The sequence below is a fragment of the Dasypus novemcinctus genome, chromosome 11 (genome assembly GCF_030445035.2).
Source record: "Dasypus novemcinctus isolate mDasNov1 chromosome 11, mDasNov1.1.hap2, whole genome shotgun sequence".
Taxonomy (NCBI): domain Eukaryota; kingdom Metazoa; phylum Chordata; class Mammalia; order Cingulata; family Dasypodidae; genus Dasypus; species Dasypus novemcinctus.
This window is the reverse complement of record NC_080683.1, coordinates 16,592,024-16,736,202: the sequence shown is the minus strand read 5'-3', so window position 1 is coordinate 16,736,202 and position 144,179 is coordinate 16,592,024. Positions and strand designations below refer to the sequence as shown.

Genomic DNA, 144,179 nt, shown 5'->3' with positions numbered 1-144,179 from the left:
CAGGGGGGTCATAAAGGCAGGGCTCGCTGGCCGCTCTGCAGAGATGAGAAACCAGAGCCCAGGGAGGGCGCGACTTGCCCGAGGTCTCCCAGCCGCTCCGGCCTGACCCCCGTGCCCCCCTCCCCACCGCTACCCTCACCTGTGCCACTGGAGCTCCGCAGTCCTCAGGGGAGGCACTAGCCCTCCCTGGGGAGGGGGCTTTGGTACCCCGAGGGGAGGCATTCCTGTAGGGGGAACCACCGGTGTAGGAGCCAGCCAAAGGGCTGCTGGTGCAAAGTACCAGGAAGCTGCTGGCTTTTACCAAGGGCATTCGTTTGGGGTCGAAGCTCACAGCCACCAGGCCCTAGAGTCAGCAGCCACGCGTGGAAGCAAGCTGGCCCAGTCGCTGAGGGCCCCGCCTGCCCTGGGCTGCCTCTTCCTCTCAGGCTCCGTGGCTCGCCCTCCTCCCGAATCCGGCTGCAGGTGGGCCTAGGGCCTCCACGTGGCTCACCCGCCTCGGCCTCCCGCTGTTTCAGCCTTCTTTCGGTCACACGCAGGGTCCTTCCCGTGTGTGTTTGTCCGCATGAGTGCCCGTTTATATCAGACCCAGCAAGGGGGCAGAGAGGACCCGAGCCCCACCCACGGGCAGGGTCAAACCCAAAGCCCGTTCTGAGCAGGTAATCTAACCAGAGACCCCTCAGCTGAGTTTAATGCAGCCAGCGGGCACCACACCCAGAGGAACAGACTAGTTTACACACATAATCTTTCTTTTTGAGATTCGCAATCTCAAATTGCCGCATACTGGCGTTTGCTTTCGTGGGTGGGGACCCGGGCCACAAAACATCCTACCAGGAGAGGAACAGCCCTGATCAACAAAAACCTGTCCTGTATCCAAGACGCTGAAAATCAGTGTAGGGGAAGAAATGTTGTAATCAAATGCGCCTCGGATCTAGCTCTGAGATGCACACGTACAGGTGTCTTCCGTCTTTCCCACGTAGGCGAGAAACCTGGATGTCCTCCACGATGCCCCGCTCCTAAGGTTCCACAGTGGTCGGTCGTCTCTGCCTCGCGCCACTCACGCCCGCGAGCCTCTCCTGCTGCCACCCCACTGCAGATCTCAGCCATCTCCCCGCTCACCCCTGACCCGGCCCCCAGCAGTCCTCTGACTCTTGCCAACTGTCCCATACCCCTCTGCCGGAAACTCTCCTTGCCCTCTAAGTAAACCTGTTTTTCTTGCAGTCTTTGATCTTGGCATTAGCTGGAATCCTTTGGTTCCAAGTCACAGAAACCAGGCCCTGCTAGTGACGTGCAGGGAGTCTCCAGGAACCAAGGCAGGTTTGCAGCCAGTTTTTAAGATCGTGGATGCAGATCTGAAGCCCCCGGGATTTTCTCCAGATCTCGTCTCTGTCCCTCTCTTGGGAGAGCTTTCTTGGTCCTTCCATCCACATGATGAAACTTGGCAACTCTTCAGCTCCTGGGTTTACACACACATGCAGCTATTGGGAGAGGTTCAACTCTTTGTTCCAATTCTAGATTCCCGGTAGCGAGGGTTTTATTTACCCAGAAGTTTATCAAATCAACTTTAATACAAGAAGACAGGAGGCCTGCTATCCACTTCTCCCAATATATAGGAATTCCCTTGACTTCAACCACTTCCTGCACGTCCCTCCCCACGCCCCCTCGTGGACCCACTGCTGGGTCAGTATTAATAGTTGCAAGCTGCAGAAACCAACTCTGGCTCATTTAAGAAGCAGGGACGATTATAGCTCATGCTACCTCAGGGAGGGCCAGGGAACCAGCCCATTGTCTACACCGCCTGGAATAACATCTAAACCTCACGCTGCCGCCCAGCTTCTATCAAGAACAACATCGGTGTTTTCATCTCTTTCTTCTAGTTTCGCAGTCTCTCTCTCCGCCTTAATTCAGCCTTAGGGTGGGGAGGGAAAGAGTGTCATTTGCCCTCTCAAACCACCATATCCGTAAAGTGGAGAAGGTAGAGCGCCTACCCCTCCGTTCCTGGTTAAATTAGCCCAAGCACAGAGGGGCTTGGCATCATTCCTAAAGAGTCACAAAAGTGAATTACTGGGATTACAGGTATTTGTTCTGTGAGTACAGATCAACCTCTCACACCGACGTCCCTCTTGACTTCCAGACTCATTGTCTTATGCCAGCGTGACGTTCTCTCCACAAGCAAACACTTCATCTTCGTCTCCTCTCCAAATCGGTCCCCCTTCCCATCTTCCATCAGCAGTCTCATCACTGTCCCTGTCAGAGACAACGTACCCAGAGCCATTTTTTCACCTCAATACCCAGGTCCCGACACTTTTCCAACGTGCCGTCAGGAGTCCTCTCACGCCCTCGCCCCTTTGGTCTCCACGGCCCCCACTCGCAGCGCCCTGGGCTCCTGCAGTAGCTTCCCACCAGTCTTCCTGCTTCCTCTCTCCTCTCCAACCCATTACAGGCACCGCCTCCGGCCAGGCTTCTCGAAGCACCACTGGGGATAGTCAAACAATGTGCTCAGGAGCAGATGTGGCTCAAGTGGTTGAGCGCCTGCTTCCCACCTCCAAAAAACAAACGAAACAACCAACTTGGGGGAGCTGCTGTAGCTCAGTGGGTTGAGTGCCGGCTTCCCACATACAAGGTCCCGGGTTCAATCCCTGGCCCTGGTACCTCAAAAAAAAAAAATTGTGGGGGGAGCAGATGTGGCTCCAGCAGTTAAGCGCCCACCTCCCACATGGGAGGTCCCAGGTTTGGTTCCCAGTGCCTCCTAAATAAGACTAACAATGAGCAGATAACAAGCAAAGCAACAACAAGCAAAAACAACAAGCAGATTATGAGCAAAAATAAAAAATGAGCAGGGAGTAATAATGACTCAAGCAGTTGAGTGCCCACCTCCCACATGGGAGGTTCCTGGTTCAGCTACCAGTGCCTCCTAAAGAAAAACAAAAACAGACAATGAGTAGAAACAATGAGCAGACAAAAAACAAACAGATGAGGGAGCCAACTCAAGGGAGCCAATGTGGCTCAGTTGTTGAGCGCCAGCCTCCCTCACACGAGGTCCCAGGTTAAATCCCCGGTCTCAGTACCCAAAAAAAAAACAAACTGTGCTCTGAGGGAATCACAAAAAGCAGTCTCAAGCAGGGAAGAGGGTGTACATGAAGTCACAGTGGTTTCCAGAAAGACAGACGGGCTTTCAACAACAGGAAGGAAGTTATTCCAGGGAGGGGGACGAGCCCAGCGTACTGCCTGGAGTCGATGGAGACAGGGGGAAGCTCAGTATTGCTAGGCAGTCTCAGCAGTGGCAGCGTTACTGCAGGGAGCGCTTGGCTTCCTAGGACACTACTCGGGAAAGGGCCCCACACCTGAGCCCCGTGCTTGTGAGATTTCTCCATATTGCATTACCACGCCTCAGAGCTGCATCACAGCCACCGCGCGCAAGAGACAAAGCCTTTCGCCGCCTTGTCGTGTGCACCACGGGGCCCCCGCTAGGGCTGGAGGCTGAGGCTTTCGCAGCACATAAGGCAAGCCCCACCCTGCGCGAACCCAGCCAGCCTCAGGTCGGGATGAATCGCCATCTGCCAGAGAGCCCTGGTTTTGTTTCCTTTTCTCCCGCTGTATACTTGCTGTAGTTTTGCCAGCAAGCAAAATCATTGCCTTTGTTTCTTCATTATCTGCTTGGGGTTTTAGGATAAAATGTAAGTTTGGAATTCATCTAGTTCAAAATAAAGATTTCAAGAAAAGAAATTGCTTGAAAATAGTGATGGTCCTTGAGCATGGACATGCTCTACTTCTCAGATCTGAAGGTCGGACCATCTCAACTCAGTTGGTGGCCCCCGGCTGTAGGCACTTTCTCGGCTTGACCACTAGGTGGCACTCGGAACACGGTGCGCGGGCCAGCTGGCGGGAGAGAAGGATCACACCCCTGCGTCTAGAGATTGATGGAAGGTGGAGGCGGGGCACCCCACTTCCTTGGCCGACCATGTTACCGTTGTGTCGTTTCAAAACTGAGACTTATTAAAGCAAGAACAAAATAATTGACAAACAAAACCAAACAGGTGACTTAGAACATAATCCCCACCACCTGTAGCGCGCATGGAGGTCTATATGTCGTCATTCTCCCTAGTCCCACCCCCTAGCTTTCTCCAGAAAACGTCAGCTGCTGCGTCACAGACTGCCAAGCAATCCCTCAGCGTGCCTGCTCCCCCCCTGCTGGCTCTCACTGCTAAGTCCCGCCTTCCCTCCAAGCTGTTCATTCCAGTGGGCTCTTCCTAACTCATCAAGCAGAGAAGGCTCTCCGGTTTCTGGCCCACTAAACACCCAAGAAAAGCATGGCTGCCTTCCGCCTTCCTCGCCTTCCACCGGATTTTCTGGACCAATTAAGAGAACTTTGGGGGCAGACACTGAACTCTTCTTTGGATATTATAAACTTTTAGTCTAGATTTCTCAAAGGAGCAAATCCTAAATCTGGTCAGGTTTTCTTGATCTCTCCTTCCTCAGGTAAAGAGTTTTAATCACAAAACTACAGTTGCGGCAGCGGACTTGGCCCAGTGGTTAGGGCGTCCGTCTACCACATGGGAGGTCCGCGGTTCAAACCCCGGGCCTCCTTGATCCATGTGCAGCTGGCCCATGTGCAGTGCTGATGTGCGCAAGGAGTGCCCTGCCACGCAGAGGTGTCCCCGCGTAGGGGAGCCCCACGCGCAAGGAGTACGCCCCGTAAGGAGAGCCACCCAGCGGGAAAGAAAGTGCAGAGTGCCTAAGAATGGCACCGCCCACACAGAGAGCTGACACAAGATGACGCAACAAAAAGAAACACAGATTCCCCTGCTGCTGACAACAACAGAAGCAGATAAAGAGCACACAGCAAATAGACACAGAGAACAGACAACCGGGGTGGGGGTGTAAGGGGAGAGAAATAAATAAATAAATGAATCTTTAAAAAAAAAAACTATAGTTGGCAGATCTGACTTCTTCTCAGTAGGAAGTAGGCTGTTTTCTGTCGAGTGGTAAAACCAAATAACCGTCATCCACATATTCTGAGCAGTTGTACTTTCAATCAGATATCCAGTTTCCCTACGAAGGCTCTTCAGAGAGCAGAGAGTAAATTATATGTTTAATCTTTCAATTAAATCCATGATAAAGCTCCTAGAGGCAGCCATGTGCCTCAATTTTAGAATCTGGTATAGCTTCATTTTTCAGCCATTTCATTACACAACAGCAATCTTCAGATAGAGTCAAAATGTTCTCTCGGGGTGGGGGGAAGGGATATGTATCAAGTGATATTCGAGGGGAAAGGAGGACAGTTGCTCTTCCATGAATTCAGTTTCAAAGTTATGAGTGCAAAATATACCCTCCAAAACAGAGACAGATCCTCCCATAACTATTCCTGAATTGAAAAGGTGGATTCCTTTAAACCTTCAGTTTATGCCAGTTTTCAGGGTAATGAATCCCTTGGATTTATCTACTAGCCACAGTATATAAAGTGTTGTTTTATTTAAAAACCAAAAGGTGTTCTGGGTTTGATCTGGTTTGGGATTTCAGATACTGCAGCAACCAGATATAGTGAAGAAACTTGCCCTGGGCTCTGTCTCAAACTGGACACCAGTGTTATCTGGGCAACTCCCTTTCCCACATGAGATTTCAGTCACGTCATCTGCAAGTGAGATCTCGTTGCCTAACTGCTTTGGGTTTCTCATGATTTTGCACACCTCTTGAGGATGAGGAAAGAAGAAGATACAGGACAATATAACCACACAACAAAACCTAACTAGAAGGAAGTGGCTGTGTCTCAAGCAGTTGGGTGCCCACCTACCACATGGGAATTAACCAGGTTCAGTTTCCAGTGCCTTCTAAAGACAAGCAAGACAGTGAGCTGATGTGATGAACTGACATGGTGAGCTGATGCAACAAGATGACACAAAGAGGAAACACAATGAGAGACACAGTGGGGAGTGGAGGTCGCTAGCCATTGGGCACCTCCTTCCCATATGGGAGGTCCCAGGTTTGGTGTCCAGCATCCCCTAAAAAGAAGACCAGCACAGAACAAATGGACAGAGAGCAGACAGCGAGTGTAAACAACGGAGGGTGGCGGCGGGGGAAGGGAGGAGAGAAATAAATAAAATGATTTTTTTTTAAGTGTTTGGAATTGGAAGAACCAGCAAGATGGCGGTGGAGTAAGATGTTCCTAGAGCCAGTTCCTGCTACAGAGCAGTTAGTAAACACCCAGAGCTCTCTGGAGCTAGCTGAAGCACCTGTTTAGGGGCTCCAGGAGGCAGAAGAGCATCCTGCCACATCCTTGAAGGAACGGAAGGAGGAGACTGCCCTTCTGCAGAAAAGATGCATAAGTAGAGCACTCCACACCCCAGAGGCCGGTGCCCATCCTCCACTGGAGGCACAAGCCCCCTCAGGAGCTGTTCCGTGGCTGGAATTAGAAGCTCCACTTCCCAAAAACAGGGGAGGAAGAGAAGGTTGGGCATCAATTTCACCTACTGTAAACTCAGCGGGCTAAAGAATAATCCTAAGAACAGCTAAAATTTGAACCTGTCCAAGTCAGAAAGACACTAGGAGCCTGGCATGAGGGAAGTGGGGTGGATTGAAAACCACAGTGCTGGTGGGGACCAGCTTCTTTCCATCCAGATCAGAGTGCAGCTCTAGCCTAGGCCCCAGCCCCACCTCTGGCAGGGAAGAAGCTGGGGGGATCTATGCCAGCCTCTCCAGGAAAATGCCACCCAAGTCATGGAGACCAGTGATTGTCCTACTCTGGCGATGCAAACTGCCCCAGGAACTATTCTGTGGCTGGAATTGGAAGCTCCATTTCCCAGAAACAGGGGAGGAGGAGATGGTTGGCCACCAATTTTGGCTACTGATTAGTAGACTCAGCTGGCTAAGGTATAACCCTAGGAACAGCTGGGGCGTGTATCTGTCCAAGTTGGAAAGAGGCTGGTGGCTGCCATTTTGCCTCCACCCCCAGCCTAAGGGGAAGCCAGATCACAGTGATGGTAGAGACCAGTTTCTTTCACCCAGATTGGCCTGCAACCCTAGACTAGGCTTCAGTATGCCTCTGGCCCGGAGGAGTCTTGCAGCCCTGCACCAGCCTATCCAGGTAACTGCAGATACCTTTGGCTGTCACAGATTGAATAATCAGAAGTCTACCAGGGCAACTGTGGTCATCTTGGACCTGCACTGCATAGATTGCTGCCCACACCTGCAGCTCTATCCTCACCCCAGGCAGGGGAGAAAGGGGTGTGAGGTTTCATCAGTCTTTCTGGGCAACTGCAGTCTAAGTCCCCATGACTTGGATTATTCCACACAGCTGTGACTCTGTCCCTACTTCTGGCAAAGGAGAAAGTTGGGAGAAGCTTCATCAATCCCTGGTGCGATGGGTAGCTTGAGGCTCCACAGCCTATAGCACCAACTACATCCTTGACTCCTACTGCACAACCAGCAAGGGAGAAAGAGCAGAAAGCTCTAAATTGAAGAGAAAAACTGCACCCTGAATAAATACTCTAATAAGCCAGATGCCAAGACACCAACAAAAAATTACAATCCACACTAAGGAAAATATGGCCCAGCCAAAGGAACAAGATAAGCCTCCAGATGACATAAAGGAGTTGAGACATCTAGACACTAATCATAGATGTTCAAAAAATCTCCTTAGTAAATTCAATGAGATGGCTAAAGAGATTAAGGATATTAGGAAGACACTGGATGAGCACAAAGAAGAATTTGAAAGCATACATAGAAAAATAGCAGATATTATGGGAATGAAATATGTAATAAATGAAATTTTAAAAACATTGGATAAAAACAGCAGATTTGAGGAGGCAGAAGAAAGGATTGGTGAGCTTGAAGAAATTAACTCTGAAAATGAACATACAAAAGAAGAGATGAAGAAAAGAATGGAAAAAATTGAACAAGATCTGAGGGAACTAAGTGACAGCAAAAGATGTACAAACATACATGTCATGGGTGTCCCAGAAGGAGAAGAGAAGGGAAAAGGGGCAGAGGGAATGTTTGAAGAAATAATGGTAGAAAATTTCCCAACCCTTTGAAGGACATAGATATCTATGTCCAAGAAGCACAATGGCCTTCCATCCGAAAAAATCTGAATAGACCAACTCGGAGACACATACTCATCAGAATGTCAAATGCCAAAGACAAAGAAAGAATTCTGAGAACAGCAAGAGAAAAGCAATGCATAACATATAAGGGATACCCAATAAGATTAAGTGCTGATTTCTCACCAGAAACCATGGAGGCAAGAAGACAGTGGTATGATATATTTAAGATACTACAAGAGAAAAACTTCCAGCCAAGAATCTTATATCCAGCAAGACTGTCTTTCAAAAATAATGGCGAGGGAAGCAAACTTGGTCCAATGGATAGGGGGTCCACCTACCACATGGGAGGTCTGCAGTTCAAACCCCACGCCTCCTTGACCTGTGGGAGCTGGCCTATGTGCAGTGCTGATGGGCGCAAGGAGTGCTGTGCCATGCAGGGGTGTCCCCCGTGTAGGGGAGCCCCACATGCAAGGAGTGAGCCCCATAAGGAGAGCCGCCCAGTGCAAAAGAAAGTGCAGCCTGCCCAAGAATGGTGCCACACACACAGAGGGCTGACACAACAAGATGATGAAACAAAAAGAAACACACATTCCCGGTGCTGCTGATAAGGATAGAAGCAGTCACAGAAGAACACATAGTGAATGGACACAGAGAGCAGACAACTGTGGGGGAGGGAATAAATTTAAAAATAAATATTTAAAAAAAATGATGGCAAGATTAGAATAATCACAGATAAACAGAAACTGAGAGAATTTCTAACCAAAGGACTGGATTTTCAGAAAATACTAAAGGGTGTGCTAGAGCCTGAAAAGAAAACATAGGAGAGAGAGACCTGGAAGAGAGTCTAGAAATGAAGACTACATTGATAAAAGTAACTAAAAGTGGCAAAAGAGTGGTGAAAAGAAAAATGACAGATAAAACTCAAATAGTCAGGAATAAACTTAAACAACAATGTAAGGCACTTATATTGAGAAAACTGCAACTCAGTGTTAAAGGAAATCAAAAAAGGCCTAAATAACTGGAAGAACATTCCACGCTCATGAATTAGAAGACTAAATATCATTATGATGTCAATTCTACTCAAACTGATATACAGATTCAATGCAATCCTGATAAAAAAAGTTCCACCAGCTTTTTAAAAAAAATTGAAAACACTATTATCAAATTTATTTGCAAGGGTAAGTGGTCCTGAATAGCCAGAAACATCATAAAAGGAAAAGTGAACTCTCATCTCCAGACTTTAAATCATATTACCTAACTACAGTGGTAAAAACAGCATGGTACTGGCATAAAGACCAATGGAACCAAACTGATGGTTCAGAAACAGACCCTCACATGTATGGTTAAGTGATTTTTGTCAAATTCCCCCAGCTCAGCCAGAACAGTCCATTCAGAAAACGGTGCTGAAAGAACTGGATATCCATAGCCAAAAGAAGGAAAGAGGACCCCTATCTCACACCTTATCCAAATATTAACTCGCTATGGATCAAAACCTAAAAATATAAGCAAGTACCATAAAGCTTCTCTAAGAAATTGTAGGAAAATATCTTCAAGATCTGGTGGTAGGTGGTGGATTCTTAAGAGGAAGACTGAGATGGACTACTGATGTTTAATGTATGTAGAAGTTTTAATTAGCTTTACTATAAAAGTGTGGAAATGTATATAGAGTGGATGGGAACACATAGTGAGTAACAGCTATTTTATAAATGGGCATGTGACTGAAAATGGTAGTCTAGGTATGTAAATCCCAGTTGACGAATGCTAGAGAATAATCTAGGAACTGAATAGCACAGTAAACTAAGAGGTGGATGAGAACTGTGGTTGATGATATAGATGCAAGAGTGTCCTTTGTGAGCTAGAGCAAATGTACATCTCTACTGCAGAGTGATAGGAATGTGGAGAACCATGGGAAAAATACAGCTGGAGTGACCTATGGACTGTGGTTAGCAGTAATAATATTCTTGCATCTATGCAAAAGATGTACTGTGTTGATAATGAGGCAGTATGGAAAATGTGAGCTAAATGTATGCTTGGACATGTTAACAATCAGATGATATTATCTGTAACAAATGTTCCACCACAGTGTGGTCTGCTGATGGAGGGGTGTTGTTTGGGAATTCTGCACATGTGCATAATTGTTTTATAAGTTTACAACTTCTGTCATAAAAAATAGATCTAAAAAATAATAATAGGGTGGGGGTTAGGGAAAAAACACACCAAATGTAAGATAAGGACTATGATTAGTAGTAAGATTTTGACAATATTCTTTCATAATTTGTAACAAACATCTCACAACAATGCAAGGTGTTGGCAGAGGGTTGATGTATGGGACTCCTGTATGATGTTAGGCATGTTTGCTTGTAAGTTCACAACTTTTACCATACACTTATTGTTTATGTATGTTCATGTATAAATGATATAAAGATAATAATAATAATAGAGTGGGTTGGGGGAAAATCCTTTGGTTAGTAGTAATATTTTTACAATGCTCTTTAATCATTAGTTAAAAGTGTTTAATAACAATGCAAGCTATTGGTGGTAGGGTGAGTTATGAGTCTTGTATGATGTTACATGTTTGTTTTGTAAGTTCACAACTATTACTATATATTTATTGTTTATGTATGAATGGTATACTTCAATACATTTTTTTTAAGTGGTAGGATATCATAGCGCCCTGCCTGGCTCCTCTCCCACCCCTTTTTAAAAATTGTATTTAAAAAAATCTAACTGCTCACTTCTGCCACTTACTTGAGTTGAAAACCTTAGAATAAGAGAACAGGAGAGTAAGGATAGCAGCTGCATGCCACCGCCCCCCCAGCACCGCCACTTCCCTGGCACAGTGGTAGAGCTGAAGGGGCCAGGAGAGCAAGGCGCACCATAGCACTTTCCTGACAGGACAACACACACTGCCGATTTTCTGGGCAGAAGGTGTTATTTTCATCCAGTAAGTTTAATCTAAATCAGTAGCTGTCGAGCATTTTGGGCTCTGGATCCCTTTACACTTTTAAAAATTGAAAATCCCAACAAAAGTTTTGTTTATATGGGTGACATTGATTGATATTTACTGTATTAGAAAATAAAACTGAGAAAGTTTAAAAATACTTATCTACTAATTCATTTAAAAACAGCAATAATAAAAACTTTACATGTTAACATACTTTTTTTTTTTTTGGCAGTACCGGGGATTGAACCAAGGACCTCGTACGTGTGAAGCAGGTGTCCAACCACTGACACTCGCACCACAGCATAGTTTTTTTTTTTTTTAAGATTTATTTATTTCTCTCCACTCCACTTGTTGTCTGTTCTCTGTGTCCATTCGCTGCATGTTGTTCTGTGTCTGCTTGTCTTCTTTAGGCGGCCCTGGGAACCAATCCTGGGACCTTCCGGAGTGAGACAGTTACTCAATCTCTTGCAGTCACCTCAGCTCCCTGGTCTGCTGTGTATCTTATTGTCTCTCCTCTGTGTCTCATCTTGCTGTACCACTTCTCTGCTCAGGTCAGCTCTCTGCTCGGGCCAGCACTCCTGCAGGGACCAGCACTAAGCTCGGGCCAGCTCGCTGTGCAGGCCAGTTTGCCTTCACCAAGAGGCCCCAGGAACTGAACACTGGACCCCCCCATATGGTAGATGGGAGCCCAGTCGCTTGAGCCACATCTGCTTTCCCACAACATAGATTTTTAATGGAAAATAACTACAGTGCTCCAAAAAAACATTTAGTGAGGAGAGTGGCAATGTTTTGCATTTATCTCTGGCTTAACAGGAGAGAACTGTGCTCTCCTTCCAGCTATTGCATTCAGCCAATTACGATATCACACATTGTGTTAGTTATCTTTTGCTGTGTGACTTAGTGGCTTAAAACAATATACATTTTTTGCCTCACAGTTTTTGGGTCAGGAGTCTGGGCACAGTTTTCCTGGATCACCTGCTTCAGGGTCTCACAAGGTTGTAAACAGGATGCTGGCTGGGTTCTCACTACATGCTCGATTCAGGAAGGATCTGCTTCTACACTCGCGTGGTTGTTGGCAGGACTCAGTCCCTTGCAAGCTGCTGGACTGAAGGCCTCAGCGCCTCCTGAGGTCACCCTCAGCTCCTTGCCCCAGGAGCCTCTCCAGCATGGCTCCTTGCTTCAACAAAGGGTGCAAGCCAAGAAGGCAACAGAGTCTGCAAGACAGAGCTCAGTCTTGTACAACCTAATGCTGCAGGTGACAGTCCATCGTTTTTTCCATATTCTCTTGGTCAGAAGAAAGCCACTCCTGGGGAGGAGATTGCACAAGGGCATGAATACCAGGTGGAGGGATCACTGGGGGTCATCTTAAAAGCTGCCTACCATACTCACCATGTAGCCTCTGGAAAACACTGGCTACTCCGAGCAAAGGACAGCAAAAGCAAGAGTCTCAGGACTCACACTTTAAGAACTACTGCTGTAAAGGAAGGCTTACTGGGTGTAGCAGTTTGATATTGTTTATGAATTCCAAAAATTGATATTGAACTATGTTTGTGAACTGGTCTGTTCCTTTGGGCATATTAGATTGGACTGGATTCAGAGGTTTCACTTTTGCTTGATTAAATAATGACTAAGGCTTTGATTGGGCCACATCAATAGGACATTGAGTCCCCAACCCCTTGGTGGGCGAGGACTCACAGAGAGAACGACATGACAAAGGAGACAGTTGGGGTTTTGAGCTGGAATCCCAGGTTAAACACACAGGAGAAGAACACAGAGGAAGAGAGACTGCTCCATAGACATGCAAGGCCCAGGAAGAGAGAGAGCCTGGTAGTCTCCAGCTGACCCTGTGGGAGAACAGATCACCTGAGCCCAGAGAGGAACGAGCCCCAGGAGAGAGACGAGACCTATCCCAGCCTACAGCTGATATTGGAAGAAGCTGGAACCATGGAGCTTTAAGAAGAAAAGGGAGGCTGAACCCTTGCAGACCCTTGCAGAGCTAACACATTAAATCCAGAGTCTCCCTTATTGATGAATTCAACCCAATCCAGTATTATATTCCAGCGCCCTTGGTCTAACATCCTTAGACTTCCACACAGAATCGATATGCTGCTGTTACATATTAGCTTGTATGTAATTCTTTTGGTGTATAAGTCGTTTCCTTTTGAGACCCTGGAGCATGGTGAAATGTAACCCTAGTTATGGGTCTAGTAGCAACAGGGAATAGTTACGGTGGGCTTTAGAGAGGAGAATGAGCACCCCCTTGCAAAGCACTTGCTCCTAAACAGGTTATCACAGGGTTTTTAAGCAGAGGGAAGAGTGTTTCCTTGAACTCAGGAGATAAGGTACTTCCACTCTCAAGGGAAACAGTGAAGTGGTTTGAGATTGTCAGTTCCATTTGAGTCCGGCAAGATGCCCCATTCCATTCTTTCCCAATCAATGCCCTAACTTACACATAATGAACACAGCAAGGCAGTGACCCCAACTGATAGAATCCAGCAACCCATCCAATTACATTTTGTTCAATTTTCAGAAACAACCCTGTGGCTATTAGAGGTAATTATCTTGTCTCTGGTAACCAATTTGTGATCTGGTATGTCAGGATGTTCCGGATTTATCTTGTACATTTCCTGCCCCAGACCTGGACTCAACCATTTCTCCAAGAAGCCCTTATTTCAAAAGCACAGTCTGAATCCTGGGGAAGCCCCTTGCTACTGAGCTGGTCATTGTTTCCAGGCATTTTCAGGGGATACAACGGTGTGCGTGTACATGCGCACACTTGCAGGTGCACATGTGGACCTTTAAATATACATTATAAGATAAAGCACCTCATACATTCGTATTGATATTTCCTGTTGTGATTTAGAAGATTACAGGATTTTTGTTTAGCCTCTTCTATATTACGTCTGTTTCACATTTCATCCACACTGGGCATCCGGTTCTTAAGAGGCAAGGGGAAAACAGCATCACCATGGCCTTACTCATTTGCTTTATCCAGCTTCACACAATCAAGATTCTCAGAATATCCATACTAATACTACCACCACTAATAATGACTAGTAACAACAAAAAAAGGTGAAGTAACGTTTTCACATATGCTATTCCCATTTCCCCATTTTTTATAATTTGTACTATATATTGTCATGTCATATAGCCATGACTCTATCATCACTCCCTTTTAGACTTCATTTGCTCTTATATAAGACTATCAGTAAGGTAAAATAAAAATATATGTGACTGTATATGTAATGCTTACCATCAGTCAATTGTCTTTCTAGTCATTTTGTCTGAAGTTCATTCTCCAGGACAGGGGTCTGCAAACTATAGCCCATGCCTGGTTTTTTGTTTTGGTTTATTTTTTGTATGTTTGTTTGGCTGGGTTGGGTTGGGTTGGAGGTACTGGGGGCCAGGGACTGAACCCAGAACCTCATATGTGGGAAGCTAACACTCAACACTGAACCACATTGGCTCCCTTGAGTTGGTTTTTTCATTTGTTTTGCTTGTTTTTGTCTTTTTAGGAGGCACCAGAACTGAACCCAGGACCTCCCACGTGGGAAGCAGGCACTCAACCACTTGAGTCACATCTGCTCCCTCATGCATTTTTGTGACACAAAAGCACAGCCTTGCTCACCTGTCATGTAAGATCTAAGGGTGCTTTCACATTTCAACACCAGAATTGAGCAGCTGCAACAGAGACCGTAAGGCCTGCAAAGCCTACCTGATTTAAGAGTCGATCCTTTATGGAAAAACTGCCTACCCTGCCCTAGTGGATTCCTCAGGAAGGCTCATGGGAACAATATTCCCCAAGTTCTTATATATTTATTTATAAGTTTGTCTGTGCCCTTTACACTTGGAAGTCAATTATGCCAGATATAAAATGCTTGGTTCACATTTTCTTTCCTTGAGTATCTGAAATACATGACTCCACTTTCTTCTGAAATAAAGCAGTTAAAGTCTGATGATAATCCAATTTTCTTTCCTTTATAAGCACATGCTTTTTGCCTAAGTAAGAAATAAATGTTTCTTCTTTAGATTTTAGTAATTTTACTAGACTGCATCTTGGTCATTCTGGGTACAGAGTGAACTCAATATAGTTACTTTTTAAAATTTTGGGAAGCGTTTTTAGCTCAACTGATAGAGCATCTGCCTACCACATGGGAGGTCCAGGGTTCAAACCCCAGGCCTCCTGACCTGTGTGGTGAGCTGGGCCACGCGCAGTGCTGAAATGCGCAAGGAGTGCTGTGCCATGCAGGGGTGTCCCCGCTTAGGGGAGCCCCACGCACAAGAAGTACACCCCCTAAAAAGAGCTGCTCCATGTGAAAAAAGCACAGCCTGCCCAGGAGTGGCACTGCACACACGGAGAGCTGACAGAGCAAGATGATAAAAGACACAGATTCCCAGTGCTGCTGCTAAGAATGCAAGCAGAAACAGAAGAACACACAGCAAATGGACACAGAACAGACAATGGGGGGGGGAGGGGGGGGAGGAAGGGGGAAGGGGAGAGAAATAAACAAAAAATAAAACTTTAAAAAATAAATAAATAAAATGTATTGCTTATAGTAGACACAAATAATAATAAAATAAAATTTCAGCAAAGTTTTTGAAATATAGTTTCTAGTATTTGTTCTATTTCCTTGCTTTGATTTTCTTCTTCAGGGAACACTATTATATGTACGCTGGATCCTCTTTATCTATTTTATTATTTTTATTTCTGTCAAAATTTAAAACTTTTCCTCCAACTCCTGTTTTGGGCCATGACTGATTAATTGGTATCAGTTTAAGCCTCCCACTGAAAATAAGGCAAATGAATAAGTACAAAACAACTGTTTATAAACATTGGGCAATAGTCAGCACAGGATCATGATCTCAGAGAAGGGAAACAAATGAAGTGAGCCCTGCAATCATCCTGGCTTTCTGCCTAAAGGAATTTTTCCAGCCCACAGCCTGGGAAGGGATAACCTAAGCAAAGCATGGCAGTCTTGCTGGGCTCTGAAGACAGAGAATAGCATTCTGAAATTCATAGAGCAGAGTACTGGAAAGGAAGGAGCTATGCAGAGAAACAGCTCCAGAAATCTACATGGGGTTGAACTGTGTCCCCTAAAAAAGATGTCGAAGCCTTCTCCTCGGCACCTGTGAATATGACCTTATTTGGAAATAGGGTCTTTGCAGATGTAATTAAGTTAAGATGAAGTCGTCCTGGATTAGAGTGGACCCTAAATCCAACCAGTTACAGAAATAGAGATGCACAGAGAGAATGCCATGGGATGACAGAGACAGAGACTGGAGTGATATCTCTACAAGCCAAGAGACACCAAGGATTGCCAGCAACCACCCCAAACTAGAAGAAGCAAGGGAGAATTTTTCCCTAGAGCCTTTGGAAGGAGCATGTCCCAGCCAACACCTTGATTTCAGGTTCCAGCATTATGAGAAAATTAATTTCTGTTGTATTAAGCCACCCAGTTTGTGGTAATGTCACAGCAACGCTAGGAAACTAATACATTGAACCTTTGTGTCTTTGGCTGAATAGCACACATGCCACAGGAAGAGAAGCCATGAAGCTGGGTTCAACACAACTACCAGGACAAAAATTCCTGGGGAACAATAAACTAAACAAATATTGGAGCTTGTATAGGGCTGAAAGGCCGAGTTCTAATTAGCCAAAACAGAAAAACCGCATTGAATACCTGGGGCACTTAGTAGGGACCCCAGAAAGACTATACCTTAGGAGTAGAATTTAACTCTATAGAAGAGGTTACTCTAGACCACCATGACAGAATTTAAAAATAAGCCTCAAAATGATCAAGCTACTCTGCAAATAAATTACTTACCTGCTAGAACAAGGTCCAATACAATTTAAAAAAAGAAAACAAAATCCAGCAGTGTAACTTTCACAATGCATACCATCCTTCACAGGTTCTAGACCTGCAAAGAACTGGAAAATGACTAATAATCAGGAGAAAAATCAGTCAACAGAAACCCAGAAATGACAGATAATGAAAATAAAACAGCTATTATAAATATGTTCCATATGCTTAAGGATATAAAGGAAAATATGAATATGAGAGAAATTCTATTTAAAAAAGAACCAATGGAATTTGCTAAAGATGAAAAAGACGATATCTGAAATTGGGACACATTTGACAACATGGATGAACTTTGAGAAGATTATGCTGAGTGAAATAAGCCAGATACAAAAGGACAAATATCATATGGTCTCACTAATATGAACTATAATAAATATGAAGAATAAAATCTTCTGTTAACTAGAACAAATGTGCATGACTATTACAAGGTGGTAAGAATATGGAGATGCATGGTAAAAATATAATTAAGGTAACTTAGGAACTATAGTTAACAGCAATATTGTAATATTCTTGCATCAATGTCAAGGAAGTTACTGTATCAATGCTAAGGGTCTATAATAGGGCAGTATGGGGTTTTTTCTTTTGGACTAAAGAAAATGTTCAAAAATTTACTGAGGCAATGACTACACAACTCTGTGATGAAAGCCAAAGCCAATGAAGTGTATACTTTAGATGGACTGTACAAGGGACTATTTAACACAGTGAACCATGTGGTAGATGATGGACTGTGATTCCCAGTACAAATATGAAAGCATTCTCTCATGAGCTATAACAAATGTACACATCTAATACATGGTGTTAATAATAATAGGGGGTATATGAAAAAATATACCAAAAGTAAGCTATGGACATAGTTAGTAGTAATATTTTGATGATGTTCTTCCATAATCTGTAACAAATGCTCCACAACAAGGCAAGTTGTTGGTGGAAGGGTGATGTATGGGAATTCTGTACATTATGCATGATTGTTTTGTAAGCTCACGACTTCTCCACTAAAAAACACAAGGGATGCAGATGTAGCTCAGTGGTTGAGGGCCGCTTCCCATGTAGTAGTCCCAGGTTCTATCCCTGGTACCTCCTAAAAAAAAAAACCTGAAATGAAATCTTCAATAAAAAGGATTGACAATAAATTAGACACTCCAGGGAGGGGAAAAATCAGTGAACATAAAAACCTGCAACAGAATTCATACAAAAGTGAAGAATAATGGAGAAGAAGAGTAAGAAGAAATAAGAGCAGAGCCCCAGAGACTTGTGGGATAATACCCACAAGAGGTCTAAGATACATACCTACCACAACCCAAGTACATGATATGTATAAAAATCCACTTTAAAAATACAGATACAGAGCTAAAAGTAAAAGGACAGGAAAAGACATAGCAGGTAAGCATTAATTATGAGCTACTGGGAAACGGACTTGGCCCAGTGGTTAGGGCATCCGTCTACCACATGGGAGGTCCGCGGTTCAAACTCCGGGCCTCCTTGACCCTTGTGGAGCTGGCCATGCGCAGTGCTGATGCACGCAAGGAGTGCCCTGCCACGCAGGGGTGTCCCCCGCGTAGGGGAGCCCCACGCACAAGCAGTGCGCCCGTAAGGAGAGCCACCCAGCATGAAAGAAAGTGCAGCCTGCCCAGGAATGGCGCCGCCCACACTTCCCGTGCCGCTGACGACAACAGAAGCAGACAAAGCAACAAGGTGCAGCAAATAGACACAGAGAACAGACAACCGGGGAAGGTGGGGGGAAATTATGAGCTACTGGAGTAGCGTTTATATCATATGAAGGCTTTAGGACAAAGAATGTTGCCAGGCATAAAGAAGGACATTTCATAACAATAGGGGCAATTCATGCTAAATGTGTAAGACAATAGCAAAACTTCTACCTAGATGGAATAAAAACTGACAGAACTGGAAGGAGGCATATGCAAATCCATGTTATAGTTGGTAACTTCAACATACTACTCTAAGCAAATGGAGAAAAAGCAATAAGTATACAGAAGACTTGCTCTCTATCAGTCAATTTGACCTGATATTTATAGAACAAAACAGATGAAAAAAATTGGATCCAAACCGAAAGATCTGCCACCAGGGACAACAATCAAATGAACCACATAAACAATTTTGAAAACAAATCTTGGGAATTGGACTTGGCCCAGGGGATAGGGCGTCCATCTACCACATGGGAGGTCCGCGGTTCAAACCCCGGGCCTCCTTGACCAGTGTGGAGCTGGCCCACGTGCAGTGCTGATGCGCGCAAGGAGTGCCCTGCCACGCAGGGGTGTCCCCCGTGTAGGGGAGCCCCATGCGCAAGAAGTGCGCCCCGTAAAAAGAGTCACCCAGCGTGAAAGAAAGTGCAGCCTGCCCAAGAATGGCACCACACACACGGAAAGCTGACACAACAAGATGACGCAGCAAAAAGAAACAGATTCCCGTGCCGCTGACAACAACAGAAGTGGACAAAAAGAAGAACACGCAGCAAAATGGACACAGAGAACAAACAACTGGGGTGGGGTGGGGGAGAAGGGGAGAGAAATAAATAAAATAAATCTTTAAAAAAAAATCTGACCATGGTTTAAAGAAGCTGTTAAGGGAATCAAAACTGGTTCAGTTTTGATTAATACTTTATTATTTAAATAATAAATACTTTATTATTTTATTATTTACTACTTTATTCTTTCCTCAGATGCTCAGAAAACTACAGGCTTGAGGTTGATTTTTTTTTTTTTTTTTAACAATTTTTAATTGAAGTTTATCATTCATACATGAACATGCATAAACAATAAGTCTATAGTAAAGATTGTGAACTTACAAAATAAACATACATAAAATCACACAGGGGTCTTATACATCACCCCTCCACCAACTCTTTGCAATGTTGTGAAACATTTTTTACAAACTAAGCAAGAGCATCATCAAAGTATTACTACCAACTATACTTCTTATCTTACATTTGGTATATTTTTCCCCAATCCATACTATTTTTTAAAATATGTTTTTTTGTTACAGATATTGTGAAATTGCAAAACAATCATACAGATGTGTAGATTTCCCATACAAATCCACACACTGGTAGAACATTTGTTACAGATTATGAGACAATATAATCAGACTATTACCACCAATCATGGTCCATAGCATACATTTGGCACACTTTCTCCATACATCTCCATTATCAACACAGTACAGCTTTGGCATTGATGCAAGAATATTATAGTATTGCTGTTAACCACAGTCTATAGGTCAATTGCAGTTTTCCCGTCTATCTCCATATTTCTATCACCCTAGAATAGCGATGTACATCTGCTCTAGCTCACAGAAGGACTCTTTGAACCCTTTTTTTTTTTTTTTTTAATTTTTTTTTTTTTATTGACTTTGTAATAATATTACATTAAAAATATATATGTGAGGTCCCATTCAACCCCACCCCCCCACCCCCCCTCTCCCCCCCCCCCCCCAACAACACTCGTTCCCATCATCATGACACATCCATTGGATTTGGTAAGTACATCTTTGGGCACCTCTGCACCTCATATACATTGGTTCACATCATGGCCCATACTCTCCTCTATTCCATCATGTAGGCCCTGTGAGGATTTACAATGTCCGGTGATTACCTCTGAAGCACCATCCAGGGCAGCTCCATGTCCCGAAGACGCCTCCACCTCTCATCTCTTCCTGCCTTTCCCCATACCCTTTGTCCATTATGTCCACTTTTCCCAATCCAATGCCACCTCTTCTATGTGGACACTGGATTGGTTGTGTCCATTGCACCTTTATGTCAAGAGGAGGCTCAGATTCCACCTGGATGCTGGATGCAATCCTCCCATTTTCAGTTGTAATCACTCTAGGCTCCATGGTGTGGTGGTTGTCCTTCTTCATTGAGGTTGATTTTGAAATACAGTTGTTATTGCACCGGTTTCAAATCCACACTTTTACCCTGCTTTGTGATACTGGATTTATATATACGCATTTCTCCTTTGCCAGGGTCACAATATTAAACATTGTTAGTAGAAGTCACTGGAGGGACACAGAGTGGATTTCACTTCTAGCACAGGTGCTTTTCCTTCCAGCTCCTACTATGTCACTGTCAGCATGTGGTTTCCTTGCCCGTGGAGTCTCCTCTGTCAGCCATGTATGGGAGATCCAATGGCACACACTCTCCAAAGTTTTGCTGGCAGCCCAGTAGGCAGCTTTCCTCCAAGTTTCAAAGGAACCGTAGCAAATGACTTCCTAGCTGGTTTCGTTGGCCGCCCTGCCCACTCCAGACTGTGATGCCTCAGCAAACTTCTCCTTCTAATGGACCACCCCACACCCTCTTCAATGAATCTGAATGGGGACAAGGTGTCTTCCAAGTTCCTTCCTTCCTTGGGGACTCTTCCTCAGACACAGAGGTAGTGACTGCTCCCCACAGCAGCTACTCCTGCATTCTTTAGAGATCTCGTGGTCCTGCTTAGGGATAGTTAATCCCGTTACTAGTTAATATCATCACATTTTTCTGTTTCAAATTACTGGTGCGGGTTCTTTCTTCTGACTGGACCCTGAACTCTAAAAGATATCATAATCATTTGTAAAATTTAAAATAAGATGTGATTTTCTATATCAATATGAAAATTAAATCACAGTTCACTAAGAAAAGGATAAGAGACTTCCAGGAAGATGGCAAATTAGAGAGACATTGGGACTCTTTTCTCTTCAAGAAAAATATCTAGAAGACAGGCAGAAATGGACAGGGAAAAAAAATGTTCTAGGCTTTAGGACACCAGGGGAAGGCTGGACACCACCCAGAAGAAAGAGGGTAACAGGAAAAAAAATCTTGATGGAAAGACAGTAAGTAGAAGCTGTAACTGCAGCCGTTGGGACCCTTCCCCTACCCTATGAGCAGACAATTTTGCATTCTACAGCCTGGGGCCAGAGACTACAGACAGAGGAGACTGCAGTGATCCACCTCCCCAAAACAGGAGAGGGATGAAGCCCAAGTCTGATTCAGCTTTTGGCCAAAAACTATGGTCTGCTGTGTCCCATGAGCCCTTCCAGGCCAGGAGAGGTCATGCTACTGTTTGCCCTGGGAGCCCACACAGGACTAAAGAGATCCAGCCCTCTCAATCACCCTCCCTACTGACAGGGGCTAGTTACTGAGGATGCAGAGGGGAGTCTTAATTATTTCCTACCCAGGAAAATGGAGGGGACTGCAAAGGTTGGAGAACAGCCTCTGAGAAAGTTGGGATTGCCAGACTTGAATAGCCTCCAGGCAGGATCCTCTGTCAGTGTTGAGGTCCATGTTGAAGTGAACACACTCCAACAAGGCTTTGAACTCAGAGGGCTGGAAGAGCACCAACCTACTGGCAAACCAAGTTAGTGCATGTGAGGAAATTACAAGTAAGAAAGAAGGGCTTTTCCAGCCTTCACCGCCTCCCTCCCCCAGTGCCCTTGGAAGTGAGTCTCCAACCTATTACCAGGTCCATGGCCCAGATTTGAGCAACTATCAGGGACAATCCTAAAGACCTAGAACAGGTTGAACCAAAAATCAAGGAACAGGGAAGCTCATTTGACTCAACTGATAGAGTGTCCGTCTACCACATAGGAGCTCCAGGGTTCAAATCCAGGGCCTCCTGACCCATGTGGTGAGCTGGCCCATGCACAGTGCTGATTCATGCAAGGCATGCAGTGCCATGCAGGGTGTCCCCTGCGTAGGGGAGCCCCATGTGCAAGGAGTGCACACCTCAAGGGGAGCCGCCCCACACAAAAAAAGCACAGCCTGCCCAGGAGTGGTGCCGCACACACGGAGAGCTGGTGCAGCAAGATGATGCAACAAAAAGAGGCACAGATTCCTGGTGCCATTGACAAAAGAATGCAAGCGAACAAAGAAGAACACACAGCAAACGGACACAGAGAGCAGACAACAGGGAGGGGGGGGAGAAGGGGAGAGAAATAAATTTAAAATATTAAAAATATATATCAAGGAACAGCAGGAACACATGGCCTCCCACCATTAAATCCCTATGAAAGAGAGAAATTAAGCATCAGAGTAAACTCACCATCATAATCAGATGCCTAGATATCTGCAAAAAATTACAAGCCATACTAAGAAAATTGAAGAAACGGCCCAAGCAAAACAAAACCCAGTGAGACAAAGAATTTAAGAGATCAACAAGATTCATATAAATTTCCAAAATCAAATTGATGAGTTGAAAGACAATATGGCTAAAGAGAAAAAAGACATCAAGGCACTGAGCAAACACAATGAAGAATTTAAAAATCTGAATAGAAAAATAACAGTTTATGGGAATGAAAGACAAGAAGGTGAGATCAAAAACACATTAGAGCAGGGAGTGAATGTACTTCAGTGGCTGAGCACCTGCTTTGCATGTATGAGGTCCTGGGTTCAATCCCCAGTACCTCCTGTGGGGGGAAAAAAAAAGAAGCATACAATAGCAGACTTGAAATGATAGAAGAAAGAATAAATGATACAGGAGACAGAACAGCTGAAACTGAAGAGTAAGAACAGAGAGAAAAGAATGGAAAAAAATGAGCAGGAGCTCAGAGACTTGAATGATAACACAAAGTGCAACAACATATATGCCATGGGAATTTCAGAAGAAGAGATGGGAAAAGGGGTAGAAAGAGTATCTGAAGAAATAATGGCTAAAAATGTCCCAATGCTCATGAAGAAAATGAATTCACATGTCCAAGAAGCACAGCAGGCCTATTGGAGTAAATCTGAATAGACAAGAAACATATTACTCAGAATGTCAAACATTAAAGAAAGAAAATTCAGCAAGGGAGAAGCAACCCATCACATACAAGGGACACTCAGTAAGACTTATCAAAAACCATGGAGGTGAGAAGACAGTGGTATGATACAATTAGGATATTGAAAGAGAAAAATTGTCAGCTGAGAATTCTTTATCCAGCAAAACTGTCCTTCAAATATGAAGGTGAGAGTAAAATATTCATAAATAAATGGAAACTAAGAGAGTTTGTAGAAAAAAAATAGAAACCACCTTTGCAGGAAGTATTAAAGGGAGACCTACAGCCTGAAAGAAAAAGACAGGGGAGAGAGGCCTGGAAGAGGATGCAGAAGGCAAGAATAGCAGAAAGGATAACCAAAAGAGTAAAAAGACAGATGAAAGTAAGGTATGACATACGAAAATCAAAGAATAAAGTGGTAGAAGTAAATAATGTATTTAGAATAATATCACTGAATGTGAATGGATTAAATTCCCCAATCAAAATATATTGGCTGATAGAATGGATACAAAAACATGAGCCATCCATATGCTGCCTACAAGAGACTTACTTTAGACCCAGGGATACAAAAAGGCAAAAAATGAAAGGCTGGAAAAAGATACTCCATGCAAACAATAACCAAAAAAGGGCAGGGGTAGCTATACTAATATAGGACAAAACAGATTTTAAATGCAAAAATGTTATAAGAGATACAGAAGGCCATTATATATTAATAAAAGGGACAATTCACCAGGAAACAGTCATACATACCTACACACTTAACCAGTGTGCCCCAAAATACATGAGACAAACTCTGGCAAAACAGAAGGGAGAAATAGACATCACTACAGTAATCGCTGGAGATTTCAATGCACCACTCACATCATTAGACAGAACATCTAGACAGAAGATCAACAAGGAAATGGAGAAACTGAACAATATGATAAATAAGCTAGATCTAACATATACAGAATGTTGCATCCCAAATCAGCAGGTTATACATTCTTCTAAAGTGCTCATGAATCTTTTTCCAGAATAGACTACATGTTAGATGACAATGCAGGTCTCAATAAATATAAAAAGGTTGAAATTATACAAAGCACCCTCTCATATCATAACAGAATGAAACTGGAAATCAATAATAGACAGGAAAGGAGAAAATTCACAAATGGGTGGAGGCTAAAAAACACACTCATAAACAATCAGTGAGTCAAAGAAGAAATTGTAAGAGAAATTAGTAAATATATTGAGAATGAAAACAAGTTGTGTTTGGATAACACAACTTATCCAAACACAACTTGGAAAACACAACTTATCCAAACTTATGGGATACAGCAAAGGGACTGCGGAGAGGGAAATTTATAGCCCTAAATGCCTGCATTTAAAAAGAGCTAAAATCCTTTAAGAATGCACTATAAACACATGTGATAACATGGATGAATCTTGAGAACCTTATGTTGAGTGAAGCAACCCAGGCATTGAAGGACAAATACTACATGACCTCAATGATATAAGTAAACCAAGCTGCCTCAGAGAGCTAGAGACTGGATGATAGGCTTAAAGGAAATTGGGGGGTAGAGGAAGGATGTAAGCTGACACCTACATGGGTGAAATCTATAAGCTGGAGGTAAGTATTTGTACAGGGAAGGGATAAAATGGGGGCATAGGGATACCTTTGGGTGGGGCCTTGCAGGCTTGAGGGGGGCTAGGGATTGGAGGATGGGTAATATTGCCCAAGAAATTGGGGGGAGGTGGGGGAACATATGAACATAGGAGATTGTCAGATATTTGGTTGAGAGTATAATGCTGAGAAAACTTTTTCAAAAATATAATAAGGAAGGCTACCTATTTAAGATGCTTAAAGGGGATAATCTGATGCAGGACAGGCTTCTAGGGAGTGTGTGAGTGCTCATTTTGTCATAGTGGTTTATATCACTGGATAGAGACCCATATAATGAGAGTGAAGGTATACCCATATCCTGGGGAGGACTGAAGTTCTCAAATAGAGGGAATTGTATCTCTCAAGAGAAATGGTGGCTCCCAATGCGTTACAGCAGTTGAGCATGTCAAGCCCTCGACATTGTTGCAAGTATCTCTGAACATGGCCCTTCAAGCAATGAAGATTGACTGTCACTGTGGGCCCTGAGGGGAGGGGGAAAGAGGTATTGAATAGATGGAATCAATGTCACTGTGTGGACAGTAGAAGTGTTCCACAAGATTATGTAAGGATGGATATAAGACATGTTAAATTACACCAAAAATGTATAGGGGCCAATAGGCTAAAGTGTAAATCATAATGTAAAACATAAGATAACTAAAAATTTAGAAAATTGTATAGTCTAAAATATAAACCACAATGTAAACCCAAATGTTACCTTGCTTGAAAGCTATTGTCTCAATATCTGTACATCCGTTTCAGTAAATATAGTATGAATATGTAAAAAGATTATTGCTGTGGAAGGGAAAAGTGTTTGATGTTGGATATGTGGGATATTGTATTTATGAATTACTGTGATCTAAAACTTTTGTGAAGACAAGCTTAATAATTAGGAAAAAGAAAAAGAAAGGACGTAGATGTTGAGGAAAAGATGGAAGAAGTTGCCTTGCCAACTTATATACAGGGCAACACTTAATGCAGTGATGGAAGGCAAAACATCAAAAAGCTTTTGCATCTTTTAATTATTTGATACCCCAATTTATTTTTATCTTAATTTTTCTAAATTAATATATATTCTATATCTAACATTTAACTCATCGCTATATTCCATTTTACTATTAATGGAAACTGGCAATATATTGGGCTTCATTTTTGAAGATGTTTTGGATCACCAAGAGGTTCAACAATGGCAGGGGAGGAATACTGGTGTGGGATGTTATTGACAGGGGACACATGGTTGGTAGGGAGTTCTCCAGGGCATATATCCAGGGTACATAAAAATGTTTGGATATTTTCATAGTGGTTACAATTAAAAACAACAACTGAGGGAGTGCTGAATTCCTAGACAGGGGAGCTCTATCACATTCCCTAAAGGAGCAGCAAAAATCCCCCAAGTGCAACAGCAAAGACCAAAAAAGAAGGAAGGTCCAACAATGAGCCCTTGATACTAATGACTATGCTTGTGAGCCTGTGCACCTGAAATAAGAACAAGGCCTAGAGCTGCAGTGTGCCTAGAGTTACCTCCTGAGAGCCTGTGTTGCTCAAATGTGGCCAGTCTCAAAGCCAAATTTAGCATGTAAATGCATTGCCTTCCCCCCAGTGTGGGACATGACTCCCGGGAATGAGCCTCCCTGGCACCAAGGGATTACTACCAAGTACCAGCTGATGATGTAACTAGAAAATGACCTTGAATAAAAGGGTCACCTTGGACCAGCAGAATATCTCAGTCTACACATAATACCAGGAGTTAAAAATGCTTTTTGACCTGAATAAAAGGGGGAAATGGAAAGGACAAATGAGTTTATATGGCTATGAGTCTCCAAAAAGAGCCGGGAGGTTATCAGAGGGGACACCCTTATGCACACCTCAGCAGAGTCCTAGAGACAGATAAAGTAGATACAACCTCAGGTATTGGTTCTTCTGAGGGCTACAGAGACCCACAGGTTCTATGGTCATGGCAGGTGGAGTTCAGTGCCATGTCAGTTGGCCCTACTTTGGAGTTCGTGTTTCTGTGTGATGGAGCTGGACTCAGATGTGATCTTTGTTCACAAGCCTCTCCTGTTACTTTTACCAGATCTGTAGTTGGCATTGGGGTTTAGGGTATACCCAGGGGACCTGAATCTCTGGTCTGACCATGTGATAGCCAGGCCCCAAACCTCAACAGACGTGCAACTCCTACACTCTGGTTTATTGGACTTACCCCACTCAGCTAACATGGAGGTGAAGGTCAACCACCGCACCAAGGAGCCAAGAGTGTCTACAACTGAAAGCAGGAGAATTGCATCCAGCATCCATGTGGAATCTAAGCCCCCTCTTGATATAGATGTGGAGTGAACACAACCATTCCAGAGTCCAAAGGATGGAAGAATAGAGTATGGATTAGAGTGAACTTACTGATATTCTATTCATGAAATATTGTGATTAGTAATCGAAGAAAATGTGGCACTGGTCTGGAGAAAGTGGCCATGGTGGCTGCTGGGAGTAGGGAGTGGAAGAGATGTGATGTGGGGGTGTTTTTGGGACTTGGAGTTGTCCTGGGTGGTGCTGTGGGGACAGTTACCAGACATTGTATGTCCTCCCATGGCCCACTGGACCATTGACCATGAGGTTCAGCAGTGCTCAGAGATGTATTCACCAAGTGCAATGAATGTCTCATGACGATGGAGAAGGTTGTTGTTATGGGGGGAGGAGTGGGGAGAGGGGGGTGGGGAGTATATGGGGACCTCATATTTTTTTAATGTAACATTAAAAAAATAAAGACAAAAAAAAGAGCTAAAATCAAAGATCTAAGTGAACTGGAGAAACTAGAAAAAGAAGAGCAAACCATTCCCAAAGCAAGCAGAAGAATAAAGATTTAAGCAGTACTAAATGAAATTAATGAGAACAACAACAACAAAATAGAGAAAATTAACAAAACCGAAAGCTGGTTCTTTGAGATCAATAAAATTGACAAACTCTTGGCTAGGCTAACAAAGAAAGAGAGAGAGAGAAGATGTAAATAAATAAAATCAGAAATGAAAGGGGGGAAGTTACAACTGACCCCACAGAAATAAAAAGGATCATAAGGGATTATTTTGAGAAACGGTATGCCAACAAACTAGAAAAACTAGATGAAATGGACAAATTCCTAGAAATGCACAAACAACCTACATCGACTCTACAAGAAACACAAGAACTTAACAAACCAATCACATTTAAAGAGATTGAATCAGTCATCAAAAATCTCCCAACATTTTGGGCTGGTAGCAGGGCGCAGGCCCGGGTGTTGGTGAGCAAGCAGCTAAGGCCGTGGGAGGCCAAGTGCACCTCTCTCCCATCTGACCACTCCACCAGCCACTGGTAAACTGCAGAGTGCCCAGCCAATGGTGGGTCTGTGCACAACAGAACAGTGGAAGTTCACCAAGAGCCAGTCACATTGTTGATGGGGCTGGACATGGGCTCGCAGAACTGCTGTTAGGTTGGTCCAAAGGAATTGTGGTTTCAGACCATGAATTTTAAATCATTATAACTAGGCTCAAACACATCTTTATTAATCAAAATAAGAAGCATTACAATCAACACATTTTTGCCACTGAGAAATAAGTTTGTTTATTCCTATAGTGTTAAAATCCATGCTTCAGGATTCGACAACTCTTGGAAACCATTTTCTGCATCCTGCTGGTTGTGGAAGTGTTTTCCCTGCAAAAAGTTGTCGAGATGCTTGAAGAGGTAGTAATCAGTTGGCAAGAGGTCAGGTGAATATGGCAAATGAGGCAAAACTTCGTAGCCCAATTTGTTCAACTTTTGAAGCATTGGTTGTGCAACGTGTGATCATGGAGAAGAAATTGGGCCCTTTCTGTTGGCCAATGTTGGCTGCAGGCGTTGGAATTTTTGGTGCATCTCAGATTTGCTGAGCATACTTCTCAGATGTAAAGGTTTTGCCAGGATTTAGAAAGCTGAAGTGGATCACACCAGCAGAAGACCATCAAACAGTGACCATGACCTTTTTTTGGTTCAAGTTGGCATTGGGAAGTGCTTTGGAGCTTCTTCTCAGTCCAGCCACTGAGCTGGTCGTCACCAGTTGTCATATAAAATCCACTTTTCGTCACACATCACAACCTGATTGAGAAATGGTTCATTGTTGTTGCGTACAATAAGAGAAGATGACACTTCAAAATGATTATTTTTTTTATTTTTGGTCAGCTCATGAGACACCCACTTATCGAGCTTTTTCACCTATCCAATTTGCTTCAAATGCCAGACTGTAGAATGGTCGACGTTGAGATCTTCGGCAATTTCTCATGTAGTTGTAAGAGGATCAGCTTTGATGATTGCTCTCAGTTGGTCATTGTCAACTTCTGATGGCTGGCCACTACATTCCTCATCTTCAAGGCTCTCATCTCCATTGCAAAGCTTCTTGAACCACCACTGCACTGTATGTTCATTAGGAGTTCCTGGCCAAATAGGTTGTTGATGTTGCAAGTTATCTTCACAGCTTTATGACCCGTTTTGAACTCAAATAAGAAAACAACTTGAATTTGCTTTTTGTCTAATATCATTTCCATAATCTAAAATAAACAGCAATAAATATCATTAGCAAAAAAAACTTAAAGGAAGAAATGCACATTAAAATGATGTATATCAGGGAAGCGGACTTGGCCCAATGGATAGGGTGTCTGCCTACCACATGGGAGGTCCACGGCTCAAACCCCGGGCCTCCTTGACCCGTGAGGAGCTGGCCCATGCGCAGTGCTGATGCGCACAAGGAGTGCCCTGCCACACAGGGGTGTCCCCCGCATAGGGGAGCCCCACGCGCAAGGAGCACGCCCCATAAGGAGAGCCGCCCAGCGCAAAAGAAAGTGCAGCCTGCCCAAGAATGGCACCACACATGGAGAGCTGACACAACAAGATGACGCAACAACCAACAAAAAACACAGATTCCCAGTGCCACTGATAAGGATAGAAGCAGTCACAGAAAAACACAGTGAATGGACACGGAGAGCAGACAGCTGGGGCGGGGGAGAAATAAATCTTTTTAAAAAATGTATAACATAACCATATTTATTTAAGAATGTATTTCAATATCAAATAGAAAATTTCAACAATGCCAAAACCACAATTAATTTTGAACCAAACTAATACATCGCAGTTACCGGGGCCAGGGACAGAGACCATCACCAAGGAGTTCAGCAACCCACACACCCTATCAGTCATATATTTTGGATCACAAAACAGAACAATTGGAATTGCTGCTAGAACTCAGCAAATCACTCATGCAAACAAGTGTCCAATTTTAAGAGAGTTCATGGCTGAGCAATTGATGACACCTTCATTCAAAAGAAGGAAAACTTGAGTTTTAATTCAGTTCCAATGAAAACATGGTGGAGGTGGAATAAAGGGAGCGTACATGGATGTAGAGCATGTTTGGTGTAGAACAGATAACAGCCATGTTGTTAAGTTAAAGGAAACTGCTGAAAGCAACCTCAAGAAACCAGTAACAGATTTCAGTGCCCTCCTTCACAGATACGGAGAGGCAATCTGTGTTAGATGCTGCACAGATTGCTGGCCTTAACTGCTTGAGACTTATGAATGACATGACTGCTGTTGCTTTGAATTACAGAATTTTTAAGCTGGATGCCCCAGGCCTGGATGAGAAACCTCAGATAGTGGTTTTTGTTGATGTGGGACACACAGCTTTTCAAGTATCTCCATGTGCCTTTAACAACGGAAAATTGAAGATACTAGGAACAGTTTTTGAACCTTTCTTGGAAGGAAAAAACTTTTTTTTTTAAGATTTACTTTTATTTCTCCCCCCACCCCACCCCATTCCCCCATTGTTTGCACTCTGTCCATTCACTGTGTGTTCTTCTGTGTCTGCTTGTATTCTCATTAGGCAGCTCCAGGAACAACCCTGGGAACTTCCAGAGTGGGAGAGAGGCGATTACTCTCCTGCACCACCTCCTCTCCCTGTTCTGCTACATCTCCTTATTTTCTCTCTTCTGTGTCTCTTGTCGCGTCTTCTTGCTTCACCAGCTCTCGGTGTTGGCCAGCACTCCTGCAAGGGGCGGCTTTCCCCCATGGGGCGGCATTCCCACATGGACCAGCACTCCATGTGCACCAGCTTTCCCTAACCAGGAGGCCCGGCCATTGAACCCTGGACCTCCTATATGGTAGACAGGAGCCCAATTGGTTGAGCCACACCCCCATTTCCCGGGAGGAAAAAACTTTGACAAAAAGTTAGTGGAACATTTTTGTACAGAATTTAAGACCAAGTACAAGTTGGATGCAAAATCCAAAATTCAAGCACTCCGTCTGTATCAGGAGTGTGAAAAACTGAAAAAACTATTGAGCTTGATCAGCACAGACCTGCCACTGAATACCGAGTACTTTATGAAAGACAAAGATTATTTTGGGAAAGATGAAAGGTCACAGTTTGAAGAACTTTGCTTAACTTCTGCAAAAGGAAGATGTACCACTTTATTCATTGATGGAACAAACTTGCCTAAAAGTAGATGTGAAAGCTGTTGAGATCACTGGAGGAACTACACGAATTGAAAATTCACTGAAAGAAAAAATTGCCAACTTCTTCAAAAAAGACATCAGCACAACCCTTAGCACAAACAAAGCAATACCCGAAGGACGCACTCTGCAGTGTGCATGTGTCTTCCCGGTATTTAAAGTTAGAGAGTCTTCCATCACAGATGCAATTCCTGTTATCTGGAATCACAATTGAGAAGATACTGAAGGTGTTCACAAAGTGTCCAGCCGCAACCATGTTGTACCTTTCTCCAAAGTTCTCACCTTCTCAGAAGGGGACCTTTTGAGCTAGCAGCTTTCTGTTCTGACCCTCCATGAGTGCCATATCCAGAAGCAAAAATAGGCCACTTTATCATTCAGAATGTTTCTGTCCAGGAAATGGAGAAAATCTAAGGTGAAACTGGAAGTTTGGGTCAATACCCATGGCATTTTCACCATCTCTATAGCATCTACAGTGGAGAAAGTCCCAAATGAGGAAAACAAAAGTATCACCTGCTGAAGCAGACATGGAATGTCCAAATCATAGACCACCAGAAAATCCGGACATTGTTTAAAAACATCCAGCAAGACAACAGTGAAGCTGGAACACAGCCCCAGGTACAAGCTGATGGTAAACAAACCTCAGTCTCCCCTTCACCTAAACTTACCTCAGAAGAAAACAAAATCCCAGATGCTGATAAAGTAAATGAAAAGGTTGACCAGTCTCCAGAAGCTAAAAAACCCAAAATAAAGGTGATTAATGCTGAACTACTTATTGAAGCCAACGTGGTCCAGCAGTTAGGGAAAGATCTTCTTAACATGCACATTGAGACAGAGGGTAAGATGATAATGCAAGCTAAATAGGAAAAGGAAAAAAACCATGTTAAAAATGCCATGGAAGAATGAGTTCAGGGACAAGCATTTTGGCTCATAGAAGAAATCTACATGTGAACAGGATCATCATGGTTTTCTGAGGCTCCTCAGACTCTGAGGAAGGAAAGGACCAAGCTAAACAACCGTATACTGACAAGTTGGAAGAATTAATGAAAATAGGCACTCCAGTTAAAGTCCAGTTTCAAGAAGTGTCAAGGAATGCCCCCAAATGCCTGAAGAACTAGGGCGGAGGCTTCAGCATTATTCCAAGATAGCCACTGACATTAGAGAAAAGGATGAAATATTGAGGAGTCTGAAATGAAGAAGGTTGAGAAGTCTGTCAATGAAATGATGGTGTGGATGAATAATGTCATGAACACTCGGGCTAAAGAGTTCAAATCAGGATCCAGTTGTCTGAGCTCAGGAAATTAAAGCAAAAATAAAGGAACTGAACAATATTTGTGGACCCACTGCAACACAATCCAAACCAAAATCAAATCACCCAAACTGCAGTGAACTCTAAATGGCCCAAATGTTGGATTTTTTTTTAAAGGCAAAAATAATTTCAGTGCTGAGCCTCCACATTAGAATGACAACTGCTAGCCTAATGACAAGAAGAGTTCCACAATACGGACTTGGGCTAGAGGACAGTGAAATATTTTTGTCTAGAATGTGATTCTACATTAACATCCTGAGACTTTTATTTTCTTTTTTAAGGATGTTCAGAAATTTTGTGTATTATATAGAAAAAGAAAAAGCTTAAATCTGTAGTCTTTGTGATCCTAAAAGGGAAAATTGCCTTGGTAACATTCGGATTCCTATGGAACTGTGAACTTCATACTAAGCTTCTGTGCAGTATTACCATTTGCATCACTGAGGATGAAACTGACTTTTATCTTTTGGAGAGAAAAAAAAACTTTACTGTATGTACAAGAGAGCTGTGATTAAAATCTTTAAGCATCTGTTCCTGCCAAGGTAATTTCCTTGCATTTTGCTCTCTATTGCAGCACGTGTGTGGGTGTGAATGTCAATAAACAAGATTGTCTGATTTCATAAGGGCTTTCTAAAATTAATCCTAATATGACTCTTTGCTTTGGTATTAAAAATTCAATAAGTCAAAGCTAGTGAAATGTGTCAGCAGCATGCAGAACAACTTTTAAAATATATCTCTTGCCATACAGTCCATTGTCAAAGTGTGAAAATGGAAGAAATGTTGATCCTAATGTAACTGATATTGTGAAGCCTTTTATGAGCTTTATAATAAAGTTCATCTTATGTAACATTAAAAAAACAAAATCTCCCAACAAAAGCCCAGGACCAGTCAGCTACACAGTTGAATTCTACGAAGCATTTTGAGAAGAATTAACACTAATCTTGTTTAACCTCTTCAAAAAAATTGAAAAGGAAAATTACCCAACACATTTTATGAAGCCAACATCACCCTATACCAAAGCCAGATAAAGGTTGGTGCAACAGGAATTGCGATTTCAGGCCATGAATTTTAAATCATTATAACTAGGCTCAATCACATCTTTAACAATCAAAATAGGAACCATTATAATCAATATATTTTTGCCAAAGTGAAACATCTGTTTATTCCTGTAGCATAAAAATCCGTGCTTCAGGATTCAATGAACTCTTGGAAAGCCTTTTCTGCATCCTGCTGGTTGTGGAAGCTTCCCTGCAAAAAGCTGTCAAAATGCCTTGCAGTGGTAGTCAGTTGGCGAGAAGTCAAGTGAATACGGCAGATAAGGCAAAACTTTGTATTCCAATTAATTCAACTTTTGAAGTGTTGGTTGTGAGACATGTGGTCAAGCGCTGTCGTGGAGAAAACTGGGCCCTTTCTTTGACCAATGCCTGGTGCAGTTTTCAGTGCATCTCATTGATTTGCTGAGCATACTTTTCAGATGTAAAGGTTTCGCCAGGATTCAGAAGGCTGTAGTGGATCAAACCAGCAGAAGACCACCTAACAGTGACCATGACCTTTTTTTGGTTTAAGTTGGCTTTGGAAAATGCTTTGGAGCTTCTTCTCGGTCCAGCCACTGAGCTGGTTGTTGCCGGTTGCCATATAAAATCCACTTTTTGTCGCACATCACAATCCAGTTGAGAAATGGTTCATTGTTGTGTACAATGAGAAGATGACACTTCAAAAAGACGATTTTTTAAATTTTCAGTCAGCTCCTGAGACACCCACTTAAAAGTTTTTTCACCTTTCCAATTTGCTTCAAATGCCCGACTGTAGAACAGTTGGTATTGAGTTCTTTGGCAACTTCTCGTGTAGTTTAAGATCAACTTCAATGATTGCTCTCAACCAGTCATTGTCAATTTCCAATAGCTGACCACTACATTCATCGTCTCCTTTGCAAAATTTTTTTTTTCAGATTTATTTTTTATTTATTTCTCTCCCCTTCCCCCGCCCCCCCCCCCCAGTTGCCTGTTCTCTTTGTCCATTCGCTGTGTGTTCTTCTGTGACGGCTTCTATCCTTATCAGTGGCACCAGGAATCTGTTTCTTTTTGTTGCGTCATCTTGTGCCAAGTCCGCTTCCCCTTTGCAAAACTTCTTGAATCACCACTGCACTGTACATTCATAAGCAGTACCTGGGCCAAATACATTGTTGATGTTGCAAGATGTCTCCACTGCTTTACAACCTATTTTGAACTCAACTAAGAAAATCGCTCAAATTTGCTTTTTGTCTAACATCATTTTCATAGTCTAAAATAAATACAAAAGAAACACCAAATGTCATTAGCAAAAAAAACAATGCAAGAAAAGCACATGAAAATGATGTATAACATAATCACATTTATTTAAGTATGTATTTCAATATCAAATGGCAAATTTCAACAATGCAAATCCGCAATTACTTTTGCACCAACCTAATACAATAAGAAATGAAAATTGAGTCAGCCAGTTTCTAGCCATTCCAGAAATGGCACTCTGCTCAAAGGCATGTTCTCTGGGCAGCCACCAGGGCCCTCAGGGTCTCTACTGGGATTCCCGGGCCAGGCTTCACTTGGTCAGGTTGTGCCAGGAGTGCCAAGAATCGACAACAGTACTTTGGTGGATGAACTGGGGTTAGCTTTTGAGGCTTGCTTTGCTTCTCTTGTGAGTCAAGACTATGTCAATGGCACCAACCAGGAGGAAATTCAAACTAACGTTGATCAGTGTATCCAAAAATTTCTGGATATTGCAAGACAGATATTGTTTCTTTCCTACAAAAAGAAGTTGCAGTTACCTGCCCAGAAACCGAGCAAGTTATCAAAGAGAATGTTTCAGAATAAGGAATGAAATATTGCACAAAGATGTCCTGGTCCAGAAACTTTTGACAAAACTGAGGCAGGTGCTGGATGATATCGACGCACAGCACAAAAAGCCTGCTGAAATCCCCCAAGTGTGCTTGGCCTACCTAGAGCTCGTATCTGATAATATCCCTGTACCTATGAAAAAAACAAAGTGGATCAGCCTGAAAATTCTCACATTTGATTCAACCTAAAAAGTTTTGTGAAGAATGAGTTTTTGTGGATATGGCATCTTGAAAGAACTCTTTGACAGGGCATGAGATGACTTTAGTTTTACGCTTCTACCTAAAATACTCTATTTTTACATGCTGTTAATTCTATAGGACTTCCTAAAATGCATATAGCTTTTGTAAACCATTAAATTTCTTTTGCCTTTAGCTAAGTTTAGACTGTGTGATACTGCTTAGACTTTTTTCCTGGTTTTTGTGTGACTTTTCATCTTTGTGTGTATTCTTCATTTTTAGACTTGTATGACCTGAGGGCGAAAATTAAAACTAGCTGGGAATCAGATAACAAGGATTTTGGTTCTAGACTTTTTAAGATAATTATTCCTCAGTGGTAGTATAGAAAAATACATAAATTTGCTATGTTTTGGAGCTTTGAACTACCTCAAGAGGAATTTAAGTGTTTGTAATATTTCTGGAGCTCCTATAATGAAGCTATTTTGGTAATAGGTGGAAGGAGTATTATAATATCCCAGGTTAATGTAGTGGATTAACAGTAGGATCCACAAGTTGACCATTTTATTTGGACTGAGTTTGTTCTGTGTGGTTTTTAATTTAAAGTGTAATGGGAGAGAAGTGAAAGAAGTGACATGCTAAATTTTGTTATGCTAAATTAATCAATTTCACTTATGTGGTGGACCTGTTCTTAATTGCGGCACAGGTGAATATGAAGGATTAAAGTTGTCATGCTACAGGTTATTAAAAAAAAAGAAAAGAAAATTACAGACCAATGTCTCTAATGATGCAAGAATTCTCAACAAAATACTTACTAATAGAATCCAACAGCATATCGAAAGAATTATATACCATGACCAAGTGGGATTTAGTCTTGGTATGCAAGGGTGATTCAACATAAGAAAATAAATTAACATAACACAATAACAAATTAAAGGGAAAACAAACATGATCATCTTGATCAATGCAGAAAAGGGATTCAAGAAAATCCAGCATCCTTTCTTGACCAAAACACTTCGAAAGACAGGAATAGAAGGAAAATTCCCCAACTTGATAAAGGACATATATGAAAAACCCAAAGCCAATATCGTACTCAGGCGAGAAATGTTGAAAGCTTTCCCTCTAAGATTGGGAACAAGACAAGAATGCCCACTGTCACCACTGTTATTCAATACTGTGCCAGAAGTTCTAGCTAGAGCAATTTGATAAGAAAAATAAAAGGCATCTAAAAAGGAAAAGAGGAAGTAAAATTCTATTTACAAATGACATGACCTAATTAAGAAAATTCTGAAATGTCAATAACAAAACTACTTAAGCTAATAAAGGAGTTCAGCAAAGTGGCAGGATACAAGGTCAAACACAAAAATCAGTAATGTTTCTGTACACTAGCAGTGAACAATTTGAGGAAGAAATCAGGAAAAAAATTCCATTTAAAATAGCAACAAAATGACTCAAATACCTACAAATCAATTTAACCAAAAAAGTACAGGACCTATATTCAGAAAACTACAAAACAATGCTACAAGAAATCAAAGAAGACTTAAAGAAATGGAAAGACATTCCGTGATCATGGACTGGAAGACTAAATATGAAGATGGCAATCTTACCCAAACTGATTTATAGATTTAAGACAATACCAGTCAAAATGTTAACAGCCTACTTTACAGAAATAGAAAAGACAATTACCAAATTTATTTGGAAGGGAAAGTGCACACATACAGACAAAAGTACTCTAAACAAGAAGAGCAATGTGGGAGGACTTTCACTGCCTGACCTTGGAGCATACTACAAAGCTACAGTGGTCAAAACAGCATGGTATAGGCATAAAGACAGACAAATTGATCAGTGAAATAGAACTGGGAGTGCAGAAATAAACCCTCAACTCTACAACCAACTGGTTTTTGACAAACCTACCAAGTCCATGTTACTGGGACAAAACCAAATAGTCTCTTCAACAAATTGTGCTGGGAAAACTGGATATCCATAACCAGAAGAATGAAAGAGGACCCCTATCTCACTCCCTATACAAACATCAACTCAAAATGAATCAAAGACCTAAATGTAAAAGCCAGGCCCATAAAACCATTAGAAAAAAACGTAGGGAAACATCTTCAAGATCTTGTGGTAGGTGGTGGTTTCTTGAATCTTACACCCAAAGCACGAGCAACAAAAGAAAAAAAAAGATAAATGGGACCTCCTCAAAATTAAACACTTGTACCTCAAAGGACTTTGTCAAAAGAGTGAAAAAGCAGCCAACTCACATCTCCATTGGAAATCACATCTCCAGCAAGGGTTTAATATCCATGATACATAAAGAGGTGCTACAACTCAACAATAAAAAGACAAACAACCTGATTAAGAAATGGGCAAAAAGATTTGAATAATTTGTCCAAAGAAATAACAAATGGCAAAAAAGCACATGAAAAAATGTTCAACATCACTGAAGATTAGGGAACTGGAAATCAAAGTTAGAATAAGATATCATTTCACACTTTAAAAAAGAAAAACTACATGTGTTGGAGAGGATGTAGAGAGATAGGAACATTTATTCACTGTTGGTGGGAATGCAGAATGGTACAGCCACTACAGAGGACTGTTTGGCAGTTCCTAAGGAAGTTGAATATAGAATTGCCATAGGAACCTGCAACACCACTACTAGGTACTACTCAAAGAAACCAGAACACAAAGTACTACATATTGTATGGTTCTATTTATATAAAATGTAAATATAAATCAATTTATAAAGATGGAATTAGATTGGTGGTTATGTAGGGCTGGGGAAAGATAGAGGGTTTGAGAGATGACTGCTAAGGGGTGTGCAGTTTTTCTTTTTGGAGTTCTAACATTTTCTGTGGTGATGAATGCACAATACTGTGATTATACTAAAAGCCACTGACTGTACACTTTGGATAGATTGTATGGTATGTGACTATATCTCAAAAAAACTACTTTTTAAAAAATGATAGGAATCATCGAGAAAGCCTAAAACATGATGAAAGAAAACCAAAATCAGTAATTAGCAAAAAATCAAATATATTTACTCTATTAAAATGCAAAGACTCTCTATAGATATGGTATTTATGAGACATAATTAAAAGTTACATATAAAAGGTAGAAGGATAGACAATTTATCAAGCAAACATAAACTAAACTAAGATGAGAAATTCTATTATCAAAGGAAGTAAAATTCAAGGCAAAAACATAAACAGGACAAAAAGAATAATTTTAGACTAGTAGTCTCCCTTAGGGATTTTACCTAATAGACACAAGAATTTGCATACTAAATAACAATATCAAAAATATGCAAAACAGAAACTCTAGACTAACAAGATGAAATTTAACAGGAGACTTTAAGACAACACTATTCGTCTATGGTAGTATATAACCAAAAACAAGAAATTGTAATTTGAATAATGTAACTGACTGAAAAGAAACACATTCCACTCTCTTCCATACAAACTGAATAATCCTACTTTTCAAATATCCATAGAACACTCAAATGGTTAGATGTCAGGCCCTAAAACAATAAATTCTCAAAAGTATTAACTTAAAACATAAGCCACATTTTCTTTTCGACAAGATAAAAATCCTAAAAATAGCACATTTTTTTAAAAAGCCGACCATACAGAAATTTTTAAGTATTCTAAATTATTAAAACAAAAGAAAATTAAAATATAAACTACTTAGAAAACAATACTGCTACACATCAAAATGGCTGGGCTGTGAATATATTTATACACAGAGAGAACTCAGAAGCCTTTAATGTATTCATCTGTATAAAACAAAAACAAAGTAAAAAGCATCAGACTCAAGTTAGAAAAACTCTAGATGACAAAGGAAATAAACATGAAAGGAGAAATTAATACATTACAAAACAGAAAATCTGAATTGATAAACAAATCAAACACTAGTTTTTTGAAGATAAAAAATATATATATCCTCAAGCAAGCCAAATCAAGGAAAAAATTTAAAATGGTAGAATTAAATAAAGGAACTTTCTTAGAACTAAGAAATGGCAAATTCAATAGAAAAGATATTTTTAAATCTATTTATATTCTAATTCTCTGCCAATAAATACTTAAATTGCAATGAAGTTTTCTAGAAAAGTATAATTTCCTTAAATTTAGTAAATAATAAACATGAAAGGAGAAATTTATTTTAAAACAGAAAATTTTCAAACTTCTATTAAAAACAAATATAAAAATAGATAAAAGTCACAGAAAAACCTGACAGTTATCCAGAAATTATTTCTAAAAAGGGCTTGGGACTCAAAACTTTTATAAGCACATTCCTACAAACTTTCATGGAACAAGTCACTACCGTGATGTAATATAAATGTTTAGTGCAAAGAAAATACTGTTCCTATTCATTTTGTAGAACAAGCAAAATGCCAATGTTAAATAAAACTTGAGTGACCATAGCCCAAAGGAACTATCTTAAGTAAAAATGCAAAATTGCTAAACAAGAAATTAGCAAATCAAATTTTAAAGTACCAAAAGGACAGTCACTTTAGAAGTAATGTATTCCTGAGGATATCACACATTCCAAAACTAATTCTCTCAGGAAAAAAAAATAAGTAAAAATAGGGAGGATGCATCATTGGGCAGTATAGGTCTATAATCAGTGCAGTGTATTTTTTCCTTGATATTGTTTTACATTATCTCTAATATTTCAAAAAGGGTCCTTTGCTCATGGTGGTACCTTCTTATGGCTCTTATATTTATTTATTTCCCAAAGTTAATGAGACTTGAACATGCTTCTCAACACTAGCTTTAACACTAACATTTAATGAATGTCTATGAGAGAAAATATGATGTGAATGTTAAAATAGTCACCCTGAGTAAACATCACTGCACTTAACACAATACTAACAAAACGTGTTAGGCATGTATGTTTACAAATTAAAGTATCACAGCTATGTGTAAAAAGCATAAACAGCTGACAATGCATTGAGAACATGCCAGTTTTGAAATTATGCAATTCGTAGTGATTTATAGGCTAGAAGTGTTACTTCAAATCTTCAGTAACAAGTGAGTTTTTATTATCAACCATTATAAACATGTACAATTTAAGTCTAAATAAAATGCAAGTCAATTATAAATCTTTTCCCAAAAAAATTAATCTACCTGATTCCAGGAGTGTAAAGATAGTTTAATGTTGGAAAACCTAGTAATAATCACTAACAAATTAAATGAGAAAACTATATGATTACCTTATTAGAGGTCAAAAAAGTATATTTGTCAAAATTCCAAAGCCATACCTAACTCAAACTCTTTAAAACCTAGAAATAGAGGTACATATCCTTTCTGGATAAAGAATACACAGCCAACTTAAACATAAAACACCACTATGAACATTCCCATTAAAATAAGAAACAGTTATTTAACATTGTTCTAAACAGTTCAGTCACTAAAATATAGAATAAAAATGAAATAAAACTGTAAGAGGAAGCAACTATTCACAGATGATACCAAAGCATTTTCTAGAACACCCATGAGAAATCACTGGGAAAAAAAGTATTGAGTAGATAGCAGGAAAATATAAAATTATGGCTTGTTGAGAGAACAGAATTTTTTTACCTCTCAAATCTTTTTACTCATTGTAATCACCACTGCCTATAACCTAGTGTTTGCCTGGATTACTGCATCAGGCTCCTAACTAACTGGATTCCCTGTCTCCGGCCTGGTGAGTTGTGACAAGATATAGCCACAGATAAGTTTTTTGTTTGTTTGTTTTAAGGAGGATTTAACCAAGGACCTCATACACTGGAAGCAGGTGTTCAACCACTGAGCTACATCCATTTCTCAATGACAGCTGGTTTCTTCATTTGTTTGTAGGAGGTAAAAGGGTTTGAACCCAGGACCTCATACATTGGAAGTAGGCACTCAACCACTTGAGCTACATTTGCTCCCCCGGATATGATGTTAAAACCATATCTAATGTCATTCTCTTGCTTTGAATTTGCCAATAGCTTCCCATCATATTTAGAATAAGATTCAAATTCCTTACCCAAGGCCTCAATGCAAATGTCATTCTTGACACTCTAGCCACACTGTTGTTCTTTCTGTGATTCAAATATATCCCTTTCTGGGATGTTCTTCCCTTGAACCTCACAAAGATGGCTTTTTCTAAGGTACCAATCACATCTTATATGTTACCACTTCAGAGAGACTTCTTTAATCACCCAATCTAAAGTAAAAACCCAGTCGCTATCTCATAACACCTTATTTTAATTACCTCCACTGAATCTAAACCTCATGGTCTGATACTTTTCCCCTTTATGTATAGTAGCTCCTCCACTAAGGCCACCTTTCTGAATGCAAGAATTTTGTCTGTCTTAATAACTGTTCAACACCTAAATAAGTACTTTGCCCATAAGAGACACTCAAACATTTGAATTTTAATTGTCTATCATTCCCAACAGACTGTAAGCTCTAACCCCCAACAGAAACCAGTCCTATTTTATTCATTTTTCTATCTCTAGAACTCTGACAGAGCATATATTCAGTAAGCATCCAATCAATGAATGAATTCCTCTTCCTTTGAGCTCCTAGTAATCTAAAATTAGACAAACTTTTTTATTGAGCCCAACATATTGTTGGCCTATATTCAACTTGTAACCAACTAATATTCTCCTAAAGCATTTCAAATGAATAACAATAAAGTCAGATCTCCCCACTTCTGTTCATTCCCCAAATCCTACCCTTATGTGACTGACTTGTTAAACTAAATGCGCAACTTCTGATAAAGTCTGATGTCCTTGTTGAAATTAACATTTAAAATGACTTTGCTAAAAAAATATTTACAAGAAAATAGCAGGCCAAGGAAGTTAAATCTCTTTGAGTCCTAACCTATAAACTGTGTAAATTGGCTGGGCAGAGTAGAGATCTTCCTTAGTTAAACTGAAGAAAAAAAATTTTGAGGTATAAAAAATTAATCTATGTTGTCACAGGATAGAGAAATGACCATTCTATGCAGTGTGCCAAAACTAATAAAGCCACAAAAGGATTGCCTCTCAAGCATTTAAAAGTTAAGATATTGGATCACCATTTTGATTTCCAAAGAGTGACTCATGAAATATGACACAGAAAACATATTTGCTGGTTTGTGGGTATTGTTAGTATCTAATTACCTCAAACAAAAGGCTACATTCTCAATTTTTAATGTCTTGTTTTTATTCAAGAGTTTACTCACAGGCAGCACTTTAAAATCGGGCTTTTTAAAATTAAAGGCCAAAACTAAAAAATTTTGCAAACATGACTGCTAAAAGAATGATCGTCTTAATAATTTAAACCCTAAAATGTCCTGTGAAGTTAAAGTCTTTATACACAGAATTTGTAAGATGGATATCATTTAAAATAAACAACCAAAAAACCACAGATCATGGGGAAATTTGTTGATGACGAAAAACATCAGTCTTAGCCTTCCAGAGTATGAAAACCAGCAATTAATTAATCCTGTGACAGAATATAAATTGTTTCAGTATTTTGACTTTAAAGTCTCTTTCTCCAAAAGTAAATCAGCATATCTATGCTGAAGTTCCTTTTCTCTCTCCTGTTGCCGTTGAACATCTTCTTTCAGACACTTGAAGAGAAAAAAAAATCAAATAATTATTTCGCATGTAAATATACTGAAAGCTTGAAAATACCTCATGGTACTTAAGCATCTTGCAAGCAGCTGATTTTACTCAAGACTCTTACTAGGTAAGGTATTACCCAAAGAGACACATATATAGCAAATACTTTTGCTATAAAACTAGTATTGCAGCTCTTCTTTGATGGTCTTAAGACTACCACCTTGTAAAATCTCTTCTGCTACCTCAAATAAGTCTTACTGTGCTAGCCATACCAACACATGCTCTTAAATAATGCTCTAACTACTCTTTTTCTGGGCAGAGGGAGATAAACCTAACCACATTTCTAACAAAACTGGCCAAAAGAATTTGATGCTTTGTAACGACTAGCTATGTTCCCAGCATCCTAAATTATGACACAAAAAGACACTAGTTTAATTTACCTCAGAAAGCTTTATGAATGGGTTGCAATTAAGTTTCAGGGGAACAAATTCCAGGGTTACTTACTCTATTTCACAGTATATCTATCTACAAAACAAAAAATGAGTAAAGGAAAAAACTGAGCCGCCATTTGCTTGGTCTGTCCATCTACACAAAGGCAATTCTTGACTGAAAAGTCAAAAACATTAGGCTTTCACTGAAAAAAGTCAGGCAGTATAAACTTCAGGAAGAAAAACAGAAAAGAAAAGCCCTGGTAACTTTCTGCAGCTCTCTTTCCAAGCAATGCTGCAAGGCAATATATATTACCTCTAGCCTCCGGGGAATAGCAGAATCTTCATGTTTCTTGAGTTCCTCAAAAGTACGTAACTCCAAGTAAGCCTGCTCGATTTGGTCCCATAAGTCATTCAACTGTTTCATGAGCCCCATAGCACGAGACTGGTAACCCCCAAGCAAAATTTTCATCTTCTTTTCCATCTTTGCAGCTCTCTTGGCTTCTGTTGTCATGTGACCCCTATTTATCTAGGGGGCAGAAGGTGATCATATTAACACATGAGAAAAGCAGGCTAAACAACAAGGCTAAAAGGCACCTATTGGTTTATCTATGTGTCTCAAGGCAAAAGTACACCAGAACTCCTTATAATTCAAGTAGTGTAACACAAAATTTGGCTTACAAAGGCTTTGTCATGCACCTAAAGTATTTTATAGATTAGCCTGACATAATCTATTTTTATTTGTTTGTTTAGGAAGTACCAGGGATTGAACCTAGGACATCGTACATGGGAAGCAGGAGCTCAACCACTGGGCTGAATCTGCTCCCCAATGAGAGTTGGCTTTTTCATTTGTTTGTTTTTAGGAGGTACAGGGGATCAAACCCAGGACCTCATACATGGGAAGCAGGTGTTCAACCACTGAGTTACATCTGTCCCCCCACACACACAATCTTTACAATAATGTCATCTATGATTCAAACCCAAAGTAGGCGTGAATTTTAGGGTATGGGAAAAACTCTTCTCTGCTTTCTAAAAATGATTTGATACCATTCATTTGCAGTAGATTTGGGACTGGCAGCAGCAACCCATCATCATCTAAATCTCAAAAATGCACTTTTGTATTATACATCTACTACATCTAATAACTGAGTAATATTCCATTCAATTAGTGTACCACTGTTGTGATCAAAACATAACTCTCTCAAAGTATAAAAGTACTAGATTATTTTTATAATCTTATCATTCTAATTTTGACAACAAAAAAACCCATAAAGGAAAAAGAATGTCACATTTGGCAACAATTTTTTTTTTAATTTCTGAGGAATGATAAGACACCATAAAGTTAGAAGAAATGACAGTTTTCCTATTAAATACATGTACTGAGCACAGACAGGCTACACCTCTCAGATTACTCTAAAATTATAGAAAAAGAATTAAAAAGATATAACCTCACATACGAACACCTAACAGAGAGACTTCAACAAAATTCTTCAGGCATGGTAACTAACAGCGCAGAGAAAGCCCTGGCTTAAAGGGCTGGAGAAGGAGAGGTGAATGAGGAGGAAGGAGGTATGTACAGCAGAATCCCATTCTTCTAACATCTTCTCTAGGGTATATTCTTCACTCCCACAACGTAATCACTTTATATTTTAAAGTGATGTGCGAATGCTGATTTCCAACTTACAACACTTAAAATTGTGAAGTCAAACCCTTACGAATAATTAATAGACCTGTGTATGTTCTTTGTGTCTATCTGTCTCTCAAACAGATTATAAGAAGTGACTTCTAAAAGTAACCAAAACCGAGGTAGTTTCAGGATAATGTATATCCAAATGATACTCTGTAATTTTAAATAATGTAACTGAGAGTACCCATAACAAGGAATACAGTGTGATAATATAAATACTTTCTTTTGTAAGATATTAAGTGTAGGTATGGGGATAAATAAGCAAAAATGGTACCATGGGAAAAATACTGTCAAATGGAAAACACTGACTATGAAAACCGTACCTAGGATGTTTTAAAAATGTTTTGAATTATAACCACCAAAACAAATATAACTTTTCATAACAACTTTACTTCAAATTATTTCCCATCTCCAGCTTAGTTTTATTAGAAGTCAAAGTCAAATAAGTTTAAAGTAGGGTGGGAAGGTATATACATGAGCTTTAAGAGGCAGAAATGGATTCAGAATTCACTTAAAGTTTATTTAAAACCATTTGTATCTTCAGCATTTTATAAAAGTTAATAAGCTTTTATTCCTCTGCAATTTACTTTAAGAATAAATCCATGTAAATGGTTACTGTCCTTTAAAAAGGAATCATTTTCCTCTGATAGATAAATTAAGCTCCACAGCAACGACATCTTCTAAGAGTCAGGAAATACGGACTGAAAGCAGGCAGCACAGTCTAGTAGCTAACAGGCATTCTTATCTACCCAGCACTGCCACTCGGGAGCTGTTCTGAGCTGGTACAAACTACTTAACTTCTGTGTTTCCATCAGTAAAATGGCAATCACTGCTAAAAGTTTTGAGGTTTAAATAAGATAAAATACATAAAAAGGCTTAAATAAGATAATATACGTAAAAAGCCCTTAGCCATTCCATGGCTGGTATAGAGTAGGCAGTCAATAAATGTTAGCTCTGATTACAGTTATTTTATAGGTACTAAAAGCTAAACCATTTTTCTCCCCTCTAATGTCTAAGGATGATGCTTTAAAATTCCAACCTTAATAAAAGATCATATGGACCTACCTATTTTTGGAAATAAAGAAAAAATAGGCAGGCTTCCTTCTCAGAGAGCAGTTTGCCCCTCTGAGGATTACCAAACCAAGTAACATGTGCTGAACCTCTTCATGCAATGCAATTAAGACATGGTCTTGTGGTGCTTCCCAACATTATGGGAAGACTTTCTAAGCCCGAATTTCAAATTTGGGCTTCAATGAGTTGAAGAAAGCATGCAAGTACATTTGACCAGCAATTCTGCTTCTAGGTATACACTCAAGAGAAATGAAACATGTATCTATGCAAAAACTTATACACAAATGTTCATAGCAACATTATTCATAATAGCCAAAAGATGATAACAACATCCATCAACTAATGAGAGTGGATAAATAGAATGTAGTCTATTCATACAATGGGATATTATTACACTATAAAAGAATGTAGTGCTGATACATATGCTACATTATGGATGAACTGTGAAAACACTATGCTAAGTGAAAGGAGAGAGTCAAAAGACAACATATGATATGATTCCTCTTATCTGAAATGTCCAGAATAGGTAAATCTATAGAGACCTAAAGGAGAGTAGTGGTTTTCTTGGGCTGGGCAGGTTGAGGGAGAATGGGGTATGACTGCTAATGGGTACAGGGTTTCTTTTTTGGGATGAGAAAAATGTTCTAAAATTGACTGTGGTGATGGTTGTACAATTCTGTTAATGTATTAAACCCAATGATCTGTACACATTAAAGGGTGAGTTGTATGGTTTGTGAATTATCTCAACAAAGCTGTTATTAAAATAATAAATTCTTTTAAAAAGGTAGTAGAAATATTACCTTCAAGAAAAGAAAATCTTAATCATTAATACTGTGGGACATAAAATCCAAGAAAATATATTCCCCATGAAGAGGGATGGAATAATATTTTAAAAAGGAAAAAAAATTAAGAAAAAACTCCCACTGTCATACCTTTTACAACACAATCAAAGAAAAGACAGCAATTTGCTCTCACTCTCTCCCAAGTTAAATATTCTGAGCATGTCTTTTTTTAAGCCAATGGTTTTCAGCCCAGCTAAACATGAAAATTACCTGTGGAGCTTTAAACATCTACCTGTGCCCATGTCCTAACCCTAGAGATTGTGATTTAAAGTATCTCAGGCTTTTATTTTAAGCCCCTAGATAATTCTAAGAGACAACAGGGATGGTGAACCCGTTTTAGCCGTAGTCATTACATAACTACACCAACCAAAAAATTCTCATTCCTAATAAGTGAAAGACTAAATCCATGAGCTCCATCAGTTCCTTACATTCTAAGAGTTACCAAATTAGATCCTCACAATCACACATATATTCAAATACACATTCCAAAAACCTTAACAGCACATAATTTAAAATTAATACACAGTGCTTTTTCAAATCATAAAAATTATCGTTTGTATTGGTTAAAGTAACTCAATTAAGCTATACATTGATGGTGCTCCATGAATTTTCAATTTCCAATTGATACAACAGCATAATACCTATGCTCAGAAAGTGTTTAATTTGTAATCAAGGTACATTAGTATTATTGCTATTCTACATCTGAGAATTACCTTACACAGTTGAGTCATGTATTATTCCCAAAGTACCAGAGACTTTAAACTGCAAAGTTGCTAGCTTCCATTTAATGCCAACAATTTTACTTAATTTAGCTCAAGCTGTATATAAGTCTCCTAGCTCAAATATTGTGCTAAGATTACAAGCAAATATGAAATGAATTATATTAAAAAAATTTAAGTACAGGACAAATTAAAATATAAAGTTAGTCATGAGAAATATAAAGAAGAAATGGAATACAGCCTTTAATATTCAATTTTAGCTTCTTGGTTATCTTATATCTGCCATGTGATCTATTAAAATGTGAAAAAGGATATGTGCATGCTTTGTAAAATGCTCAATCTATGACTACCCAATATGCTTCAGAAAAACAAATGTTTCTCAGAAATATTTTAGGAGGAGAGGTTACATTTAACAACTTAAGAAGTAAAGGAAAATAAAATTAATTACTTGGAGATTTCGTCAAAGCTAATTACCACTGTTAATTGTCAATTACCATTGACTTTAAATGAGAGCAAGTGATCAGGTTTCTTTTTCTAAAAAATACTGACAATATTACACTATTAAATGAAGAAAGTAGTATAGGATGATCTCAATTTTGTTTTTATACACCTTTCTCCCTTCACCTACATGTAAAACAAAATGAAAAGACGATTAACACATACATACATATACATCAAAATGTTTAAGGTGATTACGTCTAGATGGTAAGCTTATGGGTCACTTACTTTCTTCTTCATAGTTTTCGATTTAAGTTTTCTACAAAGCACAGGTATTATTTTTAGAAAATGCCTACACATATTATTTTTTAAATGCATAGAAGAGAAACTGTCTAAAAAAGACTGGCCTGAGCCCAGTGGAAAACTGATGGTCCCCAGGAGATGAATCAGTGGAACCATAAGTGTTTCCTTGGGTCATTACAAAAGGGGGCTGTATGGGACTTATAAAAGTGTAACTGTTACTTTCAAACTCACTAAGTTTGTTAAGGTTACTAAGCTTAAGTAATTCCAAAATAAACACATTATTCTTGGTTCTCCAATACTGTCTTCAGTTAGAGTCTGTTACAGTGAGGTTCAAAAACATTAAGAGCATCCTTCACTGAAACTCTTTGCTTGGGGGCCCAGATTATAACCTTATACCACTGGAAAAAGAGTTTAAGGATACCCAAAATAAATACACAGTTGATGGCAGCTCCACTTCCTAGTCCAACATTCTGCAATATGATCTCTGTAATAGTAAAGACGTAGTTCAATCACCAAAAAGTTTGCAAGCAACAAGATTCCATGGTGACTCTCTAATTTCTATACTGCTCACTAGCATTAAGATTTACCAGTGAACCTTTTCTATATTAATGAAGTCCAGATCCAAGTGAGTGATTACTGTCCACATCTATCACAGTTACAATAAGACCGCATCCCTGAAAGCAAGCTAAGGAATAAAGCAAAATTAGCCTAATTTCATGAAAGCAAATAACTATTTCCAAAAAACATTAAGAATTCACTGGCAATGACTGTAGCAATAACCAACCAGTTATACATTAACCTTAGAAGAAGTTCTTAACAAAGTTCACACGTATCGTAGACTTCTAGTCTTCTAGAGCCTAAAAATCTTTCCAAGAACAGTAATGTACTAACAAAGCAATGCCAAGAGCACTTTGCATCTGTGTAAGATAAGAAGTGAAAACACACAAATTGCATGAAACAAATTCAACAACTTTGAGGCATAACTGAAGCAAGGGGTGCACCAAGGAGACCTCTGGTCCAGGTCTGAGAATTCTTGCTGGTGACAACCAAGAAATCTGCTTCCTATCTTCATGGCAGAAAGCAGAACTTGGGAGAGAATCTTCCCAAGTACGTGAACTCCTCTCCCACACCCCATGCTACCTACAACATGGCACGTAAACATAAACCTTAGATACTAAAATGTAACCCTTTCTGCACACTACCTTAAACCTTACCCTACGTTTTCACTCTTTAAAATGTTAAGGGAATTTTCTTACTGTAAAAATATCTGACTTTACAATGAAAATCACTGGGAAAATGGAATCTACTGTGTAGCCAATTTTGCTGAAATATAACCATTCAGTAAAGTCAATGGTCCTCAGAGTTCTACAAATACACTGAGAATGATTTTTAATACATTATCTGTGTTTTTTAAGTTACTTTATTTCCAAGAAGTCAATGTTATATAATGTTTCTTGACTAAGTTGACTGTGCCAATAAAACAAGGGGAGAAGTTTTACTTTAACCTAGTTTCCACTTCTTTGGAAAAGCCTTTCCATTTTTATAGCTAACATGACAAAATCTACTTTTCAGCCAAACTTCCTCAACATAGCAGTTTAGATACTATTTCAAATACTATTAAAATTTAATGGCAAGCCTAAATTCAGACTTCTCATTTCACTTTTGCACCTACTGGAAGTTATTTCACTCAAAATAATTATGTCTTCAGAAAATTTCCTATTTCCACTTAAAGTGGAAGCAAATTAGAACACTTCAAATTCTATTTGCATTTCCCAAATATAATAATGACTCATTTATCTGGCATCATCAGAATATGAGATTCTCCACATTAAGCTTTTTCCAGATAACTAAAATCCACAAGAGGAGAGAGCTCGTCTGCCTTGTTCACTGCTGTACCCCAAAGCTTAGAACAGTGTCTGGCACACAACAGATGCTCAGTAATAGTCAATGAAACCATGAATAAATAAAGTACCTAGGCTCTTTTAACCATTTGATGAAAAATTTTCTAAAATGAATTTAAATCATCCCTCCTTTTTAAAAAACAATACTAAACTGAAATTAAACTTTTCCTTGGTGAAAGTACATCATGGTGTTTGTAACTAGCATATGGATATGACAGTGGTTGGATGGAAAAAGTCTAAGGTCACATATATTACTAGAAGGAAAGTTAAAAAGTGTAACACAGGACTGTACAAGATAGTAAAATCTCATGCAAAACAAGAATAGGAGTGATATTGCATACATAAGACTGTTTTTATAAAATATAAATACAAATATACTAGAGAGAAGGAAAAAGAATAGCAGCTATGTATGGCAAGGGAAGCATACAGAAATTGAAAGGTGATGAGTTTTGTTTTTTTTTAATTATTATTGGAATAATGAAAGTGCTCTAAAAATGACTGAAGTGATAAATGCACAAATATATGATTACACCGAATACCACTGATTATATACTTTGAATGGATATATGCTTTATTAATATCTATCAATAAAATTGATTTGTTAAAAAAAAATAAGCTTTTCTTATTAACCTGGGCTATGACTATAAACAGCAACCACTCTATTCTCCTACCCTACACCTGTAATGGCATGAGAAGCTATTAAAATACAGAGGGTTTTTTGCCACCACCTAAAAATGGCTCCAGCATGCTATGCTTTCATAAGTTTTCTCCTTCTGATATTAGCTGTCATTTCTGTTTGCTACTCCTGCCTTATTTTACACACAAATGTCTGGCAAAGTTCTAAAAATAATTCTGCCTCCAAAGCAGAATAAAATACATGGACTTGGTTACAATTCAGAAATCTTTGCCACTTACTTCTGATCTGTGACTACATTCTGCTTCCATTTATTTAATAGACTTCTTTACACTCCCACCACATTCCACATAAAATCTGAGATGGTTCTATTAGTTTTAAATCATTATCTTAAGGATTTTCATCTAAGTTCTAAGTTTCATATATTAATATGGGAGAGGGGATCATGAGTAATGGCTCAAAGACTGGCTCTAATATAAACCTCAGGGTATACTTTTTAATCCATTTGGGAGACACCAACCACGACAAAGCTGGATTTCATCTTGCTTGATAGGCTATGATAGGGCCATAATTTAGATTCACTGTTCCAAAGTTCATGGCAGCAAAAATCAAATACACTGGCAGCCATGGTGAACTGGGCTTGCACAAAAAGGCATCTCTCTCTGAACCTAAGAGCGGAGAGGATAATTTTTAAGTATAGCATTTAGTTTATACAATATAACTGGAGTTCCTTCCCCACAACAAACTTTGAATAATGTTTATAATTTAGCAATCAGATGAAATGATGAAAGAATTACCACAATTGAAATGAAATATTTATGTATTTCAAACCAGTAGAACTGTGCAAAAGCTAAAATAAGCTAAGAAAAACCCAATTCTGAATTAGAGATGGATACAAATAAAATGGGAGATTTGTTTGGGTCTTTTGAGTTTCTTTTCTTCTTTTTAAAGATTTAATGAACTTTCATTTGAAATAAGTGTAGTTTACTAAATTAAAGGATTTGGTTAAATATTCTTTAAAAGCTACTAGTGACTAGTAAAAGTAAACAATAAAGTAATTTATCCAAAAATGAAGAAAAATTACTTCAGACTGTTTTATGAATATTCTTCCAAAATCACCAATCCTTCAACATAAATAGTTCAACGGAAGATTTCAGTTCCCGGTACTGAACTGAACAAAGAGAACCACATGTTTTTAATGGTTGCTCATAAACGACCCAAATAAATCTCCAAAAGAACAGTGGTGGTTCTTTCTGTATTTTTCCCTTCAAAACTCCCAAGACCAATCCACCATTGAACTAAAAATTACTGTACTTTATGGCACCACTCAGTTTGTGACACATTTATTTGCTGCCATCAAAGTTAGTGGCTCAACCCCAAAAAAAGGAGATTTAGGGAAAAACTTTTTTTTTTAATTTTAAGCAGTATAAAATATGTACCATCTGAGACAGAAAGATTTTACCTACCTCAAATAAGAAACTTTTGAAAGTATAAAATTTAAGTATTTACATATAAACGTTACAGTGGCTTTCCAAACAGCTCTCCAATCAAGTGTGATGCTGACCTTAGATCAAAATTACATTGCTAAAATACCATTTACAAGAAATGAAGCCTACACAATACAAAATATAGCTTACAATTTAACCACTGATGCTCTACTTTCCCCAACTTTAAATGTGAATTAACACACAGAGCAACAGCACAACCTGCTGGAAGTCAGTAAGTATAACTAGAGTAACTAGCAGCACTGGATCACTTAAGATTTCACTCAAGAGGAGAATTAACTTCAAAAAGAAATTAAATTTCCCACTACCTGATAAAAAAGGTTTACAGGGCATTGGCCAACACATGTGCTCCTAAAGGTAAAGATAAGACTTAGAATAATTTTCAAATTAGAAGATATGGTTTTTTCCTGACCATTTCCCCAGGCCCACATGGACCCCACCAACCAACAAGTGATTTTACTATTTCTGATTTTAACCCTAAATAAATATATTTTCAAATCTGCTTTATCTTAAGAGAAACTGGAAACCACATAAAAAAGGAAATGGGGGCCATTTTCTGCATGTGATTGCCCGAAACACCCTTTCTCCTTTCCAGCACACTTTGGTCTCAGAAGTATCCTTGAAGACCACCATTTAAAATTCACAAGGGGGAAGCAGATTTGGCCCAAGGGATAGGGCATTCGCCTAACACATGGGAGGTCCAAGGTTCAAACCCAGGGCCTCCTGAACCATGTGATGAGCTGGCTCACTCACAGATGAGCACAGGTAGTGCTGTGCCACGCAGGGGTGTCCCCCTCATAGGGGAGCCCCACGCACAAGGAATGCACCCCGTAGGGAGAGCTGCCCAGTGAAAAAAAAGCGCAGCCTGCCCAGGAATGGCACCGTACACACAGAGAGCTGATGCAGCAAGATGACGCAACAAAGAGACACAGATTTCAGGTGCCGCTGACAAGAATACAGTCAGACACAGAAGAACACACAGCAAATGGACACAGAGAGCAGACAAATGGGGGGAGGCAGGGGGTGGGGAAGGGGAGAGAAATAAATAAAAAATAAAAAATGAAAAATAAAATTCACAAGGCAGCCTGGTGGTCTGGGAACCACAATTTACATGCCATTGGCAAAAATCACACAGATTCTAGAATTCATAACATTCGGACAATATTAAGAAACCACATGCTATGAAACTGCAACTTGTACATTTCAGTGCATGAAAAATCATGGAAGTCATAGTCTAGATAATGCAGCACAGCCTTCTCCCTGTAACTTAAACTTACACGAATCACAAAATGGGCAGAAATGCATCAGTTTTGTAAATTTGCTTTCTTGGCTACAGAAGGAAAATTCCTTGGTATCACTGAGATCCCTCCTTTGAGGAAAAAGGCTAGAATGAGCAAATAGTGTAAATTTCTTAGCTCCGTACTCCTATACCTAAAAGGTTCTGACTGACCTGTGGTCAACTTGAAGGGTATCCTTCAGTCATGACAGCTAACAAATTCTGAAAAACCAGTGAGCAAGGCCAAGGTAGCTCAAACACTTCATTGTAGTTTTCCTCAAAAACTGCAAAGGCAATAACCACCTCAGGTCTATTTTTCTGAGGTCGTCTCCAGTGGAATTATTGTGTTTAGTGACGTTACGTGGTTCATTATTTCAATCAAGGTATGTTTAAATTAAAATTTTAAAAGAATACCAACCTCAAGTCTCTTTTCAAGTGATTCAATTCTGTCCTTTTTGCTAGCTAGGTTGGCCCGTGTGTAGCGGCTCTGCCCAGGCAGATATAAAACTTGACTGTAGCACTCTTCCCACACCTGGTTATAAGCTTCACTTGAGAGTTCTCCGTGGCTCATTCCTTGTTTTACCACTTCCATCTCCTGGACCAGAACATCCTGGGCCTGTTTACAATAATAATTTCAGTAAGTTTGAGTACCACAAATACTTGATATCCCCAGAGAACTTAAAAAGACTAGTTTTTCCTCCTTTCTTAGCAAAGGTTGAGTAAGGGTTTTGACAGGTTATTTTTTGTTTTGTTTTGTTTTGTTTTTGGAAGGGGAGGGTCATAAACCTATGCAAAATGAATTTAGAAGCCTATAAATCACTATATCCTGATTAAAATAAAGCCAAGCATTCATGTTTCCCCAATAACAGAAACATCCTTTTTTCTCACTCATTATAATAGAAGCTACCACATCTCAAATTATCAACTACGTGCTAGGAACTAGGTTTATAAATTTTACCTATCTTATTGCCAATCGTCACAACCATCTTACAAAGTAGGCAATATTAGTCACATTTTAAAGCTGATAAAACTAGGGCTTAGAGAGATTAAAAAACTTGTTCAAGATCATACCGCTACTAAGCAAACAAAGCAGATCACACCCAAGCTAAAGAGCATCAGTGTTCTGGTGTGCTCCTTCCACTCTACCATTCTACTTTACACCCAGGACCTCAGAATGTGGAACCAAGTATTTTTTTTAATACATATGCCTTTGCCTCATTCTGAAGGAATGCCTCTGACACTGCCAGAGAAAAAAACTGGGGACACAAGTCAAATAATGATGAGCCATAGTTCAACAGGATCAATAGTTTCTGTTCATAAACTAACAGTTTAAGATGACAGAATGAAGGGGATGGAGTTGGACAGGTCTGGGTTCAAACCACAGCTTCACCATTTAAGTAGGTACTTAAATTCTGAGTCCATTTCTCATCTGAGGATAATACCTACCTAATATGTTTATCATCAGAATTAAGTGACACACAGATGTAGAAAGTCTAGCCCAACACCAGACAAATAGAACTCCATGAGCACACCACACAACCTTTTCCAAGCCCTTGCTTCATGGCTCATGAAAAACCTCTTGCAGGGAGCAGATGGGACTCAAGCAGTTGAGTGCCCACCTTCCACAGAAGAGGTCCTGGGTTCAGTCCCCAGGGCCTCCTGAAAAAAAAAACAAAAACAAACTACAAGGAAAAAAACAAAATCCCAACTCAGGGAAGCTGATGTAGCTCAGTGGTTGAGTGCCAACTTCCTATATACAAGGACCCGGGTTCAATGCCTGACCCCTGGCACCTCAAAAAACAAAACAAAATTTAAAAAAACCTCTTGCACCATATAGAAAGCTTTCAGTGTTTTAGGTAATGTTAGAAAATAAACACTAACCAAAATATCAACAGAAATAACCACCCCCAAAAAATTAGACAAAATAATGGAAAAGTTTTATCTATAGAAGATGCATAGAGAATGGTTACTTTTAAACAATACTTCAATGGAAGCAGTTTTAGCATATTTACTAAAAAGCCGCCACTTTATTATTAGAGAAATGGTATGCCATTCTGAAACTGTACTAGGTAAAAATTAACAAGTTTAGCTTGCACAATCATTAAGAGGGTATATAGGGTAAGTTATCTTTACAGGGAAGCAGACGTGGCTCAACTGATAAGAGTGTCAGTCTACCATATGGAGGGTCCAGGGTTCAATCCCCAGGGCCTCCTGACCCATGTGGTAAGCTGGCCCATGCACAGTGCTGCCGCATGCAAGGAGCGCCATGTCATGCAGGGGCACCCCGTGCAGGGCTGCCCCACACACAAGGAGTGTGCCCCACAAGGAGAGCCGCCCCCTGTGAAAAAAGCATAGCCCACCCAGAAGCAGCGCCACACACAGGGAGAGCTGACGCAGCAAGATGACACAACAAAAAAGAGACACAGTTTCCCAGTGCCGCCCGATAATGCAAGTGGACACAGAAGAACACACAGCAAATGAACACAGAGTGCAGACAACATGGGGGGAAGGGGAGAGAAATAAATAAAATAAATATTTAAAATATATATATATATCCATAAAGAATCTGCTTCAAATTCTTTTTGGAACAAAGAGGAATATAAGCAGATAAATAAAATATATGAGACTATTTTAACTACTTTGCAATGGTTTCAAATAATTCCAAAGCACTACTTATAAATTATTTTCAAAAATTTGACTAGAATTCCTCCTTTACAGAAACTCTATAAGCAACAGCGTTATCCATGTTTCAGGTTTCCATATATACCTTATTTCCTAAATTACATCTTCCCCTTATATTTTCACTTTGAAAAGGGAGAAGTGCACAAGTACCAAGTTCATAGTCTAATTCTTCACCCACAGAGCAGGCCCTCAATAGATGGTGGTTTCCTTATCCCACGTACTAAAGAAGAGTAACTCAAAGTTACTCAGAAATCAGGGGAAAGTTGTTCTAAGAAAAATCTAAACCCTCCTTCCATTCTGTTTTCTAAAAATACTGTAACAAAAGTGTATTATTATACAAGAAAGAAAATGGAAAATAAGAAAAAGAGAAAGAGGGAGACCCAGGAAAGGAGAAACTTCTTGTTTGTTTTTTCTCATATATGGAGCAGCCCTTTCCAAGTCAATGGGTCTATCATTGCCCCTCAGAGCAAATGGATTAAAACTAAAAGATATCCCCAGATGTACCAACTCTGTGGTGACTACTAAAAGCAAAAGGTAAAGAGAAAAGATAAGCCTAGAGGAAAGGAATAAGAATACCAGGAATAAGTGTCCTGACTCAGTGCCCTTTTGCTATCCCAGCAAACATTATGCCTTTAAATTAACTATACTCCTGCCATAGAACAAGCACACTCTCCCCAAAAAAAAGCTTCCCAAACAGATGAACAGAATGGCAGCTAAAGAAAAAATACTTTCAAGCTAATGACCACCTTGCTTCCAATCAGGAAACCAGGGTAGGGGGAAACTGTGTGAAAGGAATAAATACAGGGAAACGGACTTTGGCCCAGTGTTTAGGGCATCCGTCTACCACATGGGAGGTCCACGGTTCAAGCCCCGGGCCTCCTTGACCCGTGTGGAGCTGGCCTATGTGCAGTGCTGATGCGCGCAAGGAGTGCCGTGCCACACAGGGGTGTCCCCCGCGTACGGGAGCCCCACGCGCAAGGAGTGCACCCATAAGGAGAGCCGCCCAGCGCGAAGGAGGGAGCAGCCTGCCGAGGAATGGCGCCGCCCACACTTCCCATGCCGCTGACGACAACAGAAGCAGACAAAGAAACAAGACGCAGCAAAAAGACACGGAAAACAGACAACCGGGGGAGGGGAGGTGAATTAAATAAAGAAAAAAGAAAAAAGAAAAAAAAGAAAAAAGAAAAAAAAAAAGGAATAAATACAGTAAAAAAATGTACTTTCTTTTGAATAGGTGAAAAGTTTAATCTATTAACATTTTTAATATATATACTCCTGCCTTTTCCACATTAGTCTAAATAAGTGAGGTTTCATTATTAAAGATATTCAAAACTCAACAAAAAACCAAACAACCCAATTAAAAGACAAAGAACTTGAATAGACATTTCCCCAAAGAAGACCTACAAATGACCCATAAGTACATGAAAAGACACTCAACATCATCAGTCACTAGGGAAATACAAATCAAAACCACAGTGAGATCCACCTCACACCCACCAGAATGACTATTTTAAAAAAATAAAATAACAAGTGCTGGCAAGGATGCAGAAAAATAGGAACCCTCTTACATTGTTGGTGGGAATGTAAAAAGATGCAGCTGCTGTGAAAAACAGTTTGGTAGTTCCTCAAAATGTTAAACACAAAACTACAGAATGGTCCACCAATCCCACTTCTGAATATAAAACAAAAGAATTGAATGCAGGAATCTGGACAGTTATTTCTACACCAATGTTCACAGCAGCATTAGTCACAGAGACAAACGGTGGAAGCAATCCAAATGTCAACAAATAGATAAAAAAATAAAATGTGGTATATATATATAATAAATATTATTCAGCCTTAAAAACAAATGAAGTTCTGACACATACCTTGAAGACATCAAGCTCAGTGAAATAAGTCAGACATAAAGGGACAGATATTGTATGATTCCACTAATATGAACTAGTTAGACTATGCAAATGTATAAAAACAGAGAAGAGTACAGATTACCAAGAACAGAGTGGGGAGGGGAAATGGGTAGTTAATACAGAATGGTTGTGTGGAGTTTCTGTTTGGGATGATGGAAAAGTTCTGGGAATGGAAGGTGGTGAGGGTAGCACAACATTTTGAAAATGATTGATTCCACTCAATGGTAAGCTTGGGAGTGACCCAGATGAGAAAGTTTATGCTGTATGTATTACCACAATTAAAAAAAAAAAAAAAAAGCAACTAAGGAGACAACGACAATTAAATGCAATATATGATCCTGAACTGGACCTAACAATGGAGGAAAGGCCCAAAAGAATATTGCAGACACAAATGAAAAATGTGAAATACAGACGGCAAGCTTTATGTCAATGTTAATTGAAAAATGTGGAATACAGACTAAGTTTTATGTCAATCAGAAATATCTTGAATTTGGTACTATTAAAGGTAGTTATGTAAATTATTCTTAGGAAATGTACTTGGAAATATTAGGTGTTCAAGGAGCAAGCTGTATACAATCTACTCTCAAATGTTTAGATAACTGACAGAAAGATACAGTAAATGTGGCAAAATATTAAAACTAGTTATATGGACAGGGTATGGATGATTTGTTGGGGGTTCTCTGCATGGATTTTATATTATTTTTGCAACCATCCTATAAGTTTGAAACTATCTCAAAATTTAAAATAAAAGGGAGGGGCATTCAAATTTATTTAGAGATGACAGAGTTGAAGAACACTGAAAATGGCAATTGTGTCAAATGTCAACCCATGAAACAAAAACACCTTTCCATCAAAGCAGCTTTTTATCTGATAAAGGTCCACAGGGGAAGAGGGATTTAAATCATGTCCTTCTCATAACACTTAATATGAACATTTATCTCCCAACTATATGCTTCAGTTGTTTCTGAATATCAATGTGGGAAAAATAAATTGTTTGTCCATAACAGCATCTAACAAATAATTAAATCTCAAACAACTACTCCTACTCAATCATACCTTTTTCAACTCTTCCTTGGAGAACTTTTCATAAGGATTATGTTCCAAATAGGCAATGTGCTCTGAATTATTCGTACCAAATCCTACAGTTTTCCCCTTTTTACTTCCAGATGGTTCATAAGGGTGATGTAGAAGATCATAGTGAAGCATTGTGATCATTTCTTTTTTAATTAGTTCTTCACTTTTCTGTAAATCTGTTAGAGGTGGCTCAACATTTAAAGGTCTTAGGATAGTTTCATTTACCTAAAATTTTAAAACAAGTGCAATTATCAAGCATATCATGGCAATATACTACTGTTATTACTTGTGCTAGCAAGAATGAAATGGTAAATTTTTACATTTTCAAAAGCTATTTCCTTTTTTTCTTTCTAAATTCCTATTAATACCAGTGAAACACTTTACAGACTGAATTTGAGAATGCCAATTACATTTTCAAAGATTTACTATATTCTAGAAAGTAGATAGAATTTTGTTTTATAGTCTTCATTAATGATATAAAAAGCATCAACCACATAAAAAGAAACTTAAAACTTCCCCAGCAACAGTCTAATACTTACTTCTGATGGTCTTGGCAGATCTTTCTGGACAGCTTTGTGCATTCGTTTCATTTCCTTTACACGTTCTGCATCTCGTATGGCCTAAAAAATGATTTTTATATTAATTGTTGGAGCTATTAACAGGCTTTGACACATCTCAATAAAGTTGAAACTAATGATCTATAAGATCATTTATGTTCAAGCACTAAAGCTACAGAAACTTATTTAAGTTTGTAGAAAGGATGTTAAGGGAACAAGAATTAACTATTCTATTCATTCTCTCATTACAGTAGTTATTAAATAACTTCCAGTATCTAGAGCAGTCTCCAAATTCAAATGGTAGGGGAGAGGGTTCCACCCAGGAGATAATCATTCTTTTCTTGTCTAAATGGGATATTAAACTTAAAGAAGACTCTTGATTATTCCTCCTGCAATACAACCCTTTCCTTTCACACCCAAAACTACTGACTTTGAATTCAAAACCCCAGCCAATACATTGTTTAACAGTCTTAAATTATATATAATGGAAGGTAACACTTAAAATCTCATACTGTTTCTGAAGGACTGAATGTAACTCTAAAATAAGTGAGAGAACTAAACACAAAAACTATGATTCCATGTTCCACACCAAAAAGCAGATTCAGAGGAACAAAGTGGTTGAGTGTCTGCTTCCCATGTACCAGGTCCCATGTATGAGGTCATATGAAAGCACATTCCCGTGCTTTCCCTCTAACATAAGATTTTCTTTTCTATCAATGCCATTCTCATTCCAATCCCAACTTGAGATTAAAAGCATCCTAAAATCATCCTGAGATAACGGCAGCATGATTTAGTGAAAGGAGTCAAATGACCACAGTTCTCGTTCAGGCTGAACTAGTTCACAGCTCTCTCAGCCATGAAACCTGGGAAAGTTAACTTAATTCATGTGAGCCTATTTCCTCTTTTCTATACTGGAGCCTTACCGTATTTACATCACCAGGTTACTGTAGTTAGAAAGTAACCATAAAATGTGTTAGTACAAGGTGTTACAAATATTAAACTATTACTCCAACCAATCCAACAAGGTATTGTTTTTAACCATTAACACCTTTTCTTATCTAGACAGAAAAGCAATGAACAAAAACCTACTTATGGGCCAACCAGCAAGATGGTGGCAGAGTAAGGAGCTCCTTGAGTCAGTTCCTGCTACAGGGCAGCTAGTAAACACCCAGAGCTATCTGAAACTAGCTGAAACACCTGTCTGGAGGCTCCAGGAGGCCAGAAGAGCATCCTGCAACATCTTTGAAAGAACAGAAAGGAGACAACTGCCCACCTGAAGAGAAGACTCATAAGCAGAGTACTGCTCCATGCCACGGAGGCTGGTGCACATCCTCCAACTGGAGGCGCAAGCCCCCTTGGGAGCGGTTCCGCAGCTGGAAATGAAAGCTCCGCTTCCCAAAAACAGGGTAGGAAGAGACAGTTGGGCACCAATTTCAGCTATTGATGAGTAAATTCAGCAAGCTACAAACTGAGAACAGCTAAAGATTTGAGCCTGTCCAAGTCAGAAAGAGGCTGGTAGACACCATCTTAACTCCATGCCTGGCATGAGGGTAGGCAGGCCAGACTGAAAATCACAGTGCTGGCAGGGACTGGCTTCTTTCATCCAGGTCAGATTGCAACTCTAGCCTAAGCCCCCAGCCCCACCTCTGGCAGGGAGGACGCTGGGGGACCTGCACCAGCCTCTCTAGGAAATTACCAGCCAAGTCTTGAAGTCCAGTGATTGTTCTACTCTGATGACATCAGCGGCCCCAGGAGCTATTCTGTGGTTGGAATTGGTAGCTCCATTTCCCAAAAACAGGGGAGGAGGAGACGGTTGGTTGCCGATTTCAGCTACTGATTGGTACACTTGCCTGGCTAAGACATAACTCTGGGAACAGCTGGGGCGTGAATCTGCCCAAGTCAGAAAGAGGCCACCATTTCGACTCTGACCCAGCCTGAGGGAAAGCAGGACTGACTGAATATCACAGGGATGGTAGGAACCAGTTTTTTCACCCAGATCAGCCTGCAGCACTAGACTAGGCCTCAGCCCCGCCTCTGTCAGGGAGGAAGCCGGTGGGCCCTGCACCAGCCTATCCAGGTAACTGCAGGTACCTTTGGCTGGCACAGACTGAATAATCAGAAGTCTAGCAGGGCAACGTGGCCGTCTTGGACCTCCACTGCAGACTGCTGCCCACACCTGTAGCTCCAAACTCACCCCAGGCAGGGAAGAAAGGGGCCTGCAGCTTCATCAGTCTCTCTGGGCAACTACAGTCGAGGCCTGTACAACTTGGATTATTCCACAGAGTTGTGACTCTGTCCCTACCCATGGCACTGGAGAAAGTTGGGAGAAGCTTCACTGATCCCTGGCGCAATGAGGATAGCTTGAGGCTCCACAGCTTCTAGCACCAACTACATCCTTGGCTCCTACTGTACAACCAGCAAGGGAGAAAGGGCAGGAAGCCCTAAACTAAAGAGAAAAACTGCACCCCGAATAAATACTGTAGTAAGCCAGATGCCAAATTATCAACAAAAAATTACAATCCACACCAACAAACAGGAAGCAATGGCCCAGCTAAAGGAACAAGATAAGACTCCACATGACATAAAGGAGTTGAGACAACTAATCATAGCGGTTCAAACATATCTCCTTAATAAATTCAATGAGATGACTAAAGAAATTAAGGATATTAAGAAGATACTGGATGAGCATAAAGAAGCAGCAAGCATACATAGAAAAATAGCAGATCTTATGGGAATGAAAGGTGCAAAAAATGAAACTAAAAAAAAAAACTAGAATCATATAATAGCAGATTTGAGGAGGCAGAAGGATTAGTGAGCTTGAAGAAATGGCCTCTGAAAGTAATATATAAAAGAACAGATGAAGAATGGAAAAAACTGAACAAGGTCTCAGGGAACTAAATGACAGCAAAAAGCATGCAAACATACATTGTTATGGGCATCCCAGAAGAGAAGGGAAATGGGAAAGAAGGAATGTTTGAAGAAATAATGGTAGAAAATTTCCCAACCCTCCTGAAGGACATAGATATCCATGTCCAAGAAGCACAACGGACTCCCATCCGAAAAAATCCAAATAGACCAACTCGGAGACACATTCTCATCAGAATGTCAAATGCCAAAGACAAAGAGAGAATTGTGAGAACAGCAAGAAAAAAGCAATGCATAACATATAAGGGATACCCAATAAGATTAAGTGCTAATTTCTCACCAGAAACCAAGGAGGCAAGAAGAAAGTGGTATGATATATTTAAGATACTAAAAGAGAAAGCTTCCAGGCAAGAATCTTTTTTTTATCCCCCACCTTGTGGCTTTTTGCATACTATCTGCTCTCTATGTCCATTCGCTGTATGTTCTTCTGTGTCTGTATTTATTTAATTTCCCCTCCCCCCTTGCGGCTTGCTTGCTGTCTGCTCTCTGTGTCCATTCGCTGTGCACTCCTCTGTGTTCTTTTTGCTTGTCTCCTTTTTTCGTTGCATCACCTTGCTAAGTCGGCTCTCTCCACGGCACCTGCAGGCCAGGCGGCACTCCATGGCACTTGTGGGCTGGGAGGCTCTCTGCAGTGTGCAGGTGAGCCTGCCTTCACAAGGAGGCCCTGGGACACAAACCCATATGATAGACGGGAGCCCAACTGATTGAGCCACAGCCACTTCCTCCAGCCAAGAATCTTATATCCAGCAAGACTGTCTTTCAAAAATGAGGGCAAGATTAGAATATTCACAAATAAACAGAAATTGAGAGAATTTCTAACCAAGAGACCAGATTTTCAGGAAATACTAAAGGGTGTGCTAGATCCTGAAAGGAAAAGACAGGAAAGAGAGGCATGGAGGAGAGTCTAGAAATGAAGATTTTATCAATAAAAGTGTCAAAGAGTGGTAAAAATAAAATATTACAGATAAAACTCAAATAGTCAGGAATAAACTTAACCAACAATGTAAAGCACTTGTATTCAGAAAACTACAACTCAATGTTAAATCAAAAAAGGCTTAAATAATTAGAAGAATATCCTATGCTTATGGACTGGAAGACTAAATATCATTAAGATGTCAATTCTATGCATACTGATATGCAGATTCAATGCAATGCTGATAAAAATTCCACCAGCATTAGGAAAAAAAACTGAAAACACAATCACCAAGTTTATTTGGAAGGGTAAGGAGTCCTGAATAGCCAGAAACATCATAAAAAAGAAAAGTGAACCCTCATTCAACACATGGTGCTGAAAGAATCGGATATCCATAACGGAAAAGAAGGAAAAGATCTCTATCTCACACCTTATCCAAAAATTAACTCCAAAATGGATCAAAAACCTAAAGATGAAAGCAAGAACCATAAAGCTTCTAGAAGAAATTGTAGGAAAATATCTTCAAGACAAGGTGGTACGTGGTGGATTCTTAAAAGAGATAAGAGGAGGACTGAGATGGACTACTGATGTTTAATGTATGTAGAAGTTTTAATTAGCTTTACTGTAAAAGTGTGGAAATATATAGAGTGGATGGGAACACATAGTGAATAACAGCTAGTTTATACATGGGCATGTGGCTGAAAATGGTAGTCTAGGGATGTAAATGCCAACTGACAGAATGCTAGAGAATAATCTAGGAACTGAATAGCACAGTAAACTAAGAGGTGGATGAGAACTGTGGTTGATGGTATAGATGCAAGAGTGTCCTTTGTGAGCTAGAGCAAATGTACATCTCTACTGCAGGGTGATGGGAATGTGGAGAACCATGGGAAAAATACAGCTGGAGTGACCTATGGACTGTGGTTAGCAGTAATAATATTCTTGCATCTATGCAAACTATGTACTGTGTTGATAATGAGGCAGTATGGAAAATGTGAGCCAAATGTACACTATGGACATGTTAACAATCAGATGATATTATCTGTAACAAATGTTCCACCACAGTGTGGCCTATTAATGGAAGGGTGTTGTTTGGGAATTCTGCACATGTGTTTTATAAGTTTACAACTTCTGTCATAAAAAGTAGATTTAAAAAATAATAATAGGGTGGCGGCTGGGGTGAAAACACACCAAATGTAAGATAAGGACTATGATTAGTAGTAAGATTTTGACAATATTCTTTCATAATTTGTAACAAACGTCTCATAACAATGCAAGGTGTTGGTGGAGGGCTGATGTATGGGACTCCTGTATGATGTTATGCATGTTTGCTAGTAAGTTCACAACTTTTACTATACACTTAATTGTTTATGTATGTTCATATACAAATGATATAAAGATAATGATAGGGTTGGTTGGGGGAAAAATACTTTAGTAATATTTTGACAGTGCTCTTTAATCATTAGTTAAAAAGGTTTAACAACAATGCAAGTTATTGGTGGTAGGGTGAGTTATGAGAGTCCTGTATGATGTTATATATGTTTGTTTTGTTTAAGTTCACAACTATAATTATACTTGTTTATATATGTTTATGTATGAGTGATATACTCCAATAAATTTTTTTAAAAACTTACTTATGTGTATGATTTAGACAAAGGGTATTTAAATTGCTAAATGCATATGCATTTTAACAAAATATATTCTAAATTATCTGAGTGTATACTATTAATTTACTTTAGTATAACTTTTTTTTAGTATTGAAAAAACTTGTAGAATTCAGACATTTTTAGCTGCTACTCATTAAGCCAAATTCACACTTTTTGTCTGGCACAGTTACCCACCTGCTTTCGTGCATCCACATCAGCAGCATCTTCAATGTAAGTATCATCGATTTCACGGTCTTCCAGCTCCTTCTCAGCATTTTCCGGTAGGACAATTTCAAAGTCATTCTTAGGGGCAGGAAGACCCAACAATCCCAAACGAAGATGTTCACGGGATTCTCTTTCCTATAGAAAATAATTTGTCCTTCTGAATTTATACACTTTACATATTCGGCCATTATTCTATAAGTTTCTAAAAAAATACATAGTAGTCCAATATTAATTCTAGAAAAATAATCCCAGAGCTGAGACCAGAGTTTTTTGTTGTTGTTGTTTAATTTCAATCACCCTTTCTACCTTAAATTAAAACCAATCAAAAACTTCGACTTATGATCAAGGAAGATACTCCGGGATTTTCTAATAGAAGGTCCCAGAATTGCCTCTGCAGGCACAAAAATAAATCCTTTAGGAATATATTTCAGCACTGAAATGTAATAGCAAATGAAAAGAACAAGTTCAAAAGGCAATTTGTTCTTGGATTAATAAAACAATCTGAAAGATACATGAATCTAAGATGAAAATACTAAATCACACGTAGGCCAGAGAAAACAAGAGTCCATAGATCCCAAAGGAATTTGCCTCGAATCCAATGTCTCCTAACACATCCTCGGCTCACCTTTCCAACCTTATTATACGTATGTTAGATGTGAACACCAGATGAGTTGCTCTGCATGTTAAGCATGTTCCACACTTACTTGTGTTGTGGCCTCCATCTGCAACAGCCCCCACCAAAAAAATATCTTAACTTTAGTTCCCCTGAAGTGTCCAAACCCATGCTTTGTATACATTACAATCTTTGTTTAATTCTTAACCACTCATGAGCTGGTATTAGTTGATATCAATTTGAACATTAAAAAAATTATAGACTAACCAACTCTTTACAAGAAGTTAAAATGAACTTGTAAACTGAAGACAGGTCAAAATCATTAGAACTCATTAAATTAAAAATTCACAATGATTTCTGTGGTATAAGGCAGTAAGGCCCAATAGTGAAGTAACAAAAATAGTTAAGTAATAATAGTGAAATCTAGGGAGAAGCAAAATTAAGTTTTATAATGGGCTTTCTGTATCACATTGTAAAAAATATACTCAAGAAAACTTCACCGAGATCAGCAACAAACACCAAAATATCTTGGCTTTGAGATCTACACTGTCTTCTAAAAAATATGAAGCAAATATAAATTCAAGATTCAAGGCATAATTTATGAGACATTCAAAATTCAAAATTTACAGAATTAGAAAAAATAAAATTACATCACTCTTTTAAGAAAGTAAAGTATGAATTAAGTAAATGATAAAATCTTAAAGAGATACAAGAAGCATTATTAGCATCACTGATATTCACAAACATATTAAAAATAAGAAATAGGTTTTTAAGACCCAAAGATCCCCCTCTCCTCAAGTACTATAAATAAATTTCCCTTTCTGATGCCTTAGGTATATAGATTCTGAAGGTATATGTGATAAACACTAACGGGAGAATATTTTTATTTGGCATTAACAAGACAGAAATTTGGGGGCAGAGGAGGAGAGTATTAAAAGGGAATTGACATTTACCATCTGCTTCACATAAGAGGGATCACTGTAGTCTGCCATTCCATCCTCGGGATTAATGTTTAATTTGTCTCGAAGAGGAGTTCTACCCGGGGTAGAGTTAACAACTGGTTTGGGAGTTGTCCCACTTCGAGGAGTCAGCCCTTCAGTTCCATGAGGAGTCCTAGAAAGACAGAAATACTAATTAATAAAAGTTTCACTTATATTTGGACTGTACTTTCAAATGTTTTTCACATAAATTACTTCACAGGGAAAGTAGAAAAAACAAATAAAGATTCCAGAAATTCTGTTTCTCTATCTGGTTTTAAGTAAAATCTCAAAGTTAAAATAAAAGTTTAGTTCCACTTTCTTAGCAGTTACCTTTTAAGCACAGTATTTTTATTTTATTGACTTCAAATAAAGTCATTTCATTTCACATTTTCTTGTCTTTCTTGTCTAGGTCCACCAAACATCATTTCAGCCTTCTCCTGATGTGTTAGGATGGCTAAGCACACACAGTGTTACAGTGGTCAAGGCAATCTGTCACCATACTCAATGACTCCAGATGCCTTTTTGAGTTCAGTGTCTTCAGTGTATCTCCTCCTTGGCTATCAAGTTGTTGGCTATCACATCATTTTCATCAATTTGTAAACTTTAAGTAATTCTTCCCTTTACATTTTGTTTGGAAACCAAAACCAAGCTTTTAGAATCAGGCCTAAGTACAAATAGTTTCTGAGAAAGAGCTAAGAGACTGAAAATAAAGTCAACAGACTTTGCAACTGGTATTTTTAATTGTTCAAAGCTTTTTTGGGGGGGAGGGAGGGTAGTGGGAAGGATTGTTGCTTACTTCCTGTTTCTTTCTTGGCTGTGTTCCAGACAGGTGGTGTTGCCAGACAGCTGTTCCCGATAGGTGAGGTGTTATCGTATAAGACATGGTCCCTGCCCCCAAGGAGCTTACAATCTAGTTGAGAGACAAGACATACACAGGAAAAGAGGGATTAGGCTCTCTTACAAGCCTTGGAAGAAATTTTAAATGTTATATAAGGATTTGGCTGACAATGCTTCTTGATTTTGCTGTCACATTGATTTGTAACAGTCTGACAAGTTTCCTGTGTTAAACAGTAAGTAGGACATACCCTAATGCTTAAAATTGAAAGTAAACCCTAAATATTTCCAACTCTTTAAAGTTTCATTTTAACATAACTTGCTTCTATAATACTTTTATCTGCAATAGTCTCCTTTAAAAAGTGGCTTAACATAAAACAAAAGATTGTAAACAAATATGTAACTCTAGTTAATGATAGGCAAGTTGAGGTATTTAGGGCTGAGATGGACTGTTATATGCAACTTACTTTGAAATGCACTAAAAAATAAGATGGACTGATAGATGTATATGTGATAAAGCAAATGTTAACTGTAGAATCTAGGTGGCAGGTAAATAGATGTTCACCATTCTTTCAAACTTTTTGACTATTTGGAAATTTTCATAATTAAATGTTGGAGAAAATACAATAGTAATACATACATCAAAAGGGCTACAAATTATATAAAATTCATCAAATGATCAATAACAATGGATCAATCTGTTCTTTCAAATCAAAGAATTCAGAAACAAGATAGCATCAAAAGTTCTGAAAAAAGGGAAGAAACTCCATTATCAGGATTGTGTAGTATTTTACCATATCCTGGAAAATGTTATATATTACTATGAGTGAAGAAAAACCAAAGAGGGCATACAATACTCATTTCCATTCTCTGTCAATATTACTAAAGGAAACACATTGTTCAAGACCATGGATTCAAGTTTTTCTATAATATAAAATCTATTCGTTTATTTGCAATACCTGAAGGGTGTAGAAAGAACCGTGTTTGGAGTCTGTATAACCTGTCGTTGCGGAGTCACACCTGAGAAGTCGCTCTCATGCAAAGGGGTATTAAGTCCACCTTTTAATGGGGTGTCCACATTGGTCAGGGCCATCAGGTTCTGGGCTTCCTGATTAACGAAAAAATAAAGAAGTTTAAACAGAATAGGAGAATCTTCTCTACTGGCCCTATTATACAAGCAAGTGGAATTCTTACACATTTTCTCAATGAAAACCAAGGAGAGAAAAGGAATACTGGGCTATAACAGAATTCAGTACTTCCATTCCCTTTGTCAACCTAACATGCCACATCCTAAATTTCAGACTAGTTTTATGTGCAAAGGCATGATTTTGTGTCCTCACACATTATAATAAATTACCATTACCCAAAACCTTCTCTACCGCTTATACCAATTCTCTTTACAGTCAAAAGAACTAAGAATTCAAATTTCCCTGTCTCATGATGATGAAGGTGGTTGTTGTTATGGGAGAAGGAGCGGGGTGAGGAGAGTGGGGGTATATGGGGACCTCATATTTTTTTTAATGGAACACTAAAACAATAAAGAAAAAAAAAAAAAGAATTCAAATTTCCCAATGTGAGCTTAGGCTAAATGTCAGAACATGTGGGTTTTATCTGCTTCATCCCTAATTAATTCCTTACCCAGTCTTCATTAACGTGTCCGAGCCTCAATTTCTTCTACTAGGAATTTAAGATAATACCAGGCGGCCCATCCACTTCATAAGAAAACAAGTCAAGAGGGAAAGACTATGACCTCTTCGGTCTCTCTCCTATAACCCTGCACTCATTATAACTACCTATACGTCTCTCTATCCCCAATTCAGACTGTATTTTCCAAAGATGATCTCAACAATATTTCCTATCCCACAGGTTCTTCATACAATTCAACCCTGATACTCTTTTCATCGAGAGGTGGGGTCTGTTTCCCTTCCCTTGGAATCTGGGTGAGCTTGTGACTGTCCCATTACCAAAAGAATGCAGCAGAAGTGCCACTGCTTGGCCTCCAAAGCTAGGATTAAAAAAAAGGCGCTGCAGCTTCCCACCAAACTTACTAAAATACTCATGCTGGTGCCCTGAAAAATTCCACTGCTCTAAGGTCAATACACTGTGAGAAAGTTCAAGTCATAAGCAGAGGTCACAAGTACTCGATTTACTCCACATCCCTAGCTAAAGTCCAAAACCAACAACCAGCATCAACTACCAGATACCTCCAGATGCCCTATCCATCAAGTCACTCCCAACCATTAAGTCTTCCTAGCTGAGGCCCTAGACATCACTGAACAGAGACAAGCCATTCCTTCTGGGCTGTCTCAATTGCTGACCCAAAGAAACCACGGACATAATAAAAGTGGTTATTTAAACCACTAAGTTTGGAGGCAAAACAAAGAACTGGAACATGGTTCATTCCATTATTCTGTATGTATCCATCTATCTCTGTATTCGTAAGGAAGAACCTTGAATTTCACATTATTTAAGTACTGTTTTTGTCCTGTTTGCTATTGCAAATACAAAGCATTTCCTAGAAAGAACTTACAGATAAAGGATTAGAACTTCAGCATAAGAAAAAAAAGAGGTAAGGCTCAAATTGTAAATACTCTCACAAAGATATGCCAGACCATATGCACCAACATTACAAATAGGCAAAAATAAAATATACATTAAAGACCCACAAAAATGGTCTGGCCACAGAGTTGAGGAGCTTAACCAGGTATAAGATGGCCTAGTAACCTGAGAGCTACTTCCTACGTGGTGGACTGATCTATTGATAAATTGGTTATGCTGGGACATATCCCAGAATCCTTTCCTTGTAGGCTTCTGGTTTAGTTTGTCAAAAGTGAAACTGCAAAAGATTTAGGAGGCAGAGGTGAAGCAGCAACCATTATATTCTAAAGGTCATTGTTAGAGTGAGAGACATACAGAAGTGCTGGCCAATTTGAGTGTGTGCTTAAAATTCCCTGCACCATGCCCAGTTCTCCTTCCCAGGAGTCAGCCAGTCTTGTGGGCCACCAACATCCTCAGGCTCATCGCCAGACTTACAGCTGGAACAGAAACAAGACCCACAGAGAGTCAACAACCCTCCATAGATTTCTACACCAGCCGCCTTTGTGCCTAGCTTCCAGATACTCCTGCAAGCTCTGAAACATTCACTCATACCAGGGCTGATTCTCCAACTCCTCTTTTCAAACTTTTACATACCTTATTTTCCCACAATTGTGTATAGGTCTAATTCCTATAAATTATTTATTCTATAATATTTATAGTGGCTCTGCTCTCCTAAGTGAACCACGAATGCTGCACCCTAGGCTATTCTTCCCAAATAAGAGAAGACTAAGGGAAGTGGATGTTGCTCAAGCAAATGAGCTACAGCCTATCATATGGGAGGGCCCAGGTTCAGTTTTCAGTGCCTCCTAAAGAAGACAAGCAAGACAGTGAGCTGACACAACAGACAGGCGCGGCAAGATGACGTAACAAGAGACATGAGGAGGAAAATCTAATGAGAGACACAGCAAAGCAGAGAGTGGAGGTGGCTCAAGTGATTAGGAACCTCCCTCCCACATCAGAGGTCCCAGGTTCAGTTTCCAACGCCTCCTAAAAAGAAAACCAGCACACAGCCAGCAGACACAGCAAATGCAAACAAGGAGGGGGTGAGGAAAAATAAAATAAATCTTAAAAAAAAAAAAAAAGAGAAGGCCAAGCGCCAACAACTCCTCATATTCCTGTGCTACACACAGCAGCAGCCAGCGGTATCACCTGTATCATACAGAGAGTACATCCAACTAATAAAAGCTCACACGGCTAAGACCAATTTCTCAAGCTTTTGCATGAAAATAATCAAAATCCTTCTGCATATCTTGAAGAGACGCTTCTTAAGGAATAAATAAGTTGAAAACAGAAATAATGTCATAATAGGCATTTTAGTGGCCTTTTTTAATGTTTTCTGCTATGAAATACTTCAAGATTTACTGATTCTCTCCCACCTCCCCCCATTTTCCCCTCACACAAGCATGTGCACATTTTTTATTTGCCATAATGAATCACCCAGCCCCTGTGGAGATCCCCTATAGGAACATGGGTTTTCTGAGAACTCACAACTCTACCAATGCTACCACCAACAAGAAGTACAGAGTAACAACTCTGGTTGAATTTGTGATGCTAAATATGATAAAGCTCCACTTGAAAAATAAGGAATCCATTTTCTAGACTGGCCAGTTGATGAGGGAGCTCTACCCCCTAATCAGATAGCAGGTAACTGGCTAAACCTATTAAAAATCAAATTTCATAAAGAGCCAGATTGCTGTGTTGCAGTATGTTGCAGGACTGGGAAGGGCACCTGTGCTGGTTGCATTTGCTTTGAATGAATGTGGAATGAAATATGAAGATGCAGTTCAATTTATAAGACAAAAAAATAAGGTGAGCATTCAATTCCAAACAGCTGCTTTACCTGCAGAACTAAGATATGATTATGCTTTAGAGCAGGGGTTCGTAAGGGGTCCTTAAGCTTGAATTGAGATTTTTAAAAAAACATTATTCTTGTGGGGACATGTTGGTGTGGGTGTGATATATTTATTAAATAATACACAGGATAGTGTGGACTTAGTTAGGGCTCTGTGGTTTTCACCTGACTGGTAAAGGGGTCTGTGGAATAAAAAAGGTTAAGTAACCCCTGCTTCAGTTACCTACAGGCATTGCTGTGTTCAGAAGAAAGTACTGTCAACAAAGGCTGACTTGATGGTAGCATTCAGAGGGAATTCTTGGTACCTGGAAATGTGAATCTGGAATCTTAACTGCATCATCAAAGTAGTAATGGATTCAGTACTCCTCAACCACTCTCCCCATGATTGGAGAAAAGCAAACAAAACAAGAAATGCCTCCAAACTTGAATAAAATGTTTACGAAAAGGAGAAAGAAAAAGGGATTAATTCAGTGAAGGATGATTTTAGTCCTAGGGCTGGAGTTTGAATTTCTACCAGGATTGAATTATTTCAAATTCTCCCTTTTTAGCCTTTTCAAAATAGGTCTCTAAGGAAAATCAGAACATTAACCTGTGCAGAACCATCTGTTTGGGGAGCACACTCTTCCATTATGCTGGGCATACAGCTCTCCCTATGGTAGGGTTCTTTCTTTTTTTTTGGGGGGGGGGGATATATTCCCCCCCCCCTTTTTCCTCTCCCCCACTCTCCTTTTTTCCCCTGATACAAGTTATAAATGAAATAGAAGACGGTCCTGCTGCTGTAGATGTTTGTGCAGCCTGGCAGTCTTAAGTCTACCTGGGCACTTACAGGGGGAAAAAAAAAGCAGTGGCATATATATTATATGTTCCAGGTGGTTTTCAGTCTTTACTGATGGGGTATTCATGTTAGTTTCTTTTCCTGAAAACCCTATCCAACATTAGGCAAAGTAGCCAAGCCTTTTCATTTTGATTTCTGTTTTGGTAAATTAGTGGGGAATTGGCATTTTAAGGAGTCTCTCTTTTCAAAGAACTTAGCTGAGAGTTGAAGTCTTCCATTTTCCAATCAATGAAGCTAAGTGAGTATCCCAGAAACTTTTGTTTTCTGAAGGGGAAGACTACAGGCCATCACTAAAGTTGTCCAGGCAGAGAGTTATTAGCACACTTTCTACATGTCGCAGAATTGTGGGCTGTAGCATTACTCTCATTTTCTGTCTAATGATATTAGAGGATGCTGAAAGTTTAACATTTTTATTTTAGGACTGGTTTGTACTCTGAATTTTCAGGAACGATCAAAGAAAGGTAACAGCAAAGACATTTTTTAGATTTGAAAAATGCCTGTGATGGGTACTTTCTAAACTGCCTCCTATATGTACAGTTCATTTTAACCACTAATTGCCTTGTTATTTCCTTATTAGGTTCTTTTTGAGATTAAAAAAAAAAATCACTGGTTCAAAACCAATAATGCATCCTAAGTATGTGTCCACAGGCCATAACAGGGTAGAGACATAGGGCAATACAATAAGTAGCAAAGGGACTGTGTTGCTTGAGAGGTGGTACGGTATTATTTTTGCAGAGTCTTTGCTGGAGTCAATGTGCTGATCTACATAAGCTGTTTTGCTGCTCCTTTAGGGGAAGCAATTGTGACTGGGCTACACTGACAAAGTAAAGTGAAGGGCACCATCAGGGGTTTTTGCACTCTTTTCACCCAAATATTACATATTTAATAATGCTCTGCTTCTAAGACTCTGAATACAGGCTTAGGGTCCTCTTATCCTGCTGGAATTTACTATGCAGAGCCATAAACTTTCCATTTTGTTAGTATCAGGAGGCCAGTAGGAATGGACTGGCACCAAGTCTCACACTGATGATACCTCTGATGTTGGCCGGCTATGTGAACTGCCTATTTCCTACTGCCGGAGTAGTTTTGATTTTTAGTTACATGCAAATCTGTAGATTCTCTCCTACCCCATCCCAAAAATCAAAGCAAAATAATACTTTTTGAAATTGTTTCTAGGATTTTAAAGCTAAAGATGATGGTACTATCCAAAATTCTTTATTTCAGAATATGACAAAAGATAGATTTCTTTAACATAGGTTCCATATCAAAACAACATACCCTCCAAGCTCTGACAGACTCTTCACTCCAAGGATTTTGATCAATTTCATAACAAACCTTTTCCCTTTGACATGCTCTCATTTTTGTTGTTTGGGAGAAAGGTGTGTATTTATGCAGTATCCATCAGCATCAGTTCCTACCTGAATTAGGAAAATTACATTCCTGGTATGAGGAGGAGGATATATAAAAAAACATGAAACAGCCCTCAATTTGTTTTAAATCACAGATTAACCAGAAAGCAGATTTGGCTCAAATGATGGAGCAACCGCCTATCACACAGGAGATCCAGGGTTCAAACCCAAGGTCTCCTGACGCATGTGGTGAGCTGGCCCATGCACAGTGCTGATGCACAGAAGGAGTGTCATGCCACACAGGGGTGTCCCCCATGTAGGGGAGTCCCACGCGCAAGGAGTGCACCCTGTAAGGAGAGCTGCCCCTTGCAAAAAAAGTGCAGCATGCCCAGGAGTGGCGCCGCACACACGGAGAGCTGACACAGCAAGATGACGCAACAAAAAGAGACAGATTCCCAGTGCCACTGACAAGAATACAAGCGGACACAGAAGAACACACAGTGAATGGACACAGAGAACAGACAACTGGGCGAGGGGGAGAAAAATAAATTTAAAAAATAAATAAACCTTCAAAAAAAAATTACGGATTAATGTTAATTGCTCTCAGAACTGGATTTCTTGCTCTCAAAATTAAAACAGCTTTTGGGGCGGGGGAGAGATAAATAATCCAATTAAAACATGGGCAAAGGTTCTGAACAGCCATTTTTCCAAAGGAAAGATACAAATGGTATCAATAGGTGCCTGAAAAGATGTTAGGTATTATTAGCTATTAAGGAAATGCAAATCAAAACCACAATGAGTATTGGTGATGGTAGCAAAATATTGTGAGTATAATTACTACTACTGAACTATATACCTGAATGTGGTTAAAATGGGAAAATATGAGTTGTATATATGTTACTACAATAAAAAATTTTAAAAACACCACATACGACAATATTACTACTCTCCACACCCACTAGGATGGCTATCATCAAAAAGACAGATAATGCCAAGGACTGACAAGGATGTGGAAAAACTGGAATCCTCATGCACTGCTGGTGGGAATGTAAAATGATGCAGCTACTATGGAAAAGTTTGGTGGCTCCTCAAAAATATAAACATAAAGTTACCATATAGCCTGGCAATTCTACTTCTAAGTATATACCAAAAAGAATTGAAAACAGGGACTCAAACAGATACCTGTATGCCAATGTTCACAGAAGCATTACTGACAATAGCCTAAAAGCAGAAACGAGCCAAATGTCCATTAACTGATGGATCAATAAAAAATATGTGGTATATCCACATTGTTTATCCACATCCCGTTACAAAATGTGGTATATACAATGGAATACTATACAGTCATTTATCTAGAATAGGCAAATTTATGAAACCAGAAAATTAATTAGAATTTATTACCAGTGGCTGGGGGAGAAGGCAGAAGAGGAGCAATTGCTTAATAGGTACAGAGTTTCTGTCTGGGGTGAGAAAAAAGTTTTGGCAATGGATGGTGTTAAGGCAGCACAACACTGTGAACATAATTAATGCTACTAAATTATACCCTTAAAATGGTTAAAGTAACAAACTTTGTTATATGTATCACCACAAGAATATTTTAAAAAGAAAGAAAAAGAATTCCCCAGTGAAGCATCCCAGCCAAATCACCCTACAAGGAAGCCAGGAGTCGAGGAGCCCCACCCATATCCAAAGAGCTTCCAGTGAGCTTTAACTATGCATACCTGACCCCCTCCCTCCTGCCACTTAGACATAAGTGGAGAGCCAAAGATCACCAGACATTTGAGGAAACATTCAATATGAACAACAGAGAACCAAACCAAAAAAATGTAACTTATAGAGACTGCACAGGAAAAAGAAACCTTATAAAAAACAAAATTATTACTAAAGGCCTCAGGGATAAAAGAGACGCATCCATGAAATAGAATGAGGTGTTTAAAAGGGAAATATCGAACACCTTATAAAAAGAGCTCTTAGAAAACAAAAATATGATAGGACAGACTTTAAAACTGAAAAGATAGAACCAAGAAAACCTAGAAATAAAACAAAAAGTCAATGAGACGGAAAACCAGAGAAGAATAAAAAAAATGAATGGACTAGTCCAATAGGTCTAACCTCCAAACAATAGTAAGTTCATAAAAAGGAAGGGAAGAAAACAAAAAGATTTTCAAAATAATTTCCCAGAATCAAAGGTCATGAGATTCCAGAATGAAAAGATCCACCAAGTACTTAGCACAGTGGTTGAAAACAGACTGACACCAAGATAGATGCTTGTGAAAAAGAGATCAATAAAAAGCTTCCAGAGAAAGAAGAGTCCAGTTTTCCTGTGGCCAATCTGAAGAGCACAGGAGGGCTCAAGAGCCACAGTGGAAGCCAGAAAACAGACCTTGGAACATTGCCTTCACAACTGTGAACAAAAATAATTTCTGGACTTTTATACCCAGATATACTATCAATCAAATAAAGAGGTAGAATAGTAATTTTCAGATATGCAAGGTCTTAAAAATTCTATCTCCTATAAACACCTTCTCTGAAACCTACTGAAGTACATGGCGCATGTTTCATCAATAAGGAAGTAAACCAAGAACGCTGAAGATGGGAGTTAGGAAAGAGGGGATCAAAGAATATATTAGAACAACAGTGTAAGGAAATTAAATAACAGTTATAGGGAAGTAGATTGGCCCAATGGATAGGGTGTCCGCCTACCACATGGGAGGTCCGCAGTTCAAACCCTGGGCCTCCTTGACCTGTGTGGAGCTGGCCCATGCACAGCACTGATGCACGCAAGGAGTGCCGTGCCACGCAGGGATGTCCCCCACGTAGGGGAGCCCCACGCGCAAGAAGTGCACCTTGTAAGGAGAGCCACACAGGGCAAAAGAAAGTGCAGCCTGCCCAAGAATGGCACCACACATGGAGAGCTGACACAACAAGATGACGCAACAAACAGAAACACAGATTGCTGGTGCCGCTGATAAGGATAGAAGCAGTCACAAAAGTACACACAGCGAATGGGCAGAGAGGAGACAACTGGGGACATGAGGGAAGGGAAGAGATAAATAGAAAATAAATCTTAAAAAAAAAAAAAAGAACAGTTACAAATACGATCTAAAGAATTCAAAGGAAAACATCCAAAAGTTTCCAAGACATTCAAAAAGATGAAATACAGAGAGTATCTAAAGTCTGACAAGATTAGAATACTATACAACTAGTGTAGAGTCCAGGGTTGAGTGCTAAATAATTACAAAATGAACAACTGAATAAAACAAGTAATAACTCCAAGAAAAGGGAAATAATGTGTGGTGAAGTTAAGATAAGGCACTTCATGGCTCAGAAATAAATAGGGTTTACAAAGACATAAGGTAACCATGAATCTGGAGCTAACCAAAATAATAATATAATTATAATGGGGGGAGTGGATACAGCTCCGGTAGTTGGGTGCCCCCCTCCCAGATGAGAGCTCCTGAGTTCAGTTCCTGGTGCCTTCTAAAGAAGAAAAACAAACAAGCAGACACAAGAAAAAACAATGAGATGAGGGGGAGGAAAAAAAACAACAAGCAGGTAGCAAACAAAAACAAAAATGAGCAGGGAGCAGATGTGGCTCGAGGTGCTGGTCACCTGCCTCCCACATGGGAGATCCCAGGTTCAGCCTAGCGCCTCTTAAAGAAAAAAAACAGACAACAAGCAGTGAGCAGACAACAAGCAAACAGACAAGGGAGTCATGGTGGGGAGATAATAATCATAATGGGAAGATGGGGAGAATGGGAAGAATTTGTGTGAGAGCCCAATGTTCAAATTCCATGTTGAAAATAAATAATGCCTTAAACTGAAAAAAGAAAAAAAAAAGAAAAAAGCAAGTAACAAGTGTCTTAGCAATAAAAGAAGATAAAAACAAAGTGTAATTGATGCCTCTAGAAAGTAAATGATAAAGTACGCTACTCTTTCTTTCACTAAATCTTATATGACTATTTGACTCTCAAAATGAAGCCTTAAAACTGCATTTCTGACTATGATAGAAGAGGAAATGATAGTAAGGGTGCTAAAGGACTCAGAGTTTCTATGAGTTCAGCTACTCTCTGACATGCAGATACCCTGAGAAAGCAAAGATTTATAAACCCCATGTGTGGGAAACGGACTTTGGCCCAGTGGTTAGGGCGTCCGTCTACCATATGGGAAGTCCACGGGTCAAACCCCGGGCCTCCTTGACCCGTGTGGAGCTGGCCATGTGCAGCGCTGATGCGCGCAAGGAGTGCCGTGCCACGCAAGGGTGTCCCCCACGTGGGGGAGCCCCACGCGCAAGGAGTACGCCCGTGAGGAGAGCCGCCCAGCGCAAAAAGAAAGAGCAGCCTGCCCAGGAATGGTGCCGCCCACACTTCCCGTGCCGCTGACGACAACAGAAGCGGACAAAGAAACAAGACGCAGCAAATAGACACCAAGAACAGACAACCAGGGGAGGGGGGGAAATTAAATAAATAAATAAATCTTTAAAAAAATAAAAATAAAAAAAATAAACCCCATGTGTTAGGAAGAGGGAGGGGAGTAGTCTGACTAGTATACTATGCCAAGCTAAGTACACAAACGCAAGGAAATTTTAATTACTGACTTAGAAAAAATACTAAAAAAAAACTACTAGTTAACGGCTATAGTTCAGGTAACTGAGCTCCTGTTTTCCATATGGAAGACCCAGGTTCAGTATCTGGAACCTCCTGGTAAAAAGAAAAAAGGCATCCCAGAACTGCGCAGAGAGGCACAAGGCCCCTGTACAACGAGGCAACGCACCAAAAAAAGATGATGACGCAACCAGATTAAAAAAAAAAAAAAATTCACTGCTGCACACATGATTTCTTTCTAGGATTGCTGGGCAACATGAAATTTTAAAATATTGTGCTTTACTGACAGCTACCGGAGACTAATGAAAGTGGAAAGCTGGCTTCAATAAAAACTATGAATTAATAAATGTAGAGATGAAATCACTTAACTACCAAATATGTTGATTTAGCTTCCTACCGTAGCAATGGTATGGATATATGCTTTTGAGATTTAGTTTCAAACATTTTACCCTCAAAGAAACACAACCTAACCACTTACTGTTCTCCTTCATAATATTTTTAAGGACAATAAACAAAGGCAAAAAAGCTCATTCTACTACATGAGAGCTTACCTGCAGGATTCTGTCCTGGGAAGCTGGAGTTCGTGGAGTTCTAAGAGCAATGCTATTGTTGGTGACGTTGTACTCAGACAAGAGAGTGCTAGAAGCAGAATTCGTTATGCCAGATTCCTCAGCAGTTTGACGTGCAATTTCACTTGCTTGGCCTACTTTCACAACTTCTTGGAGTTCTGCGTCTGAAATCTAAAAGGATATAATTATCACAGTCAGTAACATCTTAACTAAAGAACAGACAGCTTAAAACTTTCATATTCCATAAAGTCCTGTGATAGGTACACAGGATTCAGTATAACCTCCTTACTTTCCTGTGGAATTGAAAGTTTCCACAGAAGTTTTAAAAAGCCTTCCCTATATATGGGGGGAAGGAGGAGTTCCATATATGATTTAGAATCCAGCTGCAAAGCCGTGCAATTTTGTACTGAAATTCATTAACTTTGACCAACATATTAAACACCAAGAACATAATAAAAATGTGTATAAACCATCTGTCATTGGGGGAGGAGTAGAACCAATTAAAATATCATAGTCCCTAAGAAAATCATAAGGGCTTATTTTAGTAATTTTGCACCAAAAAAAAAAAAAAAAAATTCCTAAGATATAAAAAGAAAAAAAATCTTACAAGCAAAATCTCAATTTAAGAAATATCACCACTCAGAATGTGGCAGCATATGAAAAAATGACTTTATGCTTTTGCCCAAGAATCTCGTACTGAGCAGCCAGAGGACTAATTTGGAGAAAGTTCCTCTTCTGGTCTTCCAAGTCCATCCTCTAGTACTATTCTAAGGCTGTACCATTCAAAACAAGAGGTTACTCAAAGTTCCCATGTTTCTGCCCAATTAAGTCAAAGGAAGAAAGCCCATCATAAGCAAAATGAGGTGTTTTTATCTCTCTTCTCCACAACTCCCATATTTATTTCCACAGCTGCTGTCTTTTCAAAAAAGAGAGGCATGATACAGGAAAATATTCCCTGAAAGAAAGTAACTCAAAAGCCCACAGAGCCAAACAATACCTTTATCCTGGTAAGCTACAAAAGAAAGAGACCTGGAGCTCTAAGCTACTGATTAGTTGCTAAAATTGACAATTACTTACTAAACCGTCACACAAGCAATTTACTGTCTGATATAATAATTTATACAGAGAACTTGTTTATAGAGGGAATGTATTTCCCAATTAAAAAAAAAAAAAAGTTCTTAAAAGTTAGGGGAAAAGGGAAACGTTACCAGAAAATACTTAGAACCAAGTGTATTCTCTTTACCCCAGAAACTCTAAAAAAATACAGGAGTATATACAGGAAGTAGTAAAATCTAGAAAACTGCCAGAAAAATCCAGTCTACTGACAAGGCCCTTATGGAAGTGAAAGACCCTTCTAGATAAATACCTGAAGAGCCAATAACCACTCATAAAGAGTTCCTATTGGCCAGATTCCTCCTGCCAGCTACTTCCAGCAAGGATGAGAATCCTCCGCAACTTGTAAATTCCTTTCTTAATCAAGCTCTAAAGGCTACGGAGACTCAAAACTCAAAGTAAAAATAAGCCAAACCCTGAGAAACACTAAAGAGCAAGTAACCATCAACTTAAAAACAAAAATCATGTACATATACAGTGGTATGCTTAAGTAATTTTATCTGAATCCAGACCTAAAATGGGCAACCATTCAAAACCTGTCTAGTCAGTTCCATCCATCTGCCCCATGGATCAAAGCCCCCTTCCAATCGAAGTACAGTGGGCATCATCATCCCAAAATTCTCATGATGGAGGAACGAACAAACATAAGGGGGGAATACAACTGCGGTCTAAAGGAGACATTATTATTCTACTAATGGAAGAACTTGTAACACTGATATAAAGGCAGAGGTCACCAGAGGTTCTGAGGGGAGGGAGAAGGAAGAATAAGGTATAATGTGGGGCATTTTGGGGACACTGGAATTGGTCTGCATAACAGATACAGGCCATTATACATTTTGTCAAAACCTATAAAACTGTGCGGTGCAAAATGTAAACTATAGATCATGATTAGTAGCAATGCTTCGATACGTGTCCATCAATTTCAACAAATGTACCACACAAAGAAAGACGGTGTTAATGGGGAAAAGTATGGTAGGGGGAATGGGTGGGGTACATGGGAATCACCTATATTTTTCATGTAACTTTTTTTTTTTTACTTATCCCCCGCTTGCAGCCTGCTGTCTGCTCTGTGTCCATTCACTGCACATTCTTCTGTGTCTGCTTATCTCCCTTTGTTGCATCATTTTGCTGTGCCAGCTCTCTGCGGGTGTGGGCCGTCAGCTCTCCACGGGCGCAGGCCAGCCTGCCTTCACAAGGGAAGCAAATCCAGAGTCTCCCATATGGTACACAAGAGTCCAGTTGCTTGAGCCACATCCGCTTCCCTTGATGTAACTTTTAGGTAATCTAAAACTTCTTTAAAAATAAAATTTAAGGGGAAACGGACTTTGGCCCAGTGGTTAGGGCGTCCGTCTACCACATGGGAGGTCCGCGGTTCAAGCCCCGGGCCTCCTTGACCCGTGTGGAGCTGGCCCATGCGCAGTGCTGATGCGCGCAAGGAGTGCCGCTCCACACAGGGGTGTCCCCCGCGTAGGGGAGCCCCATGCACAAGGAGTGTACCCCGTAAGGAGAGCCGCCCAGTGTGAAAGAAAAGCACATCCTGCCCAAGTATGGCACCACACACACAGAGCTGACACAGCAAGATGATGCAACGAAAAGAAACACAGATTCCCGGTGCCTCTGATAAGGATAGAATCAGTCACAGAACACACAGCAAATGGACACGGAGAACAGACAATTGGGGAGGGAAGGGGAGAGAAATAAATAAATCTTTAAAAAAAAAAAAACTCATGGGAAAGGGCCTACTGTGGTCCCCTCTAGTTCCTTATTCTTCCCCTCTCCTTTCTATGTCATCATTACCTATTCTTAACATCCTTAGCAACAAAAGTAAACTTTGAATTAAAATATCCTTTTTTGTTAGACCATGTATATAGTAACAATTTTTTTAAGTCCAAAGAACTACAGTACACAGTGAACCCTAAAATTTAAACCACAGGCTACAGTTAATAGTACAATTATTAAAATGTGCTATCATCAACAGTAACAAATATTCCACATCAATGCAAGATGTTAATAATAGGCTGGTATATGAGAATTCTGTATTTTATCCATAGTAGTGCTATAAACCCACTACTTCTCTAATAAAGAAAAAAAAAGTCATTTTTCTAAGACAAAATAAATCATTTTCTAATTCAAGTACTAGATAATATAACCCAGATCAATAATAGGAATATTAGGCCATAAGCCTCACCTCTCATTCTCCCAATCTTGAGTTAAACTAGAAAATCAGGTGCAAAGTTCCATTCCCAAGGGCTACTGTGAAATTATTTACACTAAACAGGATCACCACTTCCCTGAAACCCCACACTTCACAAGCAAAAGAACAAGAAAAACATAGTAAACTGAAATCATTACTCTGATTAGCTCTTTCGACACTTTCCCTTCAATCACTACTCCTTTCTATTTGGAAACCTCCATCTCAAATTCTCCCAAGGAGAGTTGCTGGATCCCTTATCTGTGCTGACCTCTATTCCAGCATTTATCATACAATGATTTCTTTTAGGCCCAGATTCTAATGGGTCACCCCTTAGACAGTGAATTTCTTAAAGGCCCCTAATAGGCTCTCTAACATTTGCTAACTAAATGCTATAAGCATACACATTCACACAATTAAAAAACTGCTTTTATCAGATTACCTGAGGGGCAGGAAGTACTAGTTTGCTTCTCTTTTTAGTAAATTCAGAAACACCACTAGTTTGAAGAATGGCTGATGGTAAATCAGATTCTTTTTTCCTTTTCAAATGCTGCTTATCTTTCTTTCTATCTCTTCCTTCTTTTTCACTATCATGGATAAAGGTAGATAAAAAAATTTGAAAAAATTACACACAGGCAATAACATTAAAAGCCAAATAAATACTCATACCCTTCAACCAAATAACCCCACCATTTCTAAGAAAAAATTTAAAAAGACAAAAGCTACACACGTCCAAGTTGCTTACTAAACCCTTACCTGCCCACTACATATTCAATAAGAACGCAAACTTAAAAGTATCAACAGAACTATTAAAAAAACAGGGAGCTCTACATACATAATCTGTTCACAAATGTACATTAACGTTAAAATTGTGATTGAGTAGACAGTCCACGAAGTGGCAAGCATTAACAATTCAAGAGACACAAACAGCATTGTATTCTGTGCTAAAAACCTAACAGCCAAGGTTACTGGTTGACTCAGAAAAGGTGAAGTTCATTAAATAAATAAGTCTATATAGGTCACGTTGTGCTAAATAATGAGTCTGGCTCCGACAAGGAAAATATTTGACCCTTCATAAATTCCTTATGTTTTTCCATTTTTTTACATCAAAAGGGAACTTACGATCTTAACTCCCCATCAAGATCCTGTTGTCTTAATTTCCTGAAATCTGCATCAAGAGCCTGATAGTTTTCCTCAGAAGTATCATAGAAACCAAGAGCAGGCTTTTTTTCAAATGGGATTTCAGCATTATAATCAACTCCTCTCTTCTTTTTTCTTTTCTTCTGAATTTCTATGCCAGCTGCTCGAAGTTCTCTTCTCTTTTGGAGGGCAGCAAGACGCCTAAAATAGGAGAAAGCAAAACTACCTTGAAAATCATATACTGTGAGGAAGGAATAGATCATCGAAGAATTACAAAAATTATCCGGTTATTGGGAGAAGAAATACTTATTTAAATCCTCACTCCATTCACCAAAATAAATCCCAGTTTTGATTTAAAGGCACACATAAACATGCAAACACACATACATACCTGCATAAAAAATAAAGCCAAAACAAAAACCAGAAGGAACAAGCACATATATATCTCATCTCTAGATAGGAATGTGCTTAATAAATAATAAAACAGGAAAAATTAATATTAGGAATTGGTAGCTATAAAACAGTCTATGTAATAGCTTCTCCACAGGGGGAAGAAAGAACAAAAGGAAATAAACAGTTCACATACACAAATAATGTAAATAGCTAAAATGACAGGAGATTAACTACTTTACTAATACTTAAAGAATCACAAATTAAAATCAAGTACCATTTCTGCATATCTAATTAACAGCATTCAGTTTTTTGTTTTAATAGCAAGAGTGCAAAAAGCAGACATTCTCATGTACTGCTGATAAGAGAGTAAACTGGTATAGATCTTCCAAAGGGGAATTTGGAAATACATATTAAACTGCTTTAAGTTTTTCAAGTTTTTGGGTTTTTTTTAAGATTTTTTTTTTCCCCCTTCCCTTCCTCCAGCCCTGCTGTTTTTGCTGTGTGTGTTGTCTTTGCTTCTCATTTTCTCTCCTTAGGATTCACCAGGATTCAATCCTGGAGACTCCTGACATGGAGAGAGGGTCCCTGTCAATTGTGCCACCTCCGTTCCTGGTTTCTGCTGTGCTTCACCTTGACTCTCCCCTTGTCTCTCTCCTGTTGCATCATCATCTTGCTGCATGACTCACTGGCGCAGGCACTGGCTCATCATGCGGGCACTAGTGTGGGCACTTGCTCACCACACAGGCACTTGTGCTCACCACACAGGCACTCACACGGGCACTGGCTCACTGCACAGGCACGCTTTCTCTTCTTCTTTTTCACCAGGAGGCCCCAGGGATCAAACCCAGGTCCTCCCATATGGTAGTCAGAAGCTCTATCAATTGAGACACATCTGCTGCCCAAGTTATTCACATTCTTAACCCAGCAATTTCACTCCTTAACCTTTAACTAAGGAAATATATAAGAACATGAGCAATGACCTAGAAAACAGTTCAGCAAACACTGTTCATAATAATGGATTACTAGATACAACGTACAGCCAAAAGTTGGAAATCAGTTAAATAGATTTACTATGGATTTATTACAAACCGCTAAGTATTACACAGTCATCTATATAACCTTTGTATGTAAGGATGTGACAATTCAAAGCCATCACTGGGGAAACCAATAATGCTAGTCATCAGATCAAGAAGCACTTCCCAGGCTGGGGACCCCAAAAGGCAGCTGTGTAGGCCAGAGAGGTTTTTCCGATGGCCAAACCCCAAAAATAATAAGCATTATCCACTTTATCTTGGTTTCTGGACCATTAGGAATGATGTCAATCATAGATCTAACCAAAAGGAAAAAAGGGTAAAGTGGAGAAAATACTAGAGGACAACACCTAAAATACATATTCCATGACTTAAAATAAAAATTTACCAATCTCTGAGAGAGCCTAATATTTAGTTCAAGGCTCATTAACTACATGTTCAGCCAAGTTTCCTGTTTCACTGCCAATACATACCCAACACTAATCAAGGAGAACAACTAACTAGCAGTCATGCAAACATATAACCTCATGTCCTCTAGCCAACTAACTCTAAGATGACTACAACAAATGAACCTCTCCTACACTAGCAGAACAAACCCAACATAACACATGAATTGCCTGGATATTATGTCTGCAATGTCTTTACAAAAAAAAAAGTAAAAAAAAAACTATTTTTTCTAACTTCTGAAATTATAAGGGAAAAAAATAAAAGACTTTTCAAAGTAATAAAGAAGTTAAGGAATATTAGCAAAACGGGCAATGGACAATTCCGGTTATTACTCACCAACAGGGTTAATAAATCGTGCACTTTTACTGGGCCTAAGGATGCACAGACTAACTGCTGAACTATGGCTGGAGACAAGCATACCTTGCTTCTTCCAACTGTTTCTCTCTTGCTTTCCTCTTGGCCTTCTTTCCCTGAGTATTAGCCAGGCGGGCTCTAGCTTCAGAAAGCATCTCAAGTTCATCTGCAAAAATAAAGAGAATGAGAAAACAAGTTCTCAAGGTGTATAAGAGACAGAGCATATGAGACAATTCAGGAGAGCAGATGTGACTCAAGCAGTTGCACGCCTGCTTCCCACATGGGAGGTCCAGGGTTCAGTCCCTGGTGCCTCCTAAGCACAAACAACAAGCAAACAAAAAATCCAACTTGGGGGACCCGATGTAACTTAGGTTGAGCACTGGCTTCCCACATACAAGGTCCTGGGTTCATTCTCCGGCCCAGATACCATTATAGAAAAAAAAGACAATTCAAACATTTATATTGTTAAACTTTTTTTTTTAAAGATAAATGTCTTTATTTTTTTCTCCCCCTCCCCTGCCCTATTGTTTTTGCCATCTGCATCCATTTGCTGTGTGATATTCTCTCTCTCTTTTTTTCATCTTCTTTTCTCATCTTTCTCCTCTAGGATTCGATCCTGAGGACTCCTGATGTGAAGAGAGGTTCCCTATCAATCGTGCCACCTCAGTTCCTGGTCTCTGCTGCATTTCACCTTGACTCTCCCGTTTGCTCTCTTCTGCTGCGTCATCATCTTGCCGCGTGACTCACTTGTGCAGGCAGTGAGTGGCTCACCACGCAGGCACTCGGTTTGCTGCAAGGGCACTCAGATCGCCACGCAGACACTGGCTCACTATGCGGTCATTCACGTGGGCACTCGGCTCACCATGAAGGCACTCGGCTCGCCACACAGGCATTCGTGTGGGCACTTGGCTCAACACATGGGCACTAGGCTTACCACGCAGGCACTCGGCTCACCATGTGGGCAATGGCTCGCTGCACAGGTACGCTTTCTCTTCTTTTTCACCAGGGGGTCCCAGGGATTGAACCCGGGTCCTCCCATGTGGTAGGTGGAGGCCTTATCACTTGAGCCCCTTCCTCTTTCCTAAACTATCTCTTAGGGCACTAACAATTACCCTAATACTCTAATGTTAAAGAAAAGAAAAACAAACTCAACATAAATTCGTTATATGGTGCAGCACAACAGAAACAGCTTGAGTTTTGGAGTCAGAGAAACCTAGGTTAAAAACCAGGCCTAAAAATGGTAACATTCATAGATCTGGGTATCTGGGGGGAATAGGGGTATGCTGGGAGTTGCCTTGTATGGGGTTTGTATTATTTTTGCAAGGGCCTTGTTAAGTTTGAAAGTATTTCAAAATAAAAAGTTAAAAAACAAACAAGGAGATTACAGCAAGATGGCGGTGGAGTAAGGTGCTCCTAGAGTCAGCTCCTGCTACAGGGCAGTTAGTAAATACCCAGAGCTCTCTGGAGCTAGCTGAAGCACCTGTTTGGGGGCTCCAGGAGGCCAGAAGAGCATCCTGCAACATCCTTGAAGGAATGAAGAAGGAGGCTGCCCACCTACAGAGAAGACTCTTAAGTAGAGCGCTCCATGCCCCAGAGGCTGGTGCCCATCCTCTACTGGAGGCACAAGCCGCCTCAGGAGCTGAACCGCAGCTGGAATTGAAAGCTCCACTTCCCAAAAACAGGGAAGGAAGAGATGGCTGGACACCAACTTCAGCTACTGATGAGTAAATTCAGAGGCTACAATATAATCCTGAGAACAGCTAAGTTTGAGCCTGTCCAAGTCAGAAAGAGGCCAGGAGCCACCATCTTAACTCGGCACCTGGCACAAGGGGAAGCAAGGCTGACTGAAAATCCCAGTGCTGGTGGGGACCAGCTTCTTTCCATCCAGGTCAGACTGCAGGTCTAGCCTAAGACCCAGTGCCACCTCCAACAGGAAGGAAGCTGCAGGAACCTGTGCCAGCCTCTCCGGGAAATTGCTGGTCAAGCCACGGAGGCCAGTGACTGTCCTACTCTGGTGGTGCAAGCCGCACCAGAAGCTGTTCTGTGGCTGGAATTGGAAGCTCCATTTCCCAAAAACAGGGGAGGAGGAAACGGTTGGCTGCCGATTTCAGCTACTGATTGGTAGACTCCAAAGGCTAAGGAATAATCCTAGGAACAGCTGGGGTGAGAATTTGTTGAAGTTGGAAAAAGGCCGGTTGCTGCCATTTTCACTCCACCCCCAGCCTGAGGGGAAGCCAGCCTGACCAAATATCATAGTGACCGTAGGACCGGTTTCTTTTACCCCGATCAGCCTGCAGCCTTAGCCTAGGCTTCAGTCTCACCCCTGGCAGGGAGGAGGCTGGCTAGTTCAGCACCAGTCTATCCAGGTAATTGAGGGTACCTTTGGAGGGCAAAAACTGAATAATTAAAAGTCTCCTGGGGCAACTGTGGTCATCTTGGACCTGCACTGCTTAGATTACTGCCCACACCTGCAGCTCTATCCATGTCCTAGGCAGGGGAGAAAGGGGCATGAAGTTTCATCAGTCTCTCTGGACAACTACAGTCTAGGCCTACATGACTTGGATTATTCTACACAACTGTGACTCTGTCCCTACCTCTGGGAAAGGAGAAAGTTGAGAGAAGCTTCATCCATCACTAGAGCAATGACGGCAGCTTGAGCCTCCACAGTTTATAGCACCAATTACATCCCTGGCTCCTACTGCACAACCAGCAAGGAAGAAACAGCAGAAAGCCTTAAATTAAAGAGAAAAACGGCACCCAGAATAAATACTCTAGTAAGCCAGATGCCAATATACCAACAAAAAATTACAATCCACACCAAGAAACAGGAAGCTATAGCCCAGCTAAAGGAACAAGATAAGCCTCCAGATGACATAAAGGAGTTGAGACAACTAATCACAGATGTTCAAACAAATCTACTTAATAAATTCAATGAGATGGCTAAAGAGAATAAGGATATTAAGAAGACACTGGATGGGCACAAAGAAGAATTTGAAAGCATGCATAGAAAAATAGTAGATCTTATGGGAATGTAAGGCACAATAAATGAAATTTAAAAAACACTGGAATCATGTAATAGCAGATTTAAGGAGACAGAAGAAAAGACTGGTGAACATACAAAAGAACAGATGAAGAAAATAAGGGGAAAAAATTGAACAAGGTTTCAGGGAACTAAACGACAGCCAGAGATGTGCAAACATATGTGTCATGGTTGTCCCAGAAAGAGAAGATGAGGGAAAAGAGTAGAAGGAATATTTTAAGAAATAATGGTAGAAAATTTCCCAACCCTATTGAAGGTACATAGCGATCATGTCCAAGAAGCACAACATACTCCCATCCGAAAAAATCCGAATAGACCAACTCTGAGACACTTATTCATCAGAATGTCAAATGCCAAAGACAAAGAGAGAATTCTAAGAGCAGCAAGAGAAAAGCAATGCATAATATGTAAGGGATACCCAATATGATTAAGTGCTGATTTCTCACCAAGAAGACAGTGGTCTGATATATTTAAGAAACGACAAGAGAAAAACTTCCAGCCAAGAATTTTATATCCCGCAAAACTGTCTTTCAAAAAATGAGGGCAAGATTAGAATATTCACAGATAAACAGAAATTGACAGAATTTCTAAGCAAGCAACCTCATTTTCAGGAAATACTAAGGGGTGTGCTAGAGCCTGAAAGGAAAAGACAGGAGAGAGAGGCCTGGAAGAGAATCTAGAAATGAAGATTATATCAATAAAAGTAGCTAAAAGTGTCAAAAGAGTGGTGAAAATAAAATATGACAGATAAAAACTCAAGTAGTCAGGAATAAACTTAACCAACAATGTAAAACACTTGTATTCAGAAAACTGCAACCCAATGTTAAAAGAAATTTAGAAAGTCCTAAATAATTGGAAGAACATTCCATGCTCATGGACTGGAAGACTAAACATCCTTAAGATGTCAATTCTACTCAAATTGATACACAGATTCAATGCAACCCTGATAAAAATTCCACCAGCATTAAAAAAAAAAATTGAAAACACAAATTAGCAAATTTATTTGGAAGGTTAATGGGTCCTGCATAGCCAGAAACATTATAAAAAGAAAAGCGAACCCTCATCTCCAGACTTTAAATCATACTACTAAGCTATAGTGGTAAAAACAGCCTGGTACTGGCATAAAGACAGATACAGAGACCAATGGAACCAAACTGATGGCTCAGAAACAAATCCTCACAGGTATGGTCAAGTGATTTTTGACTAGCCTGTCAAACCCACACAGCTTGGGCAGAACAGTCCATTCAGCAAAATGGTGCTGAAAGAACAGGATTTCTATAGCCAAAAGAAGGAAAGAGGACCTCTTTCTCACACCTTATCTAAAAATTAACTCTAAATGGGTCAAAAACCTAAAAATAAAAGCAATAACCGTAAAACTTCTAGAAGAAATTGTAGGAAATTACCTTCAAGACCTGGTGGTAGATGATGGATTCTTAATGGAGATAATAGGAGGACTGAGATGGACTAATGATGTTCAATGTATGTAGAAGTTTTAATTAGCTTTACCGTATGTAAAAGTGTGGAAATACAGAGAATGGATGGTAAAAATAGTAAATTAGTTTACAAATAGGGATGTGGCTAAAAATAGTAGTCTAGGGATGTAAATGCCAATGGACAGAATGCCAGAGAATAATCTAGGAACTGAACAGCACAGTAATCCAAGAGGTGGATGAGAATTGTAGTTAATAGTACAGATGCAAGAGTGTCCTTTGTGAGCTAGAGCAAACGTATATCACTACTGCAGGGTGCTGGGAACGCATGGTAAAAATACAACTGGAATGACCTATGGACTGTGGTTAGCAGTAATAATATTCTTGCATCTATGCCAAAGATGTACTGTGTTGATAATGAAGCAGTATGGAAAATGTGAGCCAAATGTATGCTATGGACAATGAATATTCATTATGGGCAATGAATATTCAAATGTATTCTATGGTAACAATCAGATGATATTATCTTATCTGTAACAAATGTTCCACCATAGTGTGGTATGTTGATGGAGGGGTGTTGCGTGGGGATTCTGCAAATGTGCATAATTGTTTTATAAGTTTACAACTTCTGTCATAAAAAAATATATTTGAAAAATAATAAGGTGTGTTGGGGGAAAAGCACTCCAAATGTAAGACAAGGACTATAATTAATAGTAAGATTTTGACAATATTCTTTGGTAATTTGTAGCAAACACCTCACGACAATGCAAGGTGTTGGTGGAGGGTTGATGTATGGGACCCCTGTATGATGTTATGCATGTTTGCTTTGTAAATTCACAACTTTTATTATACGCTTAATTATCTATGTATACTCATATATAAATGACATAAAGATAATAATAGGGAGAATGGGGGGGAAATACTTTGATTAGTAGTAATGTTTTTACAATGCTCTTTAATCATTAGTTAAAAAAGTTTAACAACAATGTAAGTTGGTGGTGAAAGGGTAAGTTATGGGAGTCCTGTATGATGTTTATGCTTGTTTTTTAAGTTCACAACTATTACTATACACTTGTTTATGTTTGTGTGTGAGTTACATTATTTCAATAAATTAATTTTTAAATAAAATTTTAAAAAAATAAATAAAAACAGGTCACCAGTTGCTATATTATTGCCCTTTAGTATGCTTCACCATCTTTAAAATGGGAATAACAACTACTTTACAGGGCTATTGAGAAAAGCCAATTAAAGTGTAATATGTAAAGTATCTAGTAATATTTCATTAAATGGTGGCTATGATAGTTATAGCCCTCATTATCTGGATATAATGGTATAGCATAAATTGGAAATATTATAAAAAATACTATTTAATTATGAGGGAATTGCCAATTCCATTAGATACATTTTTTCCTCCTATTTCTCTTCTCCAATACATTTTCCATGGCTCTCCAAAGTAAATTATAAATCTCCTTACTGATACCTTAGACCAACTCCTATACAAGGCTGTCCAACTGAATTACATGGGAACTTTTTAAAAATTCAGATTCCAGAATCGTACCCCAGGACTTACTGACTCATATCTCCAAAGAAGGCCGTGGTATCTGTAATTTAAAAAGGTTCCCATGTGACAATGATGCAGCCAGTCGAGCCATAAGCTACATTCAGGAATGACTACCTACAAACTTTTACAGTTAAAAAACTCAACAAATATTCATTGAGTACTTCACAACAACCCTGTGAAGTAAGATAGATAATATTCTCCATCGGACAGGCAAGGGGATCAAAGCTCAAAGAAATTATAAACTTACTTAAGACCAAAGAGCTAATAAGTCCCAGACATGGGTCTAAAATGCTTTCATCTGGGAGGTGGATTTGACCCAACGGATGGGGCATCCGCCTACCACACGGGAGGTGCAAGGTTCAAACCCAGGGCCTCCTGACCCGTGTGCTGAGCTGGCCCACGTGCAGTGCTGTTGCGCACAAGGAGTGCCATGCCACAGGCCCCTGCATAGGGGAGCCCCATGCGCAAGGAGTGCACCCGGTAAGGAGAGCTGTCCAGCGCAAAAAAAGTGCAGCCTGCCCAGGAGTGGCAGCCGCACACATGGAGCGCTGATGTAGCAAGATGACGCAACAAAAAGAGACAGATTCCGGGTGCTCGCTAACAAGAATACAAACGGACACAGAGAGCAGACAATGGGGGAGGGGGAAATAAATAAATATTTAAAAAAATAAAATGCTTTCATCGATTCTTGATTTCATGGAATCATCCTAAGGCTCCATCATGGTCTTGCAGTGCTGCTTTCTCATACAATTTAAATGACTTGCCTAAACTCAAAGAAGAGGTTAGTAGAAAGATTGGGGCTAAGCGGATGTGGCTCAAGAAGTTGGGCACCTGGCCTACCACAGAACAGGTCCTGGGTCAACTCCTGGTGCCTCCTAAAGAAGACAAGCAAGGCAGCAAGCTGACACAACAAGATGACACAACGAGGAAACACAATGAGAGACACAAGAAGCAGGAAAAAGAGGTGGCTCAAGGGATTGGACACCTCCTTCCCACAGAGGAGGTCCTGGGTTCAGTTCCCAGTGCCTCCTAAAAAAAAAAGATACACAATAAACAGACAGAGAGAACAGACAGTGAGTGCACATAACAAGGGGGGGGAGTTGAGGAGAAATTAATTAATTAATTAAATCTTTTAGAAAAAAGAAAGACTGGGGTCCAATATCCTGACTTGTTGCCTTTATCCATGGAATCTGTCCAGTAGTAGTTACACTGCTTAATTTATTAAATGAACTGAAGAAAGAAGATAAAGGGACACTCCAAAAAAAGCAAACTACTCTTTAACAGAAGAGACAACTGGACACAACTGAAAAGAAGCTTAGGATAACAATTGCTCATAGAATCAGATTCCAAAAAGTCAAGAGTTTTGAAAGGAATTAAAAGTTGAAAAGAGAGGGAAGTAGATGTGGCTCAAGTGGTTGAGGGCCTGCCTCCCTCATAGGAGTGCCCAGGTTCGGTTCCCTGTACCTCCTGAAAAAATAAAAGCACACAACAAGCAAAAAAAAAAAACAACCACACATGGAAGCCAAGGTGGCTCAGTAGTTGAGCACCAACTTCCCACATACACATCAATCCCTGGCCCCTGGTACCTCAAAAAAATAAAGTAAAAGTTAAAAAGAGGCCTGAGGAGTTTAAAGTTACCAAATAAATTCCTCACATCATTCACTTACCCTCATCCATATCAATTGGATCAGGCCGGGCTGGTTTGGTTTCTGGATTTGGATCTATTTCTCCAGGTTTAAGTTTTCGTGGATCATCTGTTGTTTCCTCTTCGTTGTCTCTTTGGGCAGCTTTATCCCTAGAAAAAAGCCCTGATGAGCCAGTCATACTATTACATTATCTAGCCTAAGAAATACTCAGTTTCCCAGCTGACATTTTTCAAAAACCCAAAGAACAGGTATTAACAGAAGTATTTCTAGGGAAGTGGACTTGGCCCAGTGGTTAGGGCGTCCATCTACCACATGGGAGGTCCGCGGTTCAAACCCTGGGCCTCCGTGACCCGTGTGCAGTTGGCCGATGCGCAGTGCTGATGCGCGCAAGGAATGCCGTGCCACGAAGGGTGTCCCCGTGTTGGGGAGCCCCACACACAAGGAGAGCGCCCCGTAAGGAGAGACACCCAGCATGAAAGAAAGTGCAGCCTGCCCAGGAATGGCCCCGCACACACGGAGAGCTGACATACAAGATGACGCAACAAAATGAAACACAGATTCCAGTGCCACTGACAACAACAGTAGCGGACAAAAAGACACACAGCAAATGGACACAGAGAGCAGACAATGAGGGGTTGGCAGGGGAAAGGGAAAGAAGTAAATAAAAAATAAATCTTAAAAAAAAAAAGACGTATTTCTACTATTGCTACATCTGAAAAGATGGCATTAAAATTCTCTAGTTTGAGGGTTTCCATTCACTATGAAAGATAATCCAAGCAGCCCTGTAATTACCATAAAAATGAAAAACCTACTAGCAAAGAAACATAGTTATTTCAATGGTTAACTCTCAGCAGTGTGATTTTGAGTGATTTTTATTTTCTCTTTTACTATTTTTCCCTCAGATTTCTGAATGAAAATGTATAACTTGTATATTTTTTCCACCTATTCCTTTTAAAGGACATTAATAGGAGAATTAATTTTGATCAGATTTGGAGTATAATTCAGTAACTTCAGCTCCTTTGGCTTTAGTCAGACCTGTAATTAAATGTTTAAAGATAAGAAATGCTAAAAGTCTACTCAGCCTCATATAGAAGATGTACACACATTTTACACTGCTTTTGGAGATTCACTTACAAAAGAAATTCATAGTGCTCCAAGCACTGGGCAGCTGTTCTTCCTATGATCGGAGCAATGGTCCTCCACTGAGTTGGCATCAACTTAGCCAAGTGCAAGAGTTTTTCCTCTTCTTCCCTGGACCATTCTGTTTTCTTAATGCTTGGATCCAGCCACTCATACCTATAAAAAAGACAATATTTTATACATTAGTCAATCAACTAGTATGAATATCCTAGTCACACATTAGAATGAACTTATGATAAATTTATACTCTTATCCCTCAATTAGGAAAGCTGCTCTTTTTACAACAGAATATTCACTATTAGGTTAAACTTTCCCCAATCAATATTCCCTATCTCATTAACCTTTACTGTATTTTAATTATGCAAGCTAAGTAATACTTTAAAAAGTTAACTTTTTTTTCAAGGTATACAATCAATGGTATTTAGTACAATCGCATAGTTGTGCATTCATCTCTTCAATCCTTACAGCATTTTCATTATTTCAATAATAATAATAAACAAAAAACAAAAAGCCACTTCCTCAAATAAAAAAAGTTAATGTCCCTGAAACATTATCTCATGTATTCTTTCTCATCTATCGTTTTTATTTATTTTACATCTTTATTAAAGGTCTTGAAATTATTTAGAAATAAGACAATACCACCTCATATTTTTAGAGTGTTTCTAGTTTTCATAGCATTTCTAATACTCTGAATCTCACAACATGTTGGCTTACATTTTTAAGCATTTGACTTATATATTGAATGATTTTTCAAGGTCAAAACATCCCCCTTAACATCCTAAAAACAAATAAGTCTGCTGTGTTTATTTTTGTTTGGTGTGATTTTGAATTTAGGTAAAACTACTATGTCACCCTCTCTTTCCTAATGCCCCACCTACCCACCTCTTCCTTCCACTCTATTTAGTTGGATGAGAGACTATCAAACTTTAAAGAGCTTGGCTTCACTAAAAGAAATGCAAACCTGAAACCACTTCTTAAGCTGAGGACCATCTTCCTCTTTGAGTTCAGGGCTATATATTCTAATCCTTTCTGTTTCCCAGGTGCCCAGGAAATTAGGTCCAATCCAAAATATCCTCCTAGTGGGTCAAGCCTGAACACAGGGAAATAGCTTAATGTGTCCACTACCCTGAAATTTAAAAGGGAATACCACAGGTATACTATCAGCTTGTATTATGGTTCGGGAGTGGCAAATATACAATATTTCAACTGTATTACAAGGAAACTCAATGACTGTCAGCTAGCCTAGAAAATTAACCATCATTTAAATTTTATTTCTTCAGGAAAATATTTTTTGGAAGAAAACCAGGGCAGGGAAGAGGTTTAGAAAAATGGCTTGTCTAAGATCACACAGCAGACATGAGAGCTGACTCTAAAAATCCAAATTCTCAACTCCCACACCATACTTTATTATATCACGATTCCTGCTTTCTCTGGGTAATGTTCAAAGAACTGACATTTTCCCTCATCATAATTAATATCATTTCTGTTTTCTACTCATTAGTTTTTACATACCATCTAGCTTTGCACTGCTTTGCTGATTTTCTATGCAATAGTGACGCAATCCGAGACCACTGGTTTTTCCCATATTTCATTACCGCTGCTTTCAAAATTTCATCCTAAAAAAAAAGTAAGAAATAGAGTACAATTCAATCACAAAATTCCAAGTGAAAAAGACAAACTTTAAATTATCAGAGTAGCTAAAGAACTTCAGAGAAAAAGATACACACACAAGTCCTAGGTTAAAAAATTTTTTTTCAAAAACTTCAGAATCAGCCAGAATCAGAAAGCTAGAAATTAAAGAGAAACCACTCAGAATGACATTAAACTTTCCATCCCACATACCCATAAATCTGAAACATGATTAACAATGTGTGTCAGTCATTCTCTTCAAGACTATAGCTAATCCATTAATTCATTCATTCAAAAACATTTCCTAAACACCTGATAATAGGTCCATATACTTGGAGAAAGAACTGAAGGGGACACATCCCAACTCTCAAGAACAAGGAAACACTGATGAATCCATTCCCCATGTCCAGGCTTCCTGCCTCCAGCTCACTCATGGCATTTCCTTTCCAGCCCTTAACTCCCACAATAATCCAAGAATCCATATCTCAGGTATAATTTAAACATTAAGCATCTCTACCCCACCCCATCACTCAGCTTTCCCTCCAACCTCCCCCAGTCACTAGAAATTGTTTCACCAGGGTACCTATCCTGATATGGAATCTGCCAATCCCAGATTGACAAGCTAGTTGACAAGCTAGCAGTTTGACAAGCTAGTCACAGACACCAAGGATGATGAACCTATGGGTGGATGAACTTGGGGGCTTTTCCCACATTGTGCTTGAACCATTCCTCTCTTCCCTCCCTCCAAAATCATGAGAGATAAATAAGCAATTTTCACTGCCTTTATTTGTAGCTTTGTTACAGTACTGCTGTACTTACATCCATCTATCTACAACTATATATACATAGCAGTTACCTACTCTACTAGATTAATTCAGGGAACATTTGTCAACACCCTATTTCATGTTGCTTACTGTCCTAGGTCCTAGGGATTCACAAGCCTGGTTCCACCCTCTTGCAATGCATGAATGCACTTATTTGAAGACTATTACATGCCAGACTCTGTACCAAGAGTTCCAAATTTAATCCTCAAAAAAGGCACTATCAGCCCCATTTAGAGAAATGAGGATACTGAGGCTCTGGAGGTTAAGAACTCAACCAGCATCACACAGGAGGTGAGGCTTACAAAAGAACAAAGCAAGCTATAACAAATATATGAAAGAAATGCCACAAGACCACTGGGGCTGCAAATAATTCTCCTGGGTTTAGTGAGCAAAGACTCCAAAGAAAAGTTTCTGAGTTGGGTTTTGAAGGATGGTGTAGTAGTTTGGCATTGTCACATCAGCATTCCCTTTGGCTGACTAATACAGATGGTCAGAGGGATGCCAAGCAGTAGGAGGACCCTCCAAAAAGCAGAGGACGCAACATGTGAAAACACACAAAGCATGAAAAGACAGGATGTGCTTCAGAAACAGATTGATTCGGTACACTCGAACACAAACTGCACTAAAATCTTATTTCTCCGTGACTCCCTCTCTACTGGCCTTTGATTCACCAATGGCATTACTCACTACACTTCTGGAAGCAGAGAGTTTGCCATAGGCAGTTTGTCCCATCTGGCTTCTATCCAGGCTGAGGGGGAGTGAAAAGAAGACAAGGAAGAGACAGACCATGAGCTCTGTGGGGAGTACAGATGGCTTATGCCTGATAACAGATAATCAGAGGGATGTGGATATAAATGGACGCTTCCAGCCTGACATTGAAGATGCTTCACCTCTGCAGGGAAGTCAATGAAAACACAAAGTTATGGCCACAGCACTTCTTTATTTTGCCTCCTTTTGAGTATCAGAGAGAGGCGTGGGTACCGCGGACTGAGAGAGGAGGTACCCCAGAAGACGAACTCTCGCTGATGTCCCATTCCCCCTCCAAGCTGCGAGTTCCTCCAAGACACAATTCCCCAATTTACAAACGTTCAGGGAGGGCCTAACAAGTGCCTGGCAGCGAGCTCCAGGCCGAGTATCTCGGTGGTTAAATCTTGATCCCCAGTCATGATGCATGTGTATAACATTGGGGGGCCACAGAATGAAGGCCCGGGGACCCGCACCCACCCCCGCTCCACTTCTCCTCTCCACTCCCCGCCCCAAAGACCCAGAGGGCGCCCTCCTTGCGCCCCGACCTCTGTGCGCGTGCGCAAAAGAGGACGGAGGGGGCGGAGGGCAGTGGACGGCGGGAAAGAGAGACTCACCTCGGTATTCCTCCACACGCCCCCCTTGATCATAATTCGAGGCATCTTGGCAGTGAGGTGTCTCGGCAAAGGGCCGAAAGGAGCTTAACAGAAGTAGTAACGGCCCTACCGCCACGGGAGCCAAAGACACCACTTCCTCCCAGCGCGACCTTCTGCTTTGAAGAGATCTGCGCAGGCGCAAGAGGAAATAAGCGGAATGGAAAATGTCGCGAGATCTCGGATGTGTGAAAGGAAAGAAGTGCCTCCTTATTAAAGCTTCAGTCTTGGAAGACTGACAGAAAACTATCAAACCACTCTAGCTAAAGCGCTCTACAGCACGCCTGTCAATGACAAACTGGAAGAATCCGCGGCTCTCGCGAGAGACGGGAGGTGGAACTTGGCCAGAAACGTAGCACTGGCCTTGTTCCTGACGCCACCCAGGGGCGGGGCGAATGTCTCGCCCCGTTTTTGCCCAGTTGGTAGGTAGAGAGCCTTCTTAATTTACTTTGGCACTTTAGTAGGCATTTCGTTAGTAGGAATTTAGTCACAGAATATTCAGGTAAAGGCAACAATTGTTCTGTTTATTTTTTTAATGTTTCCTAATCTGTAAAATACAGATAATGGAGCCAACCTCATAGAGTTGTCCTAAGGAATAAATGAGACCATGACCTAGCGTGGTATTGAAACATAATGTGCCGGAAAAATGGCAAGTACTTTTAGGAGGAAGGCATTCCAACTCCACTGCCCCCAGGTGATCAGTGGCTGCCCCAGAAATCCACAGAAATGTCATGTTTCCCATACATCACCATTGCATGTTGTAAATAGTTTTTCTGTGTGGATTAATGAGTTACCATTGATCGACACTGGTATTAGACAAACTCGGATTGGGTTGAAATCTTGACTTCTCGCTCATTAGCTGGGGTAAATAACCTTGCTGAATCTCAGTATCCTTATCTGAAAATTGAAGCTAACCACACCTATGTCAAACTTTGCGTGCAGATTACTGAAGATGAGCTAAAACCCAATGAGGGCATCCATCAACCATGTGGAATCGAAGCCACCTCTTATATAGAGGTGGAGTGGACATCACCATCCCAGGGTCCACAGGATGAAGGAATAAAATATGGATTAGAGCAGACTTACTGGTATTTTACTATAGAAATATTGTGACTAGTAATGGAAGAATTGTAGCATTGATGTGGAGAAAGTGGCCACGGTAGCTGCTGAGGGCAGGGAGAGGGAAGAAGAGATGTGATGTGGGGGCATTTTTGGGAATTGGAGTTATCCTAAATGATATTGCAGGGACAGATGCTGGACATTATATATTCCTGCCATAACCCACTGAATGTGCTGGGGGAGAGTGTAAACTACAATATAAACTATTATCCATGTGGTGCAGCAGGGCTCCAAAATGTATTCAGCAAATGCAGTGAATGTGCCACACTGATGAAAGAGGTTGTTGATGTGGGAGGAGTGGGTGGGTTGGGATGTGGGGTATATGGGAACCTCTTATATTTTTTAATGTAACATTTTTTGTGATCTATATATCTTAAAAATAAATAAATAAATAAAACCCAATGAGGTAGGGATTGTCAAATTCTGTCCCATCCTATCTCCCAGTTACTCAGTCTCCAGCAATGTTTCTGTCTCTTTGGCATTAGCCCAGGAAATTATGAAAATATTTAGTTGGTGCCTTTCTCTATATATTTCTTTACTTCTCCATTTGCCTTCTCTGGAAGAGCTGTACGGAATTTTCTGATTAGACTTTTGTTACTTTTTTTACCTTGAAATAGGAAATTATGGGAAACGGACTTTGGCCCAGTGGTTAGGGCGTCCGTCTACCACGTGGGAGGTCCGCGGTTCAAACCCCGGGCCTCCTTGACCCGTGTGGAGCTGGCCCATGCGCAGTGCTGATGCGCGCAAGGAGTGCCGTGCTACACAGGGGTGTCCCCTGCGTAGGGGAGCCCCATGCGCAAGGAGTGCACCCGTAAGGAGAGCCGATGCGCGCAAGGAGTGCCGTGCTACACAGGGGTGTCCCCTGCGTAGGGGAGCCCCATGCGCAAGGAGTGCACCCGTAAGGAGAGCCGCCCAGCGCGAAGGAGGGAGCAGCCTGCCCAGGAATGGCGCCGCCCACACTTCCAGTGCCGCTGACGACAACAGAAGCGGACAAAGAAACAAGATGCAGCAAAAAGACACAGAAAACAGACAACCAGGGGAGGGGAGGGGAATTAAATAAATAAATAAATAAATAAATAAATAAATAAATAAATAAATCTTAAAAAAAAATAGGAAATTATATCAATAACTTATTTGAGAGGGAGGCAGCTTAGGATTATGAAGAGCACACAGACTCTATGATCTGGGTCTACTCCTATTTCTGCTATCAGTTGGTTGTGTGACTGGAGACACTCCATTTCCTGGGTCTGGACCACTGCTGATAATGCTTCCCTGCAGGATGTGTGTCCAGTACCTCCCGCCCACCTTGCCCCCACCATCCATTCACTTGCTGTGTTTACAGTACACTCAGTCACTCACATAGTATCACTGGCCATTTGTTCTGGTTAAAGCTGAGCCAATCAAGTCTCCTCCCCAGGAATTTTGACTTTGGAACCTAGAAAAGGCCAATCTCTCTGCTGGCTGCTGAACCTCTAATACATAACATCCAGGAGTTTTCTGCCACCATGTTTGTACTAAGAAGAGAAGAATGCCTGTCTGCAGATGCACCAAAGTGGGCAGAAAGGAAAGTGGAGAGAGAAAAAGGCCATTTCTCAGAGTCCCTCTATCTGGTATGCTCCTGAGGCCCAGCTGCACCCCTCTTCTTGAGGCTTGGTTAGTTCCCTTGTTGGCTTCAGCCAATTGCAGTTGGTTTTCTGTTATTTGTAACCAATAATCCTAACACATCCAGAGTTGGACCAGAACTCTCTCAGAGCCCTTTCAGATCTAACATTCCTGGAGTCGGTGAGGTCTTCCCCTTCCTAGTCAGGGCCACCTCTAGCCCTTTGTGCCAACTACAAAAAATGTGCCCCTTCCTCAAGACATTTTATTGCCACCTATAGGAAAATTGCCATAAAATACTGATGGTTTGAGAATAGGACCCTCTACTACAAGAAAATTAAATCCCATGGCTAGGATGTGAATTGTGCCCTCCTGGTCCTCCTGTGCATTCTATAACCTATCCATCCACACAGAGCAACCCTGTCAGATGTCCCCTGAGTCTTCTATAAAGACTTTTCTCCAAAGAAAATCTACATGTGTCCAATAAGCACATGAAAAGATGTTCAACATCATTAGCCATTAGGGAAATGCAAATCAAAACCACAATAAAATAAAAATAAAAGTAAAAAAATAAGTACTGACAAGGATGCAGAGGAATAGGAACACTCATATACCTTGTACATTGTTGGTGGGAATGTAAAATGGTGCAGCTGCTGTGGAAAATAGTTTGGCAGTTCCTCATGAAGTTAAACATAGAACTACTTCTAGGTATACACCCAAAAGAATTGAAATCAGGGATTCTGACAAATATCTGTACACCAACTTCCTAGCAACATTATTCACAATAGCCAAAAAGGAGAAGCAACCCTGGTGTCTGTTAGCCAATGAATGAATAAACAAAAAGTGGAATAAAATGGAATATTATTTAGCCCTAAAAAGGAATGAAGTTCTGATACAAACGACAACATGGATAAATCTTGAAGATATCAAGTTGAATGAAATAAGCCAAACACAAAAGGATGGATGTATGATTTCACTTATTATATGAAATAATTAGAATAAGCAAATTCATAGAGACAGAAAATAGATTAAGGTTATCGGGCTGAGGGAAGGGAGAATGGGGAGTTAATGTCTCATCGATTCAGAGTTTCTGTTTGGAGTGATGGAAAAGCTTTGGTAATGGTGGTAATGATAGCACATCACTATAGTAATTAATACCAGCGAATTGTATACTTGAAAGTGGTAAATATGGGAAATTTCATGTTGCATATATGTTACCACAAGAAAAAATAAAAATAGAAAATAAATAAAATGTCCCCTAAGGCATCCTTGAATGTGCAAACCACTTGTCCTGTTTCAGGATTCAGAAAGCATACCACCATGCACACTCTAGGTTGTCTGTCACCAGTGTCCTGCAGCTGCAGACACCAGGGGCTGTCCTCCAGCATGACTTGGATTAGCCAGTCTCCCCCACCATACACCCCAACCAGCCAGGCCTGGGGTCCTCTCCAAGAGGCCATCTGCACCCCAGGGCGGCCAAGGATCTCTGTCAGGGCAGCAGTAAGGAGCAGCCACCATCAGGGCAATCCAGACTGTGCAGTCAGTCAGCGTGAACCTGTAGGAAAGTGAGTGGCTGCTTCTGAACAAAAGCTTACTGAGAAAGAGGCTGCACTTCCTAAGACCTCCTTCACCTCTGGCACTGTTTCCCAAGCATGCTCCTCAGAACACCAGGCCCACACAAAATAAACACGTTCGTTGTGATTACTTGAATTTTAAAAAGCTACACACTCTGTCCCCCTTGCAGAGTCACCAATTAAAGCCTGTTAAAAGTTGTAGGAGCGGGGAGCAGATGTGGCTCAAGTGGTTGAGCTCCCGCCTCCCACATGCCGTCTCCCGTGTTCGGTTCCCGGTGCCTCCTGAAAGAAAAAAAAAAGTTGTAAGATGAAGAAACCTGTCTCTTCCTTGCTAACATAGCAGTTTCCACACTAGTTTAACCCCGGAAACCTTTTTTCTTGTACGTATTGACACAAAGGAAACACAGTTTGGGAGACACTGTCCCTAGGAAGAGGAGGATGGAGCTCCATCCAACTTATGGGGATAATAAGACTGTGTTTAGGTTGCATTGTCCCCCCTCTTCCATCTCCTCACCTCTCATCCCTTTATAGGAGCTAGATCTGACTGAGCTAACATTTTCACTTAGCTGACGAAACAGAATCAAAATTCTAGTTTCCCTCATGTCCGGTTCTTTACCCACAAGAAACTGCAGGATGCTTCACTATGTGTTCATCAATTGTAACAAATGTACCACACTAATGGAAGATGTCAATAATGTGGGAAAGTGAGGGGGGGAGGGGCATATGGGAATTCCCTTTTTTTTTTCTTTTTTTTTTTTTGAGGTGCTGAGACTGGGGATTGAACCTGGGACCTCATAGGTGGGAAGCCAGTTCTCAACCGCTGAGCCACATTGGCTCTCCGAGGTGGTTTTTCATTTGTTTGCTTGTTGTTTGCTTTTTGTTTTTAGGAGGCACCAGGAACCGAACCCAAGACCTCCCATATGGGAAACAGCCACTCAACTGCTTGAGCCATATCCACTACGCATACCCCATATTTTTTCCCTTTTTTAAAATGTATTTTACATATTTTTAAAAGATACATAGATCACACAAAATGTTCCATTAAAAAATATTTTGAAGTAACATTTATGTAATCTAAAGCTTGTTTTAAAATTTTTAATTTAAGGAAAAGAAACTGTGCAGGAAAGGGCTATAATTAGGGGCAAAACCCTTGGCAATACCAAGGCATGACTGAGGCCAGGATTAACTACCCCCATAATCTTCATCAACTCCACATAAAGCCAGTCTCCACATAAACATACCCAATTTAAGTAAAAGCAGCCTTGCTCTGCAAATACAACTTTACGACGACTCCTCTAGCCATACCCCCATCTACCCAGATTTTGACCCTATTGAGATTCCTCAGCCAGCACTGGTGAAAGCAGATACCTGTGTGTTATTACTAAATGGAATTCCATGCGCCCTCAGTCCTGGTAATTCATATCGTATTGCTAAACATATTTGTCTGAGTCACCTAATTTGGCTTGCGTTTCATCTACTGACACTTCCTTGTGGTAGATCCAACTGCAGTTCAGAATTTTTCTCAGGTGCTCGTCTTCATGAGCATTCTTTCTAGGAAGTCCCCTGTGCCATGAGATGACAAAGTGTTTCCAAAGAGAATGTTTTTCTTGGACCCCATTGCTTCAAGAGTCTTTTTGAGTTCATTTCCTGGTTTGGAATCAATATTCCAAGCAGGTAATGTACATCTGGAGCCTGCAGCCACAGGTCACAGGCTTGGGATTTACATATCATGGAGACTGTTTTTTTTTATGTGCAAATATCCAAACACCAGACTCCTATCCAACTACATCCTGGACAGTTCCACTGGTATGTCTCACAGGTAACTCAAACTCAGCTCACCCAAAATTGAGCTCTCCCAGTCAACCTGGTCCTCTCCAGCATCTATTTCATTGTATAGCACAGGACTGCCATGTTTGGTTGTACAAGAAGTTTACCGCTCAAAGGGAATGTGGGGGCTGAAATCCAACTTCCACACTGCTCACAAAGCCATGTGCCTATAGGCTGTGTCTACCAACAGGGCATCTTTCTGTAATTGTGCAAAGATGCCACATAAGCTAGAGCTTGCCCTGGCCAAAGCACTACCATCCACCCTGTTGCCACCGTTTCTTTCTCCCTGGTCTCCCCTCACCCATATCCAAGCCATCCCAGAGTCTTATCTCTTTTATCTCCTAATTAGCCCTCAAATCCATTTCCTTTATGCCACCTCCACTGTAGGTTGCAAGATTTAGCAAATAAAGACAAAGGATAGGGGAGTGGGTGTAGCTCAGTGGTTGAGCACCTCCTTCCCATGTATGATGTCCCAGGTTAAATTCCTCGTACCTCCTTAAAAACAAAACAAAACAAAACAAAAAAAACAGGACACCCATTAAATTTGAATTTTAGATGAACGAAAAATAGTTTTCATATAACTATGTCCCATGCATTCATTCTGTCCTCCCTTCTCACCGAATCCTGATTTTTGCTCCAGACCACAATGTGTCCAGCCAGAAGAACACAGTTATAGTTAGATGACAATATCCATGCTCACAGCATTGCCACTGGAAGCTGAGTCCATGCACTGCCCCACCACCTCTCCATATTTGGTGGGGGCAGACACATTCCTCAGAAAACAAGGCATGGGGATATTTGGGTTTTCATTTGATAGGAGGCTGGGGTCCTTCATGCACACCAAGAGATGTTTACTTTTCCTATGTGTATTTCTTACCCAATCCAGGTCTGGGAACCTCAGTGTTGACTCCTCAAGCCAGTAGTGGCTGCCCATTCCTTGGGATGGGCTCAGACCACAAGCCCTCCAGGACTTCCCCAACACTGGAAGGATACCAGGGGAACTTGCCCCATAGAAACCCCTCCTGCAAAGGCCCACTGTCCCACACCTAGCAATTTGCTCAGTCTCAGGTCAAGGTGTCACTCTCTGCTGATTTTCCAATCAGGAAGGAAAGGCTGCCATAGGCTGGTAACATACTCTTGGGGGCTTCCAACTTTAAAATACATTTAAAAAGACAAATTCTATAAGCCATGCTCTTACCTACCTGGCTTTTGAGGACCAGATGCCTAAGAGGAAAAGGCAACAGTGCAAATGAACTGAATTGCTCAAATTCTATATACAATTGGCAGAGTCATAAAGGATATTCATAAATCCTTTGTGGAATTTTAGAAGTTTAATAATAAAATGCCTTAATATTTTGATAACTTAGAGTTCAGAAACTATAGATACAGTCTTGGAATCGTCTTGATTTCTCTGACTTGGATATTAGTGTCACTAGCTGTATAACATAGTTTTCCCTCCCGTCCACAAAATCTGAAATTAGAATACCTTATATATAGTGTAAAATTATTATTCCAGCAAATAAACTTGTAAATGTCATGTGCAGTCATATGTTTCTATTAAATGTGCAAGCTTCAATTATTAAAAATTTAGAAATGACTACATACACCTACACACTTGTTTTTATTTACCTAAAACCTAAACCTAAAGTGAGACTGTAGGGGTTTGAAGCTATCTGTACCCCAGAAAAACATGCTCTTAAATCTAATCCATTCTTGTGGGTATAAATCCAAGTAGGCTCTTTTGATGAGGGTCCTTCAGTTAAGGTGTGACCCCCCCCCCCCATTCAGGATGGGACTTAATCCTATTGCTGGAGTCCTTTATGAACAGAATAAATACAAAGAGGGAGAAAGCCATGGAAAACAAGAAGGCAAAATCAACAAAACCCTAAAGAGAAGGGAGAGACAAGCAGACACCATGTGCCTTGCCATGTGACAGAGGAACAAGGATTCTTTGGTAAGAAAGCATCACCATGATGGTGCCTTGATTTGGACATGTTCTCGGCCTCAAACTAAGCTAATGACATCCCATTGTTTAAGCTGAACCATTTCATGGTGTCTGCTTCCAGCAGCCTAGGAAACTAAAACAGAGGTGAAAAGAATCTTCATATCAAACTGGTTCCATCTCTTTGGGTTTGGAAAGAAGAAAGCTGGAACAGCCATGACATATTTTCCCTTCTGAGTTTTCATTTGTGCCATAGAATCATACAAATGCACATATACAATATACCCTGCCCAAAGACAGTAGTGGACCTCTTTACCTACCCCTTGTGAAGGGTGCTATGGAATAAAGGCTAACCACTGAGATATGCCCACAGAGAACCCCAAAGCCAAGGAAAATTGCCCTAATTTCCAGAGGATGGAATGTGGCCCTGCAACTCCAGAAGTTCAATTATTAAATTTTGAAAAAATCATATATACTCAGATATAGAACATATCTACACAGCAATTCTCTCTCTTCAAAACCTAGAAATGTTACATAAACCTAGAAATTGCTATAAACTTTCTGAAACTGTATTTTGGTTGTTTTTCTTGATACCTTTACCACGTAGGACTCCTTTCCAAATCCTCAGAGGACTTCTGAGAGCAGTTTACTGTCCCACCTAAATAATTCCTTCGGAAAATTCCCACAGAACCTTTTCTGCTTCTATGTTGTATTTTCCATTTTCCACCCACATAGGTTGCTGCAGTTGACTTTTTAAAAAATATTTAAATGATAGATGCACAAAAACATATTTTTGTCCAGAACTCAGTGTATTACAGAAAATCTGTTGGTGACTTCTGCCCCCTCCCCCTTCTAAATTCTTTGGCTTCATTTATTTTTCTGAATTTTCTTGGGAGTAGGGAGTAAGGGTCCTCGTGTGCCAGGGTTTAGTGAATTAGCACAGATATATTCTGATGTTTACACAATGAGTGGCCAAGAACAGTTGCTGGCAGTGAGCATTATTTTCTCTGATAGTAAGTTTAAAGGCAGGCAGGAAGAGAGCATGAGTGTACTATGTTCTGATCCTGTTTTACTTGGCTGTGTCCAGAGACAACAAACATTTGATAGCAAAAAAAAAAAAATCATGGCTCAAGTCTTGGGCTCTTCAGCAGGGCCCTAACTCTCCCTGTCCTTGTCACAGCTTAGGGAGATGGGATCCGCGCACTCCTTAGCCAACAACAGGGCCACCTGGGTGGTGAAAGTGATGGATTACTAAACGCTGAGAGTCATTAGTTTGACTGTGTCACAGCCTGGCTCTATATTTTGTTCCCACCTTCTCCTCCAAATGTTTGTTCCTTGTTTGACTGAGGGGAAGCCCTAAGACTCATGACTGATGGTCATGGAACTCTCCCCCTACTTAGCTGTGTAGACAGACAACACTGAAGTGAGGATGGAGCTATAGGACAATAGCATTAACACTTACCTGGTGTAGGTCCCGCCTTCGTGTTTTCCTGACATGTCCCAAGTGCATATAAGAGTAAACACCAAAAAGATATTAATAAAACGAGAATTAGTTGTACCAAAAATAATGAAATCTCACATAATCTTTGCATTTAACTCCTGATTTCAGCCCTAGAAAGCTGAATATTATAGAAACTCAGGACATGTTTGGTACTTTAACGCTTTCTAGCAACTTTGTGTGAATTTTTATATAAGCACCTTTTAAAAAGTTATATAAGGGGGAAGATGGTGGGGGGAAAATGTTGTATAAAATGTCATAAGAATAGGAAAAAAAAAAAGGCCACATTTCTCGGCGTCCCTTGAAGTTAAGAGTAATTAGTGAGACAGAATGGAAAGCTTAAGGGAGAAACAGATAGCTGGTGCTTACTTTTTTCCCTTTTTCCCTTTCTTTCTCCTTTTTGCTATGTGTATGTAATGGTTGGTGCTCCAGCAGTGATTTTGGACCATGTGGTATAACCTAGAGGATGGAAGCCAAGTGCTAAGCTGCAGGAGCAAATAGTGGAAGGAGCAGCTTCGGTTGAGCAACTATGTAGCTGGCATACCAGTCCTGAGCTACGTCCTGGGAATATTCTTTTATGAGAAGGAAAAGGAATCTCTCTCTTATTTCAGCCATTTATATGAATTTTCTGTAATATGAAATCCAACTAATCCTAATTTATACACTCCTCTCTTCACTAGTTAACACTTACTTATCCCTTAAATCTCAAATTGTCACTTCCAGAAGGCAGTCACACTTGATTAGGTCTCATTCACCTGTCATTCTTCAATGCACTTATCACAATTTTAATTATCTGTCCAATTATTTGATCAATATATTTCCCACTGAAACTGTCTCCTACTAGAGCTATGCCTATACTGTTTACAAATGCTAATGGCACAGAGTAGGCCTCAATAAACACCTTACACTTCCTACTAATCCCCCAAAGTGCACTGGTTCTGAACAAATAGTAGGTGCCTAAAAACATCATGGTAGGGAAGTGGACTTGGCTCAATGGATAGAGCATCCGCCTACCACATGGGAGGTCCAGGGTTCAAATCCAGGGCCTCCTGACCCATGTGGTGAGCTGGCCTGTGCACAAGGATGTCCCCCATGAAGGGAGCCCCACGCACAAGGAGTGCGCCCAGTAAGGAGAGCCGCCCAGTGTGAAAGAAAGTGCAGCCTGCCCAGGAATGGTGCCGCACACACACAGAACTGACGCAGCAAGATGACGCAACAAAGAAAGACAGTTTCCTGGTGCCACTGACAAGAATATAAGCAGACACAGACGAACACACAGAGAACAAACAACTGGGGCAAGGGGGGAAGGGGAGAGAAATAGATTAAAAAAGTAAATCTTTAAAAAAAACATCATGGTAATTGGCAGATCAATTAACCAAAGAAGCTGCGTCCTCATTACCCATCACCATCCTTCCGTCAGGTGAATCCCTTCCACTGTGAGTCACCACGGCTTTCTAGCCCAGATGGTCTGCCTCCTCTTGTGACCCTCTTGGCTAAACTTCTGACATGGTAGCTGTTCTCATAAGTAGTAACGACCTTCAGAGAGGTGTTTTCCTCTGACTCAGATATGTGTATGTATGCTTCACGTCTTAATTTTTTTCCTGATTTTTAAAACCAGGAAGAGAACAAGTATCTATGCATACACCATGACTAGCATTTTTAGAACCAACAAGAAAACAAGGTGATGCACTAAGGATGAAACAACATTACTTTCATGGTATTCCTGTTGAAAATGACTAGACTGAAACTAATCATGAGGAAACATCAGACAAACCCAAACTGAGGGACATTTGACATCCTAATGACTTGAACTCTTCAAAAATGTCAGTCTTATGAAAAATAAAAAAAGCATGGAACTGTTCCAGATTAACTGAGACTAAAGAGACATGACAACTGAATGTAATACAGAATGCTGGACTGGATCTTTTTTTTTTTTTCATTTTTTAAAAAATATTACATTCAAAAAACATGAAGTCCCATTCAACCCCACTGCCCCCACCCCCCACTCCCCACTCCCCCCACAGCAACACTCTCTCTCTCCCATCATCATGACACATCCATTGCATTTGGTAAGTACATCTCTGGGCATCACTGCACTTTATAGTTAATGGTCCACATCATAGCCCACACTCTCCCACGTTCCATCCAGTGGGACCTGGGGGGATCTACAATGTCCTGTAATTGTCCGTGAAGCACCACCCAGGACAACTCCACGTCCCGAAAACGCCTCCACATCTCATCTCTTCCTCCCATTCCCCACACCCAGCAGCCACCATGGCCATCCTTCCCACACCAATGCCACATTTTCTCTGTGGACATTGGATTGGTTGTGTCCATTGCACATCTATGTCAAGAGGGGTCTTAGATTCCACATGGATACTGGATGCAATCCTCCTGCTTTCAGTTGTAGGCACTCTAGGCTCCATGGTGTGGTGGTTGACATTCTTCAATTCCATGTTAGCTGAGTGGGGTAAGTCCAATAAATCAGAGTGTAGGAGTTGAAGTCTGTTGAAGTTCAGGGCGTGGCTATCATATTGTCAGTCCAGAGATTCAAATCCCCTAAATATATCTTAAACCCCAACACCAACTACAATTCCAGTAAAGTAGCATGAATGGACTGGATCTTTAACCAGGAGAAAAATACTGTTATAACAGAGGCCACTAGGTCAATTGATGAAATCCGAATGTGGACTGTGTAAGAGACAGTAGTATTGTATCTATGGTAAATTCTCTGAATTTGATATTTGTATTGTGGTTATGTTTGCAAATATCCATGACCTTAGAAGATGCATGCTAGTGTGAAGGATTCTGCCACTCATTCTCAAATAGGTCAGCAAAATAACAGTATTAATAATAAGAGAGATGGAAGCAGATGTGGCTCAAGTGATAAGGCCTCCACCTACCATATGGGGAAACCTGGGTTTGATCCCTGGGACTCCCTAGTGGAAAAGAAGAAGAGAAAGCATGCCTGTGTGATGAGCCAGTGCCCACACAGCAAGCCGAGTGCCCGCGCAAGTGAGTCACGCAGCAAGATGACACAACAAAAGAGAGACAAAGGGGAGAGTCAAGATGAAACATAGCAGAGCCCAGGAACTGAGGTGGTACAATTGACAGGGAAGCTCTCTCCTCATCAGAGGTCCCTAGGATTGAATCCCGGTGAATCCTAGAGGAGAAAGATGAGAAGATAAAAAAAAAAAAAGAAATAGATACAGAGGATCGTGTAGCAAATGGACACAGAGAGCAAAAACAGCAGGGTGGGAGAGGGGACGGGGAAGAAAAAATATATATGAGAGAGAAAAAAAATAACATGAGATAGCAAATGAGAACAAATTTAGGCAAATATTAACAATTGGAAAAGCTAGGTGAAGGATATACAGGTGTTCATTGTACAGTTTTTGCAACTTTTCTGTAAGTTTGAAAGTCTTCAAAACGTAAAGTTAAAAACAGCAAAGCACAGTGATTCCTCATTAAAATCAAACATTTGATTTAAGACAGCAACACTGGCAAAGACAAGCAATTGAAATAGGCTCGCCAGAGTGCAATCAGTGCATGATTTGTGGGCCTGTTTCCGTTCAGAATTGTCTTGAAATGTCCAGAGAACCTGTTGTAGATAAAGGCAGGGAGTTAAAGTTTGCGTTCCATTACAGACTAACAGCTGCGCGTCAACATGCTGACCCCAGGAGGCAGAGTCATGACAGCTGCCCAAGGCACCACCTTGGGGCAGAAGATACCATCTGCTCAGAAAGAAGCTTTTGCCTGCTCTCCTCTCCACTGCAAAGCCTCTCAAAGTCTGCTCTTCTGGGCTCACCTCCAGTTTCTATACTATGTTTTGAATGCTCTTTTAAACCCACCAGGAGGGAGTAAATTGTGTAGTAAGGGAGTCGCTGGTTGCCAATTGTCAAGCTCCTCAACTTCTCTTATCTCATTCTTCAACCTGTTGGCCTTCTCCTTCGCCCAGAAAGGCAAGCTGTAGGGAGAAGAGGACACCCTCAGGCTGGATTTGTCTTATCCAAAATTCACAAACACCTTCGGTGGACAGGTCACTACGTGCTCCAAAAGTAAGAAGACCTCGGATTAGGAGACCAGCTTGAAATAAAACCCCATGTTAGTTGTTGTTCGTTTGCCCCTATCCCAAACCCAGATTTCTTTCCTGCCCTTCTCAGCTCTGCTCCCTGCCCAGGAGCTCTGCCCTGCAGTCTGCATCACCTTGGATCCTCCCAGCCCTCTAACTTGGAGTTGGGTTTCACTAAGAGGTACTGATAGGAGATCAGAGGGTGGGAAGAGAAGGGTTGAATGATACATGGAAATAAAGACAGCCTATATGATGAAAACTTTAAAAGAGTTTTCAAAGACACAATAGTAGACTTGAACAAATAGAAAAACTTTCTCACTTCTTCCAAAGGCCGAATGCATAAAGAGCACTTTTATTAATATCTGTTGAGTTGGTTAAATAATCCCTGCAGACATGTTGCAAATTACAGGGATTTTTTTCAATAAATAATCTCTCTCCCTAATTTTTACTCTAGTTCTGGCTCTGCCATTAACTAGCTATGGAAGAGTTGGGCAAGTCTTATAACATTTCTGGTTATCAAGTTTTGTCCTATCTTAAAATTAGAGTGTTGTAACTACAGATTTCCCATTTTAAAATTCTGGGCACAAATGGCAAAATATTTTAAGAGATAAATAACTTTAAAGAGAGTAATATAATTATACAAACCTGAGTCCATCAAATAACAGGGGGAAAAAAAAGAAACCCTAAAATTTGTATTCCTAGGTAACAAGGGGCCTGGCTTCCAGCCACAATGGAGTAACTGGGGTAATGTTTATCTCCTGACTTAAACAACTAGAAAACTGGGTAAAATGATGAATTAGCTGTTTTTGGGCATTGGACAATAGGGAGTTTAGGACTGTGATTCTGGAAAGAAGGAAAACAAATGAGGAGAGTCCTCTGGTCACCCAACTTTTTTTTTTTTTAAGATTTATTTTATTTCTTTCCCCTTCCCCCCATTGTCGCTCTCTGTGTCCATTCACTGTGTGTTCTTCTCTGTCCACTTGCATTCTCCAGGAATCTGTGTCACCTTTTTTGTTGTGTCATCTTGCTGCATCACCTCTCCACATGTGCAGCGCCACTCCTGGGCGGGGCTGCGCTTCCTTCGTGCAGGGCAGCTCTCCTTGTGGGGCGCTCTCCTTGTGTATGGGGCACCCCTACACGGGGGACACCCCTACACGGGGGACACCCTTGTGTGGCACGGCACTCCTTGCATGTGGCAGCACTGAGCTGGGCCGGCTCACCGCACAGGTCAGGAAGTCCTGGGTATTGAACCCTGGACCCTCCATATGGTAGGTAGACGCTCTATCAGTTGAGCCACAACTGTTTCCCAGTTGCCCAACTTTTGCACTGAGGCACATTCCAGAACCCAGAGCAGGAATGAGGATTCCAAGCAGAGCACAGTGTTTTCTCTGAGTTTGAGAAGCCAAAGATGAGGGATGACTGGAAGTTGCAAGGCAGAATTCTGGAGAAAGATCTACACAGAAAATGAGACTTAGAAATCTGCATAGCGGTCTCCTTAAGTCTTTGCTGAGTACTAAGACATACATGTATAGGGTAAAATTCCATATCAAGCAATAGAGGAACTGGGAAATTCTGAAACAAATGGTTTCTAGAGTTCAGACAACTGGGAATCATTCAAGTTCTAACCAGTTGGAATGGAGATTCCTCATTGATCACTCAGGGTAGAGACTCTAGAACAGGGATTCTTAACAAGGGGTCCATGAGCCTGAACTGAAATTCAAAAAAACATTATTCTTGGGGGGACATGTTGGTGCAGGTATGATATATAATATTTATTAAATAATACACATTACAATGTGGACTTAGTAAGGGCTTTTCACTTGACTGGCAAAAGAGTTCATGGAACAAAAAATGTTAAGAACCCCTGCTCTAGAAGGACCGTGTCTTAATAGTGGGGTTAAATTATGCCTAGAGTAAAGGCTCCTTTCGACCAGCCCTAGCAAGCCTAAAAGGGTCAAACTGAACTTCAAGTGACTTAACTGCCAGCTAGAACAAAGCCCAACATTCTTTAAAAGAAGATCACAAAATGGAGACACGAAACAACATAAAATCACATGGCCAGGAACCAACCAAAATTTATCAAATGTTCCAAGAAGCAGGAAAATGTGATCCATAGCAATGAGAAAAATCATTCCGTCAAAACAGATTTAAAAAATGACAGAAATGACAATTAAAAGACCAAAAAGAAATATTTAAATAAATGTTAAAGTATTTAAATAAATATATGAAAACAGTGAGGAAAGAAGTAAAAGATATAAAAAGGAGTCAAATGAAACTTGTAGAGGTGAAAAATACAATAGTGACAAGATGGGATTAACAGCATATTAGGGAAGTGGATTTGGCTTAACTAGTAGAGCATCCACCTACCACATGGGAGGTCCAGGGTTCAAACCCAGGGCCTCCTGACCCGTGTGATGAGCTGACCCACGTGCAGTGCTGATGCGTGCAAGGAGTGCCGTTCCACGCAGGGGTGTCCCCCAGGTAGGGGAGCCCCATACACAAGGAGAGCTGCCCCACACGAAAGAAGTACAGCTGGCCAAGGAGTGGTACCACACGCATGGAGAGCTGACACAGCAAGATGACACAACAAAAAGAGACACAGATTCCTGGTGCCGCTGACAAGAAAACAAGGGGACACAGAAGAACACGCAGCAAATGGACACAGAGAGCAGACAACTGGGGGCGGGCAGGGGAAAGGGGAGAGAAATAAATGAAAAATAAATCTTTTTTAAAAAAATGCACATTAAATACTGTAGAAGAAAATATTAGTGAAGCTAAGAAACAAGAAATGGTAAATCCAGCATCATAAACTGAAACCAGAGCCTTCCTGTCTCCTGCCACGACTGGTTACTAGACTTTTTCATCATGGTGACTGTCAGATCCCTGAGGAAAAGCCTCGGGTCTCCCAATTCTCTTACTGGCCACAACACACAGAGATATGCTGGTCCTACAATGCTCTGTCCTTCTGAAAATATACCTTTTTCAGGAAAACAAGACTATTCTATATTCTATGATTTATACATGTAATAACATTGTTTGCACATGGAAAGCAATGTATAAAAGCTAGAATAGGTGGGATGGTAGGATTAAGAGGATCACCATTACTTGAATATTCCAGAATAGTGTTTATAAAAAGCATAAAGTATAGGCATAAGAAACCCTAATTGTGAGCCTTAAGTCATAATGCAGTATAATGAAAGTCTTAAAGTTCCCAAGTTTAGAATTAAAGATGTTTATTCCCACTGAGCTCCAGGGTTTGTTCCCCCAGGAAAACCCCAAAAGGACAGACTCTGGGACACTTGCCCGCTCTGTCTATATTTATATTTTGGTATTCAAAAGCCAATTTTTAAAAACAGACAACTATCTCTCTCTAGGTCAGAAATCATTTTGGGTAAATAAATGAGGTTCAGAATGGAGCTGAGCAGAAATATGAGACCGGAGGAATGATACTTCACTCAGATACAGGAGTGCTCCGTTGGCTTTCTCTCTGCCTCTTGAAACTCTCACCTTCCTCCCTGGCTGCAGTCATTTGAGCATAGGCCTTTCTTTTCCAAAAAACTCTTAGGTTTGAGAACACAAGGATACTGTCTGTTTAGTGCAACCCTCCCATAGTGCAGACCCAGCACGACCCGTGGCATCTGGTGAATGTGTGGGCATCCCAGCTGCCAAACTCAGACACTTGCCCCAAAATGGAGAGCCACAAGAACAAAGAACAAATCATTTATATTTTCAGAAAAGTAGAATAACAGAAAATACAGTGAGAGAACTCACTTGGGAATTTGTGGAAGAGGCTCAAGTGGAATAAAGGTATCAAATTTCTTTTCATAAGGCACTCTGGAAAAACAGAAAAAGGTAGCCATAAAATTTGTGTGGCTTCTGCAGCAAAGAGATCATTACATCATTGTGTTCAATAGGATGGTGTACTTTCTGGTTTTAATTTTCATGTATGGGCTTTGAAACAGTCAGGGCCATTGTTTTCATTATTTTCGATCATTTTAGAAAACATCACAGGATTAATTTTTTTAAATAACATTTCAAATGTAATATACCAACTCTTCTTCTCAATGAGCCTGCCTTTCTTCTCAATCACTTTGGTCTAAGCTTAGTTCCAAGTCAACCCCAACTGGAGTCATAACAAGCAATCTGGTTCAGTATGAAAATGGAAAACACAACAAATTTGTGATAATACTAGTAGGAACAAAATTAACGACGTCTTCTAGCCAAGAGCCTGTGCATAATTTCAATTACATACGTGCATGCATGCATTCACTAATGGATATGAATTTTTTTTAGAAATTTTCACCCAATCGTGTCTTATTGAAATCTAACCCTTTAAAAATAATTTATATATATATGGTGGAACTACAATTCTTATGAAATTAACTAAATAACCCTTGTATTAACATGTACTTACTTTGAAAATTTCACTGGTGAAAGAGTTGATCCTGCCTTGTGGAAGCCTTCACTTTGTTCTGGGTACATGTACGGATTATCCCCAGGAGTTAAATTTGGGATTCCATTCCTGGGATTGATATCTGTGGAAGATGTTTTATAATGAAATAATAAAAAGCTGAAAGTGATCCACAGACTTACTGTAAGTATTGACATGGCAGAGGAAATAGGATAATTTAGTGCTTTATTGTGAGGATTCATAAAGTCCATACTCTGCAACACTATATTTAGGCTGGCTCAGACCCCAAATAAATTTATAGCTAAGGCATAAACCTCCCCCTAGGGAATCTTATCTAGTTAGGGAGACAAGACTTTTATGTAAGGAGATAAATAATGCTATAAGACAGTAAATGCCATCCACTACAGAACAGTGGTTCTAAAACTTTAGCATTCCTGAAAATCACCTAGAGAGCTTGTTAAAATTCAACTTCTTTGGTCCCAACCCAAGCAATTCTGTTTCAGAAGGTCTGGATTGGGACCAAGTACTGGCATTTTGTACAAACTCTCCCACTGATTATGATGTAGGTGGTCTGAGGACAACACTTGGAAATGACTATTATAGATCTCACAAGATAATGTCGGCAAGTAGAAAAAGAATTGATGACTTGGGTATAAGTATAAGATGTTACTTTTAGGGGAAAAATTCTTCTAATCAATACTTCTGAGATGACATGGTTGTTATACTATTAGTTTAAATGTGGGATTTAGTATAATTTCTGAATATTCCACAAAAAACAGATAGCCCCAAGTGCAGACAACTGTGTATCAATTACTGATAGACCTGTAACATATGAAAACATGCTCACCATCTTCAGTCATTAAGGAAATACAAATCAAAGTCATAGTGAGATGCCATCCCTTACCCACAAGGTTGGCTATTTTTTTTTAATGGAAAATTACAAGTGTTGGAGAGGATGTGAGAAATTGGAACTTGAGTTCATTTTAGTGAGAATGTAAGAGGGTGCAGCAACAGCTTTGGAAAACAATTTGGAAATTCCTCCAAAAATTAAATGTAGAATTTCCAGTCACTTTTCTTTTCTTTTTTTTTTCCCCTTCACTTTTTTTTTTAACAAATGAAAAAACATTTATTCCATCTCCAAACCAGCCTAACAATCTAAGGGGGTCCTGCAGTGCTCCTCAGGTTTTTAATCCCCTTTCACTTTTTTTTTTTTTGGAATTTTTTTAAATTTATTCCCCCGCCCCCCACCTTGCTACTTGCTTGCTGTCTGCTCTCTGTGTCCATTCACTGTGCTTTCTTCTGTGTCTGCTTGTCTGTATTCTGTTGCGTCATCTTGCTGCACCAGTTCTCCATGGGCTCAGGCCATCAGCTCTCCGCAGACGTGGGCCAGCAGACAAGGGCCAGCCTGCCCTCACAATGGTAGACGGGAGCCCATTTGATAGAGTACAGCCACTTCCTTTTTTTTTTTTTTAAGTAATTTTTTTCCTTTCACTTTTGATATATCCTTGCAGCTGGCCCAGTTCTGGCTAGTGAGACATGGGTAGAAGAATGTCAACTAGGGAAGTGGATTTGGCTCAACTGATAGAGCATCCGCCTACCATATGGGAGGTCCAGGGTTCAAACCCAGGACCTCCTGACCTGTGTGGTGAGCTGGCCCACTGCAGTGCTGATGCATGTAAGGAGTGCCGTGCCACTCAGGGGTGTCCCCGTGTAAGGGAGCCCCACGTGCAAGGAGTGCGCCCCACAAGGAGAGCTGCCCCACATGAAAAAAGTGCAGCCTGCCCAGGAGTGGCGCCACACACACACAGAGGTGATGCAGCAAGATGATGCAACAAAAAAAAGAGGCATAGATTCCTGGTGCCTCTGACAAGAATGCAAGTAGACACAGAGGAACACACAGCGAATGGACACAGAGAGCAGACAACTGGGAGGGGGGGAGAAGGGAGAGAAATAAATAAAAAATAAATCTTTAAAAAAAAAAAGTCAACTAAGGAGCATGTAGGAAATATTTTCCTTCCTTATAAAAGGAAGAAACAAGAGGTTTCCTTTCCTTTGTGTCTTGAATAAAGTTATGATCCTTGGAACTGTTACAATCAAAACCATGAAGTGACAAGCATGAAAACAAAAAAAATCCAACACTACTAAGAGTAATGACATATAAAGACAAAATGAGCCTATCTATGCTCTTGATGATATCACTGGGCAACCAGACTATCCCCACCACCTAGATTCCAAAACTTCTTATTAAGTATGAAATAAATATCCTATGGGTTTAAGCCTCTGTTCATTTGGTTTTTCTCTTACTTGTAGCCAAGAGCACTCCCAAGTACTATTCTGCTAAATTTAGCCCCTGCTGGGTTTCTCTCAGTCATTTCAGATTTAAACAGGGTAAAGAAATCCTTCCCCTTCTACCCTGTGCTGCATCTCAGGTAGGGGTGGGAGGTAGGAGGGATGGCACAGCAGGCTTATGTGGCATCAGGGCTTTGTGTCCCAGGGCACTGTCTGCAAACGCAGTGGTGCCTACTGCTCACCTTGTCTCTTTTAGTCTCAGAGAGTTGGCACATATTTCTGTCAATGTCTGCTAAAATGTGCCATCCAGCCCAATAATCAGGAAGACATGCCCCTCCACAATGCATCAAATGAAACAAATTTATCCTCATCCAATCCCTGGACCGGCAGTTTATGGTACATCCTACTGCAGCCTCCCTCGTCCCAACTCTAAGACCCGCACCATGCTTCTGGCTTGCTCTCGCACTCTCTCTCATTCTTTCTCTCTGTACTAATTTCCACCTCTTCTCGGGACACAGAAATGCAGCTGTTGTTCCATATCCCCTGGGGTGGGTAGGACCCTGAGCCTCCCCTTCTGCCCACACACAGCCCACAGCTCTCCCTACTCTCCTGGGTAGAGTCATGCTGGATGCCACTTCTCTCTGAGACTTGAGGTCCTCCCCAGCCACAACTGGAGGCTGAAGCCCCAGCTCTACTCACGGTCTGTCACCCACTAGATTTTGATCTCAGGAATCGGGGGCAGGTCCAGGATTCCTCCAAGACCCCTGAATCAGTTATTCCTCTTTCAGCTCTTCTAGTCTGGCATTTTGTGCATTTTCCATCCAAGCAAAAGCTTTGGTTTTCAAACTATATCTCACCATGAGTTTTTAAAAGTCTATGCTAACGTTTATGGGATGCTTTCCTTTTGGAGGATGTAAGATACAACTTAAATGCACATAACAAGCAGCACCTTTTTGGGATATAAATTATTTACTTTGGACTTCAATGAGGGTTTCTATTAATAAGTATCCAAGATATCTTATTCCATGACTTAAATGTCACATTAGCATTTTACGAAACTCAGAGAAAAACAAAAATGTGGATCAGCATATGTTGTGCATTCTTTGCCAAAAAGAATAGCCTGGCTTACATCTCCTTTACTGTACCATCTTCCTGGATACACTAGGGTGACAGGGTGACTCCACGAGGCAGCCCCCAGTCAGACTCAGGGCAATGCTGGGCCTGAAGAATCATGACTGAACAGTGCTTGGGGGCTTTGCACAGTCAAGGACCAGGAGAAGAACATTACCATATTTCTTTCTCCCCAAGCATTTGTCCACCGTCCTCTCTTTTACAGACCTCCTGTTGCCCAGGAAGACCCCGTTAAAGAAGCACTGCTTTCCAACGTGGTAGGTGTGGATGTTACTGCTAAACCGCGGGTAAAATGTCCACTCAGGTCGCTGCCCATCCTCTGCAAGAGATAAGAAATCCTTCCATTTGTACCACAACCAGCCCCATAGTGCAAGTGGATGGCAAAAATGTTGTGAGAACTCGCAAGACACTGTGCAACCTTTATCAACACGTATAATTCCTTGGTTCTACATCAGGGACCATGTTAACCTCCATGGGACTAGGCACAAAAGGTTACAATCACGGAAGGTGGGAGAAAAGCTACCTAAGAGGCCTCACTTTTTCTCCCTTTTTACCTCTCCTCCAAACATAAAGCCAGTTTTATGGTTATAAGTATGGGTTGGGAAGTGAAAAACAGTTGTACAAGCACCTCTGATCCTTCACTCTTATAACCATGAGGAAAGAATAAGAGCCATCGACCAGGGAATGGCTGGGCCAATCATGATATCTTAACTGGATAGAACATGATATTGACGTAACAGTGACACATGCACTTGGGTGACACAGGGAAAGGTACACGTGCAATAATGCCAAAGGAGAAACCTCAGTACCTCTGTTTTCTCATTTGTACTTCTCCTGTGTCCCCACTACAGGAGATTTTAAGCAATAAAAGAGCTCCTAATAGCTCTACAGCTGTTTGACAAACACTAGGGCTCCATGGTGGCCAAGAAAGAACATGAACTTTGGAGGAAGGCAGGTTTGAGTCCTAATTCCATTGCTCTACCTCCTGGTTATGTGTACTCGTGTGGTTGACTGAACTTCTCCAGGCCTCAGTTTCCTTCTCTATAAAATGGGTAAATATATATTAGCACATAGAGCTATATGAATCAACACAGAAAGATGATCTATTTACTGTTGAGTGAAAATAATTTGTATAGTAAAACTCATTTATATTATGTACATTTATGTATCCATGTAACTGTACATATATAAATATACATACACATATACACATCTCAAAATTCTGGAAGGATATATATAGAAACTCTTCACAGGTCTAGGGCAGGATGGGGATGTTTTTGAGATTACAGAGGAGGGACTTTTTATATTTTACTTTATAAGCTTTTTATGATTTTAATATTTTGCTAGAGTACTTTAATAATTTTTCTAATCTAAAGGCATTTTATTTGTGAAAAACATATGATGACAGCTCCCCAACAGGGCTGTTATAAGAAGGAGAGGTGCAGCGTGTCAAATGCCTGGCTCTTCAGTAAATCAAGCCCAGCAGCACAGCAGACTTCGGAAATGACCCTGGGGGCAGAGGCATGACTCACTCACCTGTCTGCAGCTTAAGCAGGCTAAATTCCTCAGGATATTTATGCCTTTGAACTTCAGGCAATGGAGTTTCAGAGGAGTGATCAGAATGTGAGGAGGGGGATCTCAGATCCAAATCTGCAGCAAGGCTGGGAAGAAAACAGAAGGATTCGATTTTTCTATCTGCTTAAGTTGGTAGTTAGAACCTGATCTTACATCTCTTACACAGTTATGAGAACTGGGACTACTCCTCTATAAGTACATAAGCATATAATTTTTTATTCTCAATTTGAGAGACTGAAACATACCCAAAAAGTGCATCTTCATTAAGACCATAAATAAAATAAAGAATCAATAAGCATGAAGAGAAGAGAAAAAATAATAAAAAACAAACCTATGCTGAAATGGTTATAACTGAGCATTCTGTTTAGTGCTGAACTCCTGGAAGATAAAAGGACCTTCAACAAAATCTTGTGGGTGTCAGCAGAAAAAGCAATCACTTCTCCTTTCCGTGGTTTTGTATTTGATAAATGGCCTTGGGCAAAGCTTTCAGATAAAGTTATCCATAATCAAGGCGTAGGATCTTTTTTCATAATATTGCATTACTTTTAGATTTGAATGGTTTCAAAGCAAGTTATATATTGCATCTCTCATTTGCTCCCCACTAACAATCCTGTGATTTCAGGAGGACTGATACCATCATTTCCATTTGAAAAGGAAAAGGACTCTCAGAGAAGTTGATTTTCTATGACAAAACACAGTTAGATAGGGTCAGAGCTAGATCTACAGCCCAGAACTCCTAACTCTGGACTATGGGGTCCAAAACCTTTTAAAAAAAAAAAGTTCAAAACCTCACCAGTTCTGTAAAGCTTGATTTCCAGTTTTAAGTAAACACATTATACTAATATCCTTGAACTTTCATGGCTTACAGATAAAGCAAAAATGCAATAACTCAGTGTTCCCCTCCTCAATTCAGAACATATGATAATTTTAACATTGGAGCAAAATATCTCTCCTAAATATGAAAATGAAAAGGTTTTGCTGAGCAAACCGTAAAGAAAGGATTGCACAAGGATTAAGAAAAGAAAGGGGAAAAAAGCTTTTCAAAACAACTTTCAAAGTATCCACCTGCTTTGCCTATCAACAATCATTTATCAGAACACTTTTTGTGTCAGGCACTCTTCTAGACATTGGGGATCATAAGATGACCCCATAAGCTCCTCAAGGAGCTTAGTGTCTGGGGAGAGGAGAAATGGACACATACATAGGTGATTATGGAAAAGTGGGTAAAAATAATGATAGAGAAATTTTTCCAGGAAATTAAGTAGGCACTGAAAAGGGAACACCTAATCGAGTTAGGCTGGAGCGGGCAGGGCAAACACCTGGGAAGACTTTATGGAGAAGGCATGCCTAAACTCAGTCTCAGAAAACTGATATAAATTTACCACATGTAGGGTTCTTGGTTGCAAGTGACAGAAATCCAACACAAACCAGGGTAGTTTAAGCAATTATGGGGATGTATTCGTTCCCATGGCAAAGGTAATCACTGGGAATAACTGGAATCAGGGCTTACTGTCTCTCCCTGGCTTGCCCCTCCTTGCCTGATATCTAGGTTTCATTTTTGCCAACTGCAGAACAGCTTCTTCACAAGGGCAACAGGGCCACTGACAGCCTTAGATTCAAATTCTCACAGTCTTTCAACCAACCCTCGTCCCCATCTCCAATGCGAAATAGCTCGGGAAAGGACTCTCATTGGGCCCTGTGCCCTCCTTTAAACCATTCACAAGGGTCAAGAGTGGAGTCGCCTAAGAAAGATGGCAGGTCACATTGCCAGTACTTACTAAAACTGGGCAGAGAAGGGGCAAAACCAGTTCCCCAGGAAGAGTAGGCTAGCACAGCCGAGACCACTAGGGAAGTCAGTGGGTGCTGAGCAACTCCTGCAGTATGTGGACACAAGCAAAGACCACTGGGGAAAGGCATTCGGGCAAAGGAAAGAGCATATGCAAAGACGTGGGGGAAGGAACAGCAGGGAAATGAAGCAATGTGACACGGCTACAGCCGGAGCATTGGCGATGAGACTGGAGAAGCAAAGACAGACAGATCTGGAGGATTTTCAGCCCATGTGAGGGAGCTCGAACTCTCCCTTTAACATGCTTTAATAGGGTAGCATTAGATAATAGTAGGCAGGAACATGACATGGTCACATGGGGTCTGATTTCTATATCAGAAAATGTTGGAGGCTGTGTGAAGAGTGGACTTTAAGGGAGTCCATTTAGGGGAGTGTGATGGGCAGCCTCTAACATGGCCATCAATGATCCCTGCAACCTGGCATTTGTTGCTTTCTTTCTTTTTTTTTTTTTAGATTTATTTATTTATTTATTTCTCTCCCCTTCCGTCCCCCCATCCCGGTTGTCTGTTCTCTGTGTCTATTTGCTGCGTCTTCTTTGTCCGCTTCTGTTGTTGTCAGCGGCATGGGCATCTGTGTCTCTTTTTGTTGCGTCATCTTTTTGTGTCAGCTCTCCGTGTGTGCGGCACCATTCCTGGGCAGGCTGCACTTTCTTTTGTGCTGGGTGGCTCTCCTTACGGGGCGCACTCCTTGCACGTGGGGCTCCCCTACGCCACGGCACTCTGCGGATATCAGCACTACGCATGGGCCAACTCCACATGGGTCAAGGAGGCCCAGGGTTTGAACCTCAGACCTCCCATGTGGTAGACAGACACCCTAACCACTGGGCCAAGTCCACTTCCCCCATTTGTTGCTTTTGCAGTCCCCTCCTCTTGAAAGAATTGGGTTACACTGAGTGACTCATTTTTAACAAACAGAAAACAGCAACATTGATGGATGGCATTTCTTTTTTTTTCTTTTAAGATGATACCAGGGATTGAACCCAGGACCTCATACATGGGAAGATGGCACTCAACCACTAAACTACATCTGCTCCCCAGTGAGAGTTGGTTTCTTCAATTGTTTGTTTTAAGGAGGTACCAGGGATCAAACCCGGGACCTCGTACATGGGAAGCAGGAGCTCCACCACTTGAGCTACAATGCCCTTGATGGCATTTCTGAGGTTAGGTGTTGTAGACTGAATTATGTACACCAACAAAAGACATGTTCTTAATCTGAATCTGCATCCCTGTGAGTATGAACCCGTTTATAAATAGAATGCAATTTGGAAGATGTATTGTTAGTTAAGGTGTGGACTCATTTGTGAATAGGGTCCTGTGAGGTCCTAGTTAAGCATGGACAAACTGATCAGGGTGGGCCTTAATGTATATTACTAGAGTCCTTATAAGAGAGGAAATTCAGACAGAGAAGTCAGAGAAACGTAGGAGGTCACCAAGGACATTGCCACATAACAGGAGACAGGGGTGCAAGCAAGGAACCCCAAGGAATACGCCAAGCCAGCACCAGAACACCACAGCCTTCAGAGAGAAAGCACAGCCTTGCTGACACCTTGATTTTGGACTTCTAGCCTCTGAAACTGAGAGACAATAAATTCTTGTTAAATATGTGGTACTTGGCATAGCAGCCCTGGTGAATTAAGACATTAGGTTACAAAGACATTGTTGATTTGTATTGTGTGTCCACTCTCATTCTCTCACCTTCTCTGAGGGAAGCCAGCTGCCATGTGAGATGCCCATGGACAGGCAAGGAACTGAGGCAAGACTCCAGGCAACTCCCAGGGAGGAACTGACGCCCTCAGTCTAACAGCCACGAGGAACTCAGTCCTGCCACCAAGCATGCATGTAAGCTTAGAAGAAGCTCCTCCCCCAGGCGAGCCTTCAGATGAGCCTGCAGCCCTGACCAACACCTTGACTGCACCCTCGTAAGACAGACACTCCAGGGTTCAAACCCAGGGCCTCCTGACGCGTGTGGTGAGCTGGGCCATATGCAGTGCTGCCGCGCACAAGGAGTGCCGTGCCACGCAGGGATGTCCCCTGCATAGGGGAGCCCCACACACAAGGAGTGCACCCCTCAAGGAGAACCACCCACACAAAAAATGTGCAGGCTGCCCAGGAGTGGCACCACACACACAGAGAGCTGATGCAGCAAGATGACGCAACAAAAGGAGACACAGATTCCCTGTGCTGCTGACAAAGAATGCAAGCAGACAAAGAAGAACACACAGCAAATGGACACAGAAAGCAGACAATGGGGGGTGGGCAGTGGAGAGAAATTAATTAATTAATTAATTTTTTAAAAAAAAGACAGACCTTGAGCCGGAGGCACCCAGTTAAACTGCATCCAGGTTCCTGGCCCACAGAAACTGAGAGATACATGTTATTTTAAGCTGCTAAATTTTTTTTTTAAAGATTTATTTTTTATTTATTTCTCTCCCCTCCCCCCACCCCCACAGTTGTCTGCTCTCTGTGTCCATTCATTGTGTATCCTTCTGTGACCACTTCTATCCTTATCAGTGGCGCCGGAATCTGTGTTTCTTTTTGTTGCGTCATCTTGTTGTGTCAGCTCTTCTTGTGTGCAGCGCCATTCTTGGGCAGGCTGCACTTTCTTTCACACTGGGCGGCTCTCCTTATGGGGCACACTCCTTGTGCGTGGGGCTCCCCTACGCGGGGGCACCCCTGCATGGAAGGGCACTCCTTGCGTGCATCAGCACTGCACATGGGCCAGCTCCACACAGGTCAAGGAGGCCCGGGGTTTGAACCACAGACCTCCCATGTGGTAGGTGGACACCCTGTCCACTGGGCCAAGTCCGCTTCCCTAACATGATCTGTTATACAGCCATAGACAACTAATTCAGAGGGCATTACAATTACAATAGTCCAGGCAAGAGCCAATGAGAGACTGGATTGGGATAGTGATGATACAGATGGAATAGAGGAGATGGACTTATAAGATATTCCAGAACTTGGTCCTCAGTTGGATGAGTGGGAGGAGACAAGTATGACCCCTAGATCTATACCTGTGGGAATGCACGAATGGTGAGACCACTGATCAAAATAGAAAATGCAGAAGGAGAACCTGGTGTTTGTGGAAGGGTACAAAGTTCAGCTGAGTTATATTGAGCTTGAGAGGCCTGTGGGACATCCAGGTGGTGCTATCTAGAAGGCAGTTGAATATATCAATATGAAGCTTATGGCAATGTCCAGGCTGGAGTTGTAGATAGGGGTATACCTGCTATGACTGAAGTAGGTACTCCTCATACCAGTCATCATGAGAGAGAAAAGAGACTTATTTCTATGGGGGTGTGGATGAAGAACTGTCATTCATCACACAATTCTACCTGCAGCCTCCCAGATGGGAAATTGAAAATCTGGGCATTCTTTCCTTCCCAATACATGGACCCATTGCTGCTGTGGGTGGCATACATCTGTTGCAGAGGATCTAGAGAGGCAGAAGTTAAGAATTATGCCAGCTCTACCATGTCTAGTGTTAGGGTTAGCAAGGCCACTCAGAGCAGATTTTATTACGGAAAGAATCGCTTGAGGGACTTCCCTTACCTTTGATTCAATAATTACACTTCTAGGAATTTACCTTTATGATATAACCAGAAGTGTACAAAAAATGTATAGGAATACACATTACAGCATTATTTATAACAGCAAAACTTTTGAAATCATAGGGCACCAGCTAAGCTAAACTGTTGTCTGTTCATCCGATACTCTCAAGAAAAAAACAAGTTCTTGAGACAACAAGCAAGATGGCAGTGGAGTAAGGAGCTCCTAGAGTCAGCTCCTGCTACAGGGCAGTTAGTAAACACCCAGAGTTATCTGGAGCTAGCTGAAGCACCTGTTTGGGGTTCCAGGAGAGGAGAAGAACATCCTGCAACATCCTTGAAGGATTGGAAAGAGAAGACTGCCCATCTGCAGAGAAGATTCATAAGTGCAGCACTCAACACCAAGGAGGCCAGTGCCCATCCTACACTGGAGGCACAAGCCACCTCAGGAGCTATTCTGCAGCTGGAATTGGAAACGCCACTTCCCAAAAACGGAGGAGGAAGAGACGGTTGGGCACCAACTTCAGCTACTGATTAGTAAATTCAGCGGGCTAAAGTATAGTCCTAAGAATAGCTGAAGTTTCAACTTGTCCAAGTCAGAAAGAAGCTGGCAGCTGTCATCTAAACTCTGTGCCTGGCATGAGGGGAAGCGGGGCAGATGGAAAATCACAGTGCTGGTGGAGACCGGCTTCTTTCCATCCAGATCATATTGCACCTTTAGACTAAGTCCCAGTCCTGCCTACAGCAGGGAGGAAGCTGAGGGGACCTGCATCAGCCTCTCTGGGAAATTACAGGCCAAGCCTTGGAGGCCAGTGATCATCCTACTTAGGCAGCACAAGCTGCCTGAGGAGCTATTCTGTGACTGGAATTTGAAGCTCCATTCCCAAAAACAGTGGAGGAAGAGACAATTGGTTACCAATTTCAGCTACTGATTAATAAATTCAGCTGGCTAAGGTGTAACCCCAAGAACAGCTGAAGTATGAACCTGACCAAATCAGAAAGAGGCCAGTAGCCACTATTTTGACTCCACCCTCAGCATGAGGGGAAGCCGGGCTGATTGAAAATCACAGTGATGGTAGGGACCAGTTTCTTTCACACAGATCACCTGCAGTCCTAGCCTATGCGTCAGCCCCACCTCTGGCAGGGAGGAAGCTGGTGGGCCCTGCACCAGCCTATCCAGGTAACTTCAGATACATTTGGCTGACACAGACTGAATAGTCATAAGTCAACTGGGGCAACTGCAGCTATCTTGGACTGGATCAGCACAGATTGCTGCCCACACCTGCAGCTCCATCCTCAGCCCAGGCAGGGGAGAAAGGGGTGTGAGGCTTCATCAGTCTTTCTGGGCAACTACAGTCTAAGTCTGCATGACTTGGATTATTCCACACAGCTGTGACTCTGTCTCTACCCCTCGAAAAGGAGAAAGTTGGAAGATGCTTCATCGATCCCTGGGGCAATAAGGGCAGCTTGAGCCTCCACAGCTTATAGCACCAACTACATCCTTGGCTCCAACTGCACAACCAGCAAGGAAGAAAGGGCAGGAAACCTTAAACTAAAGAGAAAAACTGCACCCAGAATAAATACTCTAGTAAGCCAGATGCCGAGACACCAACAAAAAATTATACTCCACACCAAGAAACAGGAAGATATGGTCCAGTTAAAGGAGCAAGATAAGCCTCCAGATGACATAAAAGAGTTGAGACAACTAATCATAGCAGTTCAAATAAATCTCCCTAATAAATTCAATGAGAAGACTAAAGAGATTAAGGATATTAAGACATTGGACTACATCATTGATGTGGAGACAATGGCCACAGGACTTGCTGAAGGCAGGGAGAGGGAAAAAGAGGTGTGATATGGGGTCATTTTCAGGACTTGGAGTTGCCCTGAATGATACTGCAGAGACAGATACAAGGCATTATATATCCTGCCATAACCCACTGAATGAACTCGGAGAGAGTGTAAACTACAGCATAAACTATAATCCACGCTGTGCTCCAAAATTTATCCATCAAATGTAATGAATGTGCCACACTAATGAAAGAAGTAGTTGATGCGGGAGGAGTGGGGGGTATGGAGAGTGGGATATATGGGAACCTCTTATATTTTAATGTAACATTTGTGTGATCTATGTACCTTTTAAAAAAAAGATAATAAAAAAGGAGGAAAAGACATTGGATGAGCACAAAGAAAAATCTGAAAGCATACATAGAAAAATAACAGATTTTATGGGACTGAAAGCTGAATAAATGAAATTTAAAATACATTGGAATCATACATAGCAGATTTGAGGAGGCAGAAGAAAGGATTGCTGAGCTTGAAGAAATGGTCTCTGAAAGTGAGTATACAAAAGACAGATGAAAAAAAGAATGGAAAAAATTGAACAAGGTCTCAGGGAACTAAATGACAGCAAGAGACATGCAAACACACATGTCATAGGTGTCTCAGAAGGAGAAGGGAAGGGAAAAGGGGCAGAAGGAATATTTGAAGAAATAATGGTAGAAAACTTACCAAAACTATTAAAAGACATAGATATCCATGTCCAAGAAGCACAACATACTCCCATCTGAAAAAAATCTGACTAGAACAACTCCAAGACACATACCAATCAGAATGTCAAATGCCAAAGACAAAGAGAATTCTGAGAACAGCAAGAGAAAAGCAATGCATAACATATAAGGGATACCCAATAAGATTAAGTGCTGATTTCTCACCAGAAACCTTGGAGGCAAGAAGACAGTAGTATAATATATTTAAGATACTACAAGAGAAAAACTTCCAACCAAGAATCTTAAGTCCAGCAAGATTGTCTTTCAAAAATGAGAGCAAGTTTAGAATATTCACAGATAAACAGAAACAGAGAATTTCTAACCAAGAGATTGGATTTTCTGGAAATACTAAAAGGTATGCTACAGTGAATGGACACAGAGAGCAGACAATGGGGGAGGGGGGGAAGGGGAGAGAAAGAAATAAAATAAATCTTTAAAAAATTAAATTAAATTTTAAAAAGGGTATGGTAGAGCTTGAAAAGAAAAAACAGGAGAGGGAGACCTGGAAAAGAGACTAGAAGTGAAGATTATATCAATAAAAGCAGCTATAAATGTCAAAAGAGTGATGAAAATAAAATGACAGATAAAACCCAAATATTCAGGAATAAACTTAACCAACCATGTAAAGCACTTGTATTCAGAATACTACAACTCAATGTTAAAAGAAATTTTAAAAAAGACCTAAATAATTGGAAGGACATTCCATGCTTATGGATTGGAAGATTAAATATCATTAAGATGTCAATTCTACTCAAATTGATATACAGATTAATGCAATCCCAATAAAAATTCCACCAGCATTTTTAAAATAAATTGAAAACATGATTATCAAATTTTTTGGAAGGGTAATGGGTCTTGAATAGCCAGAAACATCTTACAAAAGAAAATCAAAGTTGGAAGACTCTCATCTCCAGACTTTAAATCATATTACCTAGCTACAGTGGTAAAAACCACATGGTACTGGCATAAAGACAGACTTATAGACCAATGGAACCAAAGTGATGATTCAGAAACAGATCCTCACATGCATGGTCAAGTGATTTTTGATGAGCTTGTCAAACCCACACAGCTCGGGCAGAACAGTCCATTCAACAAATGGTGCTGAAAGAATTGGATTTCCATAGCCAAGAGAAGGAAAAAGGACCCCTATCTCACACCTTATCCAAAAATTAACTCATAGTGGATCAAAAACCAGGAAATGGATGTGGCTCAAGCAGTTGGGCTCCCATCTACCATATAGGAGGTCCAGGGTTCGATGCCCAGGGCCCCCTGGTGAAGGCAAGCTGGCCTGTGCACCAAGCTGGCCCACGCAGGAGTGCTGCCCCGCAAGGGAAGGCCACCACATGCAGGTGTACCAGCTGATGTGGGGAGCTGGCACAGCATGATGATGCAACAAAAGACACAGAGGATAAGGGAAGAAATTGTAGCAGCGTTGTGGAGAGGGTGGCCATGGTGGCTGCTGAGGGTAGGGAGATGGAAGAAGAGATATGGTGTGGGGGCATTTTCAGGATTTGGAGTTGTCCTAGGTGGTGCTGCAAGGACAGATGCTGGACATTGTGTATCCTGTCGTGGCCCACTGTGTGGAGTGGAGGAGAGTGTGGACAACAATGTGGACCACTGTCCATGTGGTGCAGTGGTGCTCCAGAATGTATACACCAGGTGCAGTGGATGTGCTGCAATGATAGAAGAGGTTGTTGATGTGGGAGGGGTGGGGTGCGTGGGGTGGGGAGTATACGGGGACCTCATATTTTTGAATGTAACATTTAAAAGAAAATAAAGAAGAAAAAATTTTAAAAATTAAAAAATTTTTTTTAAAAATTAAAAAGACACAAAGGAGAGACAATAAGAAGACATAGCAGAACAGGGAGCTGAGGTGGTGCAAGAGAGTAATCGCCTCTCTCCCACTCAGGAAGGTCCCAGGATTGGTTCCCAGTGCTGCCTAATGAGAATACAAGCAGACACAGAAAAAAACACACAGCAAGTGGACAAAGAGATCAGACAACAGGGGGGTTGGGGGAGAAATAAATAAATAAATCTTTTTTAAAAAATGAATCAAAAATCTAAATATAAAAGCAAGAACTATAAAGCTTCTAGAAGAAAATGTAGAAAATATCTTCAAGATCTGGTGGTGCAGAAGCAGATGTGGCTCAAGTGATAGAGCTTCCGCCTGCCATATGGGAGGAACCAGGTTTGATCCCTGGAGGTTCCTAGTGAAAAAGAAGAAGAGAAAGCATGCCCATGCGGCGAGCCAGTACCCGCGCAAGTGAGTCATGCAGCAAGATGATGACACATCAAAAGAGAGACAAAGGGAGAGTCAAGGTGAAGTGCAGCAGAAAATAGGAACTGAGGTGGCACAATTGACAGGGAATCTCTCTCCACATCAGGGGTCACCAGGATCAAATCCAGGTGAATCCTAGAGGAGAGAAAATGAGAAAAGAAGACAACACAGACAGCGAAAACAGCAGAGTGGGAGGAGGGGAAGAGGAGGGAATACATAAATAATAAATAAATAAATAAATTTTTAAAAAAGGAAAGACCTGGTGGTAGGTGGTAGATTCTTAAAGCAGATAAGAGGAGAACTGAGATGGACTACTGATTTTTAATGTATGTAGAAGTATTAATTAGCTTTACTGTAAAAATGTGGAAATGTATAGAGTGGATGGTAATATATAGTGAGTTACAGCTACTTTATAAATGGGGATGTGGCCGAAAATGGTAGTCTAGGGAAATAAATGCCAATTGAAGAATGATAGAGAATAATCTAAGAACTGCATAGCACAGTAAACCCAGAGGTGGATGAAAATTATGGTTGATGGTACAGAGGCAAGAGTGTCCTTTGTGAGCTAGAGCAAATGTACATCACTATTACAGGGTGGTGGGAATATGGAGAGCATGGGAAAAATACAATTGGAGTGAGTGACAATTGGAGTGGACTATGGTTAGCAGTAATAACGCAATATTCTTGCATCTATGCAAAATATGTACTATGTTGATAATGAGGCTATATGGAAAATGTGTGCCAAATGTACATTATAGATGTGGTAACAATTGGATGATATTAACTTATAATCTGTAACAAATGTTCCACCACAGTGTGGTGTGTTGATAGAGGGGTGTTGTTTGGGAATTCTGCACATGTGCATGATTGTTTTGTAAGTTTACAATTTCTGTCATAAAAATATATTTAAAAAATAATAATAGGGTGGGTTGGGGGAAAAATACACTAAATGTAAGATAAGGACTATAATTAGTAGTAAGATTTTAACAATATTCTTTCATAATTTGTAACAAATGACTCACGACAATGCAAGGTATTGATGGAGAGTTGACGTATGGGACCCCTGTATGATGTTATACTTGTTTGCTTTGGAAGTCCACAACTTTTAGTATATACTTATTGTATATGTATGTTCATATATAAATAATATAAAGATAATCATAATAATAGTAGGGTGGGTTGGAGGAAAAATACTTCAGTTAGTAGTAATATTTTGACAATGTTCTTTAATCATTAGTTAAAAATGTTTAACAACAATGCAAGGTATTGGTGGTAGGATGAGGTATGAGAGTCCTGTATGATGTTATATATGCTTGCTTTATAACTTCACAACTATTACTATATACTTATTGTTTATGTATGAGTGATATACTTCACTTTTTATTAAAAAATAATAAAATAAATCTTTAACAATAAATAAACAAGAAAAACAAGTTCTTAAAAAACAGTCAAAGATGTCAAAGATGAGGAAAGTCTCATCATATATTGTTGAGTAAAAAAGCAGAGCTTATGAATGAGGAGTATAATAGGTCCTTTTTTTTTTTTGAGGTACAAGGCCCCAGGATTGAACCTGGGACCTGGTATGTGGACAGCTGGTGCTTAACCACTGAGCCACATTGGCTCCCCTGAGTTGGTTATTTCCTTTGTTTGCTTGTTGCTTGTTTTTGTTTCCAGGAGGCTCTGGCAACCTCACCTGGGACCTCATATGTGGGAAGAGATGCTCAACTGCTTCAGCCACATCTGCTTCCCATAATTTGATCTTTTTTTTAAAGATTTATTTTTTATTTATTTCTCTCCCATTCCTCCCCCTCCCCAGTTGTCTGCTCTCTGTGTCCATTCACTGTGTTCTTCTTTGTCTGCTTGAATTCTTGTCAGTGGCAAAGGGCATCTGCGTCTCTTTTTTGTTGCATCACCTTGCTGCGTCAACTCTCCATGTGTGCAGAGTGACTCCTGGGCAGGCTGCTCTTTTTTCATGCAGGGCAGCTTTCCTTGAGGGGCACACTCCTTGCGCGTGGGGCTCCCCTATGCAGGGGACACCCCTGAGTGGCACAGTACTCCTTGCGCACACAGCACTGCACGTGGGCCAGCTCACCACATGGGTCAGGAGGCCCGGGGTTTGAACCCTGGACCTCCCATATGGTAGGCGGACACTCTTATCAGTTGAGCCAAATCTGCTTCCCCATAATATGGTCTTAATCACATGAAATAAATATATATTTGTATACATAAAAATAGAAACATGAAGATGTTAATGATTCTCTATGAAGTGGAATTATTGTGATTTTTAATTTTTTATTCTGTTTTTATATTTTCAAAATTTCTACAATGAACTTAAATTTCTTTCATTATGACAACTGTTAAGGGTGGCCAAATTGAATCACTGACTGTGAAAGAAATATAAGCAGAGAAAAGTACATAAAACATAAATACAGTTTTACAAATAATCTAAAGCCAACATCCATGACACTACCAACCAGATCAAGAAACAAAACATTGCCAGCTCTCCCCTAAACCTGCTCCCCAGAAACCATCCATGTGTCCCCCACTTACTCGAGATGGGCAGACACTCCATGGAGGCCTGGAAGCTCACTGACATTTAGACCTGTTTCAACAGAAGACGAGGAGCTGACCCTTCTGCTACAGGATGTTGCATCAGCAAAGCGTCCCTTAGGTTCCAAAAAATCATTGTGTTTAGTACCTGGAAAACATAGATATCATTACATTATTGAAAATATCTCCACCCTATCTTGATCCCTAGATTATAAACAATTTATTTTGAAAAAAAAAAAAACAAACAGCTGGTGTTTGTTCATTTACTGTGTACTAGGGATTATGATAATACCTTACACACATTTTCCCATATAATTCCCATAACAATCCACAATTAGAAATCAATAATTAAAATTATTCCCCATTTTTCAGATGAGGAAACCAAGATTCAGAAATATAAGAAACTTGACTAAGAGCACACAGAAAAGAGATATCCAGGCCCAGATTTGCTCACAGGTCTGTAACACCAAAGTCTAAACTCCCAGCCCTTATCCTAGACTTCTTGCCCCTCCACCGCAGCTCACCGACCCTGAACCAAGCAGAAAAGATAAGATCTGGATCAAGTGATACCTCACTGTGTATTGTATTAAGCATATAGATTCTAAACATAGGCATATTTCCCCAAGGATTTGTTCATATAAGGACTCCTGAACATAATAGCTGACGATCATGATTCAAAGAACTGCCTTTCAAAACTTCCTCGGCTTCCCCTCACATTGTAGTGCCATCATTTATTATACATATGTCTTCCCCACCAGATTGTCTTATTCATCTTTTTTTTTTTTTTTTTTTTTTTTAAAGATTTATTTATTTATTTAATTTCCCCCCCCTCCCCTGGTTGTCTGTTCTTGGTGTCTATTTGTTGCGTCTTGTTTCTTTGTTTGCTTTTGTTTCTTTGTCCGCTTCTGTTGTCGTCAGCGCACGGGAAGTGTGGGCGGCGCCATTCCTGGGCAGGCTGCTCTTTCTTTTCACGCTGGGCGGCTTTCCTCACGGGCGCACTCCTTGCGCGTGGGGCTCCCCCACGCGGGGGACACCCTTGCGTGGCACAGCACTCCTTGCGCGCATCAGCGCTGCGCATGGCCAGCTCCACACGGGTCTAGGAGGCCCGGGGTTTGAACCGCGGACCTCCCATATGGTAGACGGACGCCCTAACCACTGGGCCAAAGTCCGTTTCCCTGTCTTATTCATCTTAGTAGCACCAAGGACAGTGCCTGGCATAAAGTAGATATGCTCAATAAATGTTTGATTGAGTAAATGATAAAGAATTATAACTCCCAATCACCCACAATTATAAGTAAGGGAGTCCTGACACTCATTGATTGTCAGATAGACAAGAGTGCCCATTACTTTCATTCTGCTATACAATTATTACTTCGTTAAAGTCTATCTGTTCTCTCATCATTTTATACAGGTGCGTGCCTTGGCCAGTCACCTGAAAAATTGTCAGATGCACCGATATTGTGTTTCTTTATGCATAACTTCACAGAGCAGAGAACTCAAAGACACAATTCAAAGGACTTGTTTTCTGGTTACAAGAAAATTACAAGACATAAGACTTAAAACTCTATTGACTCTTGAATACATTTTTAGTCTGACCACTGTCCTATCTACGTAGTACCAAGCTTCATATACATATGGTATTCACCAGGTGCCCACTGCAAATTCACACCATTTACCAGTGGAACTGCTACTCAGTCAATTTTTCATTCATTTTTTATCGGCTCCTTCAGAAATTCATATAGCAAATGAATCATATACAATCCCAACCTATCACCAAACCCTTCACTGCTAAGAGGACTTTTTGCCTCCTACTTTTCAAAGTTTAATGGCCAGGTGAGCTACTTCTTTCCCTGAAAATCCCCCCATTCTAGAGTTTCTCAGGTACAGCATAAGGATCATCTGCACCATAACCACCCAGAAGGCTTGTTAAAAATACAGATTCCCAGAACCCACCACAGGCCCACTGAATTAGAATCTCTGCAGGCGAGGCCTGGGAACTTGCATTTTGAGTAAGTCCCCTCCTCCAGCACCTCTTAGATTCATATTTGACCCCATCACTACACTATTCCATCCCACCCAACTGCACAGAATGTCCTGAATTTGCTTGGTCATGAGAATCACCTCAGGGCACTCATTAAAATCTACAGGCTCCAGGGCTATAGCTTGGACCTACAGATGAGGGATCTGGGAATTGGTGTGTTAAAGTATCTCTGGCAATTCTAAGGGCTAGCCAAGAGTGGGAAGCATTGTTCTGGTATATGCCCTGGAGCCTAGAGCAGCCCAGGGCACAGTGAAGGTCAACCAGTTTCTTGAAGTATGGGTAGGTAGGATATAGGAGCAGAGCTGTAAGGAGGACAGGACAGGTTCTAGCAGCCAAAGAAGGAACTACCCAAATACTAAGCCATGAAAGAAGTACCACCAAATATAATATAGACCATCTTCTCTGACCACAATGCAACACAATTAGAAATCAATAATTAAAGACAGCCAGGAAACATCCATACACTTGGAGACTCAAACCACATTTCTAAATAATTCATATAAAAGAAAAAATCATAATGGAAAGTATGGGATGCTTAATGATCAATGACATAAGTACTATATATTAAAACGTGTGGGATTCAACTAAAGCAGTAATTAGAAATTTAGAACCTTAAAATGCATATACAGTATTTCATTGACTATAAGATGCCATCAATTGTAATAACATTATTATTTTATGTACAGTAAGAACAAAATCTGCCAATTAAATCATGACACAGTGCTTTATCATATAGAAGATTTATTTTATATATTGAAGCACTCTTTTAGACTTTCTTAGATCTAAATTTTAACCATGTATCATTCATGTGCATACATGAAGAAGGAAAATGTAAGTGAAATAAACTGGTTAAGACATTCTTAAACCTTATTCACATTCAAAAGTCTGCTGACTGTGGAGTGGGTGTAGCTCGGTGGTTGAGCGCTTGCTTTGCACATATAAGGTCCCGGGTTCAATTCCCAGTACCTCAACAACAACAAAAAGTCTGCTGACTACTGAATCACTTTGCAACTCAATCATTTATGTCATTTTCTATATAATGTTGATCTCAGTCCAACAAGAACATGGGTGTTGCAGCATTTCTTAAGAGTGTTCCTCTATTGCTTCTGGAATTTTCTTCTAAGCCATTGAACCCATTCTGCATGCTTTGAGACTCATACAGCAGCGATTATGACAAGGCGTCCCATCTGTTGCCAGACCAACAGTACTAGCAAGACCAATCCCAATTTCAGAGATGCAAACTGAAAAAATGTACATCCTAGACTCAATGGAATAGTGTTCAAAAGCAAAGATTCCACAATCAAGGAGCTGAGCTTTCAATTCAAGAAATAAGGGGGAAAAGAGTTAAACCCTCAAAAATGATAATGAAGGAAATCACATGGTAAAAGCAGAAATGAATAAAAGAAAGATTATCAGAATCATGGCTTCATGGGAAAAAAACTAATAATGTAGATAAGCAAGTTTGACGGAAAAAAAAACATTTAAAACACAAGTAAGCAACATTAGGAATGGAAGGAGATCATGATTACAGATAAAAGAGAAATAACTTTACAGATAAAGAAATTGAGTCCCAGAAATGCCAAATAACTTGCTCAGGATTACACAGCTATGGAACATAGTTCATAAAATGTAGTTGAATATTACAGCACTGACACAGACCCTGACAGATCAATAGAGCTACGCAGAATAGAAAATATAGGTAAAACAAAATTGTATATGATATTCGTGTTCATTTTATCTTAGAGAAGATGAATTCTTCAAAAAAATATTGCTGGAACAAAAATTAACAATTTGGAATGAAATAAAATGAAATTTCAGTTGGACAATAGATTTGAATGTATGTATTAAGGATGTGGAAAGGAAATAGGAATGGGCAGAGGTTTCCTCCAGGTTGATCCTGGTATACGAGTTGAGTCATTAGATCATTTACTTGTGGTAGCTTTTGCCCAAAGGTTTTAACAGTAGCTGCCTTTTGATAGCATTTAAACATTCTAATTGTATGTATGCCATCATAAGGCTTGAGAGCTCCCCAAAGCAAGAACTGGTTGATTCTAAGGATGGTATCACAGGAGACCCCTTTGCAAGTTTGTTTTTTATTTTTTATTTTTGTTTTAGGGGTACATTTTAATGTATTACATGGCCCTGTGCAAGCACTCAATATTATATAGAAAATGACATAAATGATTGAGTTGCAAAGTGATTCAGTAGTCAGCAGACTTTTTGTTGTTGTTGAGGTACTGGGAATTGAACCCGGGACCTTATATGTGGAAAGCAAGCGCTCAACCACCGAGCTACACCCACTCCACAGTCAACAGACTTTTGAATGTGAATAAGGTTTAAGAATGTCTTAACCAGTTTATTTCACTTACATTTTCCTTCTTTATGTATGCACATGAATGATACATGGTTAAAATTTAGATCTAAGAAAGTCTAAAAGAGTGCTTCAATATATAAAATAAATCTTCTATATGATAAAGCACTATGTCATGATTTAATTGGCAGATTTTGTTCTTACTGTACATAAAATAACATCTAAAAATGTAATATATTTCCTTGTTGGACCAAGAAGTGCTATGGAAGCAACATTTTAGAAAAGTAGGCTTTGATTGTCATGAAAGGAAAAGATGAGAAAGGTCGGGAAGGGCGATCTCTGCTCAAATTGGTAACCTGCACACACTCTGGGTCAAGCTAACTACGGAAACCTTCCTAGAAGTAGCTCAGCCTCAAGCACGAACGGGAGGTACTGCAACATGACCTCAAGATGCCTGCCTAGGTGTCCACAGGTGGGAGAAGAGTGCTGGAACTGCAAACCGAAACCCTTGGATTCTGACACCAATGCTGCCCCTGCTTGGAGTAACACAAAGTCAACTAACCTCTCTGGGTCCAGCCCTCAGTAAAGAGAGAGAATAACACCTGCCCCACCTCTCCATCTACCTCACCAGGCAGTGGTGAGGAATAAATAAAGCTAAGGAGATTCTCCTTCTTAAAAGGCCGACCATTATCGAATGAGCATTGTTATTCAAACACAATACATGTCTAGTAAGCCATAAACCAGAAAATTCTAACAAGTCACAAAAACACTGTGAGATGAAAAAACACAATGCAATAAAAAGGACCAAGATAAGGTTCCGGTGACCAGAAAAGAATTCAGGGGAAAAGGGAGAGTTTGAAGGAAAGTCTGTTTCTTTGGTACCATCTGTGGAATCCAAGATTATTATTTCCAATTCTTTAGGCAGGAATTAGCACCTTACATAACCAAGGCACTTTCACACACGCGTCATCTCAGCTGATTTTCACAATAGCACTGCCTGGCAGGGAGAAAAATAATACATCAAGCCATGTTAGCTTCATGTAGATAACATTTTACCAAACCCCTTTTCCCACCCCTGCTTATCTGTTCAACATACAACCTAGTAATTGCACCGTTGTTTATCACCTTGGTGAACAGACCCCTCTCAGAAGTAATGCATGCAATGGGCCCTCTCTGCTAGAAATGCACATATACAAACAGTTGATCAGGCACCTTCAAGTGGTTGGTAGAGGGGCTTCCTCAACCGATGGATCCCATACCAAGCTGAGCTCAGATGTGGGCTCCTTAGTGGACACACCTACAGAGCAGGAAAGGATGCCCTGGGTGTTTGGTGATCTCAGGGCCCAGGGACCCATTGGTACCCCTAACTTAGAAACATGAAGCCCCCTACCACACCCCTAAAACAATAGCTCCTTCTCAGAACAATCTGGAAGCTGCAGAAAAGGTCTAGAACTTAAAGTTAGAATCCCAGAACCCTGTTCTCCCCACTGACAAGAAATTAGGCAAGAAAAGATTCTAACTCTTCTTGCTCTACCAGTCCCTGCTATAGAGCATGGCGAGTCATCCCTCCCTCCTCTCCCTGCACCTATGAAGCTGAGACCTAGCATTCAGGGATCCAAGCTAAGATGTGATGGGACAAAGACTGGACATTTTATGACCCTTTTCTACAGTGCAAGAGGCCATTCACCTATAAAAGGTAAATGTCACCCTGGAATGTTCTTGCTTCAAGGTTTTCTGGGAGACTATGGCCACTGTTCCATGGCACTGTTCTCTAAAGGCACATGTGGGGAAGCGGATGTGGCTCAAGAGATTGGGATCCTGTCCACCATATGGGAGGTCCAGGGTTCCACTCCTGAGGCCTCCTGGTGAAGGCAAGCTGGCCCAAGCAGAGTGCCAGCCAGCGCAGCGAGGTAGCCCAAGCAGAGAGCTAGTACAGCAAGATGACACAACAAAAAGAGACACAGAGGAGAAACAATAAGAGACAGCAGACCAGGGAGCTGAGGTGGCACAAGAGATTGAGCACCTCTCTCCCACTCCAGGAGGTCCTAGGATCAGTTCCCAATGCCTCATAAAGAGAAGACAAGCAGACACAGAAGAATGTACAGCGAATGGACACAAAGGGCAGATAATGGGGGGAGAGGGAAATAAATAAATCTAAAAAAATAAAATAAAATAAAGGCACATGTGGGGAAGCAGATGTGGCTCAAGCGATTTGGGCACCAGCTACCACATGGGAGGTACCGGGTTTGGTTGCCAGTGCCTCCTAAAAAACAGAAGCCAAGCAGACAGAGAGAGCACACAAGCAGTCACAGAGAGCAGAGAGTGAGCACAAATGGGGGGGGGGGGGCGGTGCAGAAGAAATAATAAAGTAAATCTTAAAAAAAATAAAGGCACAGTTGTCCCAAACATCCTCCTGAGCCTTAACACCAATTATGGCGCTACCGTCTATCATTAAATCTAAACCTTTCCTTGATGTGTTCACAATTTCCACCTGAATTGTCCCCTTCAGTAGACAGTACCACAAGTCTACTCCAAGTCTACTCTACCGGCGCAAAGGAAAAATGAAAGGGCATGGGTGCTGGAACCCTGCAGACTCAGGTCCAATCCCAGCCATGCCATTTATTAGAGGAAGCATTGACTGGGCTTAATCTCTGGCTAGGTTTTACTTGCAAATTATTAACACATCGAAATTACCTGAGGTGCTGCTCCCCCACAGATCTCAGGTTAACACAGCTAGTGTTTACGTAGTTGTTTTTGTTTTTTGTTTTTTAGGAGGTACGGGAGTGGAACTGTGACCTCCTACATGGAAAGCACGCACTCAACACTTGAGCTACATTCATTCCCCCGTAGTTCTTTTCATATGCCCCAAACAAGCCTCCCTTAAATTTCAAACGGTGCCTCCTGGCTGTAGTAGACTTGAATATGGCAAATAAGTCCACACCCAGCCCTAGTGATTTCTTAGAACTCAACTGCATCTCCTCTCCATGTTGGTGGTGCCAGAGTCTGCTTTTTCTTGGACCTCCTCGGGCTCTCTGCCACTATTTGCTCTTGAAATGAAAGGGAGATAGCCCTGTGGATCGTTTCCAGTGCACATGGGCTCATCTGCGCACCTGTTGATATTAAATATTAAAAGCAACCGTAAGTCAAAGAAAAGACCTTTGTAAGAAAAGTATCAATCAAAATAGAAACGGGACAAGCCATTCGCAGCCAAGATCTACTGGGGAGCTTCTTGATTTAGCTTCACCCAGAGCTCCAGTGAGTTCTGGCCCCCAGGCCTCCCAGGCCCCCCGGCCCCCCGACCCCCCAGGACTCCCAGGCCCCCCGGCCCCCCGGCCCCCCGGCCCCCCAGGACTCCCAGGCCCCCCGGCCCCCCGGCCCCCCCCCCCCGGCCCCCCGGCCCCCCAGGACTCCCAGGCCCCCCGGCCCCCCGGCCCCCCAGGACTCCCAGGCCCCCCGGCCCCCCGGCCCCCCGGCCCCCCAGGACTCCCAGGCCCCCAGGCCCCCCGGCAGGGCGGGGCTCACGGCACCGCCCACCGAAGTGCTCCTTGCCTCCACCTCTGGGTCCTGCTACCACGTTTCGCCAGGGGAGGCCGGGGTCTATGCTGGGGAGGCCTCCACCGGGGATGCTGCTGAGATCAAAGGACCAACTGGCGTCCGAACTGCAGAAAGCCGGCCGAGGAACCCGAGCCAAGGGCGAGAGGAACGCCGCGGCCGCCTGCTCCTCCCCGGGAGCCGCGTTCGGGGGTTGCCGGGACACCGCGCCAGCAGCGCCGCTTCCGGCCAGGCGGGCTTCCAGGCCTTCCTGGCTCGCTGCACCCTGGGGCTCTCTGGTCCTAGGTAGGTGTTGCAGTCTCCTCCGAGACGCAGAATTAGAGGCACCACCCATGTGGTCGTGGGCAAGGACGGCTGAAAAAGTGGCTTTGTGTTTCTGCAATTTTTACAAAGGAGTTATGGTTCTTTTCCAGACAATTTTCATAATTCGAACTGTAGCCTCTGGTGCCAATGAAGGCTGTGCCCTCCACAAAGCTTGCAGATGCCCACTTATAATTGGCATTGATTAGACAGGGCTCACCGAC

At 40.7% G+C, this 144,179-nt stretch overlaps 2 protein-coding genes and 3 pseudogenes across 6 annotated transcripts; 3 read left to right on the top strand and 2 right to left on the bottom strand.

Annotated features, from left to right (window-relative positions):
• Nucleotides 1-30,301: 30,301 nt before the first annotated feature.
• On the top strand, nt 30,302-30,989 carry LOC139440075 (heat shock protein 105 kDa pseudogene; annotated as a pseudogene).
• A 285-nt stretch (nt 30,990-31,274) lies between these two features.
• Nucleotides 31,275-33,174, top strand: LOC111763147 (heat shock protein 105 kDa pseudogene; annotated as a pseudogene).
• Nucleotides 33,175-35,536: 2,362 nt separating this feature from the next.
• On the top strand, nt 35,537-36,080 carry LOC101430019 (mediator of RNA polymerase II transcription subunit 28 pseudogene; annotated as a pseudogene).
• A 3,728-nt stretch (nt 36,081-39,808) lies between these two features.
• Nucleotides 39,809-100,272, bottom strand: CDC5L (cell division cycle 5 like). Its single transcript, XM_058306817.2, has 16 exons — nt 99,909-100,272; nt 97,607-97,710; nt 96,089-96,250; nt 94,976-95,103; nt 87,344-87,443; nt 85,035-85,253; nt 84,355-84,499; nt 80,591-80,779; nt 69,761-69,909; nt 67,941-68,100; nt 66,345-66,509; nt 60,648-60,728; nt 60,091-60,333; nt 54,864-55,061; nt 44,386-44,598; nt 39,809-43,649 (listed from the first exon to the last, which is right to left on the bottom strand). The coding sequence occupies exons 1-16, from the start codon at nt 99,951-99,953 to the stop codon at nt 43,545-43,547; spliced, it is 2,406 nt and encodes an 801-aa protein (XP_058162800.1). The 5' UTR covers nt 99,954-100,272; the 3' UTR covers nt 39,809-43,544.
• A 3,428-nt stretch (nt 100,273-103,700) lies between these two features.
• SPATS1 (spermatogenesis associated serine rich 1) lies at nt 103,701-143,975 on the bottom strand. 5 transcript variants are annotated; one of them, XM_058306813.2, is made up of 10 exons: nt 143,638-143,975; nt 143,074-143,213; nt 135,752-135,899; nt 122,943-123,067; nt 121,564-121,725; nt 117,990-118,110; nt 117,347-117,409; nt 113,355-113,470; nt 109,468-109,495; nt 103,701-104,518 (listed from the first exon to the last, which is right to left on the bottom strand). In XM_058306813.2, the coding sequence occupies exons 2-10, from the start codon at nt 143,195-143,197 to the stop codon at nt 104,416-104,418; spliced, it is 990 nt and encodes a 329-aa protein (XP_058162796.1). In that variant the 5' UTR covers nt 143,198-143,213; nt 143,638-143,975; the 3' UTR covers nt 103,701-104,415. The 5 variants fall into 5 exon arrangements, with proteins under 5 accessions (XP_058162796.1, XP_058162795.1, XP_058162797.1 ...); XM_058306812.2 differs by having other exon boundaries at nt 143,653-143,848; XM_058306814.2 differs by having other exon boundaries at nt 143,659-143,848.
• Nucleotides 143,976-144,179: the final 204 nt, after the last annotated feature.

Bases quoted from the DNA above. Each gene is read 5' to 3' on its own strand.
- CDC5L (XM_058306817.2), bottom strand. From the start codon at position 99,953: ATGCCTCGAATTATGATCAAGGGGGGCGTGTGGAGGAATACCGAG. The intron at 80,780-84,354 runs GTAATCTGATAA...ATATCCTTTTAG, and splicing joins TAGTACTTCCTGCCCCTCAG to ATTTCAGACGCAGAACTCCA. The intron at 44,599-54,863 runs GTTGGTATTCTT...TCTGCCCCCTAG, and splicing joins CACTTGAAAAGAGACTTGAG to ATAAATAGGGGTCACATGAC.
- SPATS1 (XM_058306813.2), bottom strand. From the start codon at position 143,197: ATGTGCACTGGAAACGATCCACAGGGCTATCTCCCTTTCATTTCAAGA. The intron at 109,496-113,354 runs GTGGGTTTAAAA...GGGACATGTCAG, and splicing joins ACACAATTTACTCCCTCCTG to GAAAACACGAAGGCGGGACC. The intron at 104,519-109,467 runs GTAAGTGTTAAT...TTTTTCTTTCAG, and splicing joins GAAGGCGGGACCTACACCAG to GAGGCACCGGGAACCGAACA.